Genomic DNA, 113,176 nt, shown 5'->3' on the forward strand with positions numbered 1-113,176 from the left:
CCAGTGTCATAGACCCATCCGCATTATGCTACTATAGCAGATCATATGGAGAACACGGTGTGGTCGTCGCGATCTCACATTTAAAAATCATCCATCAATATGGATCAAGCGGAGGTGCGAGTGCAACACGTTACATATAACAGTATTGTGTACACGCCCATGCAACTACTTTGAGCTTTCGCTCCCTAGTGTCCATTTAATCGCCTACAGAAACTCAGCCCAAACAAATTTCTAGTCAGCCAAAATAACACATGTTTTATATAGGATTTTGTATTGGGCCGATGGTGGTGATCGCAAATCTTGGCGACTATGCTAAACTTTTGTAAACCGCGGCAAAATGCCGCGTTTTGAGGTGGGGATGCGCACTCCGTTCAAAACAGACTGTTTCAAAACACGATAGATTGCTTATGAAACGTGGCATTTTCCGCGTTTTGCAGCCACAGCAGCCACGTCGCTGATTCGTCAAAATAAAGGTGCTCCACCGATTGGCGGAGCCCGGCCAATCATAGCGGACAAAAATTGCAAGTTTCTAACGTTGAACCATGCGTTTCCGCACCATTGATATCCGATATGTGATGTGTACGAGATTCGCGAGCCGAGTATCTATCTTGGCCTCAGTATACATCGTTCTGATCGAGGCGTCGAGCAGCCTGCTCTCGGAGCCAGTGATAGCCAGTTGCAGCTGAGACTCATCCCATCACAGAAATCTATATTCAACAAAATCACACGCTAATAAGATGCCGGATTAGGTTGCAAACAAAACGTTTTCGCATTTCCATAAATAATACTATTATAAGAGATACAAGAGCCGTTCATTTCCTGATTTGACGCCTTGAGCCCATGCCGCGAAAACGCGCGCTCGCAGAAGATCAACCTGCAAAAAAAAGCAGCGGCTTCGGCGGGGCCAAGCCCTCAGCGACGACGCTACTAAATTGTCATCGACGCTGGACTTTAACGGTGTGTGGAGAGAGCTAAAGGCAGCTGGGTGGGCGTCCAAGCTTCCAAGTGGACACGACGATCGATATCGGTATGTCCTCCCCGGTTGTACTGGTAGCGGAAGAGCTGGCGTTGATTACCTGCTTGGGGAAGAAGAAGTATTGTGGCACTTCGTACAACATTGTGAGTAATACCTGCTCTCCAGCGTTTACAACAATGCTGTTGCCTCAAAACATATAATTACCGTTGTTGTAGGTAGCCCTGGTGTCGTACAAGATGTCGGCGGACACGAACATGCAGATGATCATGCTTCTAACACTGCTCAAGTGACTGCATTCAATGCCGACCACGACGAATGGTGCAGAGATGGAGCTGGAGTAGCGGCGTAGCTGACAACGCACAGGACTTAGTCGCACGCTCGGAACGCAACAACATTGGTGGTGCATCCCTCACTCGTGGTATGAGTATGACTAGTAGCTCTGCAGAGTACGCTGTGTTGATATGTGTACTCACAATATTTAATCTGTAACTCCAAGAGACCACGCCCGTCGTGCCGATGGTGCTTATAGTGACCGTGGTAAGTCCACAACAAGCGGCCGGAAGGAATTCCAAACTAGAGGTGGTCTTCGTGCGCGCCGGGGATTGCGCGGCTGCGAAGAGCAAGTAGCCATACAAGATGGTGGCGTTGGTATGAATGACGATGGCGGTGGTGCTGAAGGTGTACAGTCCGGAGCTTCTCGTGACCTCGACCAAGCCGTTACTACTCTTTCGCTGAAATATCTGCTCCTGGAGCTGGTGTTGGCCACCGCCGAGCTGCTGATCACGATGGTTGTGGCGTGGTAACGTGTGGTGTGAATGTGGAAGCAAGCTGTGGTGAAGGCAATGGTGGCGTTACAGTCACAGAAGGTAGTGGTCGACGTGGGCAGATTGCCACTCCACAAAGACGACAGCCTGGCAGCGCTGATATTGTGGACATTGTGAGTAGCCAAGATGGTGGATCGGGCAGTGGAGGTGGCAGACGGCGACGATCCCCAGCGCGTCTTGCCCGCCTACGCCGTGTAGCTGATGAATCAAGTCGGCAGGATATCGGCCGCACCAATCAAAGTATCGCGACTCCGGAAGAAGGCACCAACACCTGAAGAACCAGCATTTCCCGCAGTCGTACCCTAGGTACACCAACGATTGAACAGCTTTACGTCAAGAAATTGGTGGCCTTTTCGGCGTCGAAAGAGCCGTGGATGACAGATAAGGTATACAGATGTGTAGGAACGGCCTACATCGTTGGTCGAGTATGTCGTCGTATCAAGAAACCAAAAAAATGGAGCTATTCTCCAATTGATGTGGCTTGATAGTCAGTTTCGAAACGCGGTGGAAGCCGTCACTGTGGCGGCTGTGCAACGGGGTATCGAGAGCCATCAAGCTCTAGTGTGTGTACCTAATCAGCCGGCATGGCAAGATTTGACCGACAAGGAGACTGAAGAGGAGTTGAATTTGGACGCACCACTTGATGAACTTGAAGTGGCGTCGGCCGAAGGAGACTACGAGTCGTACGATCCCAAGCAGATTTTGCCAGTGAGTCTTGCAGAGGTGGAAGCAGTGAAGAATATGCGTTTCGAGCCCGACACGGAAATGGAAGCACCGGCTGATCTGTACGAGCATCCAGATGATAGTACTGCTGAGACGCGATTATTGCCAGCTTATGATCATCTGGTTGCCCATTCCGCTAGTTTGAGCTTCTTTGCCTACATTCCCGTCTACGTTTGGAAACAAGTAGTCCTGGAGTCAAACAGGTATGCCGCTGTCAAGGAGATTCTGATCACCACACCCATCACTATGGACGAGCTCATGGTCTTTTTGGGCATCATGTTCTACATGACGCTCACGGACAAAGGTGAATACTCTAACTATTGAGGAGCCCAGACTGAAGACGCGATTTTTGGCGAAGCATCTACAAGTTTGGAAAACGTGATGAGCTTACGTCGGTTCAAGTTGATTCGTCGGTGTTTTAGCTTTCGCACTGAACCGAGGTCGCCCGTGGATAGAGATCCAGCCGCTCGTATCCGACCCTTGCTGAATTTGCTTAAGTGTACCGGAGGCCGCTACGTCGAAGTAGGCCGTGACCTTGCATTGGATGAAGCCAGCATTGCTTGCCGGTCACGCCACGGCCGTCACCTCATTGTGTTCAATCCACAGAAGCCTAGTGGAAAGTATCTCTTTCGAATGTATGTAGTTTGCTGCTCGACCACATGGATTGCTTTAAATTACCGTCTGCATTGCAGCAATAGCGATATTGCCGATCGTTTGCAGAACGTGGTGAGCCAAGAGGAGATGCAACAGCTCCGTGAGGAGCTAGAGGATGTCCAACAAGTACGCAAAGACGTACTTGAAGTGGTGCGGCCATACTTTTTTTCTCGACGGATTATCAACATGGATAACTACTACACAAGCGTCCAACTGCTGCTGGATTTAGAGCTGAAGGGATTGTACGGGCGAGGAGCAGTGCGAGGCAGCAGCAAACATTATCCTAAGCACACCGTTCTGCAGAAAGAGGAGTGCTCTCGGGGTGATTATCAGCAGTCAGTGGCTGTCGAACATAACATGCTGGCGGCGTCATGGTGCGACGGCAACATTGTCCCCATGGTCACCAATGCTGATCCATCTACCACCACTATGGTGACACGACGAATTGGAGCTTCAAGTTGTGCATTTCCTGCCCCCACCTGTATTTTGAAATACAATCAACACATGCAAGGTGTTGACCGTTTGGACCAGATACGTGCTAGATTCTCAATCGCTGATAGTCATTCCTACAAACGTTGGCACAAAAAATTGGCCTTAGCACTCGTGGATATCGCACGTTCCAACGCGTACTTGACTCTCGGCGGATGGCAATCGATACGTCAAGAGATCGGGACTCCCACAGGACGTTTGCTACGGATTTAGTATCAGAGCTCATTTCGGGTCGTTGGCGAGAAGCGCCCAGTGACAAACAAATGCCGTTCGGCAGCAGCGTTGCCACAGAATCAGCAGCCACCCCCAGTGCTACTCCTCCAAGCACAGGCTTATCGAAGGTCCCGACACCGACTCAGTCGGCGCAGTGTGAGGCGATATCGTCAAAGCAAATGTACAAGAATAAGAGCAGGAGAAAGCGCGAGTGCGTTGTCTGTCGCTATGAAGGAAGATACGCGACTGAGGTAACCGATTACTGTCTAACTCACACCGCGAGCCTTTGCCGAGTTGTGCACGGTGACGCTGAAACTCCATTCACTGCCCACAGAGCACTTGGACCTGCTGCGACACGTTTCACCGCTTCTATCTTCAAAGTGGCCCTTTCAACGAAAAAGGGAATCTGCGTCGGTCCTCAACGTTGGCCAAGCTCAAGGTTCAATGCAAATGCGTTACCCAACTAGTCGGAGTCGATCCAACAGACTAGAGTCGCACGACAAATTTTCGAGTAAACGTGTATATATCTTGATTAAACTATTGCCGTCGCTGTCTCTGCTCTAGAAATAGAGAGTATGCGTTCGAGGCTTGTAGCAGTCGTGCTAAGAAGAAATGAAATCCGAAAGTGAGTTTTATTGAGTTATTTGTTCTTGTCTTGCTTTGCTAGCTCCTTTCTACTTTCCTCCGTAGTCCTCCTAATCACATGTAAATCCATACACAAAAGATACATTTCGTCGGCAACGCCTATACTCGTCATAGGCGTTGGCGACGAAAATCACTTGAGTTTTGTATGTGGACTGGATATGCACAAGCCCGACCCTGGCATTAACCATGTCAATCATTTGGGATCAGCCAATCAGATAACTCCATTCGACCCACTTCAACTTATGACCCCTCAGGGCACACGCTTGCCACGCGAAGAGCAATCACAACACTAGATACTCTGTATCCCTAGGGTCGCACGACAAATTTTCGAGTAAATGTGAATATATCTTGAACAAACTATTGCCGCCGTTGTCTCTGTTCTAGATACTCTGTATTAGCACCGGTCACCAGGGCAACAAAGTGAAAGCAGATAACAACCTCAGCAGAGCTCACCGAACCAACAGAGTAGAGTCACACGGCAAAATTTTGCGTAAACGTGAATATATCTTGATTAAACTATTGCCGCCGTTGTCTCTGTTCTATATACTCTGTATTATGCCAACTGCTGTGACATTTCGCTCCCCAATGATATCGTCGTGGCGTGGTTCCGAGATGGCCTGGGGGTGTCGTCGTAGTCCGCGGGCTTCTTGTCATGCGGGCCTGGCGTCCACCCTGTCGTTAGCCTCGAACTGGTTGAGGTTCTTGACTTGCTTCTCCGTTAGGCCTTGCTTGACTGGCACTCATTCATTGACGCTCTTGTCGTCGGTCTTGAACCCGTGCGTGCTGACCTTCCTGAGCACGAGCGAGTGCAGGCGCTGGGTGCTGCCGCGGATGACCAGCTCGAACGTGACCAACTACGGCGACTCGCCGCAGGCAGCCGCTTGGTGTACGCGGGGTCCACGCCCGCGGGTGGCAGCTTGGCATACACGTTGCCCACGTTCGCAGAAATCGGGCTCACGTACGAGCTGCCATAGGACACCTTCTTCTCGTGCTAGGCTAGGTGCGACAGGAAATTGTCCTTGCCCTTGTTGTCCAGTGCCTTGTTGAAGGCAAGGCACTGGACAACAAGACTTGACCGACATCATGAAGAAGACCACGTCCTCGCTCGGCTTCGGCCACTTGCCTGCCTTGTCCCCGTGATACTTGCCTCAATGACCGTCTCAGCATCAACGCACTATAATCTCCAGTCACTGGACAGTCGTGTACATGTAAATTGGGATTGGAGGAGACTTCCAGCTACCCCGTCCATACGTGATTTTCGCGAGCCTCCACTTGGAGCAAAATCTTCTTCGGCAGGAATCGCGATGGCGAGGACAAAAGCGAGACGTAGAAACGATCAAATGTACTCTCGGCATCATATACAGCTGCTCTTGTACGGCCAGCTTTGCTAATTCATCAAACAGGAAATCGTTTAGAAAAACTATTGATGCACGCTGAAATGGTAAACGCGACGAAAGTGGCGTATCAAGAACGTCTCCTTGGCTCAAAAACACTTTGTGGAGTAATAGTAGCCTTGGTGTATGCTCTCGCAAACAATGAACACCTCGAAGAAAAACCTCCGGTCCTTTCTCGATTCCCAAGCATCGGCGTGCAATCGTCTGAATCGCAAACTGCGCCGCAACATTCCCCAGGCCAGCACCAATTTTAAGAAAGACGTCGTCTCGATGCACAGCTCCAATCATTTGAATCACGCTTGATATAGCGGCAGGCAGCATCTCACCTGCGTTCTCATCCGTCTTTCCCGCTTGTTGACGAACGTCCGCGGCCGAAACGTTGCTGAAGATATCGCGGATAGCGCTTTCAGCTTAGCTCGGTTCCAGAAGACGAAGACGCTGCTTGTGAGAGAATGTTGGCGTCGACGTGGAGAAAAAACACGGTGGAAATCTTGATAGATCACGTCCATACGTGCGCTTCAGAGCACGCAGCCGGTTCTCAAACGCTTGGACAGAATGTTTACTCCTCATGGCCCGCGCCACCTCCTTCCACTCTACTCGCTTGTGTTGGGATTCATACTCGAGTGCAAGCGCTACAATTCGTTTGTCTTGTGCGTCGGTGAAGCTGGTCCGCATAGCAAAACAAATACTGAGAGAGAAGTCATGCATCTAACCTAGGAATACTATAGTTGATACCAGCACGATTAATGGCTCTGGGGCTGAAGCCTCTGCCAAATTTTTATGATAGGTTTTAGGATCTGCTAGCCTTGTTTACAACACGTTTTTTCCTTGCGTTTCATGCGGCTACCAGCCGAACCGCAAATATGACGCTAGGCTGGCCGAAAAAGATACGCGCTCTCGCGATATTCACAACTCAGTTTCGCCAGTCAGCACAGAAAGGATCTATCAGAAGCCGTAATCCGAAGATCTGATTGGCACAAACAAAACAAGGTGTGGATTTTGTAGAGCGCGGCAAAAGGCCGCGTTTGACCACGAAAGGGTTAATTAGCGCGTACCAGCACTGTCTATACGGCAACAACATACTTCGTGAGGCATTTTGCTTATATTGCTATATTGCATATTCTTAAATGACACATTCCTGCTGTTAAGATGCATGGTTTTATTCTGCATCACATACATCCTTTTCTAGATAGAATACCAACCCTAGTACGAGTTTTATGCGGGTACATTTCATGTAGATTAGCACCACTGTTTTCTGCGGGGCTATTGCAGCTCTAGCAAGCGATAAATATAGGAACTTGACATCGAAACGCTGAAAAGTTGCTTTGATATGAGTCAATTTAATATCAGCAATCCGACTTATGATCGCATATGAGACCGCGTAAAAAAACTGATACTAGCTAACCATATGTTAAATTGCACTTTTCGCACGCCAATAAATAACGGAACATCGAAACACGGCTATTAGTTATATCATTGCAAAAATCTGCTTTAGAAGAAAGGAGAGTGTGTCGGTCAAAGCGTCGCACTGTAGGAAAAGTATTCCACACGACTCACTTTAGATCCCCTCAAGAGCAAAACAATGCTCTTTATTGTCTAAAAGAAAACTGAACTCCGCCGTCACGCTATACACGTCAAAACTCACAAGGACAGCGATACTACAGCGGCTGACATCATTTTAAATTAGGCCACTTCCATATTGTATAAATACTTGAGTACCGAATTACCTTAGTTATGCATTACTCCCAATCTGCAGTGCAGAGACCAGAAATTGCGTGTCCCGGCTATCGGTATCGTCGAACAAACAGTCTATTTAAATTTGAGCAAGCTCACGAAAAAAATCATCAAAGTCGTCGTCTAGCGTAAACTGCTCTACACTAGTGTCGATCAAATCGGAATGTACCGTAGCTTGAAATATCTCTTGTAAGGCCTCTACACGTCTTGGTGCGTCGAAGACATCTTCATCATGCTGCACTAGGCCACAGTGGCGAAATCCGGCGCGTATCGTCGAGGCGGTCACATCTCCCCATGCCTCTTGAACCCACTCACATAGTAGAGCTCGATCTGGAGGTTTCAGCTTGAACGTGCCTTCATCTTCTTGGCTTCTTTAGGGACTGTACACGCAGCGACGATCTTGTGAAGAGATCGACGCCATGAATAAATGAGGATACGGCGGCAATTAAATTTGCTAGCTGGTAAATCAGGGTAGAACTTGTGAATTGCGGACGCAATACTACCGTTCTTGTCTAGATACTCTAGTACCCTCAGCTTGTGAGAAGCGGTGTACGCCGTAATGGTGTTCGTTGGTGCTTGGCGGCCCTTGCCACCAGGTAGGCGAGGCCTCCCCTTTTGGCGTTTTCGTTGCGTTGGACTCATCTGCGGCTTTGAGAAGTGAGACCAGTACTAGATAATGTACGCAAATTACTGGTTGTCAAGTCGTGTAATTGATAACTAAGGATGCACGGCTTCTTTTCCCACTCAGCGTTTGGCGGCTTCTGATTGGCCACATTAAAGTGGGAATAACGGTGATGTCTGCATCCACCCACACCACCAGTGCTGGTAAAAACTGTCTGATTAAAGACACATGTGACGTATATACTGTTAAAACACTTTTTACTGGTGTATAAACAGTATTTACGAAGAGGCTGCGCGTAAATACGAGAATCGTTTTGACTTGATTTTATAAAGGTGGCGTTTTTTTCCTCATCTCACCCACGGGACTTCTATTGAGAATGGGTTAGCTAGAGGTGCCTTGATCATGCGGCGCGGGGGCCAAGATCTGCAGTATTTTATGATGGCCAGGCAAATGATATTGAGCTGTGACGACGTCCTTCGGTGCTCCATTGACCTGTACGGGTGATCGGCGTGACTGTGGTGTCCAGATTATTCTGACGAAAGGAGCGAGCAGCCTTGGCGAGCTGGGCTTTAAGTAGATACGCTGAAAAAGGCGCTTTCGAAGCAGAGCTGTGGTCATGATGAGCATCGAGAAGGTCTTTGACGCAAATGCTTCGTCAAGATCCACCAACGAGTGACGTATTGCCAAGCGTATCAAGTTGGTGTTTCTGAACGATGATTGTTTTTACTTGGATCGACCGGTTTTCGACACAAGGCTACCCAAGAACCACGTACACGATGTGATGGCGGTGAGTTGTATGCTTACAACGTTGCAGCTTCTGCTAAGTTCTGCGGAAACCAGCATCGTCTCGACCGCGCGGCGTATGGATTATAGCAATATACTCGCATGACGAGAAAAACAAAGTCTATATTGGTATAGAGGAGCGTCCAGTACCAATATCATTGTCTCAGGTTTTGCAATACCATCGACTATGGAACTGGTGTATGCCACGGTCGATGACAAGCCGGTGTGTGACCGGCCAAGTGGTGGACGTCAACATGGCCGCTAAGATGCTGCACTGTGGCAGGACGCGTTACGAGGACTTGAAATTCTTCACTGACTAAAGCACTGAGCTGATGGTGTTTGAAATGGGCTCGTGGTTCCGTGTGGCATGTGGTCAAGACGTTACCGAGCATGTGACACATCAGAGACGACGTCTTCTGACAAACCAAGCACAATTTGCACCTAATTGACATTTTCACCGAGATGCCAAAGAAATTGGACGACCATCTTGCAGAAGCCAAAGAACAGAAGCCTGTATAATCAATGATTTTTCTATGATTGCGACATGGAACGACAGCCAAAACTCTTCGACTGAGCTACCGCAAGGCGGGCAATTACCTGTTGACACTGGAGCTCTCGTGGAACATCTGCGGAGCCGTGCTCTTCTGGATATGACTCGCTGTCGTTACGCATGTGGGATGCCACCCCCATGGTGGTACTACGATGATTGTGACGTTGCAGACTTTCTTGGACCATTTGCTTATCAAATTGAGCCTTAGTTTACAAGCAGCATTTGAGGAAACGTCAGCCAGGCCTACTTAAATACTTAAAGTATTCGTTTTATTACACTTTAGCTTTTCTAATTAAGCATTGCTCGTTTACTGTACTAACGGTAGATGCTTTCATCGTGAAAACAGCACGATGACGATCACACACCCCCGTATCAAACTTAATGAATGCGTAACCCGGGCGCGCTAGCAGTGATCACCTACATGAAAAAAAGAGCTCACAATTCCGATCCTCTTTGGCAAACACGGTGCTTCTCATTAGCTGAAACAACAATAAGAACGAGTGCATGCTAACTATCTCGATAGCATGTTGTATGAGGTTTATCATCAAAGCCCTGAAAATACCTACAAACCGAAGACTCATGTAATGGAGATGTGGACCCTTCCCGGAATGCTGTTTCGAGTCGCCACTGGCTTACCAACTGAGAAGCTTGGATGTGGAAGCGCATAGCCAAGTCGCCAACGTCAGCACAGCTAGCACAGCATCTCAAAACGATGGCGGTTTTGAGCTACGCAGGTGTCACGCTCGGTAGATAAAAAAATTCTTTCAGGGTTGCCTTCTTGCCTCGCATACCTGCCAGTGTTTTTTCTTGGGGAAATTGTGGATCATTGCAAGGTGGAATGGGTCGTCCACGGAGTCGAATAGAGTCATCCTCGCCATCCATCACTACGTCAGGTTGGTCATTATCGACATATTCTCCAAACATGCGAGATTCTTGTACGGCGCCGTCGATAGCTTGACGTCCATCGATCGCAGAGGTGCCATCTATTGATAAAGTGTCTGATATTTTATCAAATAACCATCGCCAATGTGCAAGGATGTCATTGTTGGCTAACATATTGCTGGAGTACTCAAGAGAATGTGGCGAATTGAGATTGGCTCGCTCTCCATCGACAGGTGCTACAAAAGCCGCATCGTCTTGCATCTGATGCCAGCCCTCGAAAAGTTCAACCTTCGGCTCGGGTTCAGCTGACCAGGTAGATCTTCGCTCATTGTTAGAGAATCCGGCATGCTCGATAAGCAATTATGTGGATAACTTGGGATGGGTGGACGGCTTGGCGTACGGGCACCGTAATGGGTTGGAGCAGTCGAAGAGATGTTCGTGGAGAGATGGCGACTTGAAGTTTCATTGGAGCGAACTGAAACTTCACTTACTGACATATCCAATGCTGTGGGATCATAAGCCAAACTTTCGCTTCGAAAAGGACGCTCGTCAGGCTTGATGATGCGGCTATCGTATTTGTTGCCTTCACTATCTTCTTCCGTACGCTCATCATCGATATCATGACATTCAGCCTTGGTTGATTCTTCACGGAAACGATCTGCTGCAGACTTGTTTGCTTTATCAGGTTTGAGGCAATTTCGCGTTGCTGTATGAACTCGCCCGACCTCACTGAAATACCGCTCGCAAGTCGCTGTATTTGCAGCGATTGACAGCACAGCAATTGCAAGATCAGGCAGGTTTGTACCTGCTCTTAAATCCCTGGCATACTTCCAGTAGCTTGCGGCATCCCCACCAAAGTCACTGATTGAAAACTGTTCGTCATCTTCGACATACAGCTCACGGTTACACCACCGGCTCATTTGGTCCCGAAGTCGACCCAGACTGCGACACGGAAAAAAACGCTGGAAATACAGTACCGCAAAGTTGCATGCTGCTGTGACCGATGAAATAGCTGTGCGAGGCAGGGCTCTAGCGGTATGAACGTGGGAAGGGTGTAAGAACCGCGCCAGCATAAATAGCGGCTGTTCGCAATCTTGCCAGCGTTCTTTCACAAGCTGAACTAGTTCATCCGCGTGCGAGCTTGAGACGAACCCGTCGAAAATATCACGGTAGCACAATACCACATCCACTAGAGTTTTTCATCGCGCTGAAGAATGTATGAAGCATTACAAAGGGGTCGTATCGTCAATTCAGCATCCTCCAGCGAGCTCCAAAAGGTATCATTTCTGAATACACGAACAGCGCGTGGGAGGTCTTTGTAATTCTGGTACCTCACCACAAATTGCTTTAACGCGGTCTTGACACGAAGTAAAGACGCAAAACAGCCTTGCATTGAGTTCCATCGGGTGTCGCAAAGTGTGAGCAATGCAAGAGGCTTGTCACCTCGAAGCTCGTAAGTGCTAGCAATGACCTCGTTGACTCGTGGTAGCCACTTGGATGTCGAGCTGTTTAGGGACTTGACTGCAGCGGACGCTTCGTCTGCAACTGCGTAAAAACCGGTTTTTCTCAAGACAGCCTTGACAAGATTGTTGATATCGTGTGCGAAGCATTTGCCGAAATGAATGTTTGGCCACTGCAGAGCCAAGATCCGACGCGCTCGAGCGCACTGCCCAGCGTTGTCCGTTATGACGGCACCGATATTCCACCCCTCCCGATTCATCTTTATAATTAGTTCCTCCATTTGTCGAGCTATTGCGACACCGTCATGCTCAGACCCGACCCCGTGCATGCCCTGAATATATATTTTCCCAAATAGAGAAAGGTGCACACCAAGCAAATGCGTCTTAGCAATATTTTGCCAAACATCACTGAGGAAATTAACACGCCCTCCAGTGGACTCCTGAAGTTTGCGTAACGCGGCAGCACTTAGCTCCAAGAATTCCCTAGCGAAAAATTCCAAGATACGTCCGCCAAGAACACGTCGAGAGGGTATTGAGCCAATACACCGGGGATCCAGAAACTGAAAGAGTCGTTTTGTCGCGGGATGCTCAATGTAGGAGTCCGGTAACGCCAGTGACACTTGAAACTCCAGCAAAAAGCGTTTTAACTGGTGCTGTTGCTGGGGGGGATACATGCGGAGGTACGTAGTTGAAAGCGACTCATCGTTAGAGAGGGAGGTGTGGCGTTGTTGATCGCTATCATCCTTTCCGACGCTGATGCAGCGTGGTCATGGTTAGTGGAGGCGGTGGAAAAGGTCGTATTCCTGATGGACCATCTTCCTCAACGATATCATGGTAGTGCAAAAGGTGTCTCCTGAAATTCTCGACTCTCCCAACCATCGTGTCTGGCAAAGAGGAATCCGGCTCGCGGCTGGTTGGAGTTTGAAGCGTGCGCGCTTTTGATCGAGCTGCATGGGCAGCGAGACAGTGCTTGCAGCGAACGAAATAGTGACTCTTATTAGCCTTCACGCCGGAAACTTTAACGAAATGGGTCCGAGATGCACTTGGTGGTCGACCCATGGTGCGCTTGCTCTGCAAAAACAAAACACACATCATACGCTTCGGTTAAGCGCACAACTGAGGTTATTACAGAATACGTATTGTGTACCGTTAAGTCTCCGTTGAGACGACTAGACCTTAGCCTTAGATTTGACGAGAACGACTTGACTCTGGATCTCTAATTGCAAAGTGAGTTCTGTGGCACAGTCTGCGGCCGACTAGCAGATTGCCACTGGCAATGCCGAATTTTCGAAGCTGTCGACTCGACAGCATTGAAGTAGCAAAAACCTCAGCATACCTAAGGCATGCTGAAGGCATTGCCTTGTCCCAACGGGCTATTATTCGAGATTCTAAGATACAGTCTGTAAGCGCACTGGTACACTGTACCGTGTCTTTTGAGACCGTATAAACCGTAGTTACCGTATAAACTGTATTTTGAGGCGTTATTACACGTGTTTTTTTAAAGACGTATAAACACTCACTGCCAACACTGACACCACGTGCTGGTGCCATGACTCCATCGTAGATAGTAGCGCGAAGTTTCGGTACCGAGCGAGCATTCGTCGCCGGTTGGCTTGAAGGGAGTTTTCGTGTCGATTTAATCGTGTCAATCCTCCTGAATAGAAATCGTTGCGGAAGATGACGGATAGCCTTGCATATTGCTCGATGTAGTGACCAAAGAGCTGCTTCGCTTTGTTGAACTCGGGCATTGATGAAGTCAGAAGCGTAATCGAGATTTTGGATTTCGGGTATTCGAATGGGGTGATAAGCTTAAAGAAGTCCTCCATATTGCGGTTCCGCTTCCACGATTCCGCGTCGTTGAACACGCAGAGAATCAAAACGGAGTCTTTGTCTCTGCTGCCAGGCTGCATCAGAATCGCCGTGTTTTCAATTCGATAATGCTGGCCTGGTTCGGTCTTGCCATGTTGTGGGAACACGTCCTCGTATTCGTTGAATGTGCTTCTAGACATAGTGACGGAGGACGGGACTATCGAGTTGAGTGGGGCTAGATCAGGCGTGTCTTAATGCAAGACGCTGGTCACGGGGGTGTATGCATCCACGACGCTCTTCACGGGTGCGTCTGAGCGCAATACGCTTGGTACGGGTGTTTCTGAGGCTAAAACACTGTTTAAATGTGGTTGCTGCTCTTTATCCAGCTCAAAGATATTGTGTGTTGAAGTGATAAACCAGGGAGCCCAAATGATGAGTGTCAACATACCAACAAGAGCCAAGACGAACCAATCGACGATTCTGTTTTCCTCTCCCAACAAGTCGTTTGTCGAACAGGAAGGGTTGCATAGTTTAGTAGGCAGAGAGGGCGAATATCTTGTGTGTTGGTGCGTCAAATTTATAGTGAGTGTAGCGAAAGCCAAGTGATCAAATCTGTTGATTGGATACAATGCATAATCCGTGACGAATCTTGTATACTAACTTGCTTTGGCATATTAATAGTACGTGTACATGTAGCTTCTTATGCCGCACACGGAACCCATTTCCATTATTGACAGGGCTACTAAACACGATTCGTTACGGATATCTAGACGGTCCTTCGTCACTCTAGTTTATAGAGTACTGTAGCTATAAACTTCGTGTTACATTATTATTATAATAAAAAGGAAGGGCAGGCAAAAGGAGAAAGTTATCACAGCGGGGAAAAAGCGGTCGTTCTTGGTTACGGCAGTAAGGCAGGACCCGTGAAGGGTGTCGAAGCTGATCGACGAGAGGCAGCCCAGGATGTTGTGTAATAAGATGCATTTTTTCTTGCAGAACCCAAGAACGCAGCAAACAAAATGGGTATCTGTCGGCTACAGCCGAGAGCTGGTTTTCGGAGCACGAGGAATTGGGATGTACGCTATCCAGAGTCTGCCACCAACCAACCGCAACGGACAGACGTCCTCGCTACCGAAGTCGACACGGGCTTCTCCGGGCCTAGGTAGCTTAGCAAAGTAGTCATTTCCGATTTTACTTCGTCGAAAACACCCACCACTCCTCACCCGCAACACGAGCACAAGCGATCAATACCAGCTTTCTATTTGCATCCCCAAGAAACATGCCAACGTGCTGAAGGAAAACACAAAATATTTTACGGTTCGGTAGTCACATTTCCGGAATACGGTAGTACTGCAACGACTGGGGGCGCCAGTGAAGTATTAGCAGCTAAGCTAGTGGCTTGTTTCTTACTACTACTAAGTACTTAGTAGTACGTCTTATAATGTGACTGACTCCGCACCCATCCACAAATATTTATATTTTACATTATCGCATATCTAGCTTTGCCTGCAATAGCCGTGGATATACCCAAGTACGTCGAACACGCCTAAGGAAACGATCTGGTGTCGTGGCTATAGCGGCTAGGTTTAGTATTTTGAACGTCACACAAGAAGTTTGCTTCATTTAATTAGCCCGGTAGTGCAAAAATATATTGAGGCTGAGAAACAGTGGTGCTGTAGTGCTTGGTCTTAAATTGTCGACAGTATGCCAGTCTGGGATGCGGTACTGTTGGTCGAAAAATAATTATCTTTATCTATTTTTATCCAGTGTTCTTCCTACCCGGGATTAAAAAAAAACGTTTCGGTTGATTGCAGGTAAACGATAAGTATTGAAACACGATTAAAGTACCGAATCATGACGAACGAAATACATGATCAACTACAAGGCATGCTGGATCGCGTCATGAGGCATACCCCAGCACTTGTAACCCAAAAAATGAGCGCTATAGCATAAGCCTTCGGTTTCGATACCATCATATCCTTCTCGACCCCACTCACTACCAATGACGTAGTGAACAGGAAACATCACGCCTTGCCGATGAATATCAGCACGCACGTAAAGCATCGTCCCTCCTACTGAATCCAGCGGTACAAATGTCTTGGATTTGTCCGGAAGGTTGTGGAAGGATCGAGCGTTCAATGGACCAGGAACGAAATTCTTGTCGTCAGTAGCTCGTACTTTTCGGTGGCCAACCCACGCGTTTTTATCATAGTTAAGCCATTGGCCTCTGATCTTGCGTACGCACATGGGCTCCAAGATGTCTCGATCGGACTGTACCATTTTCCGCAGTAATCCTGTGGGAATCCCGGTGATGTCTGCATCCACCCAAACCACGTGCTGGTGCCATGACTCCATCGTAGAGAGTAGCGCGTAGTTTCGGTATCGAGCGAGCATACGTCGCCGGCTGGCCTGGAGCGAATGTTGGTGGCGGTTCTCGCGAGTGATTCCAACAGGAGAGAGATCGTTGCGGAAAATAACAGACAACCTTGGGTAGTGCTCGATGTAGAGACCGAAGAGCTGTTTCGCTTTGTTGAACTCGGTCATTGATGAGGTGAGCAGAGTGATCGAAATTTTCGATTTTGTGTAATCGAAAGATCCGATAATCTTGAAAAAGTCCTCCATGTTACGGTTCCGCCCCCAAGATTTCGCGTCGTTAAGAACGCAGACGATCAGCACTGAGTTGTTGTCTGTGTTGCCGGGCCCCACTAGAATTGCAGTGTTTTCGACTCGATAATGCTGGCCCGGTTCGCTCTTGCCATGTTGCGGGAAAATTTCTTCATACTCGCTCATCTGGTGTGTCGTCGTCTTAACAGTGAACGGCACCAATGTGTTTAGTGGAGCTTGTTCAGGGGTGTCTGGATGCAAGACACTCGTCACCAGTGCATCAGGATGCACGTCACTATTCCCAGCCAGTTTGGGCTCTTCCTCCAAGTGAAAAAGACTGCTTGATGGAGGGCTAAGCCACGGCATCCAAAGCGCAAAAGTCACCATCCCAAGCAGCGCCAGTAAAAGTCCTCGTCGAGTTGGTTTTCCTGGAGCCACAACCCGTTGAACGCACTGAAAACTCCGCATCTTACAACGCCGGTAGAAAGAAAGACTTGTGTGCTGCGAAGAGGATTCACGAATGGTCCGTCACACAAATGAAGATCAAATTGATTATGTTTAGGTTTATTATACTCAGGAAAAAAATCATCTGGCTCAGAGTAATTTCATGTAAAGAACGACATCGTGCTGAAATTGTGAGTTAATTGGGCTCGGAGCTTCCGATGACTCGTAGCGCTTTTAATAATAACGAAATAAAGTAAATGACTTGTCAACAAAAAATGTCAGCGGCGCGTCTCAAAGCGTAGCTGCCGCAATGGTCCAAGCGAAGCTGGCCATCATGACTGCCATGCAGATAAATGCAATCAGCACAATCACGAGAGCTTCCGACGGGCTGCGTTTCTTCAAAGCGTCCACTACCATCGTCAAGAGTGCAGCACTTGCCACGCTGAGACTTGTAGCATGCGTTATACTGCTGACGCCATCTTCGCTGCCCGAGAGCGCCTCGGTCTCATCTGCTTCGTCCTCCTCGACGTCCAAAAGACACTGCTGAGCATCAACTGAGTCTTCGGTTTCAGTAGCAGTAGACTTGCTGCTCTCTTGTTCATACTGACGCTGCAGATGAGCAACTTTTTCCTCAAGCTGTTCGATACGCAGTGAAGACTCCAGTTCCCGTGTCTTGGCGATCTCCAGCGCGTCATCAAGAGTTTCACACGTTGAGCATGCAGCATTAGCCATCAGGAGCGGAAATCCCGTGGGCGAGTCGAGCTGGCTGTCCACCTCCGTGTCGTCGTCAGAAGGGTCCAATTCCAGTCCCTGGATGTCCGAGTCGGTCGGCGAGTTTGCTCCTTCCAGGCCTGTCACTTCCGGTTGTCTGTCTTCTCGACTCTTGTCTGAAGCCGCAGCTATCACTACGGATGAAGTCCAGCCGAGGGCAGCAGCGGCAGCTTCCAGAGAGATAATTCGCATACGCAGCCGAGCTGCGTGTTCCTCCATCACGTCCATTTCGTCACGACTGGCAGACGCTAAGGCCTCCAACTGCTGCCATAAGACCTGATTCTCTCGAGCTAGCTCCATCAACGCACGAGAACGTTGGTCAACGACTTCATTTACCGACGCGTTCACCTTGATCCGCTTCGCACGGCTCGCGAACTTGAGCGTACTACGCGTATCCTCGATGTAAGTAGGTGCAGGCGACGCACAGCAGACAAAGAGCACACGTGCAGCACCACTTAATGACGGCTGTAAGATACGGGTGAGCTTACTGTCACGGAAGTTGATGTGGTCCTGGTTGGTCTTGCCACTACCGAGTGCCACCACAACCCTCGAGAGAGCCAACAGGCTTCTGTTGATGTTGCCACTCTCAGTTGTCAGTCGTTTGCCGCCAGAGCTAACAGCTCGAGCGCTTTCCGATCCTGCCAAGTCCACAAAGTTCAGACATCCCACACGTACACGTTCGACGTCTGCGTCATCTTCAGTCAACACAGAAGCCTCCAGACGCGTCTTGGACTCGATAACTACTCTGAAAATCGAGTGAGATCGACTACTCCGCTCGTTCATACGAGTGACGCCCACTGCTCGCTGCTTCTCGCCATCACGTAGCGCCTGTAGCACTCCACGCGCGTCCGTGACCACACGCTCCGAGTTGTCCGTAAACACTCCAGTGACCGGATGTTCGCGAATATGCACAGTCGAGTCTCTCCTCTTGCCCGTAGCTGTAGTAGATCCAGCTGCCAATAAGTCCTTGACAGTCTCATTGTATACTTCCAAGTATGACACTCTCACGAGGTACTCGACATCCGATCGTCTCGCCATCTCGTCAAATAAATCTTTGACTGCCAGCTGCACCAGTCCGTCGCTGTCTTCGGGTCTTCTATCCTCCTCTGTCTCGACGTTTTTCTCCTGTACGAGCGTCAGTCTCCTGTTTCTCAGTCCTGTACCCTGCATTGTATACGTTTTGCCACTACTGGTCTGTCCGTAGGCAAAAATGGACCCGTGGATTCCGTCCAACGCCGAGCGAGCGATAGACCTCGCCAGTCCGTCATAAATGGCTCTAGTAGAGTGCTGTGCGTCGTACACCTCATCAAAAGGCGTAGACGCCTCTACGTCGAGCATTCTGTCCCGATACTGACGCTGCCTCGACGGTACCGGTCTCTGCGTGCACAGTACATGCAGACCGACTGCTCTTCTCCTTAGGCAGCAACGGACGGAACCGGACCGTGACGCGCACAGTCTCCCGTCCGTCACTAGCGTTCTGATGCTGTAGCAGCTGTAAATCATCCACGTCCAGAAGTTCAGAGCCGTCGAAGTCACTGGGGGCGATACTGGAAGCCCGTTCCGACCAACGCACGTCGCTCTCCATGCTGCCGCTACGACTGCGACTGCTGCATTGGCTGTAGCTGTAACTGAGACGCGAGGAACGCGGCGGACGCACCAGCGACATTAAGTCGCTGTCCCGACGCCGCATCAAACTTGCAAAAGGTCAGTAGCGGTGCACACAGAGACAAATTGATAAGCTTGATACCGGGCGGAAGGAATTCGATAGTCCGACGTAGCGTAGAGGGATGGCCGCATGGTAGCGATACGTCGACACGTAGAATAGGTTAAGTACAGAAAAGTTAGTGGAATTTACAAGAACTGAAAACAAACCTTTTTCTGTTAGGGATAAAATAATTCAATTTTTTCGAGAAGCTTTGTTTAGTAATAATCCAGTTTACTCTGTAGTAATGTACGTTAGTGATATGCAATACCTCTTCAACACGACCTGGGTGGACATGTCCTGTCTGTTTTGTCGCGACGGGTGCGTGTGGACGCATCGTCACTCCAGAAGTGCGGCAGGAACCGCAGTCTCTCGCTATATCGAGAGTGGAAGCGGTCTCCTATTCGAGTGGACACCACCTCGTGCATTTGGAGCGAAATTCCCCATTCCGGCTGCTCGAACTTTGTCGGGAACGGCTGCACTTTGAGCTTCTCTTCGGCCGTTCCACCACTTGGCGACGTCTGCAGCAGCTCGTCCTTGTAGACTGCAAGAGCCGATTCGCTCATGACGATCTGTCCGCCTTGCCCCATCTCGCTCATCTCGCGCGCCATCATCTCGCTGAGTCCCAGATAGGTCATCTTGCCTGTGGTCGGATGCCTCGAGCACACCAACCGTTCGTCGCCGTCGTGGATTGCCATGCGCACTCGAAGTCCGTTGAAAAGAAGTCGCGTCCAGATATCGTACACTCGCGCTGCGTTGTCGTATTTGAGCAACGCTGACGGCCACGGCGCCTTCAGCAGCTTCTCTTGTACGCTGACACACCAGCCGATGGCGTCCCGGACACAATGGAACGCTAGCTGAAAGGAATCACCCGCCGTTGTGATCTCGTAGCCTCGAAATCGAGGCAGTTGTTGACGTAACAAGTCGTCATGAATTGATTGCGCATCGGCCATGGCCTGCGGGTTGTCGGCCCAAAGTCGACTGGAGCCTTCAATGTCGGTGACCACGAAGACCGGTCGACGGGTAGGAGCTTCCACGATCACGTCCATCTCCAGATCATCCTGAAAATAGCCACCTTCCAGAAGCTGTTCGTACACCGAGGAAGGCATCAGAGGACGCAAAGCACGATAGCAGCACGTAACACTGATACCGATGGCAAATGCTGTGCCTGCCCCGGACAGGTAGAAGAGAATCCGAGTCAGACCGACCCATTCCATCGCGAGGTCATCGATAAGGCGAAGCAGTACCTCCACTACACAGGAAGGGAACGCCAGTACACAGTAAACGATAACGAACGTCTTGATGCGTTGGTGGAGCAATAGTGACGCTGAGTCCACCGCACTTCGAGCGCGTTTTTGGCGTGAGATCCATATTGTAGCGTACAAAGGGTACAGTACAGAAACCCAGATGAAGACCAGTTCAAACCAAAAGGCAGCAGTTTGCAACACCTTCGATTTGGCCGATGGCAGGAGGGCAGATACCGCCATCAATATAGCGAAAATTACCGTCATAACCGACGCACGGAGCCGGTACTGGCTAATGATGGCACGCTCGCGTTTGGGTCCGCGGTCCATGGACTTGATAATCAGGCGCTTCATTTCGTAGGCCAACGTTGTGATGAAAAATGCCGTACACAGTAGGGCACAGTCTCCGATCATGGTGACCGCAACAGCTAGAGCTTTGAACTCCTTGCCGTCTGAATAAATTGCACGCGCTCCCATTAATTCTCCATCATCCAGTGCGTCCAGAGTGTCCCGCAATCCGTCAAAATTACTGAATACACCCACGTAAAGCAGCAGCCGCGCAAACGAGTAGATGAAGTACAGGCGACTCACTGAGTACGTGATGTACTGCACAGCCGAGTCGCCGACCTTAATGTGCTTGAAAGAGAGCAGCAACGTCGTACCCGTTGTGGCTGTGGCCACTGCCAACACAATCACATACGTAAGAGTCCAGTCGTAGTGAGTCGAATCATCCATTCACAATTCGGGACAAAGTCGCCACGCAGAACGCGTTCGCTGAATGCAGTAGGTGTGGTGTCCAGTAGTACTCGGAAATGTACCTAACGCAACACGGGCGTCGGCGAGTGTTCAACGCTGGCTGCCAATCAAATAATAATGGAGACTTTCCTCGCACCATCGCCAATTGAGCTCCGCGCTGAGTCTGCAAAGCATCTGGCTAGAGTCAGGGTCTGTCCAGTCACTGTTTCCATTGTGCACACCCAACCCACAAGGTGCTATTTATCCATGTAAACCGCCTCACACCCGCTGTACATGTATCGTTGCTCGTGACGCCGGGTTGAGGATCGTTGGCCGAGAAAACAGGACAAATCATAGGACTCCTTACCGGTAGGCAAGGTACATGCACTCAAAATGTAAATACATTAGAAAAAAAGCATTGGAATTTTTTAAGTTTAGTTATTAATTTTGAGTCTTAAATTTCATTTTGAGCTGGACCCCAATATTTACAGCTGCGGGCATACAGTGCCCGCCAAATCATTAAGACCCCCGATTTGGGGGGACACTTCTGACAATATCTCGGCTTCTAGCCTGAGTTGGGAGCTGCTACTTTGATATGTTCTCTCTATTAAGCTTACAATGGTGCCACTTGTGCTAACAACTTATATTTCTATGTATCTGATAGGGCTTGTTTACAAATTCAAGGTTTGGGCATCAGCGTCAAATTATTAAGACCACATCCTTTTTATGACGAAAAAAAAACACTTCTATGAACAGACCTTACAAATTTCTATGTTAAAAATTATTACTTAGTCAGACCACCTGTCTTCTTGATCACCGCTAGACAGCGGCGAGACATGGACTCTATTAGCTTCAGCAAGTAGTCTAGCTGAATGGAGTCCCATGCAGCCATGATTGCTGCCTCCAGATCAGCAATGTTTTGGTACTGGCGGCCATGTGAATACACCTTGGCCGCCATCGCCGACCAGACGTTTTCGATGGGGTTGCAGTCAGGTGAGCGAGCTGGCCAAGTCATGGTGTTGAGCTGCATCTCCAACAAGAATTGTTTCGTTTCATGCGAGGCATGTATGGGAGAATTGTCTTGCTGAAATACAAAGCCAGCACCATAGTTAGCGTGAGCAAAAGGGAGTAGATATTCAGATAACCTACAAATATAGTCACCTGAATTCTGACGTCCACGCAAGATGGCCAGCTCACTCTTAGCTGCTGCGCTAAAAGCGGCCCCACACCACCATATAGATTAAACTCATTTTCATCTGAAAGAATAGTGTAAATCCAAGTTTCTAAAAAATTAAATATTGTTATAGTACAAAATTGCAGCAAAACTTGAATATGAACGGCTTACATGGCTTCAGTATGTACTCTTCCGCCCATTGCATGCGGGCAGCCTTGTGCGCTGACGTGAGGGGAAGCGTGCGGTCCATCTTGGTGTAAACCAGATGGTCCACACGCTGCAGAACCCGCTGGATCGTCCTCACGGACGCCTTGATGCCGAACTTGGTCTTGAGCTCCGCAGCAAAGAACTCACCTGTCGCCGCGGCACGCACAAGCTGCTGCAGTTCTCGCTCCGTCAGTGCTGGTTGCCGCCCAGCCCTTCGCTCTCCACCGCTGTCTTCCTTCCGTCCCCGCTCCGCCTTGACTGCATTCCGGACGGACGTACGGGACCGACCTGTCTATCTAGCGATCTCGTGCAGAAAGACGCCTCCGTCGTGGAGACCGACGATAAACCAGTGCTCTTGTTGGCAGAGGATCTTGCCGTGGCCCATTAGAAAATGAAAGGCTCACAGCCTCCGTAGCGTCTAGCTACCCGCTCATTTCCGCCAACCAACTACTTATTTTGACCATCACTCTTTTAATATAGAAATTTGTAAGGTCAGTTCATAAAAGTGTTTTTTTTTCGTCATAAAAAGGATGTGGTCTTAATAATTTGACGCTGATGCCCAAACCTTGAATTTGTAAACCAGCCCTATCAGATACATAGAAATATAAGTTGTTAACACAAGTGGCACCTCTGTAAGCCTAATAGAGAGAACATATCAAAGTAGCAGCTCCCAACTCAGGCTAGAAGCCGAGATATTGTCAGAAGCGTCCCGCCAAATCGGGAGTCTTAATGATTTGGCAGGCACTGTATTAGTGAGTTTGTAAAGTACTGTGCTACGTTTCTTGTCTTCTCCAATAGTGATTTGCAGTTGTCAGAAGCACTGCATGGACGCCGAAGACGCCGCTGCTAAGCACTTAGAAATTCCGGTAGCTAAGTTCATTCTGAAATTTCGCATGCCCCTCGAAACTCGCCTTCATGTCCGCACCATCACTACTCAGAAAACACCTGGGCTGTACAGCTGTACAGCTGCTCTAAGACCACCAAGTCTGTTACAGCGATCTCTCTCACTTCCGGTAACGTGGTCCGACCCTGTCTTACAAGTTGAAATGTAGTTTAAGAGGTTTCTACGTGAAAATAAATGTACCTACTGCTGTACGAGCTCAACTGCGAAGCGCGGACTATGATGTCCTCTATTGTGGCATCACCTCCGTAGCTGGAGAACTCAGCCTCACTATTGTCCCCCTTCACTCCATTGAAATCTATCCCTGTGTGGCGAAAGCAGTTTTCTATCGTTATCCAGGCCTTCTTGTTGGCCCAATAGTTAAAACCCAGCTCCTTTGCAGTGCGTTTCTTGAAGCAGTAGGGCTGCTTCGCACGACCCAAAAAACAGCGCGGGAAGGGCGTCCGTACCATATCATAGATATTTTCGGTGATGTACAGATCAGTTAGCTCCTGCAGCTTTTGACGGCCAGCTCCAACAGCGTCAGGGTCGGCGGACTGCCGGGCGGCTCGAGATGACTGGCTTGGAGGCCAAATCCCGGAAGGTTATACCTCTCTAAAATGATCGTATCGTTCGGTTTAGGATATTTTAATTAAGTAGTACCGGATTCAAGAGTGATTACTGTAATGGCCTCACCAACGTAGCCAAGCACCTTAAGCGCTACCATCCTACCTATGAAGTCGACGCCGAAGCTGCACTTCGAGCGCCGAACCTCCTCTTGCGGAGTCTTGTTGACTGGGCCACGACCATCCTGTTCCAGTGGATATAGTGGACTGTTATGGACTGCCTACGCCTCGCTTTTTGTGAGCAGGAAATGGTCTGACGGAAAACCACCTTCCACGCGCCTGCGCTAGGACGATAAAGCTGTAACTAGACGAAATGGTCGCTGGAGTCGTGTCAGGCATCGTTGAGATTCTGCCTAAGCGCTACGGTATTTCCTGGACGGAGGAACAAGCGGCGGTCGACACCTCATCGCTATCTACACCGTCTTTGATGATCCGGATGGCACTGAACCCCCTCTCAAGAGTGACTATCACGACGACCGGTAATGCAACTCTCGCCGGTTCATCTTGCTGGCCTTTTGCCCGATAGAAGATGAAGGCGACTTTAGAGCACAAAGTATCGATGATCTAATAGTGGACACTTTGTCGCGCTACGAGTAGCCATGGGAGGCGATATGCCTTCATGATAGGTAAAAACCGCTCGGTCAATCTGGGTACAACGCGTCGCGTTGGCGCTATCCTGCAAATCAGGTGTGCTAGCCATCGGTTCGCCCTAGCAGTGAATGATTTCATGCAACGTGCTGAAGGTCTAATCGACATAGCTCACAAGTTCATGAAGAAGCTCAGCACGGTGATGAGGAGAGCGCTCATCCGCACCCACACGAGCTGAGCACCAATTGCTTGCAGCGATACTCACTGGTGGAGTACCTATAAGACACTGCACCGCTATGCTGAGCAGTCGATACTTCGCTTGCTTGATGACGATACCGTCGCGGTTTCAGAGCTGGAGTCACTTTTCCTAAATCGTTCGGAAACCATCCGTGTCACCTCACTGCTTAGGGACCGGACTTATTTTGAGTCGGTCACCAAGACACTTCAGTGTACCACTCTGACTCTATCTGCGGCTCGACGCCTTTTTGAACACGCTATTTCAAAGTACCCAGAATTATACACCATTTCCCGGCCAAGCTGCCAATTTTACCAACCATCGAGCAATTGGCCCGCTCTTGTGTGATCTAATTTAAGGCTGTGTGGGGTATCCCCATTTTTAATTAAAGGCTACGGTATTTGACGATTTGCATGAAAAAGGAGTAAAGGACACCAATAGACACATCAATAGACACAGGTACTGGGCGCCAGTGTACACACATAGTCTGTGCACATGTAACATTGACATACAGTATATCCCGCTTCATGCTCCTGTGTGTGGACCACACACACGCTTTCTCTGTTGTGGCAAAACCAGAGATTTACGCTAAATCTGCTGCGTGAGCGCTGCAGACGAACGTTACTTGCGACGTGTCGGAGCTGCCGACAACACACGATGGTCATGGCCCACTAACTGGTTATGCGTGGACCACACACACCATCTTTTGTTCTGCAAGAGCTTTTCAAGCGGCTGTGTGAGCACTGCAGGCTGCTTCGGGGCGAGCAGCCAGACCCGCAGACTACACAAGACTGATATTGACACTGCCCACGTGGTTTATGAAGCGTTAGGACGTGATAATTGATGTATATAAGCCCGAAAGAGCGGGTTAAACGCCCCCAAATGTGCTCAGCCATCATTGAGAGTGCATTAAGCTACATTGTAATCTAATACTTCGAAGTAGAATAAAAGGTTTCGTTAAAAAGACTGAAGCTTTAGTAACAAGCACGATAATACTAAAACTGCCTCATCACGACGACTTGTAGTGTTTGTAGGACTCTTCAGATGCTTCTTCAATTCTGCGATAGTACTCTTGTCGGAATTTATCGCCTCTTTTGCATTGAAGCCGCTAGTTGTCCGCGTCTTTAACTTTGACTTAATTAAGGTGGGCTTCGACAAAAACATGTATGTCTCCTTCACTATGCATTTTGCAACTTCCTCCACGTAATAAAGCATGAAGATTCCACAGTCAACCGTGTTCCTCTGCTGGGGCTTTGTGCTAAGAACACAGTGGCTCCAGTCGCCTCTTCCAAGGTAATCATCTCGTTTAAAGCGCCCTTTAGCTTCTACCATTTTCACGGCTTCAAATGCGTAGGCCGTGTCGTGGTAATCTTTCATAGAATTGACATGAAACAAACCTGCCGTGCCATTTCGCAGTGCATCAGCCCTAACGACAAAACTCAAGTGATCATTTTCGGTAAAAGGAACTAGTACAAATGGGTAATTAGCCCATTCTACCAGACCGGTCAGTTGCTCCATGCGAGCTGAATGCAACAGTCGATGTTCGGGCAAATTCAATTGTCTTGTACGTTAAAGTTTCACATACAAATGCAGAACCAGGCTCAGGTTTGATATAGCGATGAAGGTAGTAGTCAACCGCAGTCTCGCTTAGCCATCCACCAGGCAAAATACTTTTGAGGTGGTCAGGAAAATACAAATATACATATTATCGTTTCTCCGTTCAAGCACTGTTGCAGTCTTCGAGTAACGCTTTCGAAAATAGCGTTGTCCCGCGGTCTGGTGGATATTTTCATCTGTCTTTGTGATAGGCAAATCATCCTTAATTAAGCTTTTTTCTGAGTCATCAGTATCACTACTAGAGACTGAATTTCCATCAGGGCTGCCGAAAATACTGTCACATTCACTGGCAATAGCACCATTACTACCTAAAATATCACATCCAGTGTCCGGAATTGAAATGCCTCCGGAATTATTGCCGTCCCCACCCGAAATATTTCTATAAGCAGCGCCGTTCACACAATGCTCACCGGCGCTTGCATCGCTAATTCTGGGGCTTACTCCATCTCCATCGGAGGTTGTAGCTTGAGTTGTACCATCAACAATCCAGCTTGCACCACCAACATTGGATATTGTACCACTAGCAGTGAAGTTTATACTCCCATCAGGAGTTGCAATATCGGCGGCAATACCGACATCACCACCCAAATTATTGCCCCCGCCACAATTAACACCACCACACGAATTACCTTCCACGCCAATAATTACACTATCACCCATAATATTGTCCTCGCCTATAACTAGATCATCAGTCTCAATATTGTTTCCGCCAATATATCCATCACCACCCGAAATGCTGTCGTCGCCACTTGAGCTTGTACCCCCTCCACATAAACTTGTACCCCCTCCATATAAACTTGTACCCCCTCCACCCAAGACACCCGTACCGGCAGCAAAACAATTGCTGTCTTCACCTTGAATCTCCACCCAAAATATTGCCCCCGCCACAATTAACACCACCACACGAATTACTTTCCTCGCCAATAATTACACCATCACCCATTATATTGTCCTCGCCAATAACTAGATCATCAGTCTCAATATTGTTTCCGCCAGTATTCCCATCACCACCCGAAATTCTGTCCCCGCCACTTGAACTTGTACCTCCTCCACCCAAGACATCCGTACCGGCAGCAAAACAGTTGCTGTCTTCACCTTAAATCTCTGCGCTATCTCCGCTGCATGGACACGGCTAGAGTAGTTCTTGATGAAACTTTCCACCCATGTTTCTTAGGAATGGCGGTTGGGAATATATTGCTGGAATTTTCCAACTCCTGGCAATAGACCAACAACTCTGAAAATCTGCACACACCTTTCTCTCGAAGGCAAACGTGAAAGTCCCTCAGTACTATACCTTCGTATGGTCTCATTTTCCTTGACGGCCCGGCCCCCTTGCGTCGGGTGCGATCTGAGCCTGTAGTAGAATCCAAATTTTCATAGTATCGCTGCTTCCAGTTACGCAGTGTCTCGGGCGAAACTCGTAGCTGCCGCGCAGCTTCTTCGAGGCTTCACTCAGGATGTTCCCTCCACTGCTTCAGGAGCGCCATTCGCGTTTTTTTATCCTCTGCACATTCACCCGTCCCCCCATACTTTAGATCCCCTTGCGTTAAATCTAAAATTAGGCTATCTCCCAAACAGTCACAATGAGTATCGGATATATCAGAATAGTTCTGAGGCAACAATCTAACGTGAGTGTGAGACCACGAGCTAAGGTGAGTCTGAGTATACGAGCTAAAATGAGAGCACGAGCTAAAGTGAGACCACCAGCTAAGGTGAGTCTGAGAACACGAGCTAAAGTGAGTCTGAGACCATTAGCTAAAGTGAGACCAGTAGCAAAGGAAAGTAAAGCGAAATTTGGCAGACCCTACCTGATCCTACTAAGCTTAAGTACGGTAAGTACTAGCTATTACATGGTCACAATAGTAACAGTGTTGCTGGTGTTTTATAACCACAGATGTAGTAGACATCAGCAAGATACGGGATCATCACGGAACACTATTGCACCCAAGCTACTTCATAACAACAATCAAAACGTTGTTTCTCAATAGCTCGGAAGCGTACAAGACCATGAGCAAGTGCTATTAGACAATTTTGAGGGAAGTATGTGCTTCCTGGTAAGTCTTTCTTCTTATTACCATGTACATAACCTGGTGAATCTACTCACGGTAATATTGGCGAGCGTCGGCTGGTATAGATTGCTCGACCAATGCAGTGAACAAGCTTTGGCAATAATGATAATTCAATTCAGAACTATGGTACTTAACATGTCAGCAAGGTGCTGGCCAGCACCACGACGTAACCATGCGATTACCAAAGAAATCAGAAGAAGAAAAGCTACTGCACCAGCAACATGAAGAGACTTGCATCAACGATGCTTCGCCGCAAGCTGGAAGTCTTTCGAGTCACACAGCTAGTGCTGTGGCGTCGACGCTACTTTCAGAGAATATTACGCTGGGAAGCTGCGCTCCGAATGATATTCGTAGACTTCCCGAAGCTGGTCTTCAGGGGCATCGACGGCGCGCGGGCTATCGTCTCGTTTCTCTTCCTGTACGTGATGCTGGCAATTCGCTCAGGTTTTTTGCTCAATGTCGGAGCGGTTCTGGGCGAAACTATGAGCACGGTCGTCACGATTCCATTAATACAAGCCGTCTGCGTGTTGGATAGCTTGATGTACCAATGATAAACTAATGAGAGAAAAAAAACATAAATAGCTCTGCCATACCACAAGTCCACACTAAGCTTTTGTAATCGCTTGTATGTGATACTCATTAAAAGAAATATTATCAAACGAAAGGTACAAGTTTACGTAATTCTCTAGCGTGGCAATACTGAATATCTAAAGCAGGAGATGCAAGCGGCGGTCGCCCCTCCTGTCTTCGTAAATGAATATCTTCTTCCTGGAAGACAGTGTGTTGTTGTTGATCAGGAGGCTGTATCGGCGACAGTAGCGGCGATATGTCGATCCTTGAAGTATTGGATGAGGCAGTAGATTCTTGAATGCTGCCACTCGTTGCCTCGTGGATGCTGTCTGCAGAAAGATATATGTCACCCACCTAAGTTTGCGTCCATCCACTTGCCGACTCCGAAAAATCAACCGCACTAGTCTCTGTGTGTACATCCATCCGATTTTTTTCTTCCCCATTAGTGTTTGCAGCAACTGGCTCGTCGAAATTGACGCCGTCATCCGTGAAGTCACGAAGAAACGTCTGAATCTATGCACTCAGAAGATCGCAGCTCAGCGAGGTGTCACTGCTGACATCCGAAACGGTACGCTAAACACAGTCTCTATAGCGTGATCACTGCTTTGCAATAACAAGCGAGTTGCATGCTTTCGCTTAGCATCGCGGGCACAGCGAACTCTGCGATCCTTGATTTTCACATGTAACCAACCAGCGCCAGGTACACTTAGCTCGATGGTCATGCGTCCACATATGACATGCGCACAAGATAGAATTTTAATGTAGTACGTGCACCCGCACTCAAATGCAGTAGTGCTAACTAACCATCCCGTCGGTGGCAAACCAACATGGTGCGCTCGTCGGACTGACCATTTCACCGCTGAGCAATAAAACGTTGATGCTGACTTGTTCTCATCGTCAGTCAGGCACCCCGCAGAGCTAATTAAACCCACTTCCGGCGTTGTAATTACAACCCGTGAATTTTCAATTGCGGCAATGTTTGCAATGGCCTCGTTATCACGTCCAGTGTCTCCAAGATATCAGATTCGAACTGTTGATTCGTCACGGGCTCGGAGCACTGCAATTCGACAAGTTGAAACAAGTACTTTGGCTAATCGTTTGGCTTCTTGAGGGGGAGCTGGTAACGAACCTGCTGCTGGCGTAGGTGCGCAAATGGAGTAGTCTTCTGCAATAGTGAGCAGCTTTATTATTAAGCGTCTAGTATCCACCACTTTCTGTTGCGTGTAGCGTTTAATGCTGGCGTTGAAGACCCCACACGGGTTGTTTGTCGTTGCAAACCCACCAGGAGAGTGGTCGATTTGCCAGCACCAGACGCGACTTGCTATCCACTGTTTATAGAAATAATTGACAAAGTCTAGCAAACGAGAAAGAAGTTACTCATCACTTGGTTACAGACCGAAATCAAATCTTTGTCACAAAGTGTATAGTGCATATCTAGAATATCATGGTAAACAACTGCCCGGGTCGAATCGGGAAATTGCCGGATGCGTTTGAGAACGTTATACAGCACATGAAAAAGGCACATCAAGTTATTGCCGCTATCAAATACAGCAATCTTTGATAGTGCGTTTAGCTGGGCAACTTCGGCATCGCTCATAACAGCATCAATTCTGAGTGGGATTTTTGTGTGTGTGTGTGTGTGTGAAAAAGCCTCGTAAACGTTCCAATAGCCTCGAAGTACTCACTTTTCGTGCGCTGGATAACAATAAATAAGGCACCCAGGTGAAACACACGGCGCTTATCAGTGATGCCACACGTGATGACAGGGTACCCAAGATCACTGAGCTTAAAAGTCGCGTCCAGATGAAAAATTAGGAAAGGTTCCGCTCGTTGTAGTACACAAATGTCTTGCAGCAGTTTCATCGTAGTTTTTTTCAAAATCAACGGCTGCTCGTCCTCTCCGTTCCCCACAAACGGGAAACCGTTTAGGGGCACCCTTAGGGGAAACCGTAAGGGGCACCCTTGAAGCGTCAGAACATGCGGTAGCATAGGATCTATGTATTTGGCCAGGTTTGCAACCTGCTTGAGAAGTGTGATGGGTGGAAATGCAAGTCGATGGAAAGTGGCCTTTTCATGCAAGCACACAAAATATTCCGTAGTCTAAAATTAAAATGGTGTGACTCCACACAGCCTTAAATTAGACCACACAAGAACAGGCCATTTGCATGATGGTTCATAGAATTGGCAACTTGGCAGGGAAATGGTGTTGGCGAGGAAATGCCAGAAACACCAGCAATTATTTTTGTCAGCACTGCATCATTAGCTACAAATTTGGGACGGAGGCGAGCTCCTCAGCGAGCCGAGCACTGCACTCTCCAGGTGAGAGTATCGCTAAATCGCGAGTGTAGCAAAACGCGAGGGCGCCGAAGAGACGCTCAGCCAAGTGTAGCGCCTGTGGCCATTTTATGAAGTCGTCTAATCGTTTCGGTGCTGTCAGACAAAATGCTCTGCTAGGGTCACTTTTACGGTGCTGGCACTACAGTTTTCGTATTTCTGCTCAAATCGTGGTGCTAAGGGTAGGTCCTCATCAAAGCCTCGTCTGTCTTCAAACACCACCGTCGTCAAGGTTTCCGCCTTAGAGACCGAGCTGGTCATAATCAGCGAGTTTAAGCACTTACGGCCCCGGAGTGTGCTGCTTATGTGGCGTTTCGTATCGACGAAGATACTGAGGCCGAGCCGACTCCCGAGGAGAGCAGCAATTCGTCTTTTGCTGACCAGGCCCTAAAGCGGCGCAAAACTACGAAGCGTAGTGCATACGTCGACATATGGTACGTGCCTTCCACTTCGAGCGAGTGTGAGCGACTGTGCTCACGCGCTAAGATCATGTTTAGCTAAAATAAATCATAGGACGCGTCACACTCGAGACGCTAGTTCTTTTGCTTTGTAATCGCTCACTGTGGTACGTGTACACCGTGAAGGAAGCTCGCGTTGGAAATAGTCACAATGCATACAATTAACTTAACAGTTCACTATTGACGTTTTTGAGCCAAGATTAATCTAAATTTTTCATCGGCGCTCCGCTGCAACCAATTACCAACACTATTTGCTACAGCGTCGTACACTGCAGCCCATCACCTGTCAAAACCGCTTTCGTGCGGGAGGCAAGCTTGAACACTTCTGCCGCCATCCATGACTATATTGGCTAGGCCATCCGCCATCTGATTGTAGGTTCTATAGTGGTGTTTCCCAGAGAGCACCATCATTTGCGCTGCCAATCGCTGGCATTGGAGTAGATGTGACGAAGGTAAAGAGCACGAAGCGACACACGGCGACGGTACTGTCGGAGTACCAGCTGGCTGTCACCGATAATATGGATATGTGTCCAGGCCTCCTTGAGACAGGCTCGGTGTCCCGTCAAGATGCCGAGTGATTCCACCAGATTGTTTGTCATGGCTGGGGATCCAGCGGGTTGCCCCCCCCCCCCAGGCTCCGAGGAGGTAGTCCTGGTGACCTGCCGCATTGATCTCTCAATGACACCGTTATGACCTGCGCCGCGCGGTCGTAGAGGACGTCAGCTGCGTTGCAGCGTAAATGGTGATGCACCGTGGCATACCCAAGTGCCAAGGGAGACGCCAGACTAGCCTTGTGGTATTTCATCGACACATTGTTACATTAGTCGAAATGTTCCACGCACCACCTACAGACCCCGTGGAAATATAGGGCTACACCGACCCGCCAGCACCTTTCGACGACATCAGTATGAGCGGGGTAAGGGCATAGAAGAACATGACGAAGGAGTGGGCCTGGCACCACCAACGCCTTCGTCGTTTTCTCCTCTTTCGCTTCACAGTGCTTGCTTCACAACCGCCTCGCAGGCTTTCTTCGCTATGTCGGTCTTGCTCACAAGCTGATTCAACACCAGATCCGACATGTTTGCCGTCTGACACCATGCTAGACGATATAGTGCTAGGCACTGTAAAATTCATCCTACGCTGCTGGAGCCTGCTTGAAAAGCACTCCACAATACACAGAAATTATTTTGTGCTCGTTCAGGGGAAACAGGCTCGGCTGAACTCGAAGCTGTCTAGGGAGCAGCAAATGTCTACATGGGCTCCAGCAAAATCAAGTGCTCATATCAAGTTCATGTGCTTCGCTCTAAGAGCCCCCTGGACAGCGACTTCTTCGTCAGATCGCTCAGCACAGAGCACAACGACTGCACAGGCTTCAACAAGGCGATGGCACATCAGGTCACAAGCCCGCGCAGAAGCACTGATCAATCCAAAGGTGAGCGACAAGGTCCTCATTGAACAGATCCAAAGCGTTGAGGGCGTGCAAGCGAGCCAACGCATGGGGTATCGTGTCCGGGACACAATAGGGAAGGAGGTTAGTGATGACTACCAGCGCTGCTGCAAGTGTTTAAGAAGACCAACCTTACTATTCATGTTGCGTACGAAAACTCGCTCACGTTAGCACTAAGTCTGTCGGGTTTTTCATTACACCGGTGCTTTTGCTTATACTTCCTACCTGCATATGTGCCCTAGCAAAGTTATCAGTAATAGGGGGCATACATAGTACCAGGACGCACAGAGCGAGAGGCAGACTATTCTATTTGGTCTTAACGACGACTAGACGTCTGGAATTTCCTAAGCCTGGTTAGCAACGCCGGTGCCAGTAGGTCCGGTAGTTGTACGAGGCTCACCCTTTGTATTGGGTGCTCTCTTGGTCGTTTTTGTAGTACCCGCAGGCATAACAGCATTCGGGTACCTTGCTCTTGTGTTTCCGGTCTTCGGCTTTCCCGCTTTCCTATCGCTTGTAGTTGCCTCATGGCCGACGCCCAAAACTCCTGACTGCTTGCGTCCGCTGTGATCTCGTCTTGGTGGAAGACTACTCTGTTCCTCTGAGTCCATATGCTAGTGAGGCAGATACTGCAAAGAATGCTCCAAATTCGCTTCCAGTCCGCTGTAAACTGTTTGGTCTCATCCGGAGACTTGCTGCTCAATTGCTGCTGCACGCATTGAGATAGCAGCGGTGCCTTGCGGCTGGCGCACTGCTGTTGGAAGCGCTCTACCTGCCCGGATGACCAGCATTCGCCCGTCCAGTGCTGAATTAATTTGCTCCAGCAGGCTTGCGCGCATGAACACTCCCAGAAGAGATGTTCCACCGTCTCTTTGTGTTCACGGCACTCCGGTGACTTTCGGCAGCTATTATCTTGCCGACATCCTTCGTGGTATAAGTTGAGTTGCCTAACTGCCACGCGATATACCACCCAGACCTGGTATTCTGTGAGCTGGTGTTTGTGTGCCCATACTTGCGTCGGTGTTTGTTGCATTGCTGCATTTTGCCAGACGCTGGTTGCCACAATGTTCTGAAGGCGTTGCACTTGCCTGTGGAGTTGTCCGTCATCTCCTCTGTACCGCCGGAACGGCTGCTTTTTCAACGCCACCAAAACGTGTTTGTTTGCCACGCTCTTCTTCACACATCAGGGGAAGCTGTGGACCCATGGGTGCGCGTAAAACACCAATCCTCCGGAGGCGCTGAGCTGGGCTAGTGCTTTCCTTGCGTTTGGCTGCTGAATCTCCCCCAGGTCTCCAGACGCTGATCTCCATGCTATCCCATTGGGCATTTGCTCTAACAGAATGCTGCTTCCTTGAGTTCCTTGACCCGTGATGCACGTTCCTCTCGCTCCCCCGTCTTGCGTGAGTTGCCAGGTGTAACCTGCTAACACTTCTGGCGGATGCCTCAAAGTCAGCTCGGGCCGGACGTGCAGTACCGCTCCAACTGCTAACGTCGGAGCGTTCAGCAGTATTGGTAGGCCCCATCTCCTCAACTTTGCCTGCTGATGTTCCACTGCTCCTTCGACTGGGATTGAGAAGGCGTAAGTCGTCTCCGCTGTACGCGTGATATGAAGTTCCTCGACTGTGCAGCTTTGAATCCTGTCGTATTTTTTATTGCTGAGTGTGTTTCCACTCTTGTCTAATATCCACGAGTTGGCGTTCCATTTGAATGCCGGCCAGAATGTTTCAACTACCGCCGTCAGCCCCCTCCACGGTGACTCCAATACCCTTGGTAGCTCGATGATCCATCTTCCTGCTACAGTCCAGCTAAGAGAGTCTACTTCCAGTTGCTCAAGATCCGTCTGGCACTTCAAGATGGAGTCTGCTGAAAGGTCATCAGGTGGTTGGAGCCAAGTAGTCATCAGCTGCTGCACTCTTTCCCCAGGCTGTCCTCTGACTCGTGTGGCTGCCTTAGCGTTCACGTTAGTCGGAGATATAACTTCACCCCACTCACTCGTTGATCCGCGAAAGACCCAAGCCTTCCATGCAGACCAGTAAGTGTCTTTGCGTTGCACGAGCCACAGTATGGTGTGTTTAACTCTCTGGGTCTGACATGCTATAGGAACTGATGCCAGCCCCATTCCTCCAGCCGGCTTTGGGGCATATACAAGTCCCGGATTTACCTTGCGCCGACTCGTATCTGTCGCTGTGCTATGTCTCCATAGGAACTGTTTTTGCAGGTTGAGAATCTGCTTCTCTGCCCATAGGGGCATCTCGAACGCTGCCGCAGTGAACAGCACGGACGGTAACATAATAACATTTAAGATCGTCACCCGATGCTCCACACTGGTCGCTAATCTCGTTGCCGTTGCCAGCCTTCGCTGAATGTTCCGAATGCGTGTGGCCCAATTCACATCCGTCAACGTTCCGGTGCCCACTTGATAGCCTAAATAACGGACCGTATCTCCATGTTTCAGGACCGGCAGGCCAAGGAACTGAGTCAACTCGACTGCCTTATTCAGGAAGATGAGCATGCTTTTGGCTGGCTGGACCTGTAGACCAGACAGTCTACCAAAGCGCTCCACAATCTGCATGGCTCGGGTGATCTGCTGAGCTCGCTGCAGAAATAGAGTAGAGTCATCTACAAAGGCCGAAAACAAGTGTCTTTGATCTTCTGCTCCCGGTACTTCAATGCCCTGCAATTCTGGGTCCTGCCGAATGGCTAAAGCCAGCACCTCTGCTGCGATGATGAAGAGCAGCGGCGCGACCGGGCACCCCTGCCTAATGCCCGATACCACTAATTGTGCTCTTGAGAGCTCTCCGCTGACGAGAAACCTCGCTGTTGTTCCGTCATGGAGCCGTCGCTGCAAGTTGACGAATTCTTTCGAAAAGCCAAATTTTTCAGCGCCAAAGAGAAATTCACGAGATACCGTGTCGTAGGCCTTCCTGAAATCTAGCTGAATAATGACTCTGCTGAGCAATGCTGCTAGGTCAGGTTCACCACGTGCTGTTGCGATCACCGCCAGCATCATCATGACCGTCTTCATCATTTGACGCCCCTGAATGAAACCCTGTTGAGAATCGCCAATTGGTCTCCCCAGAACCCTTTGCATCCGGGCCGCTAGCACCTTCATGAAGACTTTATAACCAGTCTGCAGTAAAGAAATAGGCCTATAGTCCATCGCATCTGTTAAATCTCCTTTTTTCCTCAACGGGATGATCAGTCCTTCAAGGAAAGACGGTGGCGGCTCTGCCCCTTTAAGCAACCCATTGCCTATTGCCACCATTGCTGGAACCAGCAGAGGTTGCGCGTCTTTGAAGAAATCGTTGTTGAGACCGTCCGGCCCCGCTGCCTTGTGTCTATTGAGGTCCGCAATGGCAGTCAATACTTCCTCCTGCATAGTTTCTGCCATCAAGACTTCATTCTGCTCCGGTGTCACGTGCCTGTCCTTTGGCACGAGCACAAACTGATCGAACTCACTTTCTAACTGCTCCAACGGTATTTGGCTGTGCACCCTTCCGAGAATGGGTTTCCATTCTGACCCGACCTTGTCTGCTATGTTCATGTGTCGGTCAAACTTCTCCCCGTGGACATGGCGGATATCAGTGATTGTTTGGTCCTTCTCCCAGTTGGATACCCTCTTGAAATTCCACCGGATTTGCTCAATCGTTCTCTCCAGCTTCTGACCTAGACGAATCTCGTGTTTTTCGCGCATGTCTTCTTCAGTTTGGTGGAGGAGATCCCGCCTTGTAAGCAGATGCGCTCGGTTTTGCGCATTCGCTCGATGCTTGGCTTTCTTCCTTCTTCTACGCTCCTGATGCTGAATTTTCTTGATGCTGTGTACACATTCTACAGCTGTGCGGTCCCAAGTCCTGCTCGTTACTCCATTTCCCACCCCTCTTTCTATCGGTTCGGCCATTAGCTCTGCTTGTACCCGCGCTGGGCGGGAGGACCGAATGGGGTATGAACTTAGACGGTTCGTGAGTTGTCGTTGGTGCTGCTGGCGTTGATTCCGTAGGTGAAGGCAGACACACTGGTGATCGGAGGGCGCTGCTGGTTCCTTAACTTCCACCCAGTGCACCTTGTTCGTCCAGTCGGTTGGAACGTAGAAACGGTAGATCCTACTCGCACATTCTGCTCCCCAATACGTACAGAATTCCGTGGGATCGATATATTCTTCGTCTTCATTTACCGCTCCTTCTAACGTCACAGCATCTTCCAGGTCGAGGTGGCGCACGAGTTCCCGTAGCGCTGGACTTTCGGGTTTCGTACCTTGCTGTTCACCCCTCCTGTCCAGTGGCGGACTCTGCACGCAATTAAAATCGCCGGCCAACACTATTTCACATCTGGGCCATTGCCATTGCCTGAGTTGTTTCCAGAATGCTTCTCGCTCCACCGGTACATTGGGAGCGTAGACATTTACTACGAGTTGCCCTCCGATTCGGACAGCTATTCCCCGATTAGTCCAGTGGCCTACGCTCCATGCTTTGGCCTCCTTGGAGTGATCCGGGTTGAGTAATATCGCCACCCCTCCTACCTTGGAGCTGTGCACACTCCAATATGATAAGCGAGGGCCGTCTTTCTCGTTTTGCTTCCCCCAAAGCTGCTTCCATGCTTCCTCCAGTGTGCTCGCTTCATCCTCTGAGCTGATTTGCGTCTCCTGAAGTAACCAAGCCACCGGCCGTTCCCTCACCGGTATTCTACGCCACGCTCGTAACCAGCCGAACTGGTTTTCCTGTTTAAACCCCCTCACATTCTGTGTCAGGAATCTTGACGACTCCACCTTGCCTTTCCTCTTCCTTCCTACGCCTGCTTTCTCCTCGCGTAGGGCAATCAGACGCCCGTAGACGTCTCCAGCAGCTCCGCTTTCTGGATTGTGTTGTCGCGGCAGCTGCTGCATCTCTTCACCCTTAATAAGGGTGATCGCGCTCATCCACCCTCTTCTCCAGGGCCGTGGAAAAGTAGCGCGCGAGAGCTGACCAATCCACCGATGTTGTTTCTGTTGAGTACGCCTTCCGGAAGTCGTCTACTTCTTGTAAAGCTATGAGGTGACGCTTCAAACGTGTGAGTGCTCCATTCTCATTTTCATTTTCCCGACCCGTAATTGCTCGAATCTCCTTCTCGTAAATCAATGCACAAAGTAGATGTTGAGCAAGCCGCCTCTTGTTCCCCACGTCACATAACTTAAGGACTTCATCTTTTCCGTAGCCTCTACTCCGGAGTTTCACCCAATCGTCGCTACTATCCACCAGAGTAGCTAAATTATTTGGCGGCGCTCTGGCAAACCGCGCCTTCCAGTCATCTAGCCATCTAAGAGTGCCCCGATCATCCGAGCGACTACGATACGCGATGAGGCTGGCTTGCACGCAGTCTCGTCTCCATTGGGAAGTCCATTCCATGAGCGTCTTGTCACTAAGGGAGGCCATAAGTTCTTCCGGGAATGCAAAGCGTTGGATCATGTGGAGAAGCATTGTAGGTTCCGCTCTTGCCGTCAAGATCCATTCTTCTTCAGTGCTCTGTTCAAGTGGGAACGGAGCGCTCGCTGTCGATGGCTATATCGATTGCATTTGTTGCCATTGTTCTGGCCAAGCCTCTCGGACAGGCTTGGTTGGAAGCGTGGGCACCATGGCCTGGTCTGCTTGCTTCGGAGCTTCCTGCAACTGCTGATTAGTGTGATCTCGTTTGGCCTTCACTCCTTGTCGTACAGCTTCGCACTCCATTGGCGTTAGCGTTTGTGCTCGTTTGGTGGGCGCTTTCGGAGGGGGTTGCTTGGTTCGCCGGGGTGTTACTGTTGGCTGCGAGCTGTCCTGGCTACTCCTGGACGATGGTTCGTATAGCGATGCGGTCTCTTCCTCCGCTGCACCTTCGCTGATCATATCGCGCTGAACCACTCTCGTATGCGCCGATTGAACTGTTGATTTCCACTGCTGTAAGATAACTTTGGAGATTTGATACTTCTGCAAGAGCTGCCTAATTTCAGGGTCGTTCTCCTTTGTTAGATCCAACCGGACCAACGCGTGTCGTTCTGCATACGTGAGTTGCGAAGCTGTATTAACCAGGAAGGCTAATAGTTCGTCCAACCGGGTCGGTTCCGCCTGCTGGAGAATGACGTGTATTTCACATTTCAAGTCATGCGGAATTGATAAGCCGGAGAGCCGTCTCTTGAGTTCATCTAAGTCTCCATCCCAGGCCGTCGGATCCCACGGATCATCATTATTCATTTGAGCTTGATCGGAGCTCGCTACTTCGCGTGGTTCCGAGTCCATGTCCACGTCTGCATCCCTTGCCAGCGGCCCTACACGTTTTTCCTCGTATGGCGTGTTTACTGTTGCGACGGGGATTTGGAAAGCCGCTGAATGTACGAAGCCGAGTAGTGGCGGCCCCAGAAGCGAAGAACTAGCGGCCCAGTCTGTGGGTCGTCAAGTTTGGCTTGATAGATTCTCTGAAGACATTCCTGTAGCTGAAGCGGGACCTGTTGACCAGTTTCGAAAAAATTTCTGCCCCGTGTCATACTACTCGGTCGATACTCCGAGCAGTGCCATTGTTTTTTTTCATCAGTGTCAAAAGCTAAGACGAAGATGCGTCTACGGAGAAAATTCGCTGCAGTGGCCATCCATTCACTGGAACCCCAGTTGTATCTTGAATCTTGGAGGAGGAGGCCGCATACTCTTGCAGATACCATCTAAACTGTTTGCTCGATTCCTTCGGACCCATTCCTTCCCATCCCCTCCCCATATTCACTAAGGTGGTGGTCCGGGTGAAATGATCAAATTGCTCCATACAGTTGAGCTGGCCTGCCCAACAGATTCCCCGTTTGATCGCCGCTGTTAACTGTTCCATCGTTGCAGGTTTGGCTGCCAAATTTTGGTCTGCCAGTGCCTGCGAAATCGCCATCGCCATACAATTTCCGGACGCTGGGGTAGAGACTTCTTTCATGCCTAGACTGCTCTCAATCTGTTCGAACGTCGCAGCTTCTTCCAGTGAGTCAGGATGAAGTGGCAAGCTACTCCCATGACTGTCTCGCAATTCTTGGAGGATATTGCCTATAACTCCATGTTGACGCTGCTTTAATGCGATGAGTTGGAACGTTTCCGGCAGCTTGGGCAACTGCGTCTTCACTAGGTGCAATTTGGCCTTCGCAGCCGCTGTGATGACTGGTTTCGGTTTTAGCCCCTGCTCACTACCTGAAGATAACTCCACGACGTCTCGAGCTGGAGGATGTTCCTCCGATTTTTCTTCCTCTGCCGGATCCTCGTCATCCGCATCAAACAGCTCCGAGTAATGCGTTGTCACCTTGATTCCTTTTCGCTGTAATGCTGCTGGGTGAGCATATAGAGTCCTGCCGCGAGCAAGTGACACTTTCGTCCACTGGGTACCCGTTGTCCGTGCTGCTCGGGCGCTTTGCGGAGGGGCAAACGACGCATTAGGCTGACTGTGTTGGCCGACGTCGGCCGCTACTTTGGTCTGCTCTGTCGTCCTGAGCTTCTGCTTAGGTGGCGCTACTGGCTCGAGGGCAGCTTCTTCCTGTCGATACGCTTCCTCCTTGACCTTCAGTCTCGCCTCCATACTTCGCTTCATATCTGCTGGGCTGGTGAACGACTTGGCCAAGCTGTCGAGACTCGCGACTTGTTGGTCGTCTGCTACCCGACTGCCGACACCTTTAAGCGCCTCATCAGACATCTGGCAGCGAGCCATGAGATGTCCGAGGTTACCGCAACGGAAACACTGTAGCTGTTTCTTCGCGTAACTATGCTTCAAGATGAGCATCCTTCCTAACCAAATGATCCTGACAATTCCTCTCAGATATTCCGGGCATTCCGCCGACTTCATTCGCAAGGTCCACGCCGTGGTTCGCATGGAATTCGGCGTAAACGAGTCCATGTTCACCAATTCAAACGGCACTGCCAGATGCTTGGTCAGGAACGCTGTGAGGCGACCAATGTCAGTGAACCGCGTTAGGTTGTGGATCTCCACTTCGTACTCGCGCTGTGTAGTCCTGCGTACTCCATCGCTGTTCAACTGCCTGTCCCATACTGATCCGGTGTCCGGACGATGGACATTTCCTAGAGAGTACATTACGCCTCGGAAGGGCACCTGCAGTCCCTGGAACTTCGCCGCAGTGGCTCTGTCGAAGAAGAAAATGTGGATGCTGCGTTTGATGTCGTTGTACGCGATGGTCTTCGCCAGGTTGAGCATGTGTAGCAATTCGTGGACGTTAATCCTCGCTTTCGCCGCGTCCAGCAGTATCTCCTTCTTGATCAGTCGAGTCTGCTGTCTGCTGTGTTTCACTCGTGCTCTGCCGCGCAATTGCATTACTAGTTCACCCTCCACCTGTTGCTGGATGGTGGTGTGCAGACGCAGCCTTTCCTGGGAATCGAATACGCTGCTGAGGAAATCCGGCATGCGACGACATGCGATGGTTCCTTCGGCTATGCCCACAATGACCGTCCACTCGTCTGCCGTTGCCTCTCTCAGGTGTTTATCGCCTTGGGTTGCGTGAACCTGTTCACAAATCGCCCTGAACTTGACGATATCAGGTTTGGAGAAGCAGGCTGGATTGAACATGAAGGTGTCGTAATGACCACTAGAGGCGCCGGCCTCCGACCCACTTGCTCGATTGGAGGCGTCTGCTGTCATCCCTGATTTCACTTTTTCCGCCCACTGATTGAGCGGTGGAGTTCGAGCCCAACGGGCCTTGCTAATCCTGCTGTACATTATGTTTTTAAATGTCCAGCGGGTGTTGAGCAAGTCTTGGGTCACTGACGTGATACACTGTTTCCAGGCTGCGTACGTTCCATTCCCAATCACATTCATCTCTCGGAACAAGTTGTATAGCAGTGCCTTTTCATCTCCTCGCAACTTGGGGTATCGCTGCTTGTTGGGGGGCACAATGTCTTCCTCAATGCTGACCGATCTATGGATGATCGCATAGAGCTCGGCGATCGTGGTGACCCACTCATCTCGCGGTTGTTCACCAGAGCTCCGCTTGATAATCGTCACTACGGCAATGAACATCTCCTCCGGTTCCACCGTTATAACTTCGTCCAGGATAGGCGTAGTGTCTTCCGTCCTTCCGTCACCCGAATTAGCCTCGGTCTCCTCTCCCCGCATTGGCGTGGTCCCTGGCACCGATGTGATTCCGGTCATCGGCTCTTGTTGCTGCTGGATGTCTCCGGTGACGCTGGGTCGTTGACTCTGTCGAGCCCCTGCCCCGTGTTCCGAGCCGCGTTCGTTGTTGTTAGTCCCGTTGTCTCCTTCCGTTGTCCCCTCGCCTACCTGGTCCGGCATGGCTTCATCATCCTCCTGCGACTGCTGCGTCTCCGGGACAATGGAGTCTTGCGACCATATGGTCTCCGACTCTTCCATTGCACCCTTTGGATCTTCGAATTTTTCTTGTTGTTTTTGCTGTTTTCCCTCCCTCCCTCGCCGGTCTGCTCCTCCGCTCACCTCTGCCTTGCCGATAGCCGTTCGCTCTGCCCCCTTTCCTGGCGAACCTTTAGCAGCCGTGTCGCCTCGACCCCTGTCAGGGGGTGGAGGCTTCGGCGGCTTCATCCCGCTCAAACGCTTGCTCGAAGTTTGTACCAAGCCTGCACGAATTTATACTCCGCCACGGGTCGCTAATGTACCCACTGCACCGCAGATTGGAGAGTGTCGCACATGTAATCAGCCAGAGTACCAGGATTTGGCTAATGCGACCATGATTTGATGACGCCTAAATGAATAGTACCAGGATTGGGCAATTTCTCTATTTGACCTGCAGTCGTTTAAAGCCACACTGAGCCTGAGGGTCGCTCTTAACCGGGATCGCGACCTGTCGGATCGTGAGCACTGTCTGAGATTGCGATCGTGTCGTTTTTAACCGAATCGCGACCTGCCTACACTTATGCAAAATGAGCGACACAACACTTTATCTTAAATGCTTAATATAAATTGGTGCGAGTGCTGCATGCGCATCATTAGAAGCGTAAAAATAAACTAATCTGCGGAGAATATTGCATATGCGCTCTAGATTCCTCCTTGTGATCCGGCGATACCTTCGGGTTATCCAATCGGAAATACGTGGGTATGGAATAGCGACCGCTCGAAAAAAATGGCTTTGAGAATCAGAATCAGATGTAGATCTGATTCTCTGATGGATGGAAGCTAGTGTTGCATACACAAGATGAAGGGATGAAAGGTCGCAATGGAGAGATCTTCCAGTAGCTATGACACGAATGCTCCGTTTCTTGTTGCTGTTGCTGTTCCCGCTCATCACCAGTACAAAACCCACTGAAATCGACGTGAATGGCGTTGCAATCGACGATTACCTAGCAGCGAACGGCAGTCTCGACGCTGTCGAGGTCTTGATCCAAGAAGAGGCTCAGGTGGTCAACACGTTGGTTGAGCTAGACAAGCAACTCGATGAAGCTCTGGATCATTTATCCAGCGGTAGTGGAGCTCTCGAGGTCGACATCGTTATTGGGCAACTGGATGGTACCAAAAGTGGCTCGAAGCTTTGGATCGCTGATGAGATCATTGTGGAGATCCCGAATACTAGACTTTCAGAGGAGAAAAAAGACGAAATCAAGGAGCAAATCGAGAGCAACGTGGCTGATACGTTGGATGCAATGGTTATCGACGAGATGGCGCCTCCGAAGATGGAGAAAGGTATTGGAGACAAGGTCGAAAGGTTGTTCGAAGAGGAAGCAGAGGTGGAGAAGGAGCTGGAAGAAATGAAACTGGAGCTGGACAAGGCGCTAGACGAGCTGCCGAATGAAGGATCATTGGCAGAAATTGACATCGTGGTGAGTTTGATCGACGGTGAGGATGAGATCGTGGAGGATGAGATCATTGCAATAATCCCAGCGTCAACAGGTAGTGGGCCAATACTTTCAGAAGAGAAGAAGGAGCAATTGGAAGAGGAAATCGTCATGGAAGCTGCAGCTGCGATGGGAGCGATCATCTTGGACGACTTTATAGACGACCAAGTGCCTGAAAATGCAGAGTCACAGCCACCAGACGCTCCTTTGCTTGAACGAGAATCTGCTCGTGAGAAATCTGCTCAAGCCGCATGGGGTGCCAAGGCTGCTCTTCGTGGAGCGGCTACAACCACAACCCACACAGGCTTCGAGCATCCGATGTTCGTGCCTCATCACTGGCAAACGAACGACGATCAGCTGTGGACTATGAAGCTGTCTATGCTCACGTCAATGTCGTGTTTGACACTGCTGCTCATCGTTGGCGTGTGGACGGGAGTTCGTCGCTCGCGCCGCCCCGCCGTCCTGGACGACAGCCACTTCCGCTGGGCCGAGGCCGTCGAGTACATGGATGCCTTCCCGTACGACCAATAAGAGTGCTGGTCAATATCAGAATGTTGTTAAGTCAGTTGAAGTTTCCAGGAGTGATGATCACTTTGGCAACACTTAAAAATAGTTGGCATGTATTTGCCAATACACATGCAACTTCCTTGTTTGCTGCATCATGGGCAGCCGTCGCGTGGTTCCTCTGTCGGTGGACGCGTCTTCCTCTTCTCGCTCGCACCCTCCGCCTCCTAAGAGCCCTGCACATCGTCCACCAACTGGTCATGGCTCTCTCGACCTCGTACGACCTCCCACAGGAGGCTCTGTGGGCTATCAGGGCTTTGATCGCCTCATGATGATGCGTCACGTCAACGCTGCAGCCCCCCAGCAAGTCCAAAGTGGCGGAGACGAAGCTTCGGCTGCTGTGAACCACCGTCAACGAATGGCAGCCGAGCAACAGCGCCGTATAGAGCTGTCTCTGATGGCTAAAGAGGACTATACAGGTACACCAGAAGGACAGGCGAGACTGCAGCGTCAAGACGAGAGATCTCGTATGCGAGAAGAGGAACTGCTAGTCATCAGACTGGTGGAAGCAGAGAAAGAGGCTGCGAGGAAGTTGCAACGCGAGAGGGAGCTGGAAGAGGAGAAACGGATAAAGGAGCAGTATCTGGCCAAGATCCGAGCGCAACGGGAGCAACAGGAGATGGAAGCGAGAGAGAAAGAAGAGAAGAGAAAACGAGAAATGGAGCGCAAGATGAAAGCACTTAAGGACACAGCAGATGCCAAAGCACGAGCGGAGTTCGCTGAGAAGCAACATGCGCTCCAAGAGGAGGCCCGACTCGCTCGTGAGAAGCACCAGACGGAGCTTGAGATCGTTCAAATGCAGGTGGAAGACGTAATGGGCCACGCCATGCAGCAACAAGCTATTGCGGAACGAGAACGACAGCGACAGATCGCAGCGGAGCAGGAGGAATGGCGTTTGTTCCAAGAACGCGAGCAAGAGACACAACGCGAGGCGACTCAGCTGCGACGAGCTGCTATGGCGCAGCAGTACGAGCAGGACAAGCAGCGACGTATTCAGATTCATAAATTGCAAAAGGAGCGAGCAGCGCAGATAGCTGAGCGTCAGGAGATGCAAAATAGACCTGTGCAAAAGGAGGAGACCAAGTCGGAAGGAGGAGACGACGCTAACCTCACAACGCAGGACAGTACAGACGTGCCTATATCTGTAGGATCAAACGGTGTCCACGGGGAGTGTACTAGTGTGGAGGACGCACCGGAGGACGACAAACCGGGTGTGGCAAGTGAGTTTGAGGGAAATAACGGAGATACATTCGTCAGCAATGATGATATAAGTCAGATAAGCGTAGCGGAAGATAGCACACCTCAAGTGGAATCAGGGAAGCAAGAGGGTCGAGATTCATCTGCAAAAAAGGAGATATCACAAGAAACGGTTCCTGTCGCAGCGGTGGAGGAAAATGAACCGGTAAGTCCTATCCCTGATAAAGGTTGCACCATTGAAGAGGCAGCTGAAGCTACGAATCCCAAAGCGGAGATTGCCTTAGAAAGAAATGACCCTACAATTGAAACGCGTGCCAATGAGCCTGTACCAGAGGACCAGATGGATGACCGACCGATTTGGAGCACTTCCACCGCCCAAGCGAAAGGTTTTGTACCGTTTGCGCAGGTGTTAAGCGTCACAGACCACTCGCCAGCGATGCAAGCAACGTTAAAGAGTGGCGATCTTTTGGTTGATTTCGGAGGGATTGTGAGTAGCACACCAAAGTGTTTAATGGCCATGGCAGAGTGTGTGCAGAAGAACGTGAACACTCGGATTCCCGTCGTTCTTTTACGCTCTCTCGAGACTCCAGAAGAGCATTTTGAGGAGATTCAAGTGTCATTATGTCCTCGAAAGTGGGAAGGCAAAGGATTACTCGGCTGTCAGCTCAGTCCTTTCAAGTGGCCTGAAAATCCAATCGAACCAGTAAAATCTGAACTCGAAAGCCCCATAATATCGCCGGTAGATTCGTCCAGTAGTGAGGGTGCAAACGCTCTGGTTGTATACGACATTGTACCTGCATCTGTTGCAGACCAGGCAGGTCTTCTGAATGGCGATAGTTTATCCGGATGTGAAGGTTTGGAAAAATCTGTGAGTGTGGAGAATCTGAAAGACGTTGTGGGTCATATCCAAGCTAAATGCGCGGCTTTTTTACCTGTCAAAATTGATTTAAATCGGTGGAATGAGGAAGATCAATGTTATCGATCGCTTCGTATTGAGTTACCGTCTTCTGACGGCTCTCTTGGATTCTCTCTGACGTCATTTGCCGAATATTACAATTACTATTCCAGCACTGTGGCTGCTGTATCTGCATGTGAAGAATGTTACTACACGACGCTGACGACAGCCTTACACGCAGCAGCTCTCAGTGGGCACGTCAGTTGCTTGGAAGCTCTTTTAAACTCGCTCCAAAACGGAGATGGAGGCGGATATTCCGCCAGCGAATACTTAGATTGGAGAGATGAAGATGGCCGAACGCCACTCTTCTACGCTTGTTATACCGGACAGCTTGAGTGTGTGAAATACCTGTTAAATTTTGTCGTTAACGCTGGAGTCGACTTGTACGGAGATACAGTACTTCATGCTGCCACAACGAGTGGGCATACGGCTGGAATCGCGCTCTTACTGGAGAGTGGATGTGTTAAAGTAGACGATAGAAACCATACGAGGCTGACTTGCGCTCACATAGCGCCCAACGTCGACACACTGGCGTTTCTGGGCGAACAGTGTGAAGCTGACTTGTTGGCTACGGATACTGAAGAAAGGATGCCCCTGGCTTATGCGTGTCTTCGTAATGACGTTGAGAGTATCCACTATTTATGCAGTAAGCACCCGGATTTTGTGGATTATGCGGATATCCATGGTAATACGCCACTGCATGTAGCAGCGTGGTTGGGGCTTCAAGAGGCGGTTGAAGAGCTTATCACGTACTTACCGTCTATCGCATTATATATCACGAACGAGGATGGACAGAATGCTGCAGAGCTGGCTCGCTCGAATGGGAAGGAAGATGTCGCTGCTCTCCTGGATAATGTCATGGCTGCTGCAGAGACCCAAACGAACCGAAATCTCGAGGTCTGGGCCGCCGCGCTAAAAGGTTCCTGAGACGCTCCGTTTAGAACTAACAAAAAGAGTAAGTTGGAAATTGCTAGCGGTAAAATAGTAAGGGTTTTAACTGCTTTCCATCCAGCACACCGTCGTAACGGCAGCTAGAAGAGCTGTAAGGGCAGCCTCACGCGAATTATTCGCTCCAAAAATCTACTTTCTGCACAAGCAACTTCCAGACAATATCACCCACGCAATCCCTACATCAATACAATGTTCTGGCATTCGATACCTCACAAATTCCTTACTAATAAGTACTGCAGAAAAGAAGCTGCTAATTAAAGCCAGCTATACGTGCGAAATAGATAAGCAGAATGCAACACCGGCAAGCAACAACCTCCAGACGTAATCGATTCAATTTAAGCTGCGAGGCCAATCGGGTAGAAACGATAAAATCATTCAGAGGAGCTATGCTCCAGGGTTTTGCGCAGTCTTGATCAAATCATCGTACGTTATGGTAAATGTTTACCGTCAGTGACCAATTCGACCAGATAAATTCTGATATATATATTTATTTAAAATTAAGCTTCGGGAGTCACCTCCTTAAGGGCCTGTTCGCGTTGTGCCTAGAGATGGAGATGATTGTGGTGTCCTACGATCTCCACCTCCAGTTGTGTCGCTACGTATCCTTCTCCAGGTGCACTTTAAACCAATCAGGTGCCGATACCATGTGTGGACACGGCACTCACAACCTAGAATCGAGAAGTCACATCCTCATCTTCACGCTCTCCTGCAGAACAAAATATGATGCAGTTAAGGTCTGAAGACGCCACTCAACCAGAGGACGACGCAGCTATCATACCGGTACACACTCGTACCAGCAGTGGTCAGAGCGCACCACGCCGCAGGAATCAAGGCAGGAACGAGACAAAGCACCCATTTGCGTGGACAGTAAATGCGGCTGAGGTGCTGCTGAGATTGCGATTCGATAGCCTGAAGGGGTTGTTTGATGGCACGAAGAACTTGAAGCAGTTGAGTGCTGCGTGGGATTACCTAGCTGCAGAGACTCACCGTATTGGTGGCCTCGAGGTTGATGCTACCCAGTGCAAGTCAAAGGTACATGTACTGTGTATGAGTCTAGCGTTACATTATACGTACAGCAGTTATAAGCAGTACAGTCGCTTGTCCTACTGCAGCACACACAGCTAGCAAAACGTTTTTAATGTCCTCCTCCATAACAAATTGTGAGCCTCTCGTCTCTACCTCCGTCTCCTGTCTCCACCTCCAATAGGTGGAGAAGGATATCACCTCTAATCTCCAGTTGTGCAGTTGTAACAAATGGTTTTTGGCCAATCAATTGTTAGACGTATTTAGTGAGATGGGACCATCTCCATCTCCAGGCACAACGCGAACACGCCCTAAGCAGGGATACGCGTTCTTGAAGGTTCCTGAGTAGAGCCTTAAAGTCATTAACCGATTCAGTGAGGATTCATTACTGAGGTTCCTGTGACGTTCCATATCCCGGCAACAGTCAACGTGTATTGAGCTGCTGAAAAACAAAATGTGAACTAGCTAAGCCTAACACTCAACTCTGTGTTGCTCTCTCCTACCAGTCCATGGCAGTCCAGGGCTAAGCCCAGCACCACAGCTCCACAATAACATCGTGCACATTTGTACAGGTACTCCACTTTAATTATTCCATAAAAACTAGCTTTCGAGCCTTAGCACACCGGTCCGGTGCAGCTCACAATGAGAATAGAGGACGATATTTTAGTGAAGAAGACAATTTTATCTTGACCCTCCAGTTGTAGATGTAATCCGAGAAATATAAGCGCAGCTAAATACCCAACAAATTTGCGAGGCAAAAAAATAGTTGCACTGTATTAGGACGAAACACTTTACTGCTTGACGCTACACTACTCGTCGTACAAGTTTGCCTTCCCCAATCGCTGTTGTATGCTCCTTTTCATCGAGTCCCCAAAGGAAACAGTGCTCTCTTGTAATTCTTGCAGCGGATCAACCGAGAGATTTCGTTCCCCACCGGAGATCTTGAAGCAAACCCATCGAGTAGCTACAACGAGAAGTTCTTCATCATCCGAATCTTTCACTTTCTCCTGGAGCGAACGAATCATAAAGACAGAAGTCGCGTCTCGTCGAGCTCTTTCCTCTGCTTTGTAAGGGTAAAGTTCATCCGAATCGACAAAGTCTGTCACAATTACCCCACAGTTCTCGTCTTGGCCATCCTTTGCCTCCACAAACTCCGCAAACATGACTGAGTTCGACTCCACTTCGTTTCCCAACGTAGTTGACGTCACCAAACGCATCTGCGAGATATCTCGATTGTCTGCCTCGTTGTTTTCTCGGATAGTGATACCACCGAGCAACTCGGAGATGATGATTTCAGCGTTCTGCGAGACGTCAATGAATGCATCGAAACCTCCCTAGCACTGGGTAGCACTGGCTCCCTTGACAATCATGTTTTCAAAAACTACCTGGCAGACGTTGTCACCATGGTTCCGCTCTTCTTGGGTGTACGAAGACCTTGGATTCAACCCTTGGCTACGCGTCATAATGAACCGTTTCGCCTCTTGCAACTTTTTGTCTTTGAGTGCCATGAGCACGTTGTGGCGCTCAGTGGGATCTGTTCCCAGCCGAATTATAGTCTGCGCTGGTGCAATGAGTCGACATTTTGTTGCTGAGAGGACGTTAGCGATATCCCACCTCATCAACGGTACAGATAGTTATCTTACCAGTGTCCGGCAAGCATTGCCTGCATTTTTGCGAGCTCTAAGTGTTGTTGCTGGATGAATTCTTGAAGAACTGTATTTCCCGCTGCCACTTGCTTGTTGGACTTGGCAGCTTCTCCCTGCTCCACCAATACTCGATACTTGAGCTCGTCAAGCTGTTTACCTAGCTCGCCGGCTAGTGCCGTGAGCTCCACCTTCTGCTCGCGCCGCACATCGTACGTCGTTCTACGCTTCTTTTCTGAGTTAGAAGCTGCGTGATTGCTTCGCTTGCGACCGGTTTCTTCTGCATTTCGAACATCTGAATCGTATTGTAGCCAAACTAGGTAGCTCTTGCCCAAAAGCATAGCAGCGTCATCCCCGGATGACTGAAAACTAGTTTCCCAAAGCGAGGAATCAGCCGAGGGTAGTGGAGGCATCAGTTTGCTGCAATTCAATATTGACGTTACCTGAGTCACTGGAGGGATAAGGCACGCGAACAGACGACATGACTAACAGTAAACAGATCTGGGTTGAAGATCTTGAGAGAGATTGCCAATCTGACTATAATACAGGAAAGTGGCTACGTGCACAGTAAATAAAGGGCAGAAAATCACAGTAATAAAAAGGAAGCTATCACGCATCCCCTAAGCGCACCAACTGGAGGCAGCGACAATCATTCTGCGGAATGAGCGGCCGATAAATTTCCCCCTCAATCGCGAAAAGAGCCCCCGTGCCAACGCCTGTACTGCATCAATCTTCGCGATGCCCCAGCGCGAAGCTCCCAGGACGCACGAGAGGTCCCGCGCCGCTATTACCGGAAGCGAAAGTGAGAGCGAGGCCTCCTACGAGAAGACGCCGCGGCGAAAGCGAGGAAAAGCACGGAGTGCTCGCTCAAAGGCGAAGAGGAGGAGGCGATATGTCTCAAGCAGGGACCGCGCACTGTCTTCAGACGATTCTTCAGATTCGGAGCAGCCCAGCCAACGTCGCGATGCAACTCGGAGTCAAGCGGATGTCGATCCAGTCGAGGACGCGTACAAGGACAACAACTCAAGCAGCGGGAGAGATTCCGACGAAGATTGCGGAGGAGTAACAGCACGTGATGAGTTGGTTTCGGTCCCCCCGCTCGATAGGCGATCGTTTGACACTTGGGAGTTACTGGAAGCTTATATCAAGGCCTACAGCAAGCGCACCTACCAGGTTGGGCACCCGTTTTAGACTTCTTTCCAACTTCAAACTGTGCACAATTTCTTATTGTGCTGTACATATCATTTTGTGCATGCAGGTATATTCTGTGCGAACTGCAACTCCTGCAAGTACACGCAACGCCAAAATCAAAGAATCCAACTCGTATTGTGATGAAATTCCTGCCGAACTGAAGTTCTACAATAAAACGTACGTGTGTACGCATTCGGGGTCACCGAGGACGGGGAGAAGTCGTCGCGGCGGGCGTCCTAACCAATATTCAAGGCGCATTGGATGCAAAGCTCAGGTTTAATTATCTAGACATGCTGCATGGAGAGCTCACTTTAACAATACTTGCTAATATTTGTATACTGCAGATTAATGCTTGTGTTCGTCTGTCTGGTGACTGGGTAGTCTGTATCACCAAACAGGTAACGACCCACAATCACGACGTTGATTTAGTCGCTTACCAGACATACCACGAAGCGAGGCGAGTTTCAGACGACGAAGTCGTGGATGGCGTGCGCGTGCTTCATCGTGGAGGAGCTAACCGGAAACGTATCCTTGAATACATCGTCGAGAATGCTTCGGTGCAGCCAGAGATGAAGGACGTACACAACCTTCTGGCTAGGCTCAAGCGGGAAAGCTACGATTTTCCGACCATGGAAGAACGCATAAATAGCATCCTTGAGGACTTTACGTCCGAAAAGGGGAATTTGGCACGGGTGTACACGAACCAAGCGGTAGATGTTGGGTTTTATTAGTCAATCATGGCATAACTTACTAACATTGTTGTGATGTATTACTAGGGAGTTGTGGAGTGTATTTCACTCCAGTCGAGTCATATGCGGACTATGTTCGAGAGCTTTCCAGAAGTCCTATTGATCGATGCAACGCATGACACGAATAGCTCAAACTACAAGCTATTCAGCTGTATGATCCACGACGCTCTTGGCAAGGGTCAACATGTACAGGTTGGTGTTCGGTGCAAATTCTAGTTTGTGCAACAATTTGTAACCAGTTTGAAACTGTGTACGTTTCTGTGACTGTACAGCATTGTCTCGTTAAAAACGAGAAAAAAGAAACCTTGCGCACTGCGTGTGAGCAGTTTAAAGAAGGATGCCCCTCTTTTGATTCTGTCGCCGTCATTATCATTGATAAAGATTTCACAGAGCTCGCTGTACTAAAAGAACAGTTTTCAAAAGCGCGAGTTTTGCTCTGCCACTTTCATGTGGTAAAGTATCTACAAGAGGAGGTTGAGGAGAGGTTCAACTTTGGGTCGTGGACGAAGAATGAAATGAAAAGACTGATACAACTACTAGTGAGCGCTCCAACGGAGGCTGGTTACGATAAGGTGTTAGCAGCCATGAAGATGCTGTTACGTTTGGAAGAGAAGCAGCAGTTGTGGTTTTCGTATTTTGACGACAACTGGACAACCTGTAAGGAACAGTGGAGCTCGATATATCGCGGCAACATCCCGCACTTGGGGAACCAAACCAATAAAAGGTGAGCCGTGAGCTGATGTTACTACAAATTAATCACTCACTCGTATGTTAATTTATTTCGTTTAATTAGGCTAGAATCAAGTTGGCAGAAGCTGAAATCGCTAATTAATCGCTCTACTACTCCAGATGAATGCGTGGTTGCTATTTTATTTTGGCAGACCGTCAACGAGCGTTCATGGGCGCGGAGCATTAATCGCATTGGTGTCGCTGTGAGCTCGGACTATGATGAGGAACTAAATATGCTGTTGAATTTGGTATCCCGACATGCAGTTGAATTAGTCAAGCAGCAGTACGAGTTTGCGATTCTACCAACTACCAAGTACCAGTACTATCCAGTGGGGCCATACATTATGATGCAGTATGACGATGAAAACAAAACCGATGACATACTGGAAGAGTACATGATTAGTACTGAAGCGTGGCCATGTTCGTGCATCTTTCGAATGACGCACTTGTTACCATGCCGCCACATCATCTATTATTGGAACGAAACCGACTGCGATCGCTTGTTGCCAAAGAGTATTATTCACCCTCGATGGTTACTCAAGAACTACCGTAAACTGAAGAGCAAAGTGACACTTGTTAAGGACGTTGAGGAAGCTTTCGAGATTCGCGACATCAAGACCCCCTCAACAACTCGTACCAAGAGCCAGAACGAGAAGTTTAGAGAGCTGCAAGTCATCGGAAAGCAAATTGCTGAAATTGGTTGTCAGTGGGGTACCACAGCTCACGCTACCTTGACGGCTTCCATGGTCTAGGTCTTAGAAGCGGTGAAGGCTGGCAATTGTCCGTTACTTCGACAGCCCGAATCAAAACATCCCCGAAGTACATCACCAAGTTTACCAGAGCCCGACAGTGACTCACAAGCCAGTACTGTCTTACATCCTGAGCGTGGTACACATGCTAATAATGATGCACAGTCTGAGACTGGAAACCAATCTGAGATTGATCGCGCCATTAACACTGATGAACTGAGCTTTGAGGGGATCAGCGTTGACGACAATCATGACATGCAACTATCACCGACTGGCGCCGCTCTTCTATCCTTCATGGAAGGCGTCGATGCGGACCACTTGCATCCAACTCAGCTCGCTCAAGACACCTTTTCCACTAATTCCCAGAATGGTGTCCAGTCTCAGACTGTAATCCCATCAGTAAATGTGCACGAGAGTCAGACTGGGCAGACTCATTTTGAGCGCCGTGAAGGCAACGAGGTGTTAAATGAACGCGAGGAGGAAAGCGAGGAATCAGAGGAGGAGACGCGTGCTTCAACCATGCCACTGTGGAGAATTTCGACAACTGTAAGAAAGTCAGGGCGCCCGAAGATTACACAAGCTGCCAGAAGAAAGGAAAACCGCGAAGCAATGCGAGGAACTACTCAGCGTGTGAATGCTATTGCTAATGGTGAAACCCCTTCTGTAGCTCTTCTTCTTGAAGCGGTTGCGGTTAAGGCTCCATACAGCAAATACGCTGCTAGCCTACGTGCGTTGACTATTTTGCAGACGAAGAAGCCCAAGGTTACCGTGTGGGAGAAGAGAAACAAGCCCCCAACAGCAGAGGAGCGCATAATGACGGTGCTGCCGCTAAGAGTGCTAGATACGTGTATTACACAGGTCGCGCTGTTTCAGAATCGTTGGTTTAGCGATCATGAAAAGCAAATGCATGAGTATGGTGTTTCTGTTTCTGTGGGGCGAACGGTGTATAACGTTTCGACGCTGAAGTCGATGCGTTGTTGGCACACCGCATTGAACAAAATGAATGATGTGGATGAAGCCATTAAATGGATCGATTCACTTGACTTAGATGCATGGAAGCCAGATAGTTCGGTCTGGACAAAAGATCTTCTTGCTAAGGAAGCGGTGAAAAAGGGACTCAAAGACGTGGGTATGCTTAGTGAAGACGCTGCGCTGACAACGCTATGTGGTAGGAAGTGGTTGGAATGTGCTTGTATTGATCGTACAAAAAGGACTATATCAGTACGGAATGAAGCTACGGCACAAGTGTTTGCACTACCAGCCTACGTGGTTAGATTTCCGGTATATGATGTGGAGTCGATCAAGAACAATGATGTGTGGGGGAAAGTGGAGGCTGCTTTGAGGGAGACAACGACACCAACAAAGAGTCTGTACTTCTTCTCTACAATTTTTTTCGGCCAAAACCACTGGTGTGCTGTTTTGGTTAATGTCCGGACAGGTCACGTGATTATCTATGATCCTCAAGAAACGGCTGATCGCGTCAATCAATTGAAGGTGTACTTAAAGGAAAATATCCTGTCGCGGCTGCCAGCTTTACCCTCTCCTAAGCGCTTCCGGTTTGAAGCGTTTGAATGGATTCCCCAACTCGACAACTACAACTGCGGCGTTTACATTCTTCTGTTTTTGGAGGCACGTCTTGGTGACGAACGGCCACACGGTGTCGAAGGAAACACCAGACCAGCAATGCAGTTCTTTCGTTACAGATACCTCTGCCACAATCTCCCCGCGATTCATGATTCTGCTGCTGCTGGAGGTGCAACTAGTGATGCCTCAGGATAGTCAGGGTAGAGCTCTGGTAGCATTCATATAATATATAACTCTTTGATATGACTCCAAGATTTGGCTCGAATTGTGTTTCTTCTTGAATTTAGCGAAAAAACGCGTGCTCTCGAAAGGAAGACATTCACTCTCTTTTCACCCACTTTTTCGCTTCAAGTCGGCGTTGTTCTGCTCACAAAACGGATCTGCATATGGCTATTACAAATAAGACTTTCCCATCGTCGCAGTGTTTATATCTCGAGACTGTGTAGATGCTGTGCATGAACTTGCACAGTGTGCACATTTATTGAAAATAATGTGCACATAGTCCCTGTCTATAATACAGGTATTAATACCTATTACCTCCTCCAAAATGGATTTCCGGGATTGGCAGGAATTGATGATACCAAAAAAGTAAAATGAGTTTGAAGCGAGTTTTATTATATTTAAATGGGAATACCTTTTTGGAAAACATTAGCGTTTCTGCTTAGAAAATAACTGCACATTTATTGCTTGCTTGTAAACCTTGACAGAAGCCGCGCAGCTAAACTGGCATCGTGACAGGTTTCCCCCTCGTCGGTTAATACTGCAGAAATCACAGAGTATTGGTCTCAACTCCGTCATAGCATTTTTATAAACGGTTACAGCACGCTCTGCTATTAATAAGGGCTAGATGATAAATCGGCTAGCCTTGGGCGGGATTGGAATTAGTGGTCTTTTTACAAATTGACCACTGAAAAAATACTTCGATTCAGGATTGACCAAGGTCAAATACTTAAATCAGGTCAATATTCATTATGTTGGTGGGCCCAACATGCCCATATCCGCATGGGGGTTAGGGTTTTAAGAGCTACACTTTGACTATGTTGGCCCCTCCAGCATACCAGGGTTGAAGGGAACCCGTTTTGGCTTTAATAATTGGCTGTAAATTCATCTGTTCTCCGTTTGTGCGTTATAAAAAAGGCATTGGATAGGTTGGCCTGTCCATCTTTCGCCAGTGCCCTCCGGGATCATCGGCGACAAACTAGTACAAATACAATGTGAAATATAGCCATCACACGCACAGTCTGCGTGTCACACAGTCGTGTGTGTTCCTGGAACTGCGCTAGAGGATCTGCGGCAGAGAGTTGGTGAGACGTGGGCCATCCATGCGTCCCCGACATTTAGCCAATGAGCTGACTGCCCCTTCTAACGAGGAGCGGTCGGCTTCTTGGGCAATTTCCATACTAGTCAGCAAGGCTTGGGCGCAGGCGTAACGTGCCTCGGCCGTGATTCCCGACACGGCGGCGCCCGTGGGCAGTGAAGCCCCAGCAACCGACGTGCACACTACCGCTACGCTCTACCCAGACATACAGAGCTGTAATATGGCTCGGTAGCGGTGAGGAGGCTTGTGCGGAGCATGTTGAAGGGTGAAGCCCCTGTATTGCTCTTGCGGATGGCCTAGTGCGTTGCTAGTGCTGATCATAGAAAGAGTTCTACATGAGGTGAAGAAATAAAAATTTATTATGTAAGGAAAAATATATGTACCATGAGCCTGTTGATAGTTGTTTAATCTTCTGTCGCTGCCGCTTCAACGTAGGCGCGCTCTACTCGGAGTCATTGGTGCCTACGATATATGCGTATTTCGTTTAAAGGGAGATTAGCTGCCGGCCCCCATGTCGGCTCCCAAGAGGTAAGGAATTACGCACGGCCGTTAATTCGTCGATCAGCGAGGATTGTCCGCATCTGGTAGGTTGGTAGGCCGCTTAAGTCGGTTCCAGTCGGTAGGACCTATTCCGCCTCACCATCGTCGTCACCTAAAGCAGTTGTCTCAATGAGGCGGGCCTTGGTGATGCGTGCTTTTGGCACAGCATCGAGCAGCCGCTTACTTTTGTGTCTGCGGTATTTGAGGTATCACCTCATTGAAAATAGCCCATTTCCTATAGTTGGGGGCTGCAGCCTCATCGAGGCGCCACGTGCACGGAGGTGCGCTTGACACCTGAAGAAGGCATGGGAAAAAAGTTGGTGGGGCTGCGTCCGTTGGGGGCCCGTGTATTACATAGTCAGCAGAGCAAAACGCACCGGAACTCAGATTGCAAACTTGAAGTAGTACTTGCATCTGCACGAATTCGTATTCAATTTCACATGCCAGCCTCCATCAGGCTGCCCAAACACCTCCATTCGCGCGTAATTCACTCCCATCTGGGCCGACACCGAGGCTACCTCGCGAATGCACCCGAGTTTCGGAAGATAGATACGCTCACAGCCACGTGACATCACACAAATCACGTCTGGGTTTAGGGAAACAAGTAGGAAGTCGATGCTGGACCGGCTGGAAGTCATGTTCACAAGAAGATCTCAGTGGCGAAGTTCCTTAATTCTTGGGTTTAACTGCTCGGTAACTTCAGGAGGTTCTTTGAAGATTCTTAGATTTACCGACTGGTGACCGCAACTATTCGCCACAGCTGGAACAGTGTCCAGATCTTATGTTTGGTCCGGAGAGTGAAGTCACGCTTGATCACACGGTTGAGCTGCTCCACCGGGCTGTTTGTGGTGGCTTATCCACTGAGGGTATGGAAGCATTGCCAACGCCAAATGAATTTTGTCACCCACGTAGGCTCAAAATAGCCTTGAGACCAAATAAGCTGCTCTACATCCGACCCCTTTGTTAGAATCGGTTTCACTTGTTCATCATAGATATCTTGGCTATCCGCGATATGGAGATCATAGATGCCCGCCATCACTTGTTTGAGCAAGGGATCCGGTACGCTCTTTGAGGTTTTCGTGAACATTGGTCATCACATGATAGAAGCATATTAAGTAGACAAATTCACAATCGATACCAAAGACTCGTGTCACTGCGCTCTGTAGGGAAGCTTATTCATCGGCCATGACGAACTTGACCAACAGTTGTTGCCCCGCAGACACGGAAGTAAAAACCCTGCGGAGATCGGTCAGCGCTGTCACGTAAATGTCCTCCAAGCGTTGGGATGTAATGAAAAGTGCCACAAGGTGATACGAGCGACACTTGTCAGGGATACCACACACGATGACAGGATACCTGACTTGGCTCAACTTGAATGAGGCGTCCATGAGAACACACAAATGATTCTGGGTCGCGGGACGCATTCAGTAGAAGACGCTTCGTTGTCCGTCCCACCAAAAATAGTTCTTCGTCAGAGCCGTATATCACATCTGGTTTGCCGCGTGCGTCACATTTCTATTCGAACGAAAAAGGGTCGTGTCTGAGACAACCGGGTCATAAGCTAACTGGCACGTAATCACCTTACCCTTCCACCGACACGCATCATATGGCGTGGCTGCGTTGCATGTTACCGAAGTAGTTGGTACCGCATCTTGTGTGTGCACACACCACACACGGAGCCAGCTGTCTCTTCACAATGATGAACACCTTCATGTCTTCCATAAGCAGCTGAGAATCCTCGCGAGTCATGTCGCTGTAGACAGTCGTCCAATTGGTCGTCGTGGGCATCTTTCGTTGAGGGGGGGGCTTCAGAACCTAGTCTTTCACTGTATGAAGAAGGATCTTTGCTGTAAAGAACTGATATAGAGGGCGATCATTGGGACTGTCATAGCACTGATCGTGATTCGCTAATATTCACTGGTGTGTAGGCACCCGAGGCTGGTGTGTTTTGGCCAATGCAATTATGGCACACGTATAGATTATGTGGTGTGATGTGACATTGATGTGTCCCACGCCTATTGTATGTGTTATCACATCGTTTGTGTGTTTAGAATTCTGGAGAGCTTACTTGGAGGGTATGGGTTTTCGAACGGATTCTTAAAGCTAATTCGGAATCTGCATGAAGGCACCATCGCTCAATTTCTCGTGAATGGCAAACTATCAACAGAATGGAGAGTAAGGTCAGGAATCCGACAAGGATGCCCGTTGGCACCCTTGTTATTCATTCTAGCAGTGGACACCTAGAGCCAAGCAGCCCAAAAGCACCCAGAGCTAACAGGGATTGCTCTACCTGGAACTCCCCAGCTACGGCACAAATTTTCAGCATTTGTGAATGACAGCACGGTATTTATGAGCTCAGTAAAAGAACTTGTTGTCGTCAAACGTTTACTGGACGACTTCGGAAGCGTATCTGGCCTAAAAGTGCAACCAAATAAAAGCATCCTCATCGATCTCAATACTCAGGGAGTTCCAAGTAAATGGAATGGGTTTCCGGTTCTGCACCCGACTAGTACGACACGCCAGCTTGGATATTGGGTGGGTAATATAGCAGGTGAAAGCGAAAACTGGAAGATACGAGTGGAAAAGATTCAGCGGAGGCTACGCATAGCAACTACATTGTGTAACTCTGTGGAGCAAAGAATTTTGCTGTTTAATGTAGCTGCGTTGCCGTCAATTCTGTACACGGCAAAACAGTTTGTACCTTCAGAACAAACTCTTCGGCAATTGGAGAATATGCAAAAACAGTTCGTGTGGCATGGAAGCGCGAGTACGGCAAGATCTCGGCCTAAGTTCAATCCGGCACTATTGTTTACACCCAGACGGCATGGAGGTCTCGGACTGCAGGATATAGCAGCAGCAATCAGGACGACTCGCGCCAATTTAACGAAAATGTGGATTAACAAGGATCATGATACCTACGCAGCAGCCTGGCATCAGGCGGCACATCCAGAAGAACATATGAGTACGACTTGTTGTGTTTTTCAACCTACCAGTCTGTCAATGGTTAATACTTATTTGCGGAAGACAAAAAGAAATCATCAAACTTCAGCGCAAACACTTGGGAGGATGGAGCTTTGGTGGTCCCATTCCAAGGGTTTTATTCCACTAGCTGATCAACTGCAAGAGATAAAGAACCGTCAGTGCCAAGCGATAAAAAATACTTCCTGCTATTGGATCGACGGCCAGATATTGAGATTTACGACCACGACAATCTACAAAACAGAAATCGACGAAGGAACGGCAGCCTTTCTAAGAAATTCAACTTGGCACGATAACGCATGTGTACTCGACTGTAAAGGAATACCGCTGCGTCTTAATGACTTCCCAGCATTGGAAACGGCGACATTGGGAGAAATAGCAGTAAACCACGATGATAGCCTAACAGCGGTTGGAGACTATGGAACCCTGATACAACCCCCACTCCGCACCACCATTTATAAAGCCAGGCAGCACAGCCAAATTGTAAGGTGGAGCCGAAGCATTCTACTTAGCTTACCCTGGAAATTCTGGACAGCGCAGAGCACAGAGATCAAACTTTAGATCACCGAAACTGAAAGAGAAGCTCACGTGGTGGGTGAAAAGTTTCAATACGGTTATTGCCAGTAAGAGGAGCAACGAGGAAGATAGTATGGTGCTGCAGGCTGAGCGTGGAAGGGATAGATGGACATGGGCAATAACATTTGCATCAGAATAGTACAAAGAGAGTGATGACTTCATGCTGTGGGAAAGTTGGGAAGCAAGAGAAGGCATTTCGTTCAAGGCTCACCCAAAAACTTCCCTAATTCCCTGGACGGCGCCAAAATCAACAAAATCATTTAACTTGGGGACGACAGTACGAAAGAAGCGATCAAAGGAGATTCAACGCAACCTGCGCACGGACTTAAATTATATCCTGACGACAATTAAAACCAAGATGGAGAAATCGAACTGGCAAAAGATGGCTATAGCTCAAGAGCCAAAGAGGCTTTGGAACAAATCGAGCCTTTTTACGGACGATCAAAACTGGACACTGTGTCGGATTGCGATCGGAGGTTTGAACCTTTTTCACCATGGATGGCTAAATAGCCGAGAATGCCCGGAACCGAGCTGCTTGGTAACTGCTGAGCATATCATTTGGGACTGCGAAAAAGTCCAAGTTGCATGGAAACGTGGATGGATCACTGACTAGCGCAAGCTACAACGCTCAGTGAGCGAAAAGAAATGATAACCTTCCTGGCTGCTAGGCAGGCCCAGCAATAACCAGCAATTTCATTGTTACGGCTTAAAAGTGTATTACGAGATGGACGGCTCAACATGACATCGCTATGCAGACCTTATGGATAATTTGGACAGCGATTACACCGGTTTTACTCTGGAGACTTCGAAACGGACATGTCTTCAATAATCTACATTCGTCAGCTAGTGAGACAGCGGCAATTGTTTGGGGTGCAGGCTGTTTCCAAGTTCGAGCAATTGCATCTGCTTGGAAATCGAGACAGGAAACCAGAATTGCTGGATATTGCCTCGAAACATGCCACCAGATTATGATGTCCATTAACCAAGAAGACGACCAGAAAGAGCTTGCCGTCTGGTTACTACAATATCATAGCATGAATTCACAAAGGACAGGAAGTTGGCTCATATACAGCCTTCACCAAAAGAAGACGTGGGTGTTGAGAATGGCGAGCAGTGTTCGCTACGCCAAGTCTGACCAACCCAGCAAATTCCAGGAAATCCTACTGCACCAGGGAACAGCTGAGATTTCACGTCATGCGGACACAACGAAGATATTACGAGAGTCGAGACTCACCCCCGAGATATTGCACCGCAGACCAAGTAGACACTACTCTAGCACCACCAGAACAACCACTTGAGTCCTTCTTCGCAGCTCACTGGGTAAAACCGGGCAGGAAATCGCTTGCAGCAGCGAGATTTCTGGCACAGCAGCATACCACAAAGATATACTTATTCCCAGACAGCAAGGATCCAGATCCAATGCAGAGTTACTTACAGAGAGTGGTTGGGAGAATTGAAAGAGAGGCAACCACAGCAACAATCCGAAAGACGACTAGTGTGCTTGATCGTCTACTTGCATATCAAGGCTTCTTTAGAAAAAGAAAATTAAAACCAAATAGAAGGCCCTATTAACCCCCCCATGTTTGTGTGTTTAGAAAACGAAAACAAATGACTGATTTCCAAATTGATAGTAGAGAGAACTTTCGAAACTCTCAAATGCACATTTCAGTTTTACTTTCAGGTTTAACCCTTCAACCCCTGGCCAAAAATTCAGGGGTATATTCTGGTCATTATGTTGGACCGTCCAACATAATTAATATGGAACTTTGTAAAGGTCGCTCGTAAGTATGGTTTTGTCGCGGGAGGGTTCTGGTTAGAGGAAAGGCAGCTGGCGTGCAATATTTAACATATTCAAGTATTGTGGGTTCTACTCAAAATTTTCAGGGCCGATTGACATGCCCTCAGGCGCAAAAAATTGCTCCACTATTAAACAGCATAAAAAATGACAGATGAGAGTGGTTTTCTCGCTTTACATCATTGTTCAAGATGGAGTCGACGTCGCCAACGCAGACACCTCAAGGGCGAGTGCGAACGTCCCCGTACCCGGAACGACGCCGTAGTCCAGCGTCAACTGAGGTATACCAACCAGCATCATCTCACGCTTACCGGCTGGTCATGCAGCCCATTGTGAAGGAGACGGTAGGCGAGCGAGACAGCTCTGGTGACTCTCTTGACCCCTTTGTAGCAGGTGGAACTTCGTTCCAGGACATTCTGGAGAAAATATGGGCGGAATTCAGCCCTCGTGTTAAAGGGAGGGCAGTGAAGTCCGGTGGGATTTGGACTGTCGAGCAAGCTGCGATTGACTCTTTGTCCAAGTTCATGGTGTTCAAGGTGAAAAAACACATCGTCGACAGCTCAAAATCCAACCAGGACTGGAACACTTGGCTTCAATCAATGCATGACAAGACTGCCACGCTTCTCATCTATGAATATGGCGTCAGTCTCGGGAGAAAACAAGATCGCCAAGCTTTTCAAAAGGAGTGCATTCTCCCAGCCGAGACTGACAGGGCCGGCGCAGCTGCTGAAGTCACACTTCGCGAGATTGTGGGGCGCCTACAAGACTTTTGGAGCGCCACATACACAGGTGAAGCTGTGGTGTGGCGTATGTGGGCTACTGAGGTGGTTCGCAGTCAGGATCGCTCCACATGGAACGATAAAATACGTGCTCCACCACCTCCACATATTTTGCGACTCTTGCGGACTACTGATTCTCGTGTTCAAGAACACGTCAATGATCTTCACCGCTCGACACAAATTGCTCTCGACGTCGTGAACGCATCTATCGCTGGGTCAACAGAGTTACGTCGCGACTGGGAGATGTATGGTCGCCGGTTGGAAAGTTTTGAGACGATGTTGTAGGCTCGTAAGGTCCAAATTGAGTCGCTCCTCCATCACATGCCTCTACCAGACCCTGGAGAGTTGGTCGACCCGCTGCAGAACATGGAAAATCTTGAGGACTTTGAGCACCAATAATTCAGATAGTTTAAGCGAGCGTGCTATCATTCATTTGTTTGTTTTTTCCTTTTTAACTAAGCGTACGAAAGCCTAATGCATCCTTGTCCAATTCTTCTTCTTCCTTGGAAACGTCCTCCCAAAAATCTGGTACTGCGCGTGACTCTGTTGACAGCGGCCCCACAGGATTGAAAGTTTCATCGACCATCCAGCCGCAATGTTCAAACACCCGATCCATATTAAAGGTCACAAAGCGTCGAAATGTGTCAACAATAAATGGCATTAAGTCACGATTCGTGGACTTCACGTAGTAGCGCTGAAAGGCTTTCTTGACGTAACCAAACAGAAATTCGATGGGATTAAAGAACGGGCAATAGGCAGGTAGAAAAATCGGTACAATTCCGATACTTCTTAGATAATGCACAATTTCAGGGTGTCGATGGATGGATGCACCATCTAAAATCCAAACAGAATTAGTTCTGGGGTAAGGTAGAACACTGGCACGCTTAGAGTACGCAAAATCTTGACAGCATCGAACAAACTCTAATCGGTCAAATGTTCCAACAGTGTCATAGTAGTCAATAATGCCATTGACACCAATAAACGCAAGCATGGAGACTCTGGGTTTTCGCTGGAACTCACCCCGAATAGCCACCTCTTGACCTCGAAGTGCGTAGCCTCTCTTTCGCATCATTCCCCTGTTATGTAATGAAACTTTATCCAGAAAAACAACATTGTAGTAGGTCCAGTTGATGTGACTCAGCTCCTCCACAAACCGAAAGATGTCTTGCTCTTTGATTTGAATGGCTCGGCGTTCCAACACTTTCCAAGTTAGCCCAAATCGTGAATAATTCTCCACACGGATGTTTTGGAAATGGTGAGCTGAAAGTTCAAGCGAAATGCAGTTTGTGCTTTGTCCAGATATGCTAAAGGTCTCTGCTAAAAAAAATACTTGAAGTTATGAGCGCTGTTCTACCGTAAATTTCCGGTCTGACTTTAACGTAGCGCGTTGGTAGGTCCCCGTAACTTCATACACACGAATCCAGTTTCCTATTGTCTGCTGTGTTTTGTTGTAGATGTGTGCCAGTTCCTTCCTAAAATAGCCAAGATAGTTATAGCCGAACAAGCAGTGGAAAACTGTGTTGGGACTAGCATGTTGCCGAGTAGCTGCTGCCTCCATCGTGCTAAAGAGTAACAAATGTTGTTTAGCAAATAGTTGACGTATCTACCAGCATCAAAACACAAGATTGACAATAGTACCAAGTGTACGGGTGCGTCCTTGAAGATCCAAGGCTGCAAGGAAAGGTGCTGCAAAAGAAGCATCCAGCAGTGCAGCAGTGCAGCAGTCCGGTTCGTTCCGCGTTTAACGGCAATCCTAATTGACCAATCAGAGCGCGCTGTTGATTTGCCCACGAATCGATCGAGAATTCCAAATATACTCGGAATCCACAATAATATCTCGGCTGGTGATATCAGAACCGGTAAATTACACAGGTCTCACGCCTATGTATAAAACCTCAAAACCTTAAGAGCCAGAATAAAACCTCGCTGAAATACTATCTGGGAGCGACGGTGGGCTAGGTGAGTTGATCACAGTACGCGATGGAAGAGTGCAGGCAAACGTCAATTGGACAAGTGTGTGATGAAGCCCAAGAGCAAAAATGCGCGGGAGACGCAGGTTAAGGAAAAACAAACAGCGTACGAGGTGCGCAAGAAGGTCAGGCGGGATTTGGTGGAGGAGGTGAAGAGTTTGCAGAAGGAGCTGGGCCAGCTCAAGTTCCGCCTTCTGGTGGAGCAGGGAGAAGTGTTAAAGGCCACGAAACGCGCCGAAACCGAGAATGACGTGCTGTTTGACTGTATTCGTAAGCAGCACTTAGTGCGAGCTGCGCTACAGGCGGCGCTTACAGAAAACGCAGTAAGTGGAGTAAGAATGTACGAATCGGAATGTTGATATTTATATTGACTGTGAGCTATTGCTCTTCTCGACACCAGCAACGAAATTTGAACGCTTTGCAGCCAGTTCAAAGCTTGATTTGCTTAGGAGCGGATCCAGTGGAGCGATTCAATACACTTTTGGCTCTCAAAGAACGCCAATTGGACAACGCAGAGCGATATCTCGGAGCCAGGAGCCACGGACTTGGTCCAGAATCAACCTACTGCCAAGACGAGTGCTTTGATTCCGACGAAGGAGACTACTGCTTCGTACGGTTCGAGACTGTCCCGGTTCAAGGAGCTCATGTCAAGGAAGTGTTCGATGCCGTTCTGGACGCGATACTGAATCAGGAGATCATTCTGTCCGAGATGTTTGGCTGCGTTGCTATCCGCGAAGACAACGACTTTGAGACGTCCGAGTTCACACAACTTCGGCTGGTTACTGCGACTTCGGCCGACACTACCGTGGAGTCCAATACACTGCTGTTTGCGAGGTTTTCCGACGGAATGGACGACGGAAAAGGTGGGTACGGAGTTCTGGTCTCAGACTTTGTCAACTCGGACGCTTTGTATCCGTATCGGACCAACGAGCGCGTCCGCAGAGACGGAACCACGATTGTCACGGTGCGCTCTCTTTCCTCCGACATAGTTTTCGTCACGCGCTGGACGTGCTTGAAAATCCATCACAGTCTCTCTCGAGATGCTGAAACGGAGATGAAGGAGAGCTCAGTGTGCTGGGGGGATACGAGCAAGAGGTTTATTGAGCAGCAACTCGTTCACACAAGCACATCCCCCAGTCTGTAACAGCAGAAAACGACGAATAAGCCAGGAACAGAATGCAATTGGAAGCAACTTAAGTAGAGTCATTTCTATTACTACGTAGTATTACGACTGTACTAGCTGAACATTTCTTACAAAAAGCTACTACTTCTGAAGTGACTAGAGTATGTTTAAAAAATCTTGATTTAGGTGTGACGCAGAAAGATAATGCGAGCTAATGAAATTCTGGTTACGTTAGCGTTACTTCACACAGAAAAAACCGACGATTATTGCGGATTAGAAACACTTTTCCCGCTGTACAAGTCCTCTTTACCCAATCGCTGCTGGATACACTTCTTCATTGTGTCGCCAAAGGACACCGTGCTCTCTTCCATTTCTCGCAGAATGTCAGCGGAAAGATCCATCTCGCTACGTCGGATCTTGGAGCAAGTCCATCGACTAGCCACAACCAAGACTTCCTCGTCATCTAAATCTTTCGCTTTCGCTTTGAACGAGCGAATCACGAACACAGTAGTCGTGTCTCGTCGAACTCGCTGCTCCGGCTTGTACGGATACAGTTCATCCGAATCGACAAAGTCCGACACAATGACCCCACAGCTTTCGTCGTTGGCCTCTACAAACTCCGCGAACATGACTGTATTGGCCTCCACTAAGGTTCCCTGCGAGGTTGACGTCACCAAACGCATCTGCGAGATATCTCGCGTGTCCGCTTCGTTGTTTTCTCGGATCGTGATGCTGCCGAACATCTCGGAGATGATGATTTCAGCGTTCTGCGAGACGTCAACGAAAGCGTCGAAGACCTCTCTAGCACCAGCTCCAATTATGGGTCTGATCTCGAAAATCACCTGGCAAAAGCTGTCCCCGTTGTTCCGTTCCTCTTGACAGTACGACGACCTGGGGTCCAGACCTTGGCTTCGAGTCGTGATGAATTGCTTGGCCTCTTGCAGCTTCTTGTCCTTGAGTGCTACCAGCACGTTATGACGTTCGATCGGGTCCGTTCCCAGCCGAATAATACTCTGCGCTGGATGCAACAAGTCAACATTTAGTTGCTGATAGAAATACTAAACAGGGTTAGCAACTTGGACCGGAGTTGAATTCGCACGTCATCAATGGCGTTATCTTACCAAATGACCCGCGAGCATTGCCTGCATTTTCGCGAGCTCCAGATGCTGCTGCTGGATGAATTCGTACAGTACCGCATTCCCCGCTGCCGCGCGTTTATTGGACTTGGCGGCTTCTCCGTGCTCCACTAGCACGCGAAATTTGAGGTCGTCGAGTTGTTTCTGTAGCGTCTCCACTTGCGCCGTCAGCTCCACCTTCTGCTCTCGTCGGATATCGTACGTGGTTTTGCGTTTCTTGTCTGAGCTGGGAGTCCCCCGTTTGCTGCGTTTGTGACTGGTTGTAGCGGCCTGTCGAGCGTCTCCGTCGTCCATTTGAAAGCTCTCACTCGAAAGCGTCGCAGCGTCTTCACTGGACGACTCGGAAAGGCGAAGATTGACCTCCCAGACCGGGGGGGCGTGCAGGGAGGACATGAACGAAGGCTGCGGCAGCATCGACTCGTGGCTGTTCGAATGTGACGTTACTTGGGAAGGGGGATAAGGACCGCATACAGCTGTGATGACTAACAGATCCGAACTTAGCTAGAGATCTTGTATGGGATTGGTACACTGACTAGTTATTTTGGCGATTGCATCGTTTGAAACACGAGGCCTCATCATGAGGATTAAACTCAGGGGGGCAGGATCTCGTCACTCGTGTTATTCTCTGCTTTCTTTCTTTCTGCTTGGTGTCCCTGCTTAGTCGACCCAGTAGTTTTTTACGCGGTTGCAGTTTGCGTAACGTAACTGAGCTCAGCGTGCTGAGCAAAACCTGGAGTGAGGGAGCAATCACTTACAGTATTACACCTGCCAGCCTACCGTAGTTATTAATAGAGTAAGCACACGCATCGATTGCGATTTCTTTCATAATTAGTCATTGCAACAGTTTCTCACTTCGAAGTACGAGAACTGAGAACGTGTTCATTCTCACCGACGACAGCACATCAAAAACACATTGCACCTGTAATTTTCACAATAAAACCAGGATTTGCGCATCATGTGTGTACATCCAATCAATAGTAGCACACAGGAACGAAGTATTGTCACTTCAAAGCTTGGAAATGCACAATAGCCAATCGCAAGCTAGCGGGACGAAAATTTGTCCAATCAAACATTTCTATTTCAGCTTAATTAGCCTATCAAATAGTTCAAAAGTCGATCCAACTCGTCAAAATCCTCCCCCGCCAGTACGAGTCTTTTTCACCGCTCACTACCTTCTCCCCAAGATGCCTGAAGCAATTGTCTGGCGTCCCATATACAATTGCTTCAGGCTAGTCTGCCTCGACCGCAAGGTCGTGTCACTATTTGAGAGTGCCGAGCATGTGACTAGAGCGATACCGCCACACAGTCGCACCCTCACTACTGCTCAAAAGGTTTTTTCAAAGCTAGTGACTCGGGCAGGTATGAAGCCGGCTTGTATACGCACGGCGATGCTATTGCAGTTCGGTTTACCAAGCGATCTTCCAGCTCTACAAAAGGTGCAGAATGTCGTGTGCCACTATCGCCGTACCAAGCTCGGGGTAGTGACAGAACTGCAACCATCGTGACGGCTGTTCAGAAGCTAGCGTTTAATAGCTCGGAAGTAGAACACGAACCCTTTACGTTTGTCTGGGACTTGGATACAGAAGGCAAGCTCGTTGTCGGCAATGGGTCCGACGAAAAGCCATTCCTTGTGGGCTTTTCAACGAAGGCGCTGCTTTGCCAAGCTTCCCAAGAGCCCGCGATCTTTATTTTACACGTGGACGCTACCTACAAGGCCAACCAGGTTGGATATCCCGTCGTAGTCATCGGTATTACCGATGCCGCAAGAACGTTTCACCTGTCGGCATTGTTTGTCATCTCCCAGCATCAAGAAGGGCACCATGCAAAGGCCTTTGCTGCCTTGTGCTGGATCTCCGGCAACGTATTGGGGGAGCCGCTGCGCATTTCCTTCCTAATGGGAGACGCTGACGCGGCCCAGTACAATGCCGCAGCTGCCGTTTGTGGAAGTGATGGCAAGTATGTCCATCTCATGTGTCTCTACCACGTACTTGCCAAGATTATCGATCGGCTTAAGGGTCTTTCGTACGAAGTACGCGACTTTCTCCTTCGTGACATCTATGATCTGCACCACAGCAGGAGCGCTGACGGCTTTGCCACTGTGTCCAAAGCTACAGAGACTCGCTGGCTCAAACTTCCAATGCTGGAGGCGTTCCACCGGTATTTCAAACGAGTCTGGTTAAATGATCGATTTTGTCACTGGCAATGCTACAGTACACCTATCGCGTTTGCCCCCACCAACAACCCGGTTGGGCAGTTCAACCGGGCCTTGAAACACGATTACACCGCACATCGTCTCCTGAAAATAGGCGAGCTGATACAGCAACTTGCTGCGTGCTGCCACCAGCGCGCAATAGATCTCCGTCCGTTTGCGCTTACAACAGTCGCGTCGAAAGAGCTGTTTGCTCGTGTGAAGGCCCTTCGGAGCCAGCAGCTTCTACGAGCACCACGGATGAGCCTCGACTTCCACATGGTGGATTCTAGCACAGATGTGCTTCACGTCTTGTACACTGCACCAGAGAGAGCCTACAGCCCTGCCACGAACTCCTTTCAAGAAGCTCTTTAAGTCTCAGCTCAGGGTGGTGTCAGCACTGCACGCAAGGAAGCCGAAGACCAGCCCAAGACAGGGTGGTCAGTCAATTTTCTTACCCATACATGTACCACTTCAAGTATGGAAACTGCGTACATTGCCTCTTCGTGATGCAAGGAGCGTGATCGAGTCAACAGTAGCGACGAGAAGGTGTTTGTCAACCGTCGTGCCCACAAGCGCAAGGGAGCTACAGTCGGAACCGCTCATACCGCAGCAGACCGTCCTCCCCGTGCCGGCCACGCCCTCCAGCGGGAATAACGCGGGAGATTACGCTGCAGCAGCCGAGCCGATCGTCGGTCGCTGATGTGGTCGAACGTCCGCAGATCTACTGCATCAGCGTAGTCCCAGAGCCTGATTGATGCTACATGAACAATGCATATCTCTAACATGTAAATACAGTCAATGATATAACATTAGTGGTATTCAGTAGCAAAGTTGCGATAACACTTACAAGTCATGCTTGAGAGAGACGTCTGGCGGTCGCTCTGTCCGGCGTCTGGTGTCTCTCCTATTGGCAGCGTTGATGATGGCTAACCAGCCGCGTCACGCGTCACACAACGCATCACCAATCTGCTTAAACAGGCCCCTATTCGCACTACAAACTAGCAGTCTGCCGGCTGCCTTTTGGGTACGAAATCTCATCAACTTGATCGTTCGGCTTGATCCGGCTGCTTGTCCATTGAGCTGTGATCGCTGCCCAGCTATTGCAGGCGGTCTAATGCACAAGGACTCCATGGGGCCTTAGAAATTCCGTGCGATCTACTGTCGCCGCGTGTCGCACGTAGTGGCGTCTGATGGAGAAGAATTTGTGTTGCGATAAACTAATGTGTGCCACAAGTAGGAGGAGGCCGGTCGATAGCCGGTCACTCGCACGTTGTATCTCAGTTGAATCTCCTGGTTTTGTACGTGTGCTATTCACACCGATGTGGTTATTTCCACGGATACGCATGTGATATTTAAATTTTCTCCTGACCGACAGTTTGGCGAATAGCTTAGAAAAATACGGTATGAGGCGTTGTATGAGAGCGTGTAGCTCACATAATCTTCTGGGCAACTTTGAATATTATTTTTGGATCAAATATGTTCTTTGTTGACGCACATATATGATATACTAGTAAATAGAACATAGAAGACTAAATATACTTAGCGTGCGGCTTGTCAAAGTGTTGCGTATAAAGTTTACAGGTATATTATTTCTCATTCGCTTTTAATTGATGCACATTACTGTAACACTGCGTATTATAGTATCCATAGCTTTGACGTCATCGTCTGTCACTGACATGTACTGACAGTGTCAGTACATGTACCGCCAGTACCGGTACAAAAGCGAGGGTGAACAATCACAATTCATGTTGACCATGCGTTCGCTTCTAGAAAATTTCCAAAATCGGTAAAGTTAATATTGTTAAAATATCACCTGTAGACCAGTTAATATAAAAAATATCACCTAATATTTTCTTTTGAGACAATATGATATTATTAAATATCAACTTAATATTAGTTAATACTATATTATATTTTTCCAAGATTGCGTAATCAGGATAAATTCACCAATCAGATGTCGTTAACGCTCGACTAGCTGAAGTATTACTAATCAACGCTGAGGGAGGGACAATTGTGAGAGTGACGGCAAGGTTGGCGTCGTGTGTTGGCACTGCTGAGCGCATTAATCTAGCGCCACAGGCAGCAGGTTTATTAGACGCACGATGTGGACGAGGAGATCGGTAGAGAACAAGAACAAATGTCTTGATTTCGCTCTATCAACGTTAAACAGCTGCAAGCGTTTGCAGTTTTCCATCTCGATCGCCTTTGTCTGTGTCACAGTGAAATACTAGAGCAAATACTCGTCATTCTTAAAGCCTACTGCTTTTCTAGAACCTGATCGAAAAAGTTATTTGTCGCCTTGGGGTTCACAGAGGGTAAGGTGGCAAGAAACGTACTTAAGTGGGAAAATATCATAAAATATCATGTAGTATCTAATATTTCTCAGTTCTCCGAGCTAATATTAAAATACTATGTTAGCTTTTGCAAAAATGAGTTAATATTACTATTTAATATCGAAAATAGTACTATTACTATCAAAAATATCATATGATATTTGGTTACCATTAGCCCCTGGGTATCACTCCACGGTCTGCCGTTGAGATCCGACGATGCCCATGGCGCTACGAAGCAGTAATTCAAGCGAGCCCCTCCTTGGCACAGCTGCATCATGGCTCGAGCTACTCAACCAAAACACCGTGGGGTCTAGTGACATGGAAGGCAGCAGCGAGAACTCTAGTAACAATGAGCGGGTATCAGCTAAGCGCTCGAAGAAAACCAGCCAGAAGGAGAAAAAGACGAAGCGGCCGGCCAAGAAGCGCCGAACAACGTACGATATCCGCAAGCAGCAGAAGGCTGATCTAATGGCCGAATTGTCAAAGCTAGGCAAGCAACTCGAGTTGCTCCAGCATCGCGTGCTCATTAATAAGGGGGAAGCGAACTCTAGCATTGAGCGTATTGAAGTCGCCAACTCAGTCTTGCACGAAAGAGCGCAGCACCAACACGTTGCGATCGCAGCGATGCAATCGATGCTTGTGTCTCGCATGGTGAGCGAGTTTTTATTGCGCAACAAATTGTTATTTCAACTTCAATAAACTTACCATCTTACTCTTTTGTTATACAGCAGCAAAGTCTATCGGAGCTGCAGCCTACAGAGGTAACGATTCGACTCGGCATCGACCGCAAGGAACGTCGACGTACCTTGCTGGCTATGAAGGACGAAAAACTGCGGGAAGCCAAGCGCTTTATGACGACATGGGGTCAAGATCTCGACACGGGCTCGTCTTTCTCGCAGGAAAGCCAATTCGAGTCGCTCGAAGGAGGCTTCTCGGCTTTACGTGTTGACAACGCCCCTATTCGGGGCACTACGGTGCGAGCTGTGTTCGATGCGATCATCCACTCGATGCAGAATGCCGAGATCTTGATCTCTGAGCTGTTTGGGAGTATCACAATCCGCGAGGACACGGACTTTGAAGCCGCAGATATCTCTCAAATACGACTCGTGTCCTCGACTAAACACGGGGCGGTGGTCGAGTCCAACTCGGTCATCTTCTCCGAGTACGTCGACGGACCCGACGGCTGTTACGGGATCATAGCTGCAGACTTTGTAGACGACGACGAGTTATATCCGTATCGACCAGATGAAAGAATCCGTCGAGACACCATCACTGCGGTGTTGATCCGTTCAGCTCCAGACAAACAGGGCGTCGTAGTCGGCACGCGATGGACCTGTCTCCGACTAGCACACACACAACTCGATATCCCCAAAGACGGTCTGAAAGAGTTGCAAGAGGTTTCCATGGCATGGGGCGACACTATAAAGAAGTGCATCATGGATCGGATAGCTAAGACCAATGAATGCAACAATTAACGTCATATTCCCACAATGCAAAAACGAAATCGGCAGTTTATCTTTTCTGGTGGTTGATAAAGCGCAGCGAAAGCAAAGTGAGCACCCGGAACACGACGATGAAGACCAAGACGATGCCAAAGTTGCGCCAGATATCGTCGTGCTTGAGTTTGAAGACCGACTCGACGTATTCCTTGACTGTAATGTGGTCGATGTTGACCGGAGTGTTCGTCACCGATTGACAGCCGAGTTGAGATCCGCCGCCGACGTATTGCTGCGCAACGTCATCCCACGTCGGCATGTCGTCGCAGTCACTGAACACCAACGCACCCATGATACCGACGCTGTAAGTGTGAGGAGTAATAGCGTACAGCCACTTGTAGCCACTGGGTATTTCCGTCGCTGGTGGGTTGAAGCCCATGAACAAAATGAAGATCGAGTTCAGTAGCACGCCCATGATCGCTGCGACCTCAATACTCGGCAGCAAATACACAAAGAACTGTCCCATGTAGATCTGCACCAGTATAAAGAGCCCCACGTTAACCCAGTAAAAGACCGCCGTGCCGAATCCCGTAAAGCCAGCCATCGGATACCAAATGACCACAAAGAGAAGGGCGCTGGCAAAGCTGTAGGGAATTTCAGCCACTGTGGAGCCCAGGAAATACCAGAGCGCGTTGTAGCTCTGGGACGCGCGTTCTCGGTAGAACGACGCACGCTCCTCCGACGTAATGGGTAGAACACTGTTGAACGAGATGATACCGTTGAAGAGAGCCACCGAGAAGATCATCCCCACGCCGCCGTTGAGTCCCTGGTAGCTCGTGTAGTCTATATCGACGAACAATAGACCGAAGAGGAGACTTAGAATCAGCGCGATGATAAAGCGCGTGATGTTGTACGAAGGCGTACGCCAGTAGATTCGCATGAAGCGAGTGACCAGGAAACGAGCTTGCGTCCACGACGAAGCAGCACGCTTCCGACTGAACGTCATCTCTGGCACATCAGCAGACGGAAACGCGACGCCTTCCTTGTTCAGATTCGAGTCCAAGACACGCTTCTCCTCACTGCCGTTGAAATACTGGACAAAGTCGACATCATTCGTTGCGTTGTTCACTCCAGCGCCGATGCATTCTAGCATCCATGTAGCGGGGTTGTACCCTTCCAGAAGCGCCGGGGTGCCTGGAATGCCCCCGAAATAATCAATCAAATGCTGGCAGTTGGCACCGAGGTTACCAAAGAAAACCGTCTCGCCACCACGTTTCAGAAGCAACAGACTGTCAAACAGTAGAAACACTTCCGTCGAGGGCTGGTGGATCGTACAAACGATGGTGCGGCCACTGTCAGCCACCTTGCGAACACCGTCCATGATCATTTTGGCCGAACGTGCATCCAAGCCACTCGTTGGTTCGTCCAGGAAAATGACACTTGGCTGTGCTGCCAGCTCCACTCCGATGGTCAAGCGCTTCATTTGCTCCATGGAGCTCCCTCGAATGATCTGGTCAGCGATGCCGTGCATGTCCAAAAGGTCCAGACACTCGTTAACCGAGTCGTACTTGTTGCTGTCGGGAACACTGCTATCCTGACGAAGGAACGAGCTGAACGTGAGCGCTTCTCGGAACGTAGCGGCTTCGGAATGAACATCCATTTGCTCGCAGTACCCCGTTGAACGTCGGATAGCCAGGTCGGTCGCTTGGTATCCGTTCAGCAAGATCTTGCCTTTGATGGTTCCTTCCGTCTTCCTACCGGCAATCACGTCCATCAACGTCGTCTTGCCAGCACCAGAAGAGCCCATGAGTGCAGTGATGGAGCCTGGCAAAGCGAACCCGCTGATACCCTTAAGCAATTTGAGCGATTCTTTCGGGTTGGATGGCGATTTGACAGAGTACCACAAGTCTTGAAAAGCCAGCGTCACCGGGATGAAGCTCTTCTCCTGCTCCTTCACGTTGACAATTGCCTGGTCTTTGGGTACGGATCCTGCCTTGGGTGTTACCAAGAGTGCGTAGCTGTCCTCATCCGCGACCTCCTTCTTCGATATCATCACATGTTCGGGACTTTCGTACCTCTTGTACTCGAGTACGAAAAACCCAAGACCCATAAACACCGTGTAGGCTGCTACCATGAAGATCGCACCACACACAATCCAGTATTTCTCGGAGGAGACATCGAACAGTGACATGTAATACTCACCCATGTTCATGCCAAACTGCGCGCAATAGTCCGTTCCGTCGTACACACACACATCAAACGAGGACGAGCGGTACTGGTTGACAGCCATAGCCCGGAGACACCAAGAAATGGGGTCGATCCAGTATATCCAGATGAAATAGTCCGGGATTTGGTCCTTCGAGACGACGAAGCCGGCGAAGACAATGAAAAAGACGATCGAGATCATGGCGATAGGCTTCGAGACGTGAATGTCTCTGGCAAGGGCCGTAACGAAGAAGAACCAAGCAGCAAACGCCATGTTGGTCAGGATCAGGAGGATCATGAAGATGATGAAATGCTCGGCAGAACTCACGAAGCCGCAGAGCCAATAGACCAGCGTGCCGAACACCAAGCTTTCGCCCGCTGCAAGTGGCAACTGAGCGACAGAGCAGGACAGCACGTACGCCGACGAACGGTAGAAATTGGCGCCGCGTTGCTTGTAGAAAATGTCTCGTGCTGCCATGAACGTCGGGATCTGAGAAGCTTGACCAAGAGCCAAGAAGAGGATGGACTGGAACAGAACGCCAAGCATCACCTGGACGTTCTTGGGATCGACATCCCAGAACGTGGACGCATTGATCAGCCCCATGACGACGATAATGATCGCCCGGCCACGAAGAAACGCCGTGTTCCTCATCGTCAGCATCACTTGTCTACGCATGAGTGACGCTGTGTTCCCCCAGAACGATTGTTGATACTCTGGAACCGAATCCATATCTTCAACCTTGTGACTCAGTAATTCGTGCTTGTGAGGTTCCTCCAGCTTACGAAGCATATCCTGGTGGATTCTCGACTGTCGGAAAATGCTGCCAAACTCACTGGGCAGAAGTGGGAAGTTGTTAACGCCGACAGGTAAAGATTGCTGGTATTGACGTTGCTGATTGGTTCCAAGATCCAGCAAGTAGTCGGCCAGGTCGCGTCCAGGAGGACGAGCGAACCCCATCGATGCGAAATAACCCTCTACTTCTTCTCGAGGTCCGTGATACATTACATCACCTTCGTTCAGGATCAGTACGTCATCGAAGAGATCAAAGACCTCTGGGGCAGGCTGGAGCAGAGCGATGACGACGGTCTTGTTCATCTTAGTGGCCACACTACGCTGCGTGTTGATGATATCGAACGTGGCAGCACTGTCCAAGCCGGTGCTGATCTCGTCCATGAACACCACCGTCTTTGTCCCGAACTCCATTTCTCCAGTCGTGACTCGCTTACGCTCTCCACCCGACACACCACGATGCATCACGTCCCCAACGATCGTGTCCTGGCAGTTGTCGAGACCGAGTTGGCGGATCACAACGTCCGGGTAGTGCTCAAAAAGAGCTTCAGAGACGTCCAAAGCAGTCGCGTTTTCCTCAGCTGAACCATTGGTAAGGCGTTTTTCACCTTGGTGAATAACCTTCTTACCAGCGAACTCATGAGCAAACTCGAGCGTCTCCTTGACGGTCAGTAAAGGGAAGTGCTTGTCGCGTTGTGGTACGTACGACACCAACTGCGGTAGACGCTTTGAGAGGGTTTCTTGCTGCTCGCCATTGTACGTCACGACACCTTTCACCGTGACGTTCTTGTCCACAGGGAGCCGACCACTTAGAACTTTCATCAACGAAGACTTGCCAGATCCAGGTTGTCCTAAGACGAGAGTGATGGTACCTGGCTTGAAGACTCCGCTGACGTTCTTGAGAATCTCCTTACGGACGACATTCTTCTTGGACGAGAGCTTGGTAGCTTTCTTCTTGACAGTATTCCAGAGCGAGGGGAGTTCGTGGTGTGCTGCATCGTCATCTGCCACGACGATGTCGGCCGAGATTGACAAATTGCTGAAGCGTACTTCCGTTTGGGGCAGGGATCGCCCCATAGCAGACTCGAATGTTGTCGCGATGTGGTTATGCAGTGCCTGAGGGCCATGGACCATGAGCGCAGCACCTGATTCAAGTCCAGGCTTCTTTTCCGACAACACCATGGCGATAAAAGTCCCCTGTCGACGTTGAATGCACGTGGCGAGTTGTAGAATGATAACAATTGGAACGAGTACAAAATATTTAATATGACCTGCTTCCAGTACATGTACCGCAAAGAGGCGCTATCCTAGCCAGGCCGTGACACGTGAATCAACACGTAAAAGATTGTTCACCTTCAACATGGTGAAACGACGAACCCTTCACGTCACGTATCCTGTACATCGAAGCAATAATCTAAACCATTGATGACCACACTCAGGTACCGTATGCCACACTGACACTTGTGACTAATCTTCAAAGGTTTACTCACCCAGCGAGAAAGATCTCTGTTGCTCTGCGAAGCCCCGGCACCTGTTTGACCAACACGAGGTTGGGAAGTGGTGTGTTTGCTGCACGTATTCGTTCGCCACAACTTAATTAGCTTTGAATATCGGATACCAGCACAACACACCAATTCATTTCGGGAGAAAATGGCAAAGAAAGTCACGCTCTTGTTCGCGCACGGTGCAGGCTTTTGCAAGACGATCTGGGAGCCAATTACGCGTCGACTTCAAGAGTCTCCGCTACTGCAGCATGCTGCAGTACAGACGGAATACTTCAGCTTCGACTTCAAGTACCACGGAGGCAACCGCGACGAGTCCGAGACGCCTCGGGTGGACCTCTCTGACCCCACGTCTCCACGGGTACACCATTCTTCTGGCGATTTAACAACATGGACCACGGCGGAGATGCTACAACGAGTGCGTGCTTTCAAAAGCAAACACCCACAGCGGATTCTGATCGGAATCGGACACTCCATGGGCGCTTGCGCTCTGTGGAACACGGAAGTGCAGCGCCCTGGTAGTTTTGACGGACTCGTGCTGTTCGAGCCAGTGTTTGGAGATATGAACGTCGACCCGGTCACAGACTTCCTGGTGTCGATCACGCTGCAGCGTGAGTCTTCGTGGTAAGCTTAAGGACTTCTACTGTAGTACATGTATTCTTTAGGGATACATACATGAGGATTATTGTACTAACTTTTATTTTTAATCTAGGCCGACGCGCGAGGCAGCAGAGACTCATCTTCGCTCTTTTAACAACTTCTCCGCTTGGGATCACGAGTCCTTGGAAGCGTATATTAAAGGCGGTCTGATCGAAGACAAGTCAACGGGACGGACCAGTCTGGCGTGCAGTCCTGCCATGGAAGCCTCGTTGTACTGCCACAAACTTATGTACTGCCCCGACGAGCAGCTCGCCCGTGTCAAGTGCCAAGTCTTCTTCCACAGCGGAGCTCGTTCCAAGATGTTCCTGCCGTCGTTATTTGAGGAGATGAACGAGAAGTGGCCTCACATTTATTCCGTGGGGAAACCCATTCCGCGCTGCTCGCATGTTATGGTCGTGGAGAAACCAGAGGCTGTCGCGCAAAAAATACTCGAGAGTTTGAGTGAGCTCGAACCGTACCGTTCGACCTTATATCACTCGCGTCTGTAAAGTCCGGGAACGTTTCTGTCAGGAAGCATTTTGTCTCACGTACATGTCCGTAAACCGGTCGGTACCAGTACAGTAGTACTCTGTGCTCTTATTAATAATAACATCAACATGCATGTAACAATCAGGATTTCTGATTATCCACATCGTCGCCGGTTACTCAACACGTCGGACTCTCGCCAGACTGTCAACATCGGACTACAGAAATCTGCCTGAATAAGGAACGCCTGATATAAATTAAGAAAGAGATTGCATAAGCTGACAATGCCTCGCTAAAAACAGACTATGCTATCGGATCATGTGCATGTATTGAATTAAGTTAGGATAAATTGAAGATTCGACTTTTGAATGAGACCAGAGTGATTCCAGCAGTGCTGAATCGTAAGAGCGCTAACTTTAGACCATGGAGCCTCGCACCAGAGCAGTGCAGTTAGCTGGTCGACGTTGTACGAGTTGTCGAGGCCTTCGCCTTAGCGATCTAATGCGAGCATCATTTTTTGCGATAAGATGTATCGTTTAATGCTATTGATGATCCCCTGATCCAGCGGCTGGATCTTGTTCGGTGGTAGCTTCTCAACACGGACGTTGCCTTCTCGGATCAGGTGAGGCGGAGACGATTGGAGGACATGGGGTGCTGAGGACGCAGTCGGCTAGTGAGCTTGAATTTAAATGTAGGAATGAAGCTCAGCTTGTGGGCTTGAAGCGAAGGAGGACCACCTACTGCGCGCCATTTTTCAAATTAAAATCAAAGTCAGTGCCTGGATTGTTTTGTCAGTACCTTGCCCATCACTATCCCATCTCCCTAAATCTTTCCCGACTATAAAAATTGCGAGGTTATTAGTTGAAACCCCGTTCCTTATTCAGGCAGATTTCTGTATCATAATCGATTTGCCTACCTCCAAACGATGTCTAAGACTGCCACGCTGCTGTTTGCTCATGGCGGTGGCTTCTGCAAAGAAACCTGGGAGCCTATTATGCGTCGCTTAAAGAACTCCCCTTTACTGCAGACTGTCAACACGCAGTTTGAGAGCTTCGACTTCAAGTACCATGGCAGCAATCGTGACGAGTCGATGGAGGCCAAAATCGACCTGGACAACCCCGCGGGACCGAGAGTGCACCACCCAGCTTCCGATCTAACCGCGTGGACGTCTGCAGAGGTGCTGCAGCACGCTCGTACTTTGAAGAGCAAGAGTGTTGACACCCCTTTGATCGGAATTGGTCACTCCATGGGCGCTTCAGCGATGTGGAACACCGAGGCGCAGTATCCTGGAACCTTCGACGGCCTCATCTTGTTCGAGCCAGTATATGGCAATTTGAACTCCGATGCTGTCACCACTTTCCTCGTGTCTATCACATTGCAACGCGAGTCATCATGGTCTGAAAACTGTGTTCTATGAGTGCATTAGTCTCCTCTTTACTCACGAAATACTCTGGACAGGCCCTCGCGAGCGGCGGCGGAGGAGCATCTGCGTAATTTTAAGAACTTTGCGGCATGGGACCGCGAATCACTGGAAGCCTACATGAAAGGGGCCGTCGTGGAGGAAGAGAAGACAGGAAAGACTGTGCTGGCATGCAGTACGCCCATCGAGGCCTCCCTGTACTGCCACAAGCTCCTGCACATGAACGACCAGCAGCTCGCAAGACCCAAGTGCCAGATTTTCTTCCACTACGGCAGTCGCACCAAAATGTTCTTGCCTCCGATCTTCCAGGAGCTCAGTGACAAGTGGCCAAACATCTACAGGCTAGAGAAACCGATTGCCAACTCGTCACACGCGATGGTCCTGGAGAAACCGGCCGAGTCCGCACAACTCATTTTGGACAACCTGCAACAGCTCGAACCTTTCAGCGAGGAGCTCCAACCCAACGTCGCTAGTGCGTCTCGACTGTAGATTTTGGTTCTGTACTCACGTTCTAAGCGAACATGTTTTGTGTCGAGCAGTCTAAAAAGGCGGGGGTCAAGTTGAAGTCCTTGCGTCTTCATTTACGTATTCCTCTATTATCACATTGCGTTTCAAAACAAACATTAGAACCTCTTTAATACCATTTTCCCAGTGGACCACAATTATTATATCCAGTGCACATCAATGTATCCATCTTGAGGAATGGAGGGGCTGCTTGCTAAGGCGTCTACACTGCGCTCGTTCCTCCGGAGGTAGGACAGCTTTCTGACTGCATGTAAAGCCTCTGAATGCTTGAGAACATACTCTTTGATTGGCCATAGCGCTGCTGAGGAGCGCATCGCTCAGGGAGACATTGCTCTCGAGCAAAATCTCGCCAATGTGACAAACCAGGATGTAGTTTTCGCCTTGGACCACACATTCCTCGTCCATTCTCACAGTACAGAGGTACAAGCACTCCCCCGCTCTCCTTGGAGCTGCGAAACGTGCATCTCACATGTAAAATATTGGAAAACTACACTAAGAGGTCGAAATTATAAAGAAAATTGACAAAATGTTTCATGGTTTGGAACTGTAGACGGAATTGGTGCACCATGTCATTGAGCGGCTTCTAGCACGAAAAAGAGCGACGAATTGGGAGGACGCAAACATTCTGACGCTTGGGTATCGGGAGGTGACGCCGGGGGCTGTGGGTCATCGCGTGACGCAGTCGAACGGGATAATGTGTTACTACCCGAACACCTTGGTGGCTGCATTGAAGAAGCCACTGTGGGAACATTTACACGAACTCATGGGGGACGATCTAATGACACATTTACTGCTGCATTACACAATTTTTGTGCAGCTCAAGGAGAATCCGGACTCCTATTTGCAGGTACTTACTGAGTAAATGGAGTGATCGAAGGGAAGGTTGACTAACGTGTAATGGCTCCACCTTTCTTTGCCAGCTCACTGGAAAAAGTTTGCGTCAGCAAAAGCGTCAGACATCGGATGGCTCTGTCGATCCTAATAAACGCCAAGTATCGATCAACCACGTGATGTATGCGCGTTGTTTCCGAAAAGATCGGGTATTCGCAAGCTCCCATGGACTGGTGAAGGCGTCCAAGACTGGCGATCCAATCAGTAGAGCTGAGGCTTCTCGAGTGCTTGGATGGATCTTCCCAGAGGCTAAAGACCGAAAGCGGCTACCAAAGCGATTGATTAATCTGATCCCAACGATCCAGACGATGGTGTCACGGTTTAGATCTTGTCAACTCAAAGATCTAGCCAAAAAAATAGTCCCGGTGCACTCGGATTTCCGGAAATTCATGGCGGATAACCCGAGTGTTCAACGGACAATTGCGGAGCGAGCTGCGGATGTAAAGGCGCCGATAATCCCACCGATCTTACGGAAGTCACTGGAAGACGGATATCTGAGCCAGAGTGAAGGTGTGGCGTCAAGCTTTGATAGAAAACGCAAGAGGAGAGAAGAAGCTATTGCAATGTTGTCTCATTTATCCACAGACACAAGGAAAAGTCCGGATGGGGTGGCTCCCATGAAGAAGAAACTCAAGAATAATATCAGTAGCAGGGAACGGACTATCGACGAAGTGTCCGATCTGACAAAGCTGCAACAACACAAGGAGGACATCAAGAAGATGCTGGCTTTTGGAACCCCCAAGAAGAAGATTTATCGACTGGTCCGGAAGTTTCTAGCTCAAGTTGTACCGAAACAAGTGTGGGGTAGTAGTGACACACCGAAGAACTGGAAGTGCGTGAAGACGATGCTGCGCAGACTCATATTCTCGCGAAAGTTCGACGTCTTCTCGCTGAAAAAGGTAGCCATTTGTACTTTCTATAACGAAGATAAATTGCTGATTGTGGCTCGTGTGTACTCAAAGTGTGCGAAAGAGTTTCAGGTGACGAAGATACACTGGATGGATATTCAATCGAGTGGGAAATACTGGTACACCCGTCCATATTTATACCATGTAAGAGCGTTATTGAGGCTGATTCCACCTATTTTATCCCTGTATTTAGCCCACCAAACGAACGCGTCAAGCGTCTCAAACTTGTAGAAGACTTACTATACTGGGTGATATCGACTCTGGTCTTCCCACTACTACGAAACTTGTTCTATATCACCGAGGCGGAAGGCATGGCGAACGAGATTTTGTATTACCAGCGTCCCGTGTGGAATGCGATCAGGTGCGAACTCACGTCGCTATGAAGTTTGCACAGTGCTCCGTTCTAATTCATTTGTTACAGCGCACTTGCTCTCTCCGACTTGGAAGGAGGCATCCTACAGCCTTCTAGCGTTCGAGCCTCGTCTAGTGAGCGACAGTTGGCTTGCTCTCGAATGCGGCTGCTACCCAAGTCCAGCGGGATTCGTCCGTTGATGAATTTATCCACAGCTATCGACCCAACCAACGTCTCGGTGAATAGATCCATGGAAGCTGTTCATCGCGTCCTGACGTTTGAGACGGAGCGACAACCCAAACTTCTTGGAGCGTCAGTTCGGAATATCGACGAGATCTACAGACGACTGAAGCCACTTTTTCTCCAGATCTCGCAGTGTCCTCGCTGTGCAGAGCGTCGACGTCTTTCAGAGGAGACTCCAATGGCTTACTGCGTGACTGTGGACGTCGAACGCTGCTTTGATACGATTCGACCTCGGAAACTTTATCAGATACTGAAAAAGGCGATGAAAGAGGACGAGTATCTGATCCGGAAGCATTGGGTTGGACATCAAGTCTCTTCGTCTATCGACCATGAGGACTCTCCACCGGCGTCTTCGTTCTTCTTTAAGCTCGAGCGTCCAGCCTGTCCGTCGGGCGAATTCCTGGGCTTCGATGAACTGGCAGCTCAGTCCAAGAAGCAGAACTCGATGTTTGTAGACGCTGTTCTCTACGACTACCTGACCAAAACCAAGGCTCTCGAGTTACTGAAGGAACATTTATCCTCGAATGTCGTCCAGATGGAAGGCCACGAGTACGTTCAGCGGAGTGGGATCCCGCAAGGTTCTGTGCTCTCCACGACGCTGTGTAACATGTACTATGCCCATTTTGAGCGACGTGTACTGCGCAAGCAGCTGCCAGAGGTTTGCGACCCCGCAATTGTACCGGTTTCCTGTTGTCAACACGAAGAATTGTTCCGATATACCGACGATTTCATGTACATCACGACGGATCTCAAGAGAGCGAGGAGGTTCCACCAAGTGATGCACGAGGGCAACGATGAGTATGGATGTTACGTAAATGTTACAAAAAGTCAAGCAAATTTCGAGGTCCATAGCGGAGGCGAACAAGCGTCAAGTGGCTGCATATCGTGGTGTGGCATGCTGATCGACACGAATGATCTCCAGGTCTACGTCAACTACGAGAAGTGAGCTCGGGCTGGATGGATAAAAGGTGTTGTCTGGTTTAATTAATCCTTTTTGTTGATGCTATTGTTGTAGACTCAGCAGTTCGTTGTTGCAAAGTTCCATCCCAATTAACGAGACGAAGGCGGCACAGGATTTCTTCGTCAACAAAGTGATCGCTCCGATTCGACAGCGCTGGCATGCGCTGTACTTTGACCCCGAATTGCTGTCACAAGACTCGATTCATGTCAACCTGTTCCAGATGCTCGTTGTGGCAGCGCACAGATTCACAATTCTCATCGACATGTTGCCTTTTGTTAACCGTGACATGCAGTTCTTTCACGGTTGCATGCTGCGAGTTTTGAAGAAGATGACGAAGGGCATTCATTGCAATCTGGAGCTGGGCTTGGACGCTACCTGTAAGCCTCGAAATCGGTCTAAAGTGACGTATGAAGCGCTGAAAGACCAGGTACGTAGAGTGTTTCTAAATGGCGTTTCTTAGACTTTTTACACTAAGGTTGAATCACTGTAGGTTTGGGCTATAGGCCTGTATGCATTCCGCCTCACGATCGAAAATAAGCGAGACTATGCCAAGGGGAGTAGTGCTGGAAAGGATAAACAACACTGTCGATGGCCAGAGTGGCAGAATTTGGAGGACGGCATTCAAGCTGAGCGCAAAAACTTTGAGTCGCGAGCGAAATGCACTCGGGGAAATGTAGCACTCAAACTGGAATGGTTGTTACAGGACCGCCGCAATGCGTGCGTGTTGATGCAGTTACTGCGACGTGGCTCGGCCGAGCCCTCGGCATAATACGCAAGGTTTACTAGTCGTCCAGCGTAGACCATCAGCGCGAGAAAAGGGAAAATTCTACAAGAAGCGTTTGTGGGTCTAAGAAAAGCAAATAGAATGAGGCTTCATTGACCAATTTAGCTCGTTGCGTACTAATCATTGCTGCAAAAAATACTTCATAGCGAATTCGAAGGCACGTCAAAGTACTATTATCATTGCAATTGTTTAAACGACCCCTAAGTCACCTGTGCTGCTGTTTTACTTTCGCTCCAACCACGCAAAGTTCATCCATCCTTCTCAGATTCTCTTCTCTGTGCTTTCGAGGAACTTGGACATTCTCTGAGCGAACAGCAGCGACGGGTACTCGACAAGATAATACGTTGCAGTCGAAAGTGCAAGTATGAAAAACAACCTGGAGAAAAATCGGTCGAAGTAATTCGCTTGGGCGCTCACTGTCGGGTTATAGATCACAAACGAGTGCATCAAGTAGACGGAGAAGCTGATCTTTCCCCAGAAGCGAAGTACATTCCACTCGAGCATCGTTGACACGCAGGATGGGTTAATCATCTCGATCACGAAAATGACTGCCAAGAACGCACTCGTGTAGGGGAATCCTTTGGGAGCGGGCGCAGGATTCTCGTATACCCAGTCGAAGAGCAGTCCTCGGAAGCACACACTTAAAAGCATTGCTATGGCTAGAGCTTCAACCACTCGGACTATAGTGGTGTGCCACCATTGGAAAATGAACTCCGTCTTCTTGATCCACAAGTCCACTTTAACGAAAACTACAGCTGATAAGGAGCCAGTAAGAAAAGTCGGAATATACGGCCTCATAGGCATGTGACTTGCTCGATAAGTGAAGATACCTTCGTGAACAATCCACAGAGTCAGCGGAACAGCGGCTAGCAACCAAAAGCGGCGCATACCCAACACAGCCAAGACGAAAATCGGGATTACGAAGTACGAAGTAGTACTCAATCTCCAGGGGTAATGTCCAAAATACATGGTAGCGATACTCGTAGTCGAACATTAGTGTCTTGAATAAATCGAACGGTGGCCGTTGCCAACAAAGTAGAGCTTTTGGTCTTCAGCTGTCATAAGAGACAGCATGATCACAGTGACGAAGAACAGCGGATACACCCGAAAGAACTGCTTCTGGAAATAGTCCGCCATATTGAACGCCCAAGTGCGGAGAGAGGCGCCTTGGGAAAGTAGCCTCATGCTCTTTTTCATAAAGATCCACGTCAGGAGAAATGAAGAGAGCACGAAAAACACGTCAACGCCGACATAACCAAGGTGGAGATCCGGCATAAATTCTTGTGAGTGCTGTACGACGACAAGTATAGCTGCAAGGCCGCGAGCACCATCTAGGAAGATTACCTTTGTATGCTTCGCTGACGCTGCTGCTTGAGTTTTCAAAGCCTTAGCCACTGGCAACTCCACGCTACCGTCGGGCTCCTGAAGTAGCCGCTGATCCTCTAGACTGGCAGCCGACGACGAAATATCCTGATCCGAAAGCTGGCTAGTGCCTAACTCGATCGATTCCGCCATGGGATTCAAGCTTTCGTGTTGCACACTACGAGTGCCGCCATTCATCCTGCCCTGCAGCATTTTATAATAAACTATGCAGTTGAGTTGTGCCTTTGAGTTGTGAAAGAGGATTGAGAGTATGCGTAGCCAAGGACTGACCATAATCGGATAAAACGCGATATGCGAACACATGGATGATATCCTTCTTGTCGTTCAAATATTACTGTATTATTAAGAGTGCCAATACTATTTTTTAATATAGAAAGTTGGAGCCAGTGTTCCAATTACATGTATTAATAAGTATCAGCAAAAAGGTCATGACTTAGTCCTGACCTTGTGACCTGGTATCCGCTGATAAGCGGCAAGAATCGGATGTTATCTTGACGATATCACGATTAGGTCCTGACCTCAGGGCTGTGAAAATTAAAAAGGTAGATTAATGTTGGCCTGAAAACATCAAGAATGAATTATTGAGTTAATTGCCAGAATTGCCAGAATTGCGGCGGATTGTAGCTCGAACTTCTTCTACAGTGTACACACTCCACAGTGAGCGGTTGCAGTGCAGGAAGACTAGCGTCTCCAGAGTGACGCGATCCATACTCTTCCTCACGTCACTAAATATAAGCTTTGCACGTGAAAAAAGTCTCTCGCACTCATTCGATGTAGGCGGTACGTACCCGACGTCGACATACGCACTCCGCTTCGTTGTCTTGAGCCTCTTGAGCGCTTGAGCTGCAAATGACGAACCTTCAGGGCTCTCTTCAGCTTGATCTTCATCAGGGCTGCTGGTGACACGAAACGCCGCACAGGCAGCTCGCTCAGGCGGCGTGAGAGATTGACCTCGCTGGATCTTGACCAAACCGGATTCGAGTGCAGGATAATTGACGATTGCGGCGGTTGGGGACAGTCGGGGTTTCATTTCCGGGTATTTGGAAATAGCGTGGTCAAAAAGGCGCCGAGCGGCGGATAGCGTCAAACTTGTACCTTGAAGCGTCTTAGTAACCGACGCAAAGTTGGTCAAATCAGCAAGTAGTGAAGTGACGCGAATGTTTTCCGAGCGTCTTAACAAAAGCGGCTCCAATTCCGAAGCAGCAACGGTTTCGTCATCTAGTGAGCGCAACACCGGTTCCAGTTTCGTGTAGCGTCGCAGCATCTCGTACGTACTTGACCAGCGTGTATCATTGCGCATAACAGGCGAAAGACTCGTGTGGGAGCGCAGCAGCGCTCTTCCCTTGATCGTACTCAGCTTCTTCATCAGGTTGTGGACTTTATCAATTAGTCCTTCGTCTTGCTTCATGAAGTCCTTCACTGCCAGTGCAAAACGATGGCTAGCGCACCCGATTAGCGGGATAGCTCCAACCCGACGGCCAATACACTGATTTACACTGCAATTGTCACCAACCATGAAGGCTACCGACTCCCATGGCTGCTTGTAGCGGCTCAAGGTGTCCGCGATCAAGTCAAACAGACTTTGAGCGCTTAAATCACCTTCATCCTCCATTGGGTTAAACGCCAGCAAAATAAACCGGCGTGAGTGGCACTCCAGGTCATCTTGGTAGTCACTCTTTCGGGGGACTTCAATACTGTCCTTATCATCGAAAACAGCGTAGATCGCAATAAAGTGTCGTCCACCACTTGTCCATCCGTCCAGGACGATACCAAACCGCGTAGGCAAAATCTTAACGATGGACGGCACAACGGCGAGCACCATTCCATCCAGATACAGCTTTAGCGTTCTGGCGCAAGTGCGACGAAGCTTGGCGTTTTGACGAACCATTTCCCGCTCACAAAACGTTAGGGGTAGACAATCCATCACCGTCCACTCAATCCAACGAAACATATCGGTGGTGGCTTGATCAACAAGACGCAGCGACAAAAGGTTCTGTGTCCGAAGTGCAGCTTCGGCGTCGGTAGGGTGGTAGCGCTTGAGATGGTTAATCACATTAGTGTAGCCGTTAACGGACTTGATCGTCTTGGAGCAGCTGTTACAGGGTCGTGAGAGTGCGGACAAGAATGCGAGTTTCGAGGGGCATGGTAAATTGCAGAATGACTAATGTGCTAGTATGCGTGGATGAATGGATTCAGCGTCTTGTTAGCTTCCTTCTCGGCTTTAAAACTACTGGTTGTCAAGGCTTGAGGTGAGTAGCACAGTAAAAAACAATATTTTTACTGTGTCTGCTACTGTAAAAATTGGGGAAACTTTTAAACTTAAATTTTGTACTACCAATTAATAATTAAATTAAAAATCTCAATTAATTGTTTTAATAATTACATTGTGAGCACCCCTGCCTCACCTAATATAAGCAATTATATTGGTCATAAAGCAAGCAAAATATTGTAAACGTCAATTTCCAGCTTGTTGCAGCACGCAAGACTCACAAGACGACGGGGGTGCCGGCTATTCCGTCTATGCAAGGTGCTAGCAAGGAGACGGAGACGGACTTCGCGACGTACAAGGTCATGACGTCGGAGGTGACACTAACGCCTGCTATTGAAGAGACGGGGCTGGTTGAGAATTCTACGAAGCTCACGGACTGAGACGTCGTTGGTCGAGGGCATCCGAACAGTGGTCAAAAGTGGAGTCTACTTATACGATAATGACGGTGAGAGTAGCGTCTACATAGAATGCGTGAGATGATGTCTCCTCTGTACATTGTAGAGACGCAGGAGCTGGCTAAAGCGTCGTGCCGACTTCCGACTACAGAGACATAGAGCCCAAGCCGGACGACTGGGCCGTTGAAGACGGAGCTCGAGCTACCACTTGCGATCGTGACCAAAGGTCCTACCGACACAACTACAAGACCATGATACAAAACAGCAGCTAGCTCGACCACGCGTAGGTAAGAAGCAATGTATCATGCACTAGCTGTAATGATTTTTTTTTTACTTTTTGCCAATTAGCTATAAATGCTTATTTTGCTTTCTTTTTGCTTAGATACTTCGAGAAAGCGTCGATGCTCCTTCTTCCGCGCTCAATATCGGCGCGGTCCAGCGCGGATTCGATTGAAAGACCTCCACCAACCAGTGCTTGTACGTTTTTAATCACACAAAGACGTCTTGAGAAAAACTTCACCTCCCTTGGCGATTGACGCCATTTTGTACCGTACGTACTTCCGAGATACTCAATAGATGGTTTGTTTGCGATTCCTTCGTGCCATTCAGCCCACAGTTCATTCACTGTTGAGATCCCTCTGCTCATAGAATATTTTGGTGATGCGCCAAAGGTTGATGTAAGATGAGCTTCACTAACTGTACTACTCGTTGGTTTACTTTGAGCAGGCTCGTGATGTTCATTATCAGTGCTATCAGATCTGGCGGGGGCAACCACAGGTGACAGGCGAAACATCATGTTTCCTTGAAGCATGGACGTAAAACTCTCTCGAGTTTCTTTGAGCAGCTGTAGCACCTCGGTGTGCTGAGAGGCTAACTTATTCAATGTTTCTGAATGTTGTGTACTTATGTGCTCCGACAATAGAGGCATTGCAACCTGAAGATTTTTTTCCACAGGACTTTTGGCACTAGCTGCGCCAGCCAAAGCCTGCGTTCTATATTTCTGGAAAGATTCTCCAAATATAATATGGTCACGAATGCGAACAGGGAGATGGTCAAAAAGAACAGCACAGTCTTGAAAAAGCACAGCACGTAATAGATTGGGTTTTCTGTCGACCGCGTAAAAACTTAATATCATACCAGTCTTTCGCCTGCCTAAACGATGGGAATGGCCCCTGCTTCACGTGGAATAGCTCAAATAGGTACAAGGCGACGCTGCCAACTGGACAAACGTGCACATCTTTGTTGCGCATATACCCGACATGCTGCAATTTGCCAAATGTGTTGGTCTTTCCATGCTGAATCAGCAAAACAAGAGCAATGCAGGGCTGAAAGCCTTCATGATCTAGTCTCTGCGAGAACATGTCAGCTAGCTCCAAATCGCGGACATTCTCACCACGCAACAGACCAAAATGTGAAAGAAGAAAGGCAGTACGCCCTCGTAAATCATCCAGCGAAAGAAAAGTATCACAAATTTGCTGGAATTGTTCGGCGGAGGAATAGCCGTCCAGTAAGGATCCTATTCCTCTATCTTCGTAATTCGTTTTTCGTGTCTTTGTCGATTGAGCTTGAACATTTTTTATTAGCTGCTTTACCGAGGTGGTTCTTGGATGCAGGTTTAAATTTGTGCGCAGAGTAACTTGCTGATTGTAAAGATCGACAATAGCGTTCACGTATCCACAAACAGTGGACCCTCCGATGGTTTTATCCTTGTCTTTCTTCGACTTCCGACCTATCACACTACTAGAGAGAAAAAGATGCAGTTTTCCCCCAGTCACCGTGTTATGATCACGAAAATTTCGATCGGTACACCACTGCATAAACTCGTTTTGATATCTATCGTACTTTCGCTTCGTATTGACCGGCCGCGAGCTCAACGTTGTCTGTATTGTCGCTCTCTCGCTTTCTTCGATCTCAAACTGCACAGTGCAATCATGTTCTGATTGATCTGGTGTCAATGCTGCTGCAGCGACAGCACACGAGCGAATCGACATCCCCGAACTCCGGGCCATTTTTGTCTATGATCTGGGGCTGAGCTGGTGTTTCTCACATTGATGGTAAAAATGGATATTTAAATTAGGTCTAAAATTTGACAGTGACTCGGGTCAGGACCCATACAACCGACAGGCTGATACTCATTAAGTATCAGCAAAAAGGTCACGACTTAGTCCTGACCTTGTGACCTGGTATCCGCTGATAAGCGGCAAGAATCGGATGTTATTTCGAAGATATCACGATTAGGTCCTGACCTCAGGGCTGTGAAAATTAAAATGTTAGATTAATCTTGGTCTGAAAACATCAAGAATGAATTATTGAGTTAATTGCCAGAATTGCCAGAATTGCGGCGGATTGTAGCTCGAACTTCTTCTACAGTGTACACACTCCACAGTGAACGGTTGCAGTGCAGGAAGACTAGCGTCTCCAGAGTGACGCGATCCGTACTCTTCCTCACGTCACTAAATATAAGCTTTGCACGTGGAAAAAGTCTCTCGCACTCATTCGATGTAGGCGGTACGTACCCGACGTCGACATACGCACTCCGCTTCGTTGTCTTGAGCCTCTTGAGCGCTTGAGCTGCAAATGACGGACCTTCAGGGCTCTCTTCAGCTTGATCTTCATCAGGGCTGCTGGTGACACGAAACGCCGCACAGGCAGCTCGCTCAGGCGGCGTGAGAGATTGACCTCGCTGGATCTTGACCAGACCGGATTCGAGTGCAGGATACTTGACGATTGCGGCGGTTGGGGACAGTCGGGGTTTCATTTCCGGATATTTGGAAATAGCGTGGTCGAAAAGGCGCCGAGCGGCGGATAGCGTCAAACTTGTACCTTGAAGAGTCTTAGTAACCGACTCAAAGTTGGTCAAATCAGCAAGTAGTGAAGTGACGCGAATGTTTTCCGAGCGTCTTAACAAAAGCGGCTCCAATTCCGAAGCAGCAACGGGTTCGTCATCTAGTGGGCGCAACACCGGTTCCAGTTTCGTGTAGCGTCGCAGCATCTCGTACGTACTTGACCAGCGTGTATCATTGCGCATAACAGGCGAAAGACTCGTGTGGGAGCGCAGCAGCGCTCTTCCCTTGATCGTACTCAGCTTCTTCATCAGGTTGTGGACTTTATCAATTAGTCCTTCGTCTTGCTTCATGAAGTCCTTCACTGCCAGTGCAAAACGATGGCTAGCGCACCCGATTAGCGGGATAGCTCCAACCCGACGGCCAATACACTGATTTACACTGCAATTGTCACCAACCATGAAGGCTACCGACTCCCATGGCTGCTTGTAGCGGCTCAAGGTGTCCGCGATCAAGTCAAACAGACTTTGAGCGCTTAAATCACCCTCATCCTCCATTGGGCTAAACGCCAGCAAAATAAACCGGCGTGAGTGGCACTCCAGGTCATCTTGGTAGTCACTCTTTCGGGGGACTTCAATACTGTCCTTATCATCGAAAACAGCGTAGATCGCAATAAAGTGTCGTCCACCACTTGTCCATCCGTCCAGGACGATACCAAACCGCGTAGGCAAAATCTTAACGATGGACGGCACAACGGCGAGCACCATTCCATCCAGATACAGCTTTAGCGTTCTGGCGCAAGTGCGACGAAGCTTGGCGTTTTGACGAACCATTTCCCGCTCAAAAAACGTTAGGGGTAGACAATCCATCACCGTCCACTCAATCCAACGAAACATATCGGTGGTGGCTTGATCAACAAGACGCAGCGACAAAAGGTTCTGTGTCCGAAGTGCAGCTTCGGCGTCGATTGCGTAGGTAGGGTGGTAGCGCTTGAGATGGTTAATCACATTAGTGTAGCCGCTAACGGACTTGATCGTCTTGGAGCAGCTGTTACAGCTGTACAGCCCAGGCGTCTCCTGGGTCGTGAGAGTGCGGACAAGAATGCGAATTTCGAGGGGTATGGTAAATTGCAGAATGACTAATGTGCTAGTATGCGTGGATGAATGGATCCAGCGTCTTGTTAGCTTCCTTCTCGGCTTTAAAACTACTGGTTGTCAAGGCTTGAGGTGAGTAGCACAGTAAAAAACAATATTTTTACTGTGTCTGCTACTGTAAAAATTGGGGAAAATTTTAAACTTAAATTTTGTACTACCAATTAATAATTAAATTAAAAATCTCAATTAATTGTTTTAATAATTACATTATGAGCACCCCTGCCTGACCTAATATAAGCAATTATATTGGTCATAAAGCAAGCCAAATATTGTAAACGTCAATTTCCAGCTTGTTGCAGCACGCAAGACTCACAAGACGACGGGGGTGCCGGCTTTTCCGTCTATGCAAGGTGTTAGCAAGGAGACGGAGACGGACTTCGCGACGTACAAGGCCATGACGTCGGAGGTGACACTAACGCCTGCTATTGAAGAGACGGGGCTGGTTGAGAATTCTACGAAGCTCACGGACTGAGACGTCGTTGGTCGAGGGCATCCGAGAAGTGGTCAAAAGTGGAGTCTACTTATACGATAATGACGGTGAGAGTAGCGTCTACATAGAATGCGTGAGATGACGTCTCCTCTGTACATTGTAGAGACGCAGGAGCTGGCTAAAGCGTCGTGCCGACTTCCGACTACAGAGACATAGAGCCCAAGCCGGACGACTGGGCCGTTGAAGACGGAGCTCGAGTTACCACTTGCGATCGTGACCAAAGGTCCTACCGACACAACTACAAGACCATGATACAAAACAGCAGCTAGCTCGACCACGCGTAGGTAAGAAGCAATGTATCATGCACTAGTTGTAATGGTTTTTTTTTTACTTTTTTCCAATTAGCTATAAATGCTTATTTTGCTTTCTTTTTGCTTAGATACTTCGAGAAAGCGTCGATGCTCCTTCTTCCGCGCTCAATATCGGCGCGGTCCAGCGCGGATTCGATTGAAAGACCTCCACCAACCAGTGCTTGTACGTTTTTAATCACACAAAGACGTCTTGAGAAAAACTTCGCCTCCCTTGGCGATTGACGCCATTTTGTACCGTACGTACTTCCGAGATACTCAATAGATGGTTTGTTTGCGATTTTTTCGTGCCATTCAGCCCACAGTTCATTCACTGTTGAGATCCCTCTGCTCATAGAATATTTTGGTGATGCGCCAAAGGTTGATGTAAGATGAGCTTCACTAACTGTACTACTCGTTGGTTGACTTTGAGCAGGCTCGTGATGTTCATTATCAGTGCTATCAGATCTGGCGGGGGCAACCACAGGTGACAGGCGAAACATCATGTTTCCTTGAAGCATGGACGTAAAACTCTCTCGAGTTTCTTTGAGCAGCTGTAGCACCTCGGTGTGCTGAGAGGCTAACTTATTCAATGTTTCTGAATGTTGTGTACTTATGTGCTCCGACAATAGAGGCATTGCAACCTGAAGATTTTTTTCCACAGGACTTTTGGCACTAGCTGCGCCAGCCAAAGCCTGCGTTCTATATTTCTGGAAAGATTCTCCAAATATAATATGGTCACGAATGCGAACAGGGAGATGGTCAAAAAGAACAGCACAGTCTTGAAAAAGCACAGCACGTAATAGATTGGGTTTTCTGTCGACCGCGTAAAAACTTAATATCATACCAGTCTTTCGCCTGCCTAAACGATGGGAATGGCCCCTGCTTCACGTGGAATAGCTCAAATAGGTACAAGGCGACGCTGCCAACTGGACAAACGTGCACATCTTTGTTGCGCATATACCCGACATGCTGCAGTTTGCCAAATGTGTTGGTCTTTCCATGCTGAATCAGCAAAACAAGAGCAATGCAGGGCTGAAAGCCTTCATGATCTGGTCTCTGCGAGAACATGTCAGCTAGCTCCAAATCGCGGACATTCTCACCACGCAACAGACCAAAATGTGAAAGAAGAAAGGCAGTACGCCCTCGTAAATCATCCAGCGAAAGAAAAGTATCACAAATTTGCTGGAATTGTTCGGCGGAGGAATAGCCGTCCAGTAAGGATCCTATTCCTCTATCTTCGTAATTCGTTTTTCGTGTCTTTGTCGATTGAGCTTGAACATTTTTTATTAGCTGCTTTACCGAGGTGGTTCTTGGATGCAGGTTTGAATTTGTGCGCAGAGTAACTTGCTGATTGTAAAGATCGACAATAGCGTTCACGTATCCACAAACAGTGGACCCTCCGATGGTTTTATCCTTGTCTTTCTTCGACTTCCGACCTATCACACTACTAAAGAGAAAAAGATGCAGTTTTCCCCCAGTCACCGTGTTATGATCACGAAAATTTCGATCGGTACACCACTGCATAAACTCGTTTTGATATCTATCGTACTTTCGCTTCGTATTGACCGGCCGCGAGCTCAACGTTGTCTGTATTGTCGCTCTCTCGCTTTCTCCGATCTCAAACTGCACAGTGCAATCATGTTCTGATTGATCTGGTGTCAATGCTGCTGCAGCGACAGCACACGAGCGAATCGACATCCCCGAACTCCGGGCCATTTTTGTCTATGATCTGGGGCTGAGCTGGTGTTTCTCAAATTGATGGTAAAAATGGATATTTAAATTAGGTCTAAAATTTGACAGTGACTCGGGTCAGGACCCATACAACCGACTGGCTGATACTCATTAAGTATCAGCAAAAAGGTCACGACTTAGTCCTGACCTTGTGACCTGGTATCCGCTGATAAGCGGCAAGAATCGGATGTTATCTTGAAGATATCACGATTAGGTCCTGACCTTATATAAGCAATTCTATTGGTCATAAAGCAAGCCAAATATTGTAAACGTCAATTTCCAGCTTGTTGCAGCACGCAAGACTCACAAGACGACGGGGGTGCCGGCTTTTCCGTCTATGCAAGGTGTTAGCAAGGAGACGGAGACGGACTTCGCGACGTACAAGGCCATGACGTCGGAGGTGACACTAACGCCTGCTATTGAAGAGACGGGGCTGGTTGAGAATTCTACGAAGCTCACGGACTGAGACGTCGTTGGTCGAGGGCATCCGAGAAGTGGTCAAAAGTGGAGTCTACTTATACGATAATGACGGTGAGAGTAGCGTCTACATAGAATGCGTGAGATGACGTCTCCTCTGTACATTGTAGAGACGCAGGAGCTGGCTAAAGCGTCGTGCCGACTTCCGACTACAGAGACATAGAGCCCAAGCCGGACGACTGGGCCGTTGAAGACGGAGCTCGAGTTACCACTTGCGATCGTGACCAAAGGTCCTACCGACACAACTACAAGACCATGATACAAAACAGCAGCTAGCTCGACCACGCGTAGGTAAGAAGCAATGTATCATGCACTAGTTGTAATGGTTTTTTTTTTACTTTTTGCCAATTAGCTATAAATGCTTATTTTGCTTTCTTTTTGCTTAGATACTTCGAGAAAGCGTCGATGCTCCTTCTTCCGCGCTCAATATCGGCGCGGTCCAGCGCGGATTCGATTGAAAGACCTCCACCAACCAGTGCTTGTACGTTTTTAATCACACAAAGACGTCTTGAGAAAAACTTCGCCTCCCTTGGCGATTGACGCCATTTTGTACCGTACGTACTTCCGAGATACTCAATAGATGGTTTGTTTGCGATTTTTTCGTGCCATTCAGCCCACAGTTCATTCACTGTTGAGATCCCTCTGCTCATAGAATATTTTGGTGATGCGCCAAAGGTTGATGTAAGATGAGCTTCACTAACTGTACTACTCGTTGGTTGACTTTGAGCAGGCTCGTGATGTTCATTATCAGTGCTATCAGATCTGGCGGGGGCAACCACAGGTGACAGGCGAAACATCATGTTTCCTTGAAGCATGGACGTAAAACTCTCTCGAGTTTCTTGAGCAGCTGTAGCACCTCGGTGTGCTGAGAGGCTAACTTATTCATTGTTTCTGAATGTTGTGTACTTATGTGCTCCGACAATAGAGGCATTGCAACCTGAAGATTTTTTCCACAGGACTTTTGGCACTAGCTGCGCCAGCCAAAGCCTGCGTTCTATATTTCTGGAAAGATTCTCCAAATATAATATGGTCACGAATGTGAACAGGGAGATGGTCAAAAAGAACAGCACAGTCTTGAAAAAGCACAGCACGTAATAGATTGGGTTTTCTGTCGACCGCGTAAAAACTTAATATCATATTGTGGATTCCGAGTATATTTGGAATTCTCGTGGGCATCGCGCCCAAATCAACAGCGCGCTCTGATTGGTCAATTAGGATTGCCGTTTAACGCGGAACGAACCGGACTACTGCACTGCTGCACTGCTGGATGCTTCTTTTGCAGCACCTTTCCTTGCAGCCCTGGATCTCCAAGGACGCACCCGTACACTTGGTACTATTGTCAATCTTGTGTTTTGATGCTGGTAGATACGTCAACGATTTGCTAAACAACATTTGTTACTCTTTAGCACGATGGAGGCAGCAGCTACTCGGCAACATGCTAGTCCCAACACAGTTTTCCACTGCTTGTACGGCTATTACTATCTTGGCTATTCCAGGAAGGAACTGGCACACATCTACAACAAAACACAGCAGACAATGGGAAACTGGATTCGTGTGTATGAAGTTACGGGGACCTACCAACGCGCTACGTCAAAGTCAGACCGGAAATTTACGGTAGAACAGCGCTCATGGCTTCGAGTATTTTTTGAGCAGAGACCTTTAGCATATCTGGACGAGGCACAAACTGCATTTCGCTTGAACTTTCAGCTCACCATTTCCAAAACATCCGTGTGGAGAATTATTCGCGATTTTGGGCTAACTTGGAAAGTGTTGGAACGCCGAGCCATTCAAATCAAAGAGCGAGACATCTTTCGGTTTGTGGAGGAGCTGAGTCACATCAACTGGACCTACTATAATGTTGTTTTTCTGGATGAAGTTTCATTCGATAGCAGGGGAATGATGCGAAAGAGAGGCTACGCACTTCGAGGTCAAAAGGTGGCTATTCGGGGTGAGTTCCAGCGAAAACCCAGAGTCTCCATGCTTGCGTTTATTGGTGTCAATGGCATTATTGACTACTATGACACTGTTGGAACATTTGACCGATTAGAGTTTGCTCGATGTTGTCAAGATTTTGCGTACTCTAAGCGTGCCAGTGCTCGACCTTACCCCAGAACTAATTCTGTTTGGATTTTAGATGGTGCATCCATCCATCGACACCCTGAAATTGTGCATTATCTAAGAAGTATCGGAATTGTACCGATTTTTCTACCTGCCTATTGTTCGTTCTTTAATCCCATCGAATTTATCTTTGGTTACGTCAAGAAAGCCTTTCAGCGCTACTACGTGGAGTCCACGAATCGTGACTTAATGCCATTTATTGTTGACACATTTCGACGCTTTGTGAACTTTAATATGGCTCGGGTGTTTGAACATTGCGGCTGGATGGTCGATGGAACTTTTAATCCTGTGGGGCCACTGTCAACAGAGTCACGCGCAGTACCAGATTTTTGGGAGGACGTTTCCGAGGAAGAAGAAGAATTGGACGAGGATGCATTAGGCTTTCGTACGCTTAGTCAAAAAGAAAAAAACAAATGAATGATAGCACGCTCGCTTAAACTATCTGAATTATCGGTGCTCAAAGTCCTCAAGATTTTCCATGTTCTGCAGCGGGTCGACCAACTCTCCAGGGTCTGGTAGAGGCATGTGATGGAGGAGCGACTCAATTTGGACCTTACGAGCCTGCAACATCGTCTCAAAACTCTCCAACCGGCGACCATACATCTCCCAGTCGCGACGTAACTCTGTTGACCCAGCGATAGATGCGTTCACGACGTCGAGAGCAATTTGTGTCGAGCGGTGAAGATCATTGACGTGTTCTTGGACACGAGAATCAGTAGTCCGCAAGAGTCGCAAAATATGTGGAGGTGGTGGAGCACGTATTTTATCGTCCCATGTGGAACGATCCTGACTGCGAACCACCTCAGTAGTCCACATACGCCACACCACAGCTTCACCTGTGTATGTGGCGCTCCAAAAGTCTTGTAGGCGCCCCACAACCTCGCGAAGTGTGACTTCAGCAGCTGCGCCGGCCCTGTCAGTCTCGGCTGGGAGAATGCACTCCTTTTGAAAAGCTTGGCGATCTTGTTTTCTCCCGAGACTGACGCCATATTTATAGATGAGAAGCGTGGCAGTCTTGTCATGCATTGATTGAAGCCAAGTGTTCCAGTCCTGGTTGGATTTTGAGCTGTCGACGATGTGTTTTTTCACCTTGAACACCATGAACTTGGACCAAGAGTCAATCGCAGCTTGCTCGACAGTCCAAACCCCACCGGACTTCACTGCCCCCCCTTTAATATGAGGGCTGAATTCCGCCCATATTTTCTCCAGAATGTCCTGGAACGAAGTTCCACCTGCTACAAAGGGGTCAAGAGAGTCACCAGAGCTGTCTCGCTCGCCTACCGTCTCCTTCACAATGGGCTGCATGACCAACCGGTAAACGTGAGATGATGCTGGTTGGTATACCTCAGTTGACGCTGGACTACGGCGTCGTTCCGGGTACGGGGACGTTCGCACTCGCCCTTGAGGTGTCTGCGTTGGCGACGTCGACTCCATCTTGAACAATGATGTAAAGCAAGAAAACCACTCTCATCTGTCATTTTTTATGTTGTTTGGTAGTGGAGCGATTTTGTGCGCCTGGAGGCATGTCAATCGGCCCTGAAAATTTTGAGTAGAACCCACAATACCAGTCTTTCGCCTGCCTAAACGATGGGAATGGCCCCTGCTTCACGTGGAATAGCTCAAATAGGTACAAGGCGACGCTGCCAACTGGACAAACGTGCACATCTTTGTTGCGCATATACCCGACATGCTGCAGTTTGCCAAATGTGTTGGTCTTTTCATGCTGAATCAGCAAAACAAGAGCAATGCAGGGCTGAAAGCCTTCATGATCTAGTCTCTGCGAGAACATGTCAGCTGGCTCCAAATCGCGGACATTCTCACCACGCAACAGACCAAAATGTGAAAGAAGAAAGGCAGTACGCCCTCGTAAATCATCCAGCGAAAGAAAAGTATCACAAATTTGCTGGAATTGTTCGGCGGAGGAATAGCCGTCCAGTAAGGATCCTATTCCTCTATCTTCGTAATTCGTTTTTCGTGTCTTTGTCGATTGAGCTTGAACATTTTTTATTAGCTGCTTTACCGAGGTGGTTCTTGGATGCAGGTTTGAATTTGTGCGCAGAGTAACTTGCTGATTGTAAAGATCGACAATAGCGTTCACGTATCCACAAACAGTGGACCCTCCGATGGTTTTATCCTTGTCTTTCTTCGACTTCCGACCTATCACACTACTAGAGAGAAAAAGATGCAGTTTTCCCCCAGTCACCGTGTTATGATCACGAAAATTTCGATCGGTACACCACTGCATAAACTCGTTTTGATATCTATCGTACTTTCGCTTCGTATTGACCGGCCGCGAGCTCAACGTTGTCTGTATTGTCGCTCTCTCGCTTTCTTCGATCTCAGACTGCACAGTGCAATCATGTTCTGATTGAGCTGGTGTCAATGCTGCTGCAGCGACAGCACACGAGCGAATCGACATCCCCGAGCTCCGGGCCATTTTTGTCTATAATCTGGGGCTGAGCTGGTGTTTCTCAAATTGATGGTAAAAATGGATATATAAATTTGGTCTAAAAATTGACAGTGACTCGGGTCAGGATTCATACAGCCGACTAGCTGATACTTATTAAGTATCAACTTTAAACAAGATGTTGGATCAGAAAATAGACCAGAATGCAATTTGCTTTCTTCGAGCACGAAGAGAATCTCTTCAAGAGATAGGCAAGAGCAAATTCATACGCAGTATGTTGCCTACTTACCCGACATTGTAGCCAAAATTCTTGGAAGACCCTACAATGTACTTATGGTCTATCAAGAAGATCTGTAGCGCTTTGCATCATGCAAATTGCAGGATTTGAAAGGCGAGTATTTTACTCAATGATTTGAAAAAATAAGTGATAGTACAGGGGAAGATAAGACCCCAGAATGGTAAGCGCTTTTGCTTTGGGACTCGGGGTTTACCCGCCTGCTTATGGCCACGATCGTTGAATGTGCGTGCTGCACACGGTCTGCAAACCGAATGTATGCTCGCTGCTCTCGCGTTATTATTGGAATTTCCATAAGTCAGTACCACTCCGTTCCACTTCACTTGTTCCCTTCAGCTTTCAGCTGCTCTAGATTACTTGGTCTCTAATTTAAACTTAGCTTAACTAAGGAGAGATGAGTAGGTGTATATCTCGGTCACTAATGGGACGTAGTGTGCAGAGCTGGGGGCGTAATGAAGGGGATTTTTAGGCAAAAAAGAATATTTTTAGCCAGAACAAGTTCAATTTTTGTCTGCTACGATATGCATACCACTGAATCCAGATGATTGCACTAAGGCTCGGTCTTATATCTGCCCACAATACAATAATCGTTCTCACTTCCGGTATCGTGGTCCGACCATATCCTAGGATCTGATATATTTTCTTAAAGAAAAAAGCTACAGTACATTTACAAGGTTAACTGAGAGGCGAGGATAATATTATCTTCTACGTCTACATCGGGTCCGTAGCTAGTGTGACCGGCCGCTTTACTTCTTTCATCAGCGGCATTAACAATAATACCCGTATTTAGCTTCTACTTTCAGAATCCACTCTAATAAGAGCTTCTCCAGCGCTGGCGACGTCACGCGTAAGGGTTTCCGCCGCTTGTCATCTCCGTAGGTGATGCACATGATCTTGGCTGCGTTTTTGAGGATGTCAGAGACAGTAGTTTGAGCAGGCGCTCGCCTTAGCCTGTACGTCGCTTTTGCCCACGCAGCCAGCTCTTCTTGCGTCATGTCGGGACAATCTGCTGCCTTCTGGATGAGGCCTCGCTTCTGCTGCATCTTCATCCAGCTCCCCATGGGTATAAACTAATGTGAATTATGATCTGAAGCCTATGATGATCGATTCGCGCCAGAATCCCCATCAGTACACCCTCCTTAAAGGGATTGTATCGATATTTTAGGGATATTATTTTATACCAGTACCGGAATGTAGAGCGATTACTGTAGTGAGATGGGATGCCTGCAATTTCGAGAATCCGCAGGACTTCCAACCCGGTGTTATAGACGGGTGGCTCGTGTCAGCGCTGTGGAATGGACTTGAGATGAGCGGGATTTGTGTATCCCAAGACCGTGCCACACAACGTCCCAGTGAAACGAGAAGGGCTTTTATCCAGGAAAATAATGAATCCCGCGTGGTTTGCTAATCTCATTGTAGGCGTAAATGTTGTTCTTTTCGCCACGGGTCTTTTACACGAATGACCCCAGCGGAACTCCTTCTCAGCGTGTCCTGAGCGGATCGTCACCTGAGGCGATCGATTTGTGCCACGGCCTCGCTCCAATTCGACGATGGACGGGGGAACAGAACTTGCATCGCAAAATGCTGGACGTACCGGCGGCAATAGCTGTCTATAACATATTCATAAATGCGGTTGACCGAGTGGATCAGTTGAGAAGTACCAATCCAATAGGTCGAAAGAGGCTCGGTTAGAGATGAGCATATTTACCTGGGCGATGGATCTATCGCTAATCATCAAGCTAATTTTGCTTGATGAAAAAATTGCCCCCGCTGAGTGTAAGCATCTTTCACTGCGCAAATTTAGGCGACGAGTTGCTGAGCAAATGACGGCAATCTGGTCCGAAGAAAGCGCCAGGCAACACCCCAGCAAGAAACCGCTCAAGCAATTGTCGGTGCGGACACAAGCCAGCACATACTGACACCAAATTCCACGAAGCACTCAAATGAAAAACTAACCTGCTATTTGTGCTCGCTGTGGGGGCTTTCTAAAACGTCAAAGTACGGGTGCACTGCGTGCTTGCGTGGCTACTATGTTGAATGCTTCGTCGCCTTCCACTATCGGGATGCGTTTACATCAGAGTCGCTCACAGTAATGTGAGCGCTGGATGAAGTTATTGCCGCTTCGGACGGGGCGGCAACAGGCCGTGCTCGGCTGAAAAAGAACAGATCCATCACAAAGGTAGATGAGCTGACGCTGCCAGAGATATAGATAATGGATTAATAAGAAATTTCACTTTTATGTGGTTATTAGAGTGGGATGTGACCTGATACAGACTGGAAATTGAAGCGTGGGCTCTTTAGCCAGTGCTCCATGCTTCAAGTAGTGATAGAGCTGGTATAACGCCACATCCAGGCTCCGCGGGCCTCGATGTCTCTGCCTGGCCGCCGTCATCCTAAGCCAGCTCTCTGTGATGCACTCTCCAAGCTCTTCCCACTCGCATGAGGTGCTGCCGCAGCGACGGCATCTCTGAGCACCATCTACCGACTGCATACTGCTCGACCTTTTAAACTTTTGAAGTGAAGTACCGTAGAGCAGATCTTTTTTTTGCGAGAATCGCCACGTGCTTAATCCTGCTGTTTCGGTTGGCTAAAAAAATTTCGAGCCGCCAGCCGATTTGCTGGCTAGTGGGTTCCAGCGGACCCGTGGTGTCAATCTTACAGGTCTTCCCAATATCCCGCAAACTAGATCGCTGATTGGTCCATCCCTCTTTTGGGACGATATAAGACTGAGCCTAAGGCCAATCAGGGCGTTTGTTGAATAATATTGACAAATCCCGGGGCTCATTAGCAAAAGAAGTCAAGTGAAGCGGTTATAAGTACTGAGATTTGGATTTGAGGATAGGAATATTATTCATTTTGTGAAAAGTGTAATACATGTATTACTATTTCAAACATAAGTGGTTCTTTGTTTTTCATTACCGCATCGCCCCTGTCATAAGCGAGCACCCATGTTCGACGCTTACAGGTGAGATTACTAGCAAATCTCATAATTAGTGCTAAAAAGTAAAAATAACCCAACTGAATGTTCCGTTCGTGAATGACCTGCCTCCATTAATTCCAAAGTGGTCCGCTGGTGAGAACTGTTAATATTGTGCCTTTCCAAAGTTTTGGCCAATCTGACCTTTAAAGGCTGGTCCTAAGCAAGGGTAAAGGTAGGAATTAAGGACGAACTGGAGTTGAATTGCTGCCAGCTGGCGTATTTCGTGCACAAACGTACTGTACATTTTAAGTTATTTTTTTGCACGGGCGCTCGGGCGCTCCTTAGATTCTCCCCGCATCGCCCCTGTCCTAAGTAGAGGTGTCAACGCTTAACTGAACCCCGAACGTGCTCCCCAAGCGTACAGAGGGAGTACGTAGACTCCGAACTTCCAAACTCCGGTCGCACTATATACTGTAAACATGAATTGAATTTGTATGTGGCACACACTAGAAATACGGCACACAAGTTCTCTCAACACTACGCACTTTCAGATCCGCAATCAGCGAGAAAGCTTGCTTTGTGGTAAGTTTTTTTTTCTCCTAATGCCGTTACTGTTATGTTGCTGTTGACACCAGGCGTACGAGGCGCTCGAGGAGGCACCACTGTCATCGCAACTTCATTGATACCTGCTACGTCGCAATTGACAGTGGCGTTATCGGTCTGATACTCAACGCAGCTAGGATGAAGCTGTGGTGGTCAATTTTGGTGGATACGTTGTGAGCATTTTCGATCACCAGACCATCCCTGAAAAGAGAGCTGCTCGTCTTGTAGTGAATTTACCAATAATTCACACTTTAAGTTGGGCGAGCTACAGTCTCAATGCACGTTATGTCGCGTGAGTTATAGTGAATCCGTCCTCAATGCACTTTAAGTCGCGCGAATTTAAGTGGGTCGATTCTCAATAGACTGTAAGTCGCGATAATTATAGTGGATCGGCACTCAATGCGCTATAAGTCGCGCGATTTGTAGTAAATCGGCTGAAGGTAATGAAGCAGATAATAACAGCACCTTCAACGGTATTGATAGCTACGCAAAATTACACATGAAGTGAGCTATTGCAAAACGTGGAGCCCCAGTGGCGAATTGATAGGGAACAAAAAGTAGCTATTAAGTAACCACACGAAATTGATCGTGCACTACAAGAGAGACAAAGTGAATAGAAGGCTCCTATTCACTTCACAACACTACAAATTACACCACACTGAAACTCCCATCTCCTATCCCGAGGACGGCAGGTCGATGCCCAACGCAACTCCGTGGAGCCACGAAGAGGACATCCGCCTCTGCAGAGCCTACACCAACATTTCCGAGGATGGCTGCATCAGCACCGACCAGGACGCGACACAATTTTGGGACCGAGTTCATCAGACGTACAGTCAGCTAGGAGAAGACAGCGCAACTACAAGAAAAACAGGGTCTCTTCAAAGCCGATGGGCCGGGCTCATTAGACCTGACGTTGCCCTTAATGCCTCCTGCGTGGCCCCGGTACATACCATAGTCTCATTGTATACACATGAATGTGCACTAATGCCTCACACGAAAAAAACTACGCTACAAATAGGAAATGTGCAATACAACCGTTGGGAACTGGCAAATGAGTTGCGTAAAAATGGTCTCTTCTATGACACAAAGGGGGGCACAATTCCCGATTCACTCTCGATAATCACTTTTGCAATACACAATACCGGTGGAGGTCTGGATAACAAGTACCTACTGCTTGTAATGTCTGTTGACAGCGTCCTGCGAGTGACTAAATGCGATAGAGTACAAGTATCTACCAAAGGGCGGCCCAATTCATGCTTCCTCCTCTTATCAACTCCATTCAATACTATGGTCAAGTATAATACAGTGGTAGGCTTGGCTCAAGTTGTGAGTTGCGGCCTTCGCCAACCATTTATCTTACAAAAAAATGGTGTAAAACGGTAGCTAGACTCTACTCACAGCATATTATCAACGCAGCTGCTTTTTAGCTACTCTAACGCTGCCAGGAAAACCATAGAAAGATAGTCAATGTGCGCTTTCGAGCTAGATTCTATATGAAGCGTTCGGGGCGCTCACGCTTCATCTAGTGCGTCAAATTACGTTTAACTGCGTCGGTTAGTGCACCTAGGTTTGGGTAAGACTACTGCATGGGGACAGCTGCCTATAGCTGATATAAAACGCAAAAATCGTTTTTTTCTTATAGATAGTGCTAGTTTTTGCCGACGTCTCAATTTGGGCCCAAAAAGACTGGGAATTGACGCGGTTTGGAGAGAAATGAAACGGTTGGCGGTGACCCGAGACCCGGACGTCAACTATACTGTCGTAATGCATATGTATTGTTTGAGGGTTTGTATACTACTCACGTCGGTCTACAGAGTGATTAACGTGGTTGAGGCGGTCGGATCCACGTCTGTCGCACCCACGCGGCCACTAATGTCCAAGTCTTTCATCCAAAAGTGGTCGCTGTAGTATTCGGATATGCTGTTGAGCTCACGTTGAGAATGGACTGTTCGTAGCTGTATTGTTGCTACTCAATTGCGTTGCAGTCGTTTGTGTTAGCCTTTGCAGTGTGTGTGGTGGCTGAGAGCTCCGTTGGACCCGGTATAGTCCCTTGGAATTGCTTATGTTGCAGAGGTTTGAAGAACGACAGAATAGATGCATGCTGGCTCGCTATCGAAAGTTGTTGATTCCGAGGTCGTCCGACTTGTCGCTTTGTGGGGATAGCAACACCAACAGCCTGTTATCTCTTGCAGTTGCCGTTGGATCTGGAGTTTCGACTTCCGCATTGCTCGGGGGTAGTGTTTCGCTAGGATAATACAATGAAAACTCGGCAGGAATTGTTATATACTTCGGTGAGCCTTTTCAATGTCAACTCGATCAAAGGTTGTCGCTGCAAGCGGCCATTTCCATAACAGCTGTATCAATGTCGTATTCGGCGTCAAATAGATCTTTTAGAAACGCTCCGCGAATGGTGAGATAATCTTTATCGCCTATCAAAGAAAATGTATCCGCATCAGAGTCAGGAGTTGAACTAAGTGCCACATCGTTACTACTCCTAAGTCGAACTTTAAACAATTTCCCAGTTTTCTTTGCTGGCACCCCTGTAAAGTATTTAGATAGCAAGGACTCCCATCCCCACAAAAAGGTCTCCCGGGGTTTCGGTGATCGAAAAATTCAGCTCGCATGGGATTCGTCTCATTCAATTTGCTAACAATGTGTTCAGGAGAGTACAAGCTGACACCTTTCATTTTGTTGCGGCACCACGCCACGACACGGTCGGCATCGTTGTGTGAATGACCTGGAAGAAGAAACAGGAGAGCTACCTTCTTGTAAAACGCAATGGACAGCATAGCAAAAAATCTGAAAACCGAACGAGACTGGTTTTGACCGACGCAATTCATCCATAATCTGGAAAAGAGTAAGATAATTTTCTGGTTCGTCGTGTCCAGCCTGTTGATATTGTTTTCTGGACTTGAGGTGATGCAGTAGGCGCAAGTTACACAAAGCATCCGCACCTTTACCTTGAGCTTGTTCGTCATACAACAGATCATTGTTGACTCCGTTTGTGATATATACTATCACGAAATTGTGCATCCTCGGGCTAGAATTAAAGTATTCAGCAGAAGGCCGCTTGCTGTTGTATACTGAAAGCGGGAAACTGTCACCGAAATCTTCAATTTGCACTTGCACCAGTGAATAACTTGTGTGAATGACCGCTTGTGAAGTTAGTGGCTCTTCTCCGTGGTCAGGAATTATTTCTGCTGATAGCACCTGTTGTGGAGCTTTGTTAGCAACGTATTGCTTAACAAAAGCAGACATGACACGTCTCTGATTAATTGCTGCAACTAAATGAATATCCTTTTCAGCCACAAGTTCTGCTCGAGAAGACTCAGAAATACTTGGATACAGTAATTGGGTCTCAATTCGTACGCATGCGTCACATAAATCTTCTTTTGTACGTGATAGTCTGACACCCAGGAATTACAAATGTACATATTGAAGCCAGCGGGTACACTCCATTACTCGACGAGCATGATTTTCTGCGTTCTGTTTGTATCGACCCCACAGCGTTTTCCAACTCTAGTCAGGCTCTACTAAGTATTGTCGTACACGACGGTGGGAACAAGGGAAACCATGTTCAAGTTCCCATTCGTTGCATACCCCCAGAAAAAAATCAACATCCGCCTCTGTATACGAGTGACTGGAGCGATTAGGAACTATTTTAGTGTTAAGCGTTTTTCCCTTTTTTCGTCACTGTTTTGAGACGTGCTATCATTGATCCACCTACCCCGAAAATGGTCCTAATCTGTATGTCGGGTACACGCTGCTCTATCAGCGATAGCGCCAGACCCTATACGCTCAGCTTGATCGTGCTCCGTGCCACCTCATCTTGAGGCGAGAGATCGATATCGTTCTTGCAGATTTCTAACAACATCTTCACCAAGTTGTGCATATGCACGTTCGAGCGGACTTGGACGCTACAGTTCAAACTCGCCGTCTACGCGGGACTGTCTGGCTGGAGCCACCTGTACCGCCAATACGGCGGTCTACATTTTGGTAAGGGTCGCTCGTTTAGCAAATGTGAGCGCTCTGGATATCGCCCTGTATGTTTTGAACAAGTCATCCTACACTTCAGATGTAACCCCCAATAAAAATAATTAACCCAAATTTGGTACTGGCGCCCGGGGTCACCGCCAACTGTCTCAAATGGTCATTCGCCAATTTTGAGTGCATTCGAAAAAATTGTAGCGGCCAAAATATGAAAAATGTATAGTTCCTGTAGCACCTGTTTGCTATTTATGCTGCAATGATCATAATTCTGTACACCTGTTCAGTCAGCAGGTGACGTACGCTTCTCGGTTGGCCTAACAAAGGACAGGCTTTCTCAGCATTAGCAACAGCAGCTGTAACAGGAAGCACCGGTGTTTGCATCGTTCCAACGACCGGCGGCATCTTCATCTTCATCGTGTTCCATGCACGCTGCGTCGTCGGCCCGTCTCATGAGCAACCAGATTTAATTAAAGATCAGGGATGGTAGTATTCTCAAAAGTAGGAAGTTTTGGTAAAACTACTACCACATTTTGCTCGGTATAATTAATATTAATACCGCGGTGTGCGGTATTCACCATGGGTATTAGTATTACTCTCTCCAAGCAGTACGATACTAGCCTTAAAGTACTATTTTCAGGCACCCTGATCGAGCAAGGCCAGCCCTCATTTGGCAATTTGAAATCAGGTGGCTCCCCTTCACCTCTCGTAATTTGTTTCACCGGCATACGTGAACGCGAGCTATCGGACAACGGAGAATGGGGTGCGCGGTAGCGGGCTACCGGGAAGACGACGAGCAAAGGCCAGAGCCGTGTACTGTGTGCGGAAACCTCGTCCATCATATGTGCGCTATTGGTTTTATGAAGACGCTGACTCCGCGCTGAACGAGAGGTAGTTGTGCTTTATTTTTTTGTCATGGCACGCTAATGAGCACGTATTTACTTTCAATACAGGCTCAGTAGTAAATCCTGCGTGCAAGTCGTGCATACAACCCTGGCTACAAATGCCCCTCCCAATTCGTCCACTGCGAAGCGAGTGGGTTCATCTGTCCAGGTCACCAACATTTGGGCTGGGTTCGACTCTGACTAAATACCCTCGCCGGATATTTCCGATGATACAGCGGCTGGTCGAGCAGAAAAGCGACAGAAAACTACAAATACTGTTGCTATCACGACTACTTTGAGTGTAAAAATGAAGGCCGCCCCAGCAAAGTCCGGAGCGAAGCGTCTGGAGACGCCTCTCTCGTTACAGCTTGTACCTCCAGTGTCGGACCTTGGCGTATAAATCTATGTTACCCATGCACGAAAGGAAGGCCCATTAGATGATGTTTGGGATCTTATTCATACACGGAATACTCCATACAAGAAGAGGGATCCTTGAAAGCCGTCGAGAGGCCTGTATCGGAATATTTGTGTGCTGTGCTGCCTACAAATCAAAGCTCGGACCAAGACGAACAAATGCAGTTGGGAGGATGCCCTTCGGAATACTAAGAACACAAGCAACGCAAAGGATCACTTCAAATCGAAGCATGCTGCTCACCCATTGACAATTTTGGCGCAGATGCGTGCTACGGAGGGATCGACGACGGACGTCGAGGCCGCAGAGGCCGATGCCCAGGCCGTATTTGGACCTGACACGAGATCCAAAGAAAGCTGCTACTACTCAGGCTGCGACGGAAAGTACTTCTACTGGAGATGATGACGTTGTACAGGGCCCCCATCCATAAGGCTCTTTCGCGCGGACGAGAAGACCGTGAACGTCTTAATTTCCAAGCACCGACTTTCACATGGTTCACCGTACACAATTTGCGCGTCTGAGACTTTCAAAGACGTCATCCGAATGGCTACCGGTAATCCCTCCTTCCAAGTATTGGGTCGCGTCAGACATGATCAACTTCTCAACGGGCAATTCCAGCTGTTTTGTGACTTGGTGGGGACACACACTATCTACTAAGTTTGAGAATGCAAGTCGGCTGAAGTTCCTCAATTTGATGCACGCCATTTGAACCAGCTGTGGGAAGGAGAGCATCGCTGGTGCATCTGTCGCTTCCATCGACAGTTCATGGAGATTTCGGTTCATTGCAGTTCTCGCCCGTGCTAAGAATAACGGCAACAAGCTGCTAGCGTCGCAAAAGGTTTTGAAAGCGCTTTCAAAACAAGGTACAACATCGACATTCGCAGTATGACTCGATTTACAATGTCAGACACTACTCCTTCAGCAAAAAATGGGGCTAACCACATTGATACGGAACAGGAGAGCTGTTCCATACGTCTGCCCAATGTGTATTGGCTATGACATTGGGATTAAGGATAATATTCAGACGGTGACTGTGTGGAATGATTCGACGAGCTCGTCGGACAAAGTAGTAACAACGGTAACTCCGGGTGGGTGGGTGGGGGGCACTAGACGAGGGTGGTACCGTGATAAAAAACTCCGTAATCTGAACGATCACGTCAGATCGCCTAAACAGCGTGATGCACTGAAGAACATCCAAGGAGATCTTTCATTTCCTGAACTTGAACCTCTGACGGACGTGGACGTCCGATCTGCCTACACTTGCTAACTGATTCGGAGATCAGTAGTCAGCTTTTCGGCATTTGAAGCTTATTTTAACTCCACCAAAGACTCTAGCAGCGTGTGGACAGCCCTGAGCGCACAGGACTGGATGCTCTCAGTGAAAATGGAGGCGGTTACTCACTGTATAGCCAATCTTGCGCTGGTGGAAGCTCAAAGTGAAAATCTAGTATCATCTTACATAGAAGTGTTCCGAAGACTTGCCGAGAGCAAACTCAAATCCTTCTAATTCGAAGTAATGTCTGTTAAGGCTCCAAGAGCTACAGATGCAAACGAATCCAGCCACCGTCGCGTTGTGAGGACGCTAAATAAATTTTCTGATGATGGCAAAGACATGCCTTAGAAGAACGTTGCTCCAGTTGCTGGCGCGCTTCCCCAAGGTGACGAAGGAGGTGTTGGCCTGCATTTTACTTGACCCTCGAACCAAGTCTAGCGCCAAAAAATTGCTGCTGTAGGGGATATTCTTCACAAGGAGGAGAAGGCCATATACAAGAACGGAATTGAATTCCTGCTCGCAGAACATCGGACGGTATTTGCTCGAATGGGCAGAGAGGAGAAGATCTCTTTATCTCAGCAGTCGTCGCAAAGTAGCGTACTTAGTTAGGATTCAGCATCGCTGTTCTCATCACCAGCTTCAACGGGCTGGGACGACGAAGATGAACTCCTACTGGGGGGGGGCACCTATCCCGCCCAGAAAACCAAGAGAAGAGGTGAAGGAGACTGAGATCTGCGCACGAGCCGATGCCGTGATGAAAGCCTGGTTCGATTTGGAACCGGTGTGCTGGAGATCGCGCAGCACCAGAATCCTGACATCACGAAAGAGGCGTTGTCGAAGGAGATGTCGATTGACTCGCAAAACGGGATGTGCTGGGCGTTACCGGGTTTGTACAAGCACATTGACGTCTTCAAGTGGTTCCGTGATGAAGGCAAGCTGCAGTTCCCCTCGATCGCTTTACTCGCTCGCATTCATTTCGGCAAAATCGCTTCGTAAGCGTTCCAAGAGCGGGTATTTTCGACAGGAGGGAAAGGCATGGGCCCCCTGAGAGCCAGTACAGACAGTAGGCGAGCGGAGAAGCAGCTTCTGCTGCGGCGCAACAGGGGTGAGCTCGTAAGATTAAAGCACGACGCGCGCAAAGCGACCGCGTCGAAATGCGAATGATACAAAAGTAGTAATCTTAGTATTATACTAATAGTACTAATATTACTACCTCCTTGAAAAAATCGATATATTTCCCTCTCGACGAAGGCCCAATAGTAGCGGTAGTACTAGTACCGTTTTTTTGTACTACTATACCCTGCTCGGAATCCCTAAACGCACTACATGTTCTTCTATCGTCCAATTTTCATATCCGTACGAAACGATGCGTTTACGTAGTGTTAACCTGCTTTCTGACGGCCACAAAAATCTCCCCTCCAGACAAAGCGTGCCGAGGAACAAGAATCCCGTTTCGCCCGCGCACCGCCCTCTGAGATCTGACGGACATTATGAGCAGCGAGGGCAACGTATCGGATGGCACCGCGAGTGAAGGTCACGTCTCGCTCAGCCCTGGAATCACTAGAGGTCACTGAGACAATGTGCAGCGCCGTTGACAGCTCCGGGTCCGCATCTTCATTGTTCCTCCGCCTCAGGAAATCCAATTTGAGTCATGGTGCGCATTTGACGTAAGGTACCATGCTTTTTAGGTATTCTGTTATCCAACTGCTCTTCATTCGATACTTTATCTACTTCTGCTTACTTATCATATAACACTTTTGACAGGTGTTTCGAGGGCGAACCAGCACATCGATGGCTGTGCGCAGCACAAAGATCGATTCGATTAGGTCGACCACAGATAAATTCACGTG

General features: G+C 48.6%; 14 protein-coding genes across 14 annotated transcripts; 7 read left to right on the forward strand and 7 right to left on the reverse strand.

The window, feature by feature from the left end:
• Nucleotides 1–5,711: 5,711 nt before the first annotated feature.
• PITG_07123 (histone methylation protein, putative) lies at nucleotides 5,712–6,593 on the reverse strand (the record flags this gene model as incomplete). The annotated part of the gene is made up of 2 exons (XM_002905039.1): nucleotides 5,712–6,328; nucleotides 6,398–6,593. 2 exons carry the CDS (start codon nucleotides 6,591–6,593, stop codon nucleotides 5,712–5,714), a joined length of 813 nt encoding a protein of 270 aa, XP_002905085.1.
• A 9,017-nt stretch (nucleotides 6,594–15,610) lies between these two features.
• PITG_07124 (uncharacterized protein) lies at nucleotides 15,611–16,152 on the reverse strand (the record flags this gene model as incomplete). The annotated part of the gene is made up of 2 exons (XM_002905040.1): nucleotides 15,611–16,029; nucleotides 16,090–16,152. 2 exons carry the CDS (start codon nucleotides 16,150–16,152, stop codon nucleotides 15,637–15,639), a joined length of 456 nt encoding a protein of 151 aa, XP_002905086.1.
• Nucleotides 16,153–17,097: 945 nt separating this feature from the next.
• Nucleotides 17,098–19,267, reverse strand: PITG_07125 (kinesin-like protein; the record flags this gene model as incomplete). Its single annotated transcript, XM_002905041.1, has 3 exons — nucleotides 17,098–17,346; nucleotides 17,431–18,879; nucleotides 18,944–19,267. The coding sequence occupies 3 exons, from the start codon at nucleotides 19,265–19,267 to the stop codon at nucleotides 17,098–17,100; spliced, it is 2,022 nt and encodes a 673-aa protein (XP_002905087.1).
• Nucleotides 19,268–19,554: 287 nt separating this feature from the next.
• On the reverse strand, nucleotides 19,555–21,258 carry PITG_07126 (adenylate cyclase, putative; the record flags this gene model as incomplete). The annotated part of the gene is made up of 1 exon (XM_002905042.1): nucleotides 19,555–21,258. The coding sequence occupies one exon, from the start codon at nucleotides 21,256–21,258 to the stop codon at nucleotides 19,555–19,557; it is 1,704 nt and encodes a 567-aa protein (XP_002905088.1).
• A 17,356-nt stretch (nucleotides 21,259–38,614) lies between these two features.
• On the reverse strand, nucleotides 38,615–39,315 carry PITG_07127 (uncharacterized protein; the record flags this gene model as incomplete). Its single annotated transcript, XM_002905043.1, has 1 exon — nucleotides 38,615–39,315. One exon carries the CDS (start codon nucleotides 39,313–39,315, stop codon nucleotides 38,992–38,994), a length of 324 nt encoding a protein of 107 aa, XP_002905089.1.
• Nucleotides 39,316–43,653: 4,338 nt separating this feature from the next.
• PITG_07128 (uncharacterized protein) lies at nucleotides 43,654–44,769 on the forward strand (the record flags this gene model as incomplete). The annotated part of the gene is made up of 1 exon (XM_002905044.1): nucleotides 43,654–44,769. The coding sequence occupies one exon, from the start codon at nucleotides 43,654–43,656 to the stop codon at nucleotides 44,767–44,769; it is 1,116 nt and encodes a 371-aa protein (XP_002905090.1).
• Nucleotides 44,770–44,899: 130 nt separating this feature from the next.
• Nucleotides 44,900–47,881, forward strand: PITG_07129 (uncharacterized protein; the record flags this gene model as incomplete). The annotated part of the gene is made up of 4 exons (XM_002905045.1): nucleotides 44,900–45,865; nucleotides 46,340–46,702; nucleotides 46,760–46,873; nucleotides 46,964–47,881. The coding sequence occupies 4 exons, from the start codon at nucleotides 44,900–44,902 to the stop codon at nucleotides 47,879–47,881; spliced, it is 2,361 nt and encodes a 786-aa protein (XP_002905091.1).
• A 17,661-nt stretch (nucleotides 47,882–65,542) lies between these two features.
• On the forward strand, nucleotides 65,543–66,727 carry PITG_07131 (uncharacterized protein; the record flags this gene model as incomplete). The annotated part of the gene is made up of 2 exons (XM_002905046.1): nucleotides 65,543–65,853; nucleotides 65,931–66,727. The coding sequence occupies 2 exons, from the start codon at nucleotides 65,581–65,583 to the stop codon at nucleotides 66,672–66,674; spliced, it is 1,017 nt and encodes a 338-aa protein (XP_002905092.1).
• A 108-nt stretch (nucleotides 66,728–66,835) lies between these two features.
• Nucleotides 66,836–68,214, reverse strand: PITG_07132 (uncharacterized protein; the record flags this gene model as incomplete). The annotated part of the gene is made up of 3 exons (XM_002905047.1): nucleotides 66,836–66,864; nucleotides 66,964–67,699; nucleotides 67,775–68,214. 3 exons carry the CDS (start codon nucleotides 68,201–68,203, stop codon nucleotides 66,836–66,838), a joined length of 1,194 nt encoding a protein of 397 aa, XP_002905093.1.
• Nucleotides 68,215–72,535: 4,321 nt separating this feature from the next.
• PITG_07133 (uncharacterized protein) lies at nucleotides 72,536–73,562 on the forward strand (the record flags this gene model as incomplete). The annotated part of the gene is made up of 3 exons (XM_002905048.1): nucleotides 72,536–72,964; nucleotides 73,042–73,475; nucleotides 73,529–73,562. The coding sequence occupies 3 exons, from the start codon at nucleotides 72,536–72,538 to the stop codon at nucleotides 73,560–73,562; spliced, it is 897 nt and encodes a 298-aa protein (XP_002905094.1).
• Nucleotides 73,563–73,825: 263 nt separating this feature from the next.
• PITG_07134 (ATP-binding Cassette (ABC) Superfamily) lies at nucleotides 73,826–77,926 on the reverse strand (the record flags this gene model as incomplete). The annotated part of the gene is made up of 1 exon (XM_002905049.1): nucleotides 73,826–77,926. One exon carries the CDS (start codon nucleotides 77,924–77,926, stop codon nucleotides 73,826–73,828), a length of 4,101 nt encoding a protein of 1,366 aa, XP_002905095.1.
• Nucleotides 77,927–78,721: 795 nt separating this feature from the next.
• Nucleotides 78,722–79,492, forward strand: PITG_07135 (uncharacterized protein; the record flags this gene model as incomplete). Its single annotated transcript, XM_002905050.1, has 2 exons — nucleotides 78,722–78,870; nucleotides 78,959–79,492. The coding sequence occupies 2 exons, from the start codon at nucleotides 78,722–78,724 to the stop codon at nucleotides 79,392–79,394; spliced, it is 585 nt and encodes a 194-aa protein (XP_002905096.1).
• Nucleotides 79,493–80,296: 804 nt separating this feature from the next.
• On the forward strand, nucleotides 80,297–81,280 carry PITG_07136 (serine protease family S33, putative; the record flags this gene model as incomplete). The annotated part of the gene is made up of 2 exons (XM_002905051.1): nucleotides 80,297–80,766; nucleotides 80,830–81,280. The coding sequence occupies 2 exons, from the start codon at nucleotides 80,297–80,299 to the stop codon at nucleotides 81,278–81,280; spliced, it is 921 nt and encodes a 306-aa protein (XP_002905097.1).
• A 213-nt stretch (nucleotides 81,281–81,493) lies between these two features.
• Nucleotides 81,494–82,493, forward strand: PITG_07137 (uncharacterized protein; the record flags this gene model as incomplete). Its single annotated transcript, XM_002905052.1, has 6 exons — nucleotides 81,494–81,516; nucleotides 81,766–81,787; nucleotides 81,867–82,163; nucleotides 82,237–82,249; nucleotides 82,310–82,411; nucleotides 82,483–82,493. The coding sequence occupies 6 exons, from the start codon at nucleotides 81,494–81,496 to the stop codon at nucleotides 82,491–82,493; spliced, it is 468 nt and encodes a 155-aa protein (XP_002905098.1).
• Nucleotides 82,494–113,176: the final 30,683 nt, after the last annotated feature.

Source organism: Phytophthora infestans, genomic scaffold, assembly GCF_000142945.1.
Source record: "Phytophthora infestans T30-4 supercont1.10 genomic scaffold, whole genome shotgun sequence".
NCBI lineage: Eukaryota > Oomycota > Peronosporomycetes > Peronosporales > Peronosporaceae > Phytophthora > Phytophthora infestans.